Genomic DNA, 144,179 nt, shown 5'->3' with positions numbered 1-144,179 from the left:
CAACATTCCCTCAATATTCGCCGACAACTCATAGGTTTCATTAACTCATATATCCATTACATCCACAGATATATCACATAAGCCACCACCAGATACTACATCATCATCCTGCGCCCATCAACCCATAAAACTTCCTACTGCATCGCTCCGCAGTACAGTGTACTCCGACTCGTCGAGCTCGGATCTATCTCCGTCTACGTTACATTTCCTCTACCCTGAGATTTCTCTAATACTATCTATTCTGATCTACCACCCAACACACTACTTTCACGTTCATCCTTCTCCATCCGCTCATAATTCACGCTTTCTTCAAGAGCCACCGGATCACTTCTATTAATAGGAATAAATGCACAAATTCCTTCCTTTGACATATCTCACCATGGTTAAACCCCATTCACAAATATCTCTGTCGATACACCACAAAATTCAACTCCAGTACTTTCAGTTACAGTGCTATAGCCGTACGTACTGAGTAGCGCCTCCTTTGAATTCATCACACATTCCACCTCCACAAAATTCACATCTACCACAGCCTCTCTTTGTATCGTAGAATCTTTCAGCAAACCATACATTCATTCCATCTTTCAATTCATTTCACAAAATAAATTTTTCAGCCCCTTGCCATGCATATCAGCATTCTTTGCATATTATACAATATGTCTTGCGCCCTCTTTACAAATCTGCCGCTTAAAATTACTCTCTATTTTATGTTTACTTCTTGTTGCCTTCCTCTCTGACATTTGTGTCTTCTTTGCCTAATTTTCGACAACCACAAAACTTTTAAGAAAAACTTGTCTTTTTCACTGACTGTTTATTTCCCACCATCTGGATCTGAGACGTGGCGCTCTCAAATTTCCCCACCTCTTATTTAGGCATTGGATTCCGTGAGACTCCTCCCCTCAGATCTTCGTTTCCGGTTTTGATTTCTGTTGTAACAATTTTTACTTCCAGTTCCCTTTTGAAAATTATTGCTCCCTTTTGATAACTGTTTTGGTAAAAACTTTTAATATTTGTGGTAAGGTCTTATGGGACCAATCTGCTGAAGTCATCGGTCCGTAAGCCTACACACTACTTAATCTAACTTAAACTAACCTACGTTATGGGCAACATTCACACCCATGCCCGAGGAAGGACTCGAACCTCCGACGGCGGCACGGAACGCCGCACGGAACGTCACAAGGCGCCTGAGGGCCAGCGGCTGACTATTTTGGTGAGTTTTATGCTTATTATGGATGTTAGCATTGTTCCCGTTCAGAGTACTCACTTCGCTTCTACTGTTTCAATAATATGGTTTGAATTTCAACGCCTGCTCAAGTTTCTGAACAAAACCTATAAACTTGTCACAGGAATTCATCGGACTGTGGACAAGATCCCACTGTAAAAAATACGGTAATAGACTCTTAAACGTCTTGATTTCAGTCAACACTCCCAGCGGACGATTTATGTGCATCACCTTAGCCAGTACACGCACACAAGAATGCCGCATTGATTCACTTCCATGCTTGGAACTAGATACATTTAGAAATTCATTCTGTGTGTGCTTCACTTCACTCAATAATTTTTTCAGGAAACAAGTGTCAAACAGTTCATAGCTGGTGAATGGAACACACAAAAATTTGCCCACAATTGTGCATTGTCCTCTAAGCGTGTTTTATTTAACTTAATTATAGCCTCTGCCGACATCACTCACACAAAACCATCTCTACATACAGCAATGAATCAAGAGGATGGTATTTTCCATCACTTGCAGAGTAAATTGTTGTTCCTGAATTATGCCACAGAACGCCTATCACAGTTGTAGCCGGACATGCTGCTAAAGAACTTAATTGTGCCTTCACATCATTAAACTGCTGTATACGCTGCACAGCTTTCTTATTTAATCTTGATTCAAAACTTACTCTGTTTTTAAGCACATCCTATTTACATTCTACTATTCCACCACTGTAAATAAGTTTTTACTTCGCCGCCTAGCACATCTGACATCTTTTCCAGCCTACCACCGAATTTTTTTTTCTGTTATATCGACTCACGTGTTAACCAGGCCACTTTGCACAAAATTTTTTTTCCACTTCTACCATAAATTCTAATTGTGAATCAGTAAGCCATACTGTAGGAAATTCAATTTTTCCCACCTCAGCTTTTACAACGTCTGCCACACTAGTTTCTACGTTATTAGTCTTTGAACCTAACACTGTTTTCATTAAACCTACCTCAGTTTCTACTCATCCTTCCTCTTTACCCATTATGTTCGCTTTAGAGCACAAATTTGTCAGAATTTCCTTTAAACATGCCACTGAAATCTCCCTTCTCTGATTTTGGTCTATTTTCCCCACTAATGTTGTCATTATCAATACTACTACATCCAAATTTAAAACTAACTGGTCCACTTCCGGTATCTGAACCACACAAACTGGGTTACTGGTTAATCATTGCAGGCTCCATAAGTGAAAATGACCCTGCTCAATCGCAGTTAGTAACACTATCAGTGTAAGCACTTAACCTTTCGGCCATGATTGGGTGCTTTTGCGGTGCCGCTGCTGCTTAAAGAATTGCTGCTGCTAATTCCCACGGCGACGCTGAAGAACTCGAAGCTGTTGGACCGTGCTGCCATGACCGCCACTGATGCTCACACTCCCGTGGCTGCTGCAGAAAATAACTCCGCCTGGCTCTTCATAGCTTCTTCTTCTTTCTTGAAGTTCCAACTTCGCCACACCTAAATTCTGCCAAGGATTCTCATGAACGCAACTGCTGCAGATTCGTGTACTCAGAGTCCCCTCACAAACTACCCATCATGTAATAGACATGGGACCAGTAAGGCAGAATAGTGTGAAGTGCCAGAATTGCAATTGCAGTCCTGGACGAGAAAGCTCCAGCAGAAACGTATAACACTTGAGGAAAGTATGAAGGCAGATTCTCTAAACAGAATCCGGAGTGAGCAGATCAATTGCGACTTAACCTGCGGTTCACATTCTGTTTAAGTGGCTATGCGTGACTCTGATTAAGAAGAATAGCTCAATTTTGTCAAGAGTCGAGCCATACACGGCTGCTTTCTTGCCCAGAAGCCAATTCTATGCAAATAGTAATACCTTGTACCAGTTTTCCTGCAGTTAACCAATCTATGCATTGGCTAGAATTGCGAATTAGAAAAACTGTCATAGATTTTTAACACAAATTATAAGAATAAGTATTGAAAAAGCGGTTTATTATAACGTGTGTAATTGATGTAGACAATAAATAATTGTGCTGAATAATGTTAATTCAAGAAAGGAAATCTCAAATAAATGGTAAGTGGCACTACGATAACCAATTGTAGAACGTACATAAAGATATCCTGATAGAGTGCAGTAAAGCTGCGTTGTGAGAATGGTAGCAGAAACCTTCAATTAAATGGACCTTCAAAGACAGTGAAAACTAAGCTCGTTCTGAAAACACAATCATTAAATTTTCGTCATCTCAAAGTAATTCACAGTGTAACATTCCGCTTCACAAATAGATGCACAGAATACAAAGAGAGGCAGTTCATACTCTCTCTATTCTCAGTTCCGTAATGTTAGAAGAAAGTTGGAGTTCAGCATGGAAGCACATTAACACCACGTAAAATACAAAGCCCCTTTAAAAAATTAAGTGTTGCAGGGGCCTTTCTCCGTCCAGAATGACCGAATAGCGCACTACATCACCGCCAGGTACTCCTTTTTCTTCTTCAAGACCAAAACTGAAAGGGTCCCGAACCATTCCCTTAAGTGCACCACTCAAAATTATCCGCCCCTGGTAGTTGAGTGGTCAGGGCGACGGAATATCATACGTAAAGGCCCGGGTTCAATTGCCGGCTGGGTCTGAGATTGGCTCCGGTCAGGGACTGGGTGTGGTGTTGTCCTTATTATCATCGACACGTAAGGCGTCGAAGTGGCGTCAACTCGAAACACTTGCAGCAGGCGAACGGTCTACCCGACGGGAGGCCCTAGCCACACGTAATTTCCATACCGCTAAAACATTACATCTTCACTTGATTCCAGCATTGTTTCATCATTGCTTGCTTCTACATTCTACACTGTCACTTTCAGCCCATTCGCGATAAATATAAATAAAAGGTTAGTTCATAAAAAAATAAGCCAGCTCTTCAGCGCAAGAGAGCTTACATTAAATGACAACAAAATGGGCAAACACATGCAACTGACCACCTTTAAATGACGCTCGGTTTTACAGGTTGGCTTTAAGTAGATTTAAATAAAATAATTAGCAAAACTATTGACCTATTCGTTAAATAACTATATGAGTGTGACAAGACTGAGGTACTTATGCTGCACTCATTTACTGTTTATTGCGGGGAGTATGATGTTCTGACAAAAATTTGCTTATTAAAAAAGATATATAAGAAACAGTAAGTCTTTAAATAAAAATACAGGGTGATTCAAAAAGAATACCACAACTTTAAAAATGTGTATTTAATGAAAGAAACATAATATAACCTTCTGTTATACATCATTACAAAGAGTATTTAAAAAGGTTTTTTTTCACTCAAAAACAAGTTCAAAGATCTTCAATATGGCCCCCTGCAGACACTCGAGCAATATCAACCCGATACTCCAACTCGTTCCACACTCTCTGTAGCATATCAGGCGTAACAGTTTTGATAGCTGCTGTTATTTCTCGTTTCAAATCATCAATGGTGGCTGGGAGAGGTGGCCGAAACACCATATCCTTAACATACCCCCATAAGAAAAAATCGCAGGGGGTAAGATCAGGGCTTCTTGAAGGCCAGTGATGAAGTGCTCTGTCACGGGCTGCCTGGCGGCCGATCCATCGCCTCGGGTACTTGACGATAAGGTTTCATAACTAACCTTTTTCGAAGGACTCTCCATACAGTTGACTGTGGAACTTGTAGTTCTCTGCTAGCTCTGCGCGTCGATTTTCCTGGGCTGCCAACAAATGCTTGCTGGATGCGTACTACATTTTCGTCACTCGTTCTCGGCCGTCCAGAACTTTTCCCTTTGCACAAACACCCATTCTCTGTAAACTGTTTATACCAACGTTTAATACACCACCTATCAGGAGGTTTAACACCATACTTCGTTCGAAATGCACGCTGAACAACTGTCGTCGATTCACTTCTGCCGTACTCAATAACACAAAATGCTTTCTGTTGAGCGGTCGCCATCTTAGCATCAACTGACGCTGACGCCTAGTCAACAGCGCCTCAAGCGAACAAATGTACAACTAAATGAAACTTTATAGCTCCCTTAATTCGCCGACAGATAGTTCTTAGCTCTGCCTTTTATCGTTGCAGTGTTTTAAATTCCTAAAATTGTGGTATTCTTTTTGAATCACCCTGTATATAAATACTCACGTTTTTGGCGTGATATCTACAGAGCAATGAAATGAAGCATTTAGAAGGTATTAATATTAATGTTCATTGTGAAAGTATTTAATCAATTTAAAATGATAACTTCTGTAGTTTTTGAAGATATTTAAAATGTTGCAAAACTGGATGTGACACTTTTTCTGACTTTGCCGATATCTACAAGTTTTCTTATTAGTTGTAGTTTATTATAGATTTTCCAAGATCTGTGAAAAACCATATTTGAAACTGCTTTCAATTTGGCCAATGCGTTAAATATTCTGCACAATACCTAAGCAAGATATCACCGTCCACATGCTTCGGGATTAATCCGTTTCTGGTTAAGCTGCTGACCATTTTTGTACTCGGGGCGGGCCTCACTGGTTGCCTTGGTTGATCCAGCCCTGCTGTGTCCTGGATCCTCGGCCGTCTAACCTTCAGCCGCGCAAGGAAATCCACCTCCTACCAATTCTAGGCGGCCGAACAACTCAGCTGCATAACCGTAGCGTTAGTGTCCAACAGTTTCCCACACCCTGAGTCTAGGATCAGAAAGGTGTTCGTCGTGACAGTCACTGTTTCCTGCGATCTTCCGCAAGGTCGTCCACACACACATTGTATTCGATTTGACCTCCAGAAACACAAGCGACACTCAACGCTGAACTTCACAGAACGCCACTCAGCCTCCCAGCTGACTCTGACCCTTAACTATGCCAGTCTTTGCTATCGGTGGTATGGTGCCAGCGCTAAAAGGTGCATGAGCTCTCTGGATCTAAACCCCGTTTCCAGAAGTTTGTTTCCGACGATTTGACGTGACACTTTGCATCTAGCTCCTGCCTATATTTCAGCTGTTTCAATTGGTCTATATATCAGACCCAATCGAATAATTCTAAGATACCATCAGTGTGTGGTACTTTTGGATAGACCAGTGTCAGATCTTCTTGATGCAATACCGACATAGGTCCATCTAATCACCATTCGTTGTAAAGTCGTTACACCACAGCTGGCTGTGTGTGCAGTTTGATGCTCCATTTCCATCATGCTAACGAGAAATGGTGGGCGTAAGCTGCAGCTATACGTTGTCTGTTGCGATCTCCATCCGAAACGTTTCAGTAACGTCACACAAACCCAAAGGCTGCCATATGCACTCACCATTTTTCATCTGTAAAAATAGCTTATTTCTAAACTGTTAATAAGCTTACATGAGGGTAGAATTTTAACTTTATAATAGACTATCTTCATCACATATACTGTACAACTCAAATTACAAAATTTTGCTTGCTGGCGTCGTGAGAGTATTCGGATACAAATATCGTCCAGAATCCATTCTTAAGTGAGGCCACTAACTTTCTCTATGCTACAGGCCTCTTCTAAAATTACAAAGCTTCCTCCAGAATTATCCAAACGTGAGAACATGGTGTAAATGGTTCAAATGGCTCTGAGCACTATGTGACATAACATCTGAGGTCATCAGTCCCTTAGAACTTAGAACTACTTAAACCTAACTAACGTGAGGACATCACACACATCCATACCCGAGGCGGTATTCTAACCTGCTATTGTAAAGCACAATATGGTTATGTTACTAGGAACAAATATTCTCTTCATATTTAAAAGTGTAGCCGTCGATTAAATCTTGTCAGTAATGTGTTCCATCATCTATCTGCTATTACTTTAGCAGACACCAATAATAGATAAGTGAACTCTTATAAGCTGAAGTTGAACAAAAGTAGCTACATGTTAAGTACCATTTGTTATCTGTACTGGCATTTCGCCTATAACCGTCAGAGTTAGAGTCTGGGGTGCATCCGCACATTTGGCGTCGTTCATTATTTGTGTGTGTGTGTGTGTGTGTGTGTGTGTGTATGTGTGTGTGCGCGCGCGCGAGCCCACAAGCAACCAATGTCCATAATTCATTTGTGTCATAATTCGTAGTGGCAGCTGGATCACAATGGTGTCCTTTTTTTTTTTTTTTTGAGCGAGTCTGAAAGAACACACACCACGTATGTGTAATTAAAGCGACGACGGCCAGTTCCCTCGTCAGTGCAGATGCAGACCAGGCTTCAACTCTTACGGGAATTGTTGAAATGCAGCGAATAATACAGATAATGTCCAGGGACAATACCTTAGAAGTGTATGGTAGTTAGGTCTAATGGCGGCATGCTTGGGCGATAAGCTTTGTATCTGGATGGCATAACTGTAAGAGCGTCTACCAGAGGATGCTGGTTCGAATCTCGGTCTGGCACAGATTTTCAACTTTCCCCACTGATTACAATTAACGCACTCTTGCAGCCAATATCTGTAATTTCTCCGTGTCTTAATTCATAGTGTCTCTCCAAAAGAACAGACACCACGTACGTGAAGTTGAAGCTATTGGAAAGTAAGACAAATTTCAATTATTAAGAGAAGTAAAACTGTTTTCACATTACTTAAATTCAGTTCCTTTGCAACTTGTAGTACAAGATCATTTTCAGTTTCAAGGTACAAGATGGTGCACCACCGATAAACCCTGGCTCAAATATCACTGCATTATATTACTATGAGAAAAATGGAACTTTATTTACTATAAAAATCTTTAACTGAAGAATTAACAAACATATTTACTATTGTATAAAGCACTTAGTAGATATAACTTTAATTATTTACAGATGTTGCACAGAACAAAACCTCTTGTCTACTCCACTTCCTCAACATTCATTCTCCTTAATCTGCCATTCGTTTAGATCTCACTTTCATTTCTGATAATGTAGAGGTACGCCAATTAATATTTATTTAATTAATTTCTACTTCCTTCTCTTCCTGTTCAGTAGTCATATCATTCCACTTCTTGTTCATTTCTTCACAGACATTTTGATATTAATTGACCGTTTGTCGTTGACATTTCAAAGAGACAAACTGCATTTAAATTTTAAATTGAACCTCGGAATTTTGGTTATAATAATAAAACCCAGTTTTTTTCCAGTGGAGATGATTAGAATCGCAAATAGTACAACATATACTAAAAAGTGGACTTTATCTGGTAGAATCAGTCTAGACTTGAAACCTAACTAAAAACAAGTACACTTATAACACTCTTTATAATAAGGGTGAAATAGTCTCATCATGATATCCCGTAATCACCACATCCGAAATTCTGTCAGCCAGTTTAAACAATTCATATGACTAGCGATTAGCGTTACACACGTTTCTCTGCTCTTTCGTGTTAGAATAAAGTAGCAACCACCAGTTTTGACTCAAAATTCAATTTTAATTACTCTTTAACGGACGTTTGTGATCTAAGACAACACACTCCATCGTCAGATGTAGTCAACTGTCAAAAATTACACTGATGAGTACTTATCACCAGCTCCAGACTACATATAGGAAACTATGCTAAGAACATTAACCCCATAAAGAGGAGCACACCGAGTCACCTACTAACAGTGAGAAACCTCCAGTAGAAATATACCAGCGATATAGCTTGCAATCTGATGAATGTCAGGGCTGCACTCTTCAACGATGATACTACTTTATCTGAGCTTACAGAACGCTGACCATAATTTGGTGTACTGCATACGCCGTACTAGTGACTCTGTATATTGTACTTGCTAGTATACTGATGATGTGTAACAATATTTAACTTACAGACGCTACATTTCTACTTGTATTTTACGCCTTTACCATAACTGAAGTAGTAGGGCAACGTTCGTTATGGTTTACTTTTGATATCCAATCATGCAAATTAATTAATTGACGAATTAATTACCTCCTGATGACCAGCTGGCACTTGGAGTCCCTTTCTCCATCAACTCATTCCTCCCCTCTCCTTTAAATGGTAGGGAAACTGAAATTTTGGCTAAAAATAAAACAATGTTAGGAAATTTTAATTTCTTGGCGAGAATATCAATACCTTCAGGTTCGGAGACCAACTGACCTAGTTCACTACACGACCACCAGGGCATGCTATTGGCCTTTCGCCCTCTTCTCTCCCCCACTTCTCCCCCATCCAGAAATTGGTAGGAAATGGACTCAGTCTGTGCTAGGCTGACAGATAGTATGGATGTAAGACCTTATTTTGCACACATTGTGAAGTATCGTTAATTTAAATCGTTTGCTTTGGACATGGGTAGTTTCTATTGATTGAGCACTAGACAGTAGCTCCGTCTACTTTAGTCTATAAATACCAGATGCTGAGTGGATATTTGCGCTATTAGTCTAGTACCAGAGAGTTGCTCCAGCCACTCTAACCAATAGTCCTGTATGAGAAGGATATGATAGGACAGCAAGCTATCACTGAAATACAAGCTAGTAGTCTACTGCTAATAATGGCGTGTGGCTAGGACACATGCATGTGTCAATGTGTTTTTCTAGCCCACCTATATACATTTATATACTGATGAGACAAAACATTATGACCACTGCCCAACGCGAATGCCTCCTGCTGGTGTTGCGGGCACGTGAACTAGTACAGGAAGAATGTAAGCGAAAGGGAGACTAAGATATGGACAGAAAATGCGGAAAACCACTGACATAAGAGTGTAAGTAGGCTGTTTAGGTTTTTATATTGGTAACGCCACGTACCGCACTGTATGAAAATCACTGGCTGTGCTGTGTGCAGTATGTGGCTGGTTTGCATTGTTGTTGGCCATCGTAGTGTTAGGCGCTCGCTGTATTGCAGTAGTTCGAGTAACCAAGATTTTTGTGAGGTAAGTGATTTGTGAAACGTATAGCTTAATGTTAGTCAGGGCCATTCTTTTGTAGGAATTTTTGAAAGTCAGATTGCGTTGCGCTAAAAATATTGTGTGTCAGTTTAAGCACAGTCATGTATAATTTTTCTAAGGGGACCTTTCAAGAGGTTTGTACAAAGGATACACTGTTGTGGTGCTGCGGCAGGAAACGATAATTTCTGAAACGTGGACGCTAGCGGCCTTTTGGCGTATTGCCATCGTGAACACCTATGGAAAGTGCTTGAAGGATGGTGGAATAACGCGCAGGCCGAATAGTACTGGATGTCTGCGTCCCATCAGACAAGTGGAGATCGGAGGATCCCCCACTGTGTAATCCAGAACAGGTAGCGATCTGTGGCAGATCCGACGACAGAGCTACAGTGCTGCTGCAGTCACAAGTGTTTTGGAGCACACCGTTCATATTCTGCAGTTGAACATAGACCACCATACCACACGATCCCTTCATTTCATGTGTTCACCCAATGTCATTGTCAGTTACGATTGCAGTAGGTAAACCATCAATGAGTTTTCGATATGGGTCGATAGAAACTTGTCACCTTTCGAATGAGTCGCATTTCTTCTTACACTATGTTGATGGTTGAGTCCTTATACGCCGTCATCCAGGCGAATGGATACACGAAACATGAACCATACCACAGATGTAGAACGAATAGAGCGGAATTATGCTATAGTTACTCAAAGACACAATGACAGCAGTGAACTACGTGAAAATTAACAAGTTTGTTTGAGTGGCCAACCTCCACAGTAAGCACAGAACTACTAGTTTTGTAAATAATACCGCCTTTTTTGCTGCTACCTAATTTATTTTTACCAGACATGTTTCACCTTTCTCTTGCTCTAAGACGTCTTCAGTGGGCTAGTTTGGCGTAATCTGCGTTTCCTCTCATCTGGTCTCGAGGTTGCAGGTGTTCGAACACGTAGCTATATCTAGTGACAAAGAATAATAGCACACCACAATAAAGAAGGAGAAACATGGTGAACAGTGTGAAAAAGTTGGGAATATAAAATTGTGCTTATGTTACGAAAATAAAGTGGTAGTGCGACCTCCACACCAGATGAGGAGAAGCGCATATTACACCAAACTATCTCACTGAAGATGCTTAGAGCAAGGACTAGGCGAAACGCGTTTGGGAAAAATAAATTAGGTTTCAGCAAGAAAAGGCGGTTTTATTTACATAACAAAGTACAGTACCGTAATTTGCGGGAATACAGTGACCTGTGCGTAGACATATAGTGCCACATACATCTGGAAAACTATCAAGAACTTGTCGAATCTTTGCCAAGCACAATCGCTGTTGTATTTTGTTTTAAAGGTAGACCAACCTTGAGTATCTCTATCGGTTCTCGTATTGTTCGTGGAAATAAAGATTGTCGGTATGCCTCTGTGTGGGCTCTAATTTCTCTTATTTTATCCTCATGGTCTCTTCGCGAGATACACGTAGGAGGGAGCAATATACAGTTTCAGTCCTCGTTGAAGGTACGTCCCCAAAACTTCAAAAAAAGCCCGTCCCGAGCAACTGAGCTTCCCTCTTGCAGAGACTTCCACTGGAGTTTATCTCTCATCTACGTAACGCTTTCGCGATTACTAAATGATACTGTAACAAAGCGCGCTCCTTTCCGTTGGATCTACTCAATCTCTTCTATCAACCCTATTTGGTACGGATTCCATACCAGTGACCAGTATTCAACCATTGGGCGAACAAGTGTAGCAAGAAATGGATCTGGAAAATTATTAGTTCAATTACTTTAATAATTTAATTACAAGTATGCAAATTTCTTAAGTAGCCAGATAAATAGCACTCTATGTCGTGCATGAATCAACTTCATTAATTCAGGTTTGGAAATCGGACTAATTTTGTAAGATCAACAACACAGATTTATCTTTCACGTAGATTATTTTTATATCTAAGTATTTGGTTGCACATCCTCACTACACGTTACTGGTGCCGGACTAGAAATATTTAAGTAAGAATTACGTGAGAATGTAAGAGAGCAAAATTTAACTACAGCAGATGTACTCGCAGCAAATTACACTTGTCTACATTGAGATACAATTGCCATTCCCTGCACCATGCGTCAATTCGTTGCAGATCCTCCTGCATTTCAGTACAATTTTGCATTATTACAACCTCTCGATGTACTACAGCATCATCCGCAAAAAGCCTCAGTGATCTTCCGAACTTATCCACAAGTTCATTTATATATATTGTGAACAACTCCGGAAGACCACTCTCCATTGAAAATGACATGCTGCGTTCTTTTATATAGGAACTAATCAGTCCAATCACACAATTGGTCTGATAGTCCATATGTTCTCACTTTGTTCATTAAACGACTGTGGGGAACTGTCTAGAAAGGTTTCTGGAAGTCAAGAAACACGGCATCTTCTTGGGAACCCGTGTCTATGGCCCTCTGAGTCTCGTGGACGAAAAGTGCGAGCTGGATTTCACACGATCGTCTTTTTCGAAACCCATGCTGATCCCTACAGAGTAGATTTCTAGTCTCCAGAAAATTCATTATACTCGAACATAATACGTGTTCCAAAATTCTACAAATGATCGACGTTAGAGATATGGGTCTATAGTTATGCACATCCGTTCGACGTCCCTTCTTGAAAACGGGGATTACCTGTGCCCTTTTTCAATGTTTTTGGGCGCTACGGTCTTCTAGACACCTACGGTACATCGCGATATGAAGGGGGGAAAGTTCCTTCACGTACTATGTGTGAAATCGAAGTGGTCTCCCATCAGGTCCGGCGTTTTTAATTGTTTCTCTATCCCTCTGTCGTCTATTTCGATATCTACCATTTTGTCATCTGTGCGACAATCTAGAGAAGGAACTACAGTGCAGTCTCCCTCTGTGAAATAGCTTTGGAAAAAGACATTTAATATTTCCGCCTTCACTCTGTCATCGTCTGTTTCAGTACCATTTTGGTCACAGAGTGTCTGAACATTTTGTTTTGATCCACCTACCGCTTTCACATTAGACCAAAATTTCTTAGGATATTCTACCAAGTCAGTACACAGAACTTTACTTTCGAATTCGTTGAAAGCCTCCCGCATAGCCCTCCTCACACTACATTTCGCTTCGTGTAAGTTTTGTTTGTCTGCAAGGCCTTGGCTATGTTTTTGCTTGCTGTGAAGTTCCCTTTGCTTTCGTAGCAGTTCTCTAGCGCGATTGTTGTAGCACTGTGGCTCTTCTCCATCTCTTACGACACTGCTTGACACATACTCATCTAATGCATATTGTACCATGGTTGAACTTTGTCCACTGACCCTCAACACTATCTGTACTTAAGATAAGACTTTTGTGTTCAGCCGTCAAGTACTCTGAAATCTACTTTTTGTCACTTTTGCTAAACAAAGTTTCCCACCTTTCTTAATATTTACGTGTGAAATAACCGATGTTGCTACTCATAGCTTCACTGGAGTTGAAACTTCCAGCTGTCCCATCGAGCCAGAGCATAAATGGTAACACGTAGCCCGTGACACAGCAGAAATCGAAGTCTGAGGCATAACTCGACTACATTTTTAACTTCTTACATACAGTCAGTACAATATGTACTGTGCAAAAATCATTTACACCTTAGCAGGGCTGTTCCAGTACGCTGAAACTGAGTACCTAATTTCCGGCTGGAGCAAGCGGCAGTTGTGAAGTGTTCCTGAGCGTGGAGGAGGTGGGTGCATCTCATTAGCGGCGTGGCTGGGTGCGTGCTCAGCGGGGCCTGAGGAGCGCCGGAAAGCATCGAGTGGCGGGCACCAGCTAGCTGCCTCGTCTCCGCTCAAGTGGAAGAAGACCCAGAGAGCGGCGCGTGTGGGTGGCTGCCAGCGCAATATGGCAGCCTCGTGGCCTACCAGAGCAGCATTGCGGGAGCCTCATTCGCCTTCTCAGCTGGTACACCCCCTCTGGTTATGTTGTGTCTTACCTCTGACTTCCTTTCGGACTGGCATCCCTTTGTCGTGAGTCGCTGCAGCACTGCGGAAGGAAATCCTACGATGGGCGTTCAAGAAGTGATACAACATATTTTTTTCTCTGTCAGTTGCGGCTGAAAAATTGCGGATGTTGTTTTGGAACATCATGGAATATTCCCGCTTTTTAGCCCCTACAATTTCATGACGTTTCGATAGGTGGTGGTGCCAAATGTAGCCTTCAAAATGGCGTCATTAACGGAGGGGCGGTCCAAGCAGAGTTTCTTTTTTGCATTAAACTAGAGCATCGCAAATATTTATAGACATTTACGGAATCCCTACGGAGACTTGGAAGTGAACAAAAGCACGGTGAGTCGTTGGGCGAGGCCTGTGTCATCTTTACAACAAGGTTGCGGAAACCTGTCCGATCTACCGGGTGCCGGCCGTCCACACACATCCTCAGGAAATTGAAGAATCCACTTCGGCGTTTTCGTTGCCACAAAAATGCTCTTCATACATAACAGTGCAAGGTGTCACACAAGCCTGCCTGAGGGCTCACAAAACTTCATTTGAGACGGCACTAATTATTTCCCAAATTCGACCTTTCCGTGGTCCTTTTGACGGGCCTTATTACGCCATCGGCTTGGTCGAGCACTTACAAACTGTAAAACTGACATTTGTATAAGTTTTACCTAACAACTGCCAGAATTTTAGCAGCATGAAATAAACAATTATGTCATTGTATTCGTCTGGAGCGTTGATTACGAAACTACTATGCTTGTAAGCATTAAGGTTGGATCGAATGGTCAACATAATTGGGTTATAGTGCACGTTTAAAAAAGTGGTTTTACTTTCATTGCCATCACGGGCACGATTAAATTAATTATGTTAATTAAATAGCTAACTATGTTGGTGGTGTAAGAGCCTAATTAATAGAGACCAGAAACAGTCAAACATAGGTAACAGTCCGTGTAGTCGGAATACTTTGTGGAGTGGTAGAAGGAAGTGCCTATACAACATACTAGAAATCATAACTGATGAGGAATGAGTGTGGAGGTGTAGGAGCGTTCTAAGGCTATTTTGTACGTTTTTCCTGAATAATTTGAAAACTGTGGCCTTCAGCGGAAACGTATCCCAGCACAAAATTTAACTACATTCAGTTTCCTGCCAAAAGTTCGTTTTAATTTTTTTCTCTAGACCTAACAGGTCGCGCAGAGCGAGCGACAGAGTATGAAAATATCTCGTATGTTTTCTGAAGGTCAGATGATACATCCTGTGTTCCATGAAACGACATCGGGAAAGACAGCTGAACCGCCGTGCATACTTCGTCCCTTGCGAGGAGATCTTCATATTTTGTGGGAGGCATTTCTGAGATAGTAATGAAAGTAAGTTCTCCCACTGCATTGCGCTAGTAAGAGCAACGTCGTTGTGTCCCTGTATTGCTGGAGAACTGAGATTCAATAGTGCACTTATCAAACCAGTTATGATCAGGATCTTGTTCAATCAAAGCGACCTGACGAACCAAGGATCTCGCATGGCAGTCGCTGCCTACAGTTGCAATATGACCGTTCTGCTTGCAGAACTGGCGAAAAGGAAGGCCCTATCAACATCTTGTTGATCATCTACTTTAGACCCATTTGCGAAGACCTTAGTCGACCGGAGCCATCGTTCCCCTTTAATGTTGTTGACATTATTGTTGGACAATGTAGTAGAGGGTAAATTGGAGTCAGAAAGTGGTGCTTCAGCTAGTAAACTACGTATCAGGGAAACGTTTTTGTTATGTAGTGGTTATCATTCTTCAACGGTCTTTTCCTACTTCTTTTCTTTTTTTGGTTCTGTCTTTATCCCGTATGAACGCGGTATCGGCATAGTTGTTAGTGAATCGTCTAAATGCGGTGTGGCTTGGGTACCAGCACGGTATTCACATAGTCGGATGTGGAAAACAGCCCAAAAAGCAACATCCCGGCGGGGCGGCACACCATCCCTCGTCGTTAAACTGCCGGGTGGATTCGTTCTGCGCGCAGTACACCTTGCGGTGACCTGGATGTGGTGGGCTAACACGCGAACATCAGAGTTCCTTTGTTCCAATAGCGAAACGGTACTTAGTCAACAGAAGCTTCAGTAGGTTGGTTAATTTTTGAGTGGGCGGAAGAACGTGGAGAGGGGAGGTGGTTCCACTGTTCTAATGTTTCATACTCTTAATTTATCCTTCAGAAACTGGTGTTAAGTGTCAAGAAGATAGATTTCCACTGCTTACAAGTAATTTTTAGTATTTCATAAGTTGATGATAGGGAAGTTTCAATTTCAACAATGTATGTGACATGCAGTGATCTAAATGTCGCCCCCCTTCATCCTGCTGAATAAGTAACTTCGCTTAAACGACAATTTTAACTGTGTTTTAAATACACAGTTGTGATGTGTAACTCAAGGCAAGTGGCCGCTATGATCCAGTGTTAACAGACTCCTTTCATTGAATTGTGTAATCCTTGTATTTGGTACAGATGTGTGGAAGAGCCGGCCGGAGTGGCCGTGCGGTTCTAGGCGCTACAGTCTGGAGCCGAGCGACCGCTACGGTAGCAGGTTGGAATCCTGCCTCGGGCATGGAAGTGTGTGATGTCGTTAGGTTAGTTAGGTTTAATTAGTTCTAAGTTCTAGGTGACTGATGACCTCAGAAGTTAAGTCGCATGGTGCTCAGAGCCATTTGAACCATTTGTGTGTAAGATGTCATGCATTCGCCGGTTAGTATGCGGTCATTGCGTAATTTATGTTGCAGTCCTAGGAAAGTTGTAGGTGCATTTATCGATTGTAGGTTTCTACATAAGATGATATGAGATGAGATAATGTTTCAGAATTCTTATTTTAAGCCTCTGAGAGAATCTCGGATAATTTAAAAATGTATTTGTTTGAAAAGTCTTAAATTTTCGGTATTTGTGAAGACAGCACTGATACTGAGCGAGGCAAAACAGCAAATTCAACGCGTCGGTTTTTCAAGAATGATTTGACCTTAGTCTCTACGCGTTTGCATCTTAAGAATATTTCATTTGAGCCGTTGTATAAATTCTCTTAATGATGATCTTCTTATAGCAGTACCAAAAGAGATTTCGGATTCCACTATATCTTCAGCTCTTTATTGCCTTCTGACAGGGAGTGGAATGAGCGAGCAATACAAAGCTTTAATCTGTCAGAAAATTTCATTACAGGAAACGGAACATAGTAGAGAGAAGACTCGTTTTCAACTAGTAGTTATAGAACCTCATAAGTTAGTACGTACGATTATGTACCATGATCTTTGGAAGGAAGGAAGGAGAGAAAGAAAGAATAGACTTTTAAAATCTATAATAAAAGGCGAAATATTTCAGCCACATTGAAATGGTTGTAATTTTTGGGTAAAAATTGCACTTGTTTTATGAATTAGAGCCTTTTCTGTTAGTTCACTTTTCGAAGTTTTTATCAGTTAGGACACTTGGTGCAGCGACCGAGAGGCATATCGCTCAACATGAACTCAGGTACGTAACTGAATTTGACACGCAATGGATCGCATGATAACGTAAGATAGGATCCCGTAAGTAAGATCCGAGTGTCGGCTGTTACAAAATCATTAATGATTAACAACTGAGGTAGGTTATCTGATTATTGAATAGAAAATTTTGATCCAGATAATTTCCCTCCCCCCCCCCCCCCCCCACACACACACAAGGAAGCACACATTCATGAGATTAATAAAATATACATGCAAAAGAAAATACAAGTTGAGAATATTGGGACAAATTTACAGTTCTCGTCTACTTGATAAGTTCGTGAGAAATCGATAACACATGTATGGCTATTATTTCAACATGTTTCCCCCCGTATTATTGTTGGGTGCATAATCATGGCTGTGGTCGTACCAGGAAACAAGGTACTGGTCCCAAACAGAAATACCTAAACCCGCTCAGTCGTGGGTGAGCCCTCTTCTACAAAACGAATATATCAGGTCGCATTGTCTGATTTAGTTCAAAACAAACGAATCTAAAACACCTACACATTCTCCTTCTGCCGTAGCCAAAGACGAAAGTTATTCTGACCAGAATCGAGGGTTCATAACGACCATACATGTATCTGTTGCGGCTTGCTGGTAGCAACATTTGATCAATCAAACAGTAATGAGCAGATTGTCGAATGAAAGGCCGCATCGGTAGAAATTCTATATATAATCTGGGTACAAACTGACCTTTGAACATCTGGCTGCCTACATGCAGAAGCAAGGGTCAGTGATCTTCAGCTTTCACCTTGACCATCATCAAGTGACTGTCATGTGATCATGGAGGTCACGCATGTTGTCGTCGATGACTCTCAACTCATGATGTCATCAACCAATCAATAAAGGAAAATTTTAAAAATCCCAGATGGTGAAAATAACCCAACTTTGTTAGTAGAAAATTGAAATCTTCTCGATATCCTTCACTCCCTTCCCCCCTCCCTCTTTCTCTCTCTCTCTCTCTCGTCTCTCTCTCACACACACACACACTCACGCACAAGCAACATAATGTACCATTGCTCATTATTGTCCACTGACCATCGTTGATCACTGTGCATCATTGATCATTGTGACCATCACTGAACACTATTCATCACTGATCACTGTCCGTCACTGATCACTTAATATGTCATATACTGTAGTCCTTAGAAACATGTGACCTCTCTGTATTTTAAATCTCTAATACTCTAGTACTACACTCTGTAAACATTTTCCTCAGTATTTAATATGATAGATATAATGTGTAAAATTCTCATCTGTCTCTCCCACACGTAACGCGCACTCACACACACACACACACACACATACACACACACACACATATATATATATATATATATATATATATATATATATATATATATATATATATATATATATATATACGTGAGCTACACTAGACTGCTTAAGCACAGTAATCACTTTTTGTCAGTTCCTCAGAAATTGCAACAAATTTCCCTGAAGTTATAACAAATTCCTTGAAATTATCCTCTGTACAGTCTCGTCATTTAAACTAAAACATTTTATCATTAAATCTCACATATGTGTAAGTCCATATCATTTTTTTTAAGAAAAGGTTACGACTCGAGGTTTATGAATATATCGTTAGTATCATACAGACATGCATATGGTAAACGCGAATTTCTGTATTTAATAGGTTAAATATACTATATCCTTTAACAGAAATATGTTTAGCAATAAACTGTTTCCAAATTTCACAGTAATTTCCAAAAATTTCCCTGAAATTCTAGGAATAGCCATCTCCACAACTCTTTATTAAAATTAAACTAGTTCCCCATTATATCCTCTTACGTTCTCGTCATTTAAATTAAAATATTTCCACATCTGATCTCAAGACAGAGGTGTGTTCGTGCACGCATTTCTAGCTCTTCATTAAATGCCACCTCACAATATTTTTGCTTAAGAACGTAAATACTCGAACTCTCGTTTTTTTCTAGTATTGGACAGATATGCATAGAGTGTTGTCCATGTAACGAAGCGTCAGTGAACATTTAACTTTCTCCTGTGAGGCAGAGAGAGGGGTCCAGTGCCGGGGAGGGAGAGGTACCTCTACACTTATCTGCTGCCCTGTCAAGATGCATCTCAGCTGACAGACAGTCAGACACGCGCTTATGTTATGTGAAGGAAACAAGGAAATTAAAACACAAAGGTATGGTACATATAAAAATCTGTTATAAATACATGTTCAATACATTGTTTACAATATTCAGAGTTCTTTTTTACAGGTATTTAGTTTTTATACAGTAAAATCAAATGAAAATCGACCATTAAACTTTCCATTCAAAAAATTAGTATATATACATCTCAAATTTCAGTCTACAGTTTCCAGCTATATATGTGTTTTTACTTATTTACAAAAATCATTTTGTTATGTGGTAGTGGCTCCAAGCCACGGTATTGCCCTTACAAGGATGTATCAAATTTTTATCGTCTGATGCACATAAACCAAATTTATGTTGTCTAATAGTAGAAACAGCTTGTTGCTTGAGTTTAATTATGTACTACATAGTCGACTTTCATAACCATTGAGAAACATTCTCGGTATCATCAATGCAGTGACCAAGAAGAAAAAAAAGAGAAATAAAGAAGTATAATAAGTGCATCAATATTAGCAATAAGCTATTTAACTTCGAGACGTGCAATGCAAACCGCTCTCCTCAGTCCGTTAAGTAGTCATACACATTGAGAAACTGCTGATTTCACGCTCACTGATTGCGAAGTGTAGTAGAAAACTGACCTGGTCACTTACCATATGTAAGAAGACAGGCTAAAACGCCCTATATCGAGGACCTGAGACGTCAAGCAAAGCAGAGTTCTAGACAGAAAATGGTGCAAGACAGCAGCCTCAGCTGGACAACGGCTTACAGCAGATACTATTGAGTGAGCATTCTTCTCAATTACGCCTGTGCACTAAGCAAAGCCTGTTAAGATTGCCTGTATCTACCTCCGAATTAGGGTTATTGGTTTCCATCATACATCCCTCTACATATACCTGTGTCAGGATATCACATACATTGGAACAAATACTTGAACCAAAAGGTTTGATTAAATTAATTGGATATGGCATTTCCATGATTCTACATCTACATATACATGTACATGATTACTCTGCTATTCACAATAAAGTGCCTGACAGAGGATTCAATGAACCATCTTGAAGCTGTCTCTCAACCGTTCCACTCTCGAAAAGCGAGCGGGAAAACGAGCACTTAAATTTTTCCGTGCGAACCCTGATTTCTCTTATTTTATCATGATCATCACTTCTCGCTATGCAGGTTGGTGCCAACAGAATATTCCGCAATCGGAGGAGAAAACTGGTGACTGAAATTTCATGAGAAGGCCTTGTCGCAAAGAAAAAAAGTCTTTATTATAATGATTGCCATTCCAATTCAAGTATCATGTCTGTGGCACTATCTCCACTATTTCGTGATAGTACAAAACGATCCGCCCTTCTTTGTACTTTTTCCATGTCATCCGTCAGTCGCATCTGATGCGGATCCCACATCACACAGCAATACTCCAGAATAGGGCGGACAAGCGTGGTGTAAGCTGTCTCCTTAGTAGACTTGTTGGGCCTTCTAAGTGTTCTACCAATGAATCGCAGTCTTTCATTTGCTCTACCCACAACATTACCTACGTGATCGTTCCAATTCGAGATATTTATAATTGTAATCGCTAAGTATTTAGTTGAATTTACAGCTTTCAAGTTTGTGTGACTTACCGCGTAATTGAAATTTAGCGGATTTCTTTTAGTACTCTTGTGAATAACTTCACACTTTTCTTTATTTAGGGTCAGCTGACCCTTTTCGCACCATACAGATATCTTATCTAAATCATTTTGCAACTCGTTTTGGTCATCTCATGACTTTTTAAGACGGTAAATGACAGCATCATTTTCAAACAATAATAATCTTCGAACACATTGTCAAACAATAATAATCTTCGAATACAGTATATGTTCCAAAGTCCTGCCGCAAATCGACGTTATTTCTACGGGATTGTAATTCAAGACATTGCTCCTACTTCCCTTTTTGGGTATTGGTGTGACGATCTCTTTTCCAGTGTTTAGGTACGGATCTTTCGGTGAGTGAGCCGTTGTATATAATTGCTAAATATGGAGCTATTGGTATCAGCATATTATGAGAGGAACCAGCCTGTTATACAATCTGGACCAGATGCCTTGCCTTTATTAAGTGATTTAAGATTATTTGAGACACCGAGGTTATCTACTTGTATGTTTCTCATCTTGGCAGTAGTTCTTGATTGGAATTCAGAAATATTTATTCCATATTTTTCGGGGAAGGAGTTTCGGAAAACCGTATTTAATAACTCTACTTCACAGGCACTGTCATCAGTGACTTCACCGTTGTTATCGCACTGTGAAGTTACTGATTGCATCTTGCCGCTGGTGTGCTTTATGTATGACCTCAATTTCTTTGGGTTTTCAGGCTGATTTCGAGACAGAGTTTCGTTATGAAAATCATTAAAAGCATCTCTCATTGAAGTACGCGCTGTATTTCGAATTTCTATAAAACTCTGCCAGTCTTGGGGATTTTTGTATTGTTTTAAATTTTGCATGTTTTTTCCGCAGCTACTTGAACAGCGCTCTGACACGTTTTGGGAACCATGGTGGATAAGCACCCTCACTTACTAATTTATGTGGTATCTATCTCTCAGGTCCTGTCGATACTATCTCTCCATCATTCCACAACTTTTCTATGCTTACATGAACCTTTCGGAAGGAGCAATTTTAAATAGATAAAATTTGTGTTTCTTTTTGATGGTTGTTGTAAGTGTTACCGCATTCAGCCAAGTAGCAACTGCCTTGTGGTCGCTAGTCCCAACATTCGTCACGATACTCACTATTTGTCCAGGATTATCTGTTGCAAAGAGGTCAATTATGCTTTAGCAACCATTTACGCTTCGAGTGGGCACATGAACTAACTGTTCAAGATAATTTTCTGAGAATGCATTCACTACAATTTCGGAAGAAATTTTATGCTTGCCGCCGGCTTCAAACGTGTAATTTTTCCAGCGTATCGAGGGTAGATTGCAGTCAACACCGACTATAACTGTGTGAGTGGGGTACATATTTGAAATGAGGCATTAGTTTTCTTTGAACTGTTCAGCAACTATGTCTTCTGAACCGGGGATTCGATAAAACGATCCAATTAATAGCCTAGTTTAGTCCGATTGTCAGGTATAACCTCTACCCATACTATTTCGCAGGAACTATCCACTTCAATTTCACTACAAGGCAAACTACTTCTGACGGCAATAAACACTCTACCACGAACTGTATTTAATGTATTTTCTGAACACTGTTAGATCGTTTGAAAAAATTTCGGCTGAATCTTTTTCCAGCTTTAGCCAGCTTTCTGTATGTATAATTATTTGAGCTTCAGTGCTTTCTATTAGGGCTTGGAGCCGGTTTTGTCTCAACACAGCTACAACAGTTTATAACTACAATACCGATCGTGTCTACAACTAACTGTCCCCTTTTAGGCGGACGCCCTTTATGTGGTTCCTTGAGACCCTCTAACCTAAAAAGCCGCCCAGTCTTCCACACATCCCCTGCGACCATTGCAGCCGGTTCCTGTGTGTAGTGGACTCCTATTAAGCGGAACCCGGAAACCCAGCACCCGAGTGCAGGTCAAAGAATTTGCAGCCTACACGGTCACAGAACCGCCTGAGCCTCTGATTCACACCCTCCACTCGCTCTGCACCATAGGACCACAGTCGGTTCAGTCGACGATGCTGCAGATGGTGACCTCCTTCTTAATCTCGCAAGAACCTTTACCATTTCCACTACCCACCAGAAACCAGAGAGAACCTCCTCCGATCCAAATCGACATACGTCATTGGTAACGACATGAGCCACCACCTGGAGCTGACTGCACCCTGTACTCTTCATAGCATCCGGAAGCACCCTTTTCATATCCGGAATGACTACCCCCACCTGTATGCACTAGGAGTGCACACTGGCTTCCTTCCCCTCCTTGGCAGCCATGTTCGTAAGAGGTTCCCAGATACCAGCAAACCCACCCTCTTTTAATGCCCGAACCTTGCGGGCCGAGAAGCTTCCTCTGTAACAGGGTGGACAACTGCATCCGTCTCAGAGACATCGTCAACCACAGATAACGCCGAAACCTGTTTGTCAAATGGACCGGGGGGGGGGCCTACGATCGGCCCCTCGGAAAGTTTTCGGCTGCCTGCCAGACTTTGGAATGATCTCCCACTCGATCAAGGGTGAGGGGTCAACCTCAGAGCAGGCAGTAAACGGGGCAGCCATAGCAGTGGACCGATCAGGGGACACGTGGCAAGTGCTCGACGTCATCCCTGCTTTCGAACCCCCACAGTGGTGCCTCTTGGCAGCATCCTCAAGCTGTGTGACGGAAGCCAGCGCAACGTGGATCTGTGAGCAAAGAGTCGCCAACTCAGCTCACACCTGTACACAGCAATCACAGTTCCTATCCATTACTGCAGTCTCTCCTGTCTGAAGCTCATAAAAATATGTAACAAACGAACAGTGTGCCCACCTTATTAGCAGTAGGAACACGAGGTGCTCTGTCTCTGACGGTCTATCCAACACTAAGCTATACTAACCAAAACAAACAAAAGCCTGTACGATACGTGGTTTGAAGTACCACACGTTACTCTATATCTCCGTATCCTAATAATACACTCCTGGAAATTGAAATAAGAACACTGTGAATTCATTGTCCCCGGAAGGGGAAACTTTATTGACACATTCCTGGGGTCAGATACATCACATGATCACACTGACAGAACCACAGGCACATAGACACAGGCAACAGAGCATGCACAATGTCGGCACTAGTACAGTGTATATCCACCTTTCGCAGCAATGCAGGCTGCTATTCTCCCATGGAGACGATCGTAGAGATGCTGGATGTAGTCCTGTGGAACGGCTTGCCATGCCATTTCCACCTGGCGCCTCAGTTGGACCAGCGTTCGTGCTGGACGGGCAGACCGCGTGAGACGACACTTCATCTAGTCCCAAACACGCTCAAAGGGGGACAGATCCGAAGATCTTGCTGGCCAGGGTAGTTGACTTACACCTTCTAGAGCACGTTGGGTGGCACGGGATACATGCGGACGTGCATTGTCCTATTGGAACAGCAAGTTCCCTTGCCGGTCTAGGAATGGTAGAACGATGGGTTCGATGACGGTTTGGATGTACTGTGCACTATTCAGTGTCCCCTCGACGATCACCAGAGGTGTACGGCCAGTGTAGGAGATCGCTCTCCACACCATGATGCCGGGTGTTGGCCCTGTGTGCCTCGGTCGTATGCAGTCCTGACTGTGGCGCTCACCTGCACGGCTCCAAACACGCATACGACCATCATTGGCACCAAGGCAGAAGCGACTCTCATCGCTGAAGACGACACGTCTCCATTCGTCCCTCCATTCACGTCTGTCGCGACACCAGTGGAGGCGGACTGCACGATGTTGGGGCGTGAGCGGAAGACGGCCTAACGGTGTGCGGGACCGTAGCCCAGCTTCATGGAGACGGTTGCGAATGGTCCTCGCCGATACCCCAGGAGCAACAGTGTCCCTAATTTGCTGGGAAGTGGCGGTGCGGTCCCCTACGGCACTGCGTAGAATCCTACGGTCTTGGCGTGCATCCGTGTGTCGCTGCGGTCCGGTCCCAGGTCGACGGGCACGTGCACCTTCCGCCGACCACTGTCGACAACATCGATGTACTGTGGAGACCTCACGCCCCACGTGTTGAGCAATTCGTCGGTACGTCCACCCGGCCTCCCGCATGCCCACTATACGCCCTCGCTGAAATTCCGTCAAGTGCACATACGGTTCACGTCCACGCTGTCGCGGCATGCTACCAGTGTTAAAGACTGCGATGGAGCTCCGTATGCCACGGTAAACTGGCTGACACTGACGGCGGCGGTGCACAAATGCTGCGCAGCTAGCGCCATTCGGCGGCCAACACCGCGGTTCCTGGTGTGTCCGCTGTGCCGTGCGTGTGATCATTGCTTGTACAGCCCTCTCGCAGTGTCCGGAGCAAGTATGGTGGGTCTGACACACCGGTGTCAATGTGTTCTTTTTTCCATTTCCAGGAGTGTATTATAGGCTAGGATAGTCACTTGTTCCGGCAACTGCTCGGAGAATCTAGCAAGCCTCGTATATGTTTCCTACTTGCAGAAGTTCTAAAGTAATGTCTGTGCTCTTAAGCATGCTCGTTGCAGACACATGAAGAAACATTAAAAGTAGACCAATAACCTAAGCCAGATACTCAATTCCTTATTATCGCAACACCTATCTTCTTAGCCTGACAAGTCTTACTTTGCAGCCTCCAACCACAGTGACTTGCAAAATATAGGCTTGATCCCATCGCCTTCTCGCCACTGCATGAAACCGCTCGCGTTCCAAGAGATGAAAAGCTTCAAAGCCCCTGTCACTTATGACCTGAGCGTGAGCTTTTAAGTTAATATGTTGCTACCGAGTTCAGGTTACAACATATAACCTGTTGCCAAGTGTGAGGACGAGGCATCTGTACTTAAATGAGTACTTTTTCTTAGAGTACAAAAGGCACGATTTTTTCGTAGAAGAACTACAAACCTCGTTATAGGATGAATCGTCTTCAGATTTCGAGATAGATCAGATACAGTGCACTGGTAAAGCATTCCTTTTTAGTGTACAGTAGCAGCTAAACGAAAAGGAGGTAGAAAGAAGAAGAAGTTGACAGCTCATCCGCCGTGCCGTGTCGCAGAATTATAAGACCGCCTCGAGCAGTCCACAGAAGTTTATACCATAGGTCGCCTTACCAGTAGTTGCAATAGTCGAAGCTGCAGCTACCGACACCTTAATCAGCGGCATGTGTATGTTGACCGAACCGAATTTCAATGTTGCGTCTACAGTATGCAACAACGTGCTGTCACCGGCCTTGACTAACAGATATGATGAATGAATAAAACACTACATGAAGGCAAGTTCGCCAGGTTTGAGAAAGGACGGAAAGGCACCTTTAGACGAATCTTGAAATATATACACACACTGAAGCGACGATTCAAAATCTGTGTGGATTCTAACATGGGTCTCCTGCTAATTACGCAGAGGTGGCAACCATTACACCCCCCTGAGGGGAACCATATTTTCATTTGAATCTGAAAGGTACTTAGGCCCCTATTCAGCACATACTTTCTTTGATGCATTTAATTTTGCTTTCGAAGAGGATGAAGATGAACTTAGAGAAGTGATACACAATTATTGTGACCTTGAAAATGAATCTGCAAGCATACACGCAAACTAACACCAAGCCATAGTCATAGTTTGCTACTAAAATTTGCTATAACTAATATTGTAGATGAAACTCGAGGTAAACTTCTCATGTACAATCTTAACTTGGGCAGATTTGAAGGGTATTCTGTTGGAAAACTGTGACTCAAAACGGACCTTGCATTACCATACTTGCCTGTTTGACTCCAGTGAGCAGAACAGGGCTGAAAGTACGGCCAAATGATCGATTCGCGTTGTTACGTTGTAGCACCAACTCCTAGAAGCCATCTAGAGAGTGATGAGGGAATCAGATACTCCGGGAAGATAAGCTCTGATTAGGAAGCAGCTGTCAGCTATTATGGCACATGGAATTGAAGATGAGAGGATTGAAACAGTTGCGAGGGGAAGAGGAGAGGATTTGCCGTCAGCCCAAGCAGTGCATTTAGCAATAACGGAATAAGCAACCTTCGCCTCTTGTAAAGAAAACCTCCATGAATTGAGTAGCCCGAGAGGTTACGGTTTTAGATGTAAGAGAGGAGGCCATCATGGAAGGAACTGCTTTGCGGAGACACAAGCCAGGAAAACAGACGCCTCGCAGCCGAGTTGTAATGGAGCAGAGAAATGGACTCCCCATCCTCCGTCTCCGCCGAGATGGAGAGATAAAACATAATGGAGAAGTCATTAGAGAAACTGGATGCGTGCAATCGACTGTGTGTTGTCGATGCTATCTTAAAGGGCAATCAGTTCTGTATGTTAAGGTGGAATAAGTGGTACGTAATGTTTGTAGGGAATCAGGGCACTTAACGTGACAGTGTAGTTTCAGTGGCAGGCTAGCAAGTGCGAAGACTAGGTAATTAGAAAAAAGAAGTTTCAGCATGAGTATACAGTCGACACATGCAAAAAGTTGTACTAAGTAGACTGCAAGGGCAAGAATGATACCGTAAACATAAGATGCGGGAACCACGAGTTTCATAATGTCACGTATCAGCAGTGACAAGTACGAAGGGCAGTAACGTCATTCACAGAATAAAACTTAAAGGGGCCACTAAAGAAGTAACAGTGCCGCGGGTAGCCTTGATGTTGACGCTGTAACTGGAGGAGGGTGTGAGTGTGGAACACAAGTATAATACATTTGAGGACGAGTTAGATGTACCATATGACAGGATCTCAAGTGAAAAATTTTGGAGAGTTGAAAAGTAATCACAGATTACGTAACAAAAGCGCTATGCGTCAAGGGCAGACAAGCGCTGTTATAGAGGGGACAAGGCCGAACCATCGAATCCTGCAGACCGAGATAGATCTGCGAAAATAGGAGCAGTGGCCCACGAAATGCGGGTAAACGAAAGAGGTGGTGAGAGCAAATGCGACACCGAAGCTATCAATAGGACTCTAACTAGAATAGGAAAATAGAGAAGAGTGACTAATGTAGTGAGAAACCTGAAGAAGTAAGTAGATATAGGGCGCCTCAACTAAGGGAAGCAAGGAAGAAAGATGGGCAGCCTACGGAGTAGAAAGGGAGCCTGTATGACGTTGTACGAATAGGTCAATCAGAAGAACTGTGCTAATGGAGAATGAGCATCTACAAAAGGACATGTATTTTCCTGCAGCACTGGTGACTGTGCAGAGAGACCCTTGAGTCACAATTTTTATGAATACCAAAGGTTCCCAAATGAAGGTACTAGTACATGTCATAGGAGACTGTGAGGAACACCATTTACGTAATATAGCTTCTGTGGACCACGAGACAAGGTCGTGAATAAGCAGGTTAAAGGAAATGGTTCGATTGTGTCACTTACGCTAAGAAGAAAGGTCTTCGATTATTGAACTCTGAACTGCATGTCATGATGTAACGCACGAAATTAAATTGAAAGTAAAGGCGCAAGGCAAAGTCATAAATATATGACCATATTACCAGAGGCGCTAGTGGAAACACTCCAAAATAAATACGTCCAGTGTTAAGGGAAGCTATCATTGCTGCGAACTAAACTAAGTGGAATTATTCGTTATTCGTGATTTCAAAAGAGACACACAGTAATGGAATAGAAAGTGGAGAACAGCTGAGAACCACTGGAGGTTCAGTGACAGCTGTATTAGCACACTATTTCCACTACACGAAGATTTTAGATAGCTTATGAAAAGCACCACTTTCGATTGTGCATAGTGTTACCGTCAAATACTGTTAAATGAGGATGGCAGAAAGAAAACATCAGGACATATGAATACCAGAGATTACTGAAGGGAGTAATAAATAACAGAGCCACTTTTTAGAGAATTATGAACATAGCACTAACCAGAATTCAAGTACACATAAATACGGGGGAAATATTAAAACCCGACCTACAGAAAGTGAGCATAAGACCCAGTACCAATACGTAGTTAAAGAGCTTTCTATGAATCATGTAATTTTACTATCCATATATCAAACACTTCAATCGGACAGCGAAACTGTGTACCGAAGAAAATTCGTTGTATACACTGATCACAAGTCCTTGAAATCGTTGACAAATACAATTGATTCGTTATCAAGAAATACAGAATTCAGAATTAAACTGACAGAATATAACGGAGATAATATATGAAAAGGGGTCACAAATCACGTATCATACGGATTGTCACACATACCAGAAGACCCAACTGCAGTGAGTGTTGTTGTTGTGGTCTTCAGTCAGGAGACTGGTTTGATGCACCTCTCCATGCTACTCTATCCTGTGCAAGCTTCTTCATCTCCCAATACCTAATACAGCCTACATCCTTCTGAATCTGCTTAGTGTATTCATCTCTTGGTCTCCCTCTACGATTTTTACCCACCACGCTGCCCTACAGTGCCAAACTGGTGATCCCTTGATGCTTCAGAACATGTCCTACCAACCGATCCCTTCTTCTAGTCAAGTTGTGCCATAAACTCCTCTTCTCCCCACTTCTATTCAATACCTCCTCATTGGTTATGTGATCTACCCATCTAATCTTCAGCATTCTTCTGTAGCACCACATTTCGAAAGCTTCAATTCTCTTCTTGTCTAAACTATTTATCGTCCGTGTTTCACTTCTATACGTGGCTACACTCCATACAAATACTTTCAGAAACGATTTCCTGACACTTAAATCAATACTCGATGTTAACAAATTTCTCTTCTTCAGAAACGCTTTTCTTGCCATTGCCAGTCTACATTTTATTTCCTCTCTACTTCGACCATCATCAGTTATTTTGCTCCCCAGATAGCAAAACTCCTTTACTACTTTAAGTGTTTCATTTCCTAATCTAATTCCCTCAGCGTCACCCGATTTAATTCGACTACATTCCATCATCCTCGTTTTGCTTTTGTTGATGTTCATTTTATATCCTCCTTTCAAGACACTGTCCATTCCGTTCAACTGCTCTTCCAAGTCCTTTGCTGTCTCTGACAGAATTACAATGTCATCGGCAAAGCTCAAAGTTTTTTTTTCTTCTCCATGGATTTTAATACCTACACCGAACTTTTCTTTTTTTCCTTTACTGCTTGCTCAACACAAAGATTGAATAGCATAGGTGAGAGGCTACAACCCTGTCTCACTCCCTTCCCAACCACTGCTTCCCTTTGATTTCCCTCGACTCTTATAACTGCCATCTGGTTTCTGTCAAATTGTACCTTCAGAATTTGAAAGAGAGTATTCCAGTCAATATTGTCAAAAGCTTTCTCTAAGTCTACGAATGCTAGAAACGTAGGTTTGCCTTTCCTTAATCTTTCATCTAAGATAAGTCGTAGGGTCAGTATTGCCTCACGTGTTCCAACATTTCTACGGAATCCAAACTGATCTTCCCCGAGGTGGTCTTCTATCAGTTTTTCCATTCGTCTGTAAAGAGTTCGCGTTAGTATTTTGCAGCTGTGACTTATTAAACTGATAAATCGGTAATTTTCACATCTGTCAACCCCTGCTTTCTTTGGGATTGGAGTTATTCAATTTTTCTTTATGTCTGAGGGTATTTCGCCTGTCTCATACATCTTGCTCATCAGATGGTAGAGTTTTTTCAGGACTGGCTCTCCCAAGGCTGTCAGTAGTTCTAATGGAATGTTGTCTGCTCCGGGGGCCTTGTTTCGACTCAGGTCTTTCAGTGCTCTGTGAAACCCTTCACGCAGTATCTTGTCTCCCTTTTCATATTCATCTACATCCTCTTCCATTTCCATAATATTGTCTTCAAGTACATCGTCCTTGTATAGACTCTCTATATACTCCTTCCACATTTCTGCTTTCCCTTCTTTGTTTAGAACTGGGTTTCCATCAAAACTCTTGATATTCATGAAAATGGTTCTCCTTTCTCCAAAGGCCTCTTTAACTTTCCTGTAGGCAGTACCTATCTTTCCCCCAGTGAGATAAGCCTCTACATCCTTACATTTGTCCTCTAGCTATCCCTGCTTAGCCATTTTGCACTTCCTGTCGATCTCATTTTCTAGACGATTGTATTCCTTTTTGCTTGCTTCATTTAGTGCATTTTTATATTTTCTCCTTTCATCAATTAAATTCAATATTTCTTCTGTTACCCAAGGGTTTCTACTAGCCTTTGTCTTTTTACCTGTTTGATCCTCTGCTGCCTTCACTATTTCATCCCTCAAAGCCATCAATTCTTCTTCTACTGTATTTCTTTCCCACATTCCTGTCAATAGTTCCCTTATGCTCTCCCTGAAACCCTATACAACCTCTGGTTCTTTCAGTTTATCGAGGTCCCATCTCCTTAAATTCCCTCCTTTTTGCAGTTTCTTCAGTTTTAATCCACAGTTGATAACCAATGTTTGCGGTCAGAGTCCACATCTGCCCCTGGAAATGTCTTACAATTTAAAAACTGGCTCCTAAATCTCTGTCTTACCATTATATAATCTATCTGATAACTTCTAGTATCTCCATGGTTCTTCCATGTATACAACCTCCTTTCATGATTCTTGAACCAATTATTAGCTGTGCTTAAGCTATGCTCTGTGCATAATTCTACCAGTGATTAGGAATATAAAAGAGGATGATGATGTGTAACGTCCGACCAGCAACCATGATCAAAATTGTTCTGAGGCAGTTTCATGACTCGCCAGTGGGCGGACACCAATGAATAAGCCACACATCCGACAGAATTAAAAGACTAGATCATGGAGAGGTATTAAGAAAGACATAGAAAAGTTTTTCCGAAGTAGCGGGACTTGTCAGGAGAACAAGGTTTCGTAGAAAAAAGTAAAGACGCCCATAGTGTTGCCGCAATACGTAACCGGGTATTCGCTGTTTGTGAATGATGGTAGCCGGGCCATAACTGACAAAAGAGAATGGGAATATCTACATCCTAACTTTTCAGGATGCCCTCACGAAACGGGTTGCAGCGGAATATATAGCACAACAAGATGTTGACACATTCGCTCTAGTCTTAAGACAGAAAATAATTTGCAATTACGCCAATACTCTCAGTTACTGAGTAACCAAGGAAGAAACTTCATAAGTGACATTCTAAATCTGGTTTGTCGTTTACTGAAGATAGAGAAGATTCAGTCATGTGCATGCCATACCAAACGACTGAAACAGTAGAAGGAATGCAATGAACGCTGACAGCGTACCTGTGCCGTTACGTTAGAATGAAGCAGGAAAACTAGGTTCAATGGTTGCACATGGCCACTTTTCTATGCGACATCGCGCCTCTTTCATCAACTACGTTATCTTTCTGCATAATATGCAGTAATCGTGGAATCATATAGCACGGTCCCGCCAAAGTGCGTCTGTGTTGCTACATAGCGGAATTATAGGAAGCGACGCCCCAGATTCATCAGATGGCAAGGAGTTTTAACAAGGTAAGAAGGTGGATAAGGAATGCTATTATGGTTTAAAACGTGTAGGAATAAAGGGCTAGAGACAAGGTGTTGTTACATGAAGAAAATGTGAGGACTGTCAAAGAAGTTAACAAGGCCATGAGGAGGCCCTCTTTGTGTTACAAGCACTCATGAACCAAACGTAGTACTCTAATTAGCGAATAAGAAGTTACAACGGTGCATGCGGACATATGGAAGGAGTCCCTTAACTTTCAACATGTGTGTGTGTGTGTCAAAAATGTGAGTTGTTGTGTTCTGAAATATAAAGGAGTAAAAATAGGCTAAATTCTATCATAAAAATGATGAAAGAGATTCTTACCCGCAGAGATTTCGGAACGTATACGTGATATGAGACATTGCGTTCGGTCCTCGAAGACAGACCGACGCCGAGTCACTTTGTCTCATCCTAAGCCTTGAGGCAGTAGCAAGCAGAAGAGATAGGGCAGCGTCCTCATGAACAGTTAAGTGAGCTAGGATTATGCAAAAGAGTAAAGGTGACTGAGTGAACCAATTGGAGAACACGGTATTCCGTATATGCGTTTTTCAAGACCACCACTCTCATACTCACAGAAATCATACTTAGACATATCAGACGCATCATTCAGTGCAGGAAGTGCTAAGAAAAAAAATGCTACGACGATCTGCATTTCAACTGTGATCCAACTCATGGGAAAGTCTCACAAGAAGTGCAATCCCCAAGTGAAATTATTCCTAAACCCAGTGTTTTGTCACCGGATAGACAGCATCAGAGATGAAGGACGGGAGATAAGTGACAACTGTATGAACATATTTTTGCTACAGGTATGTATTAAAAGTATCAAAAGAAAAGATAAATCCATGAATTATGTAAGTACAGACTACCATAAACGAGGGACTGTTTAGCCGTCTAGGTAGACGCTTTTTGCCGAAACGTGGCTATTGCTTACCATGTGAACGATGCCTCGCTAGCCTAAAATCTTCTTTTCTCTGACAAAAGAGATTCTGAGTTGCTGATTGGCTGCTGTCAGGAGAGGCAAACCGAAAGTTTGCTCCCCCAGAGTGGGAATCTTGGTGCTGTTCTGGTGGGGTTACGAGGCCAGCAGAACAGTCATTCTATAAGTAGAGGATAGTTCGATTCGTATGTCCAACATGGAGGTGGTTTCCATTGCTAAATCGACTCCTGTACCGGAGGAGAGCAGTTGGGATTCTTTGCTTCTTCGTCTTTTGGTTCTCCCATGGTGCAGAACTTCAGGTCTTTCCCTAGTGGGTGAGACTTGTGGTCTGCAACTTTTAGTGAACTGAGAACCAATGGCAGTTTATAACTGTATCGACAGAGAAACTGCATATCATCTCGGACATATCATGTGTCACGATGGTGTACTTATTGGTCCTGAGCCGGCCGTCGGAATTTTGACAATAGCAGCAGGCCCCGCCGTGCCTGTGAATCAAATTGATTTGGCCAGATCAGCGAACGAGTGCACCTCACAAAGGAATCTGCCGGGATTTCAGGGCTCTGACAGGCAAGTTCCCCACGTGATAATAATCAGACCTCTAGTCCATATTTTGCAAGTTTTTGTGGACGCGTCAGAATATTATAGCTGCCGCAGAACACCACTCCTCGCCCTCAGCATGCCATTGTCTGCTGTCGCCTAAATCATGGTGAAAGGGTAAAGTATTGCTGCACCGGTGTCGGGTTGTTCAACGATATCCATAGCTCCCTATTCTCAGGTGAACCATAGTTCGTGGTGTTCTTTGACGTAGTTAATTCCATTTGAATAGATTTCGGCCTCAGGTAAACAAAGTCAAACTGCGTTGTAAAAGAGATTAATTCACTCGAGAATTTGTATAGTTTGCACCCCAATGAATTCTTTGCCATTCAAGCTCCATCCCTTTCCTGACTTGTTTGTCATTTCTTTTTCGTAAGATTTATCAGCTCGATTGTAGGGATAAAAGGATGAATAGAAACTTGTCATTACCTCTGTTAACTTAAATACGCCACTGTTCTCATTCATACTCCATCAACTATTGACTATTTTTATTTCAATGTGATGATACATGGCTACAGGAGCAATTCATGGTTCAGTCTTACTAAATTCATTTATTTCAATATTAATTAGAGCTCTGAAAGTGATCGAAGACCTGGGCTACAAAAGTTCCATTAGTAAATTCGCTAATTTCACATACACTGGAAAGCCAAAGAAACTGGTCCGACCAGGAAAAATGTATCCAGTCATCAACAGTCCAGTGTCGGCGTTAACGGGCCCAGTTGGAGCGTAAGGCTTTGTGTCGGGTACTCATCAAGGGTACAAGAGTGGACCTTCGTCTACTAAAGCCCATATTGATGAGCTTTCGTTGAATGATTCGCAAGCTGACACTTGTTGATGCCCCAGCACTGAAATCTGCAGCAATCTGCGGAAAGGTAGCATTTATGTCACGTTTGAACGATTCTCTTCACTCGTGGTTGGTTCCGTTCTTGCAGGATCTTTTTCGGCCGCAGCGATGATGGAGAATTGATGTTTTACCGGATTCCTGAGAACCACTGTACACTTGTGAAATGGTCGTACGGAAAGATCCCCACTACCTCGGAGATGCTGTTTCCCATCGTTTGGGCGCCGACGATAACACCACGTTCAAACTTAAGTAATTCTTGATAACTAGCTATTGTAAAAGCGGTAACAGATCTATCAACTGCCCCAGACTCTTGTTGTTTTATATTGGCGTTGCTGACCGCGGCGTTGTATTCTGCCTGTTTACATATCTCTGTATTTGAAAACGAATTCTATAGCAGTTTCATTGACGCTTCGGTGTATAAAAATTATGGATATAGCTCATGGTTTAAAGATTATAGAGAAGTTAATACTTTCCTTCATGTTATTTTCACTAACATTTTCGTTATCAGCAGACCTGAAAACATAAACATTAGCAGTAAGGAAGAGAAAGCATTCTGCATTTCAGGATAGTGTAAAATATTTTCACTCTTCGGAAAAAAGAAGATACGAAGTACAGGGGCAGATAGGTATCATACAATATGAAAAATATCTAATTAAAATAGAAGAACAAGAGATAAATGCTCCGATTAAACGCAGTGTGATGTAAGGAGTACAGTCTTTTTCGTCTAATGCTCAGCATGTGAATCAGTGAAAAAAGAAAGTAACAAGGAGTAGCGTTTTTTAGCGCAAAATCAGAATGGTGGACCAAGTAATAGACAAAATGATGGATTTCTACAGTGTTCGAATCTTAATGGTACCACACCCTGCCTATCTAACCCATGTTAGTTTAGGCAAATATTTGACCCATTTCTGAAAAAAACTATTTGATGCAGGACCTTAATATTTTTACTGTATGTTACATGATGCTGATAGTCAACTGCACCAAATTCTACTTTATCCATTTTATATTTTTTTAGACATACTTTTTTTAAATATACATAACACTATATGTACATAATTTTTATTCTCATTTGTTCATGAAATTCTTCCAACGCCTCCAACGAATCTGTGGTCCGTTGTCCAGTATGCTTTGCGACAGATTTCATTACCGATATACCTTGGTGCTCATTATTTGTATGAACTCTATGATCACAAGTGTATACTGACAGCCTATAAATTTCTTGAGAATCGGCCAAAAACTAACACTGACACAGATTTCTCGTAAACCTCTCAGTACAGTTGGAAACGGGGCAATCAGTGCATGATTGTTGTAGGCTTGGCTTTGTTACATGGCACACAACTCATTATTTGTATAAACTCTATGATCACAAGTGTGTACTGACAGCCTCTAAATTTCTTGAGAATCGCCCAAAAAATAACAATGACAGAGATTTCTCGTAAACCTCTCAGTACAGTTGGAAACAGGACAATCAGTGCATGATTGTTGTAGGCTTGGCTTTTTTACATGTCACACAACGGTTTAGCACCCATCTTACAGCTTATGCTGCTTAAAAGAACTGATTTCCATAATTTATGAAGCATTTATGAAGCATGAAATGCGTGTGACTCAAACGTGTCTATTATACTTATAATTTATAAATGAATTCTTCCAGCACAGACAGCAACTAATTACTCGAATTAGGATTGGTTTTCCTGCATATTCCTACTCGGGAAATATTGTGTAACATTTGTTGCGGCATTATCTGGCCATTTCACCTTAACTTCTCTCAGAATGATATCATTGTCCTTCTCCCTGCTAATATTAGCGAGTGTGGTTTCCATCAAATTCGCAAACGTTACTTTCTCACGTACAGTGCATAAAACTTGGTCTCTATTAAGTTATTATCATTCTTCAACGACTGTCCTGCGGTCCTCATGAGAACACATGTGCTACAATGTTTACTGTTTTTGGGACATTAACAACATTGAATTCTTGTAGACAAAGGGCCTAGCAGGCAAAGTGTCCACGTGTGAGTCTTTCATGAAGAACTGTAGAGCCTTTTGATTGCTATACAGTTTCGTTAATTTCCCGATCAGTAAAAACCAGAAATTAGTAAATCCCCACACAGCTGAAAACGCATTAAGTTCTGTCACTGAGTAATTCCTTCCAGCTTTGGTCGGTACTACAAAATGCTATGGTCTGCTTTACTAATTCCCCATCGTATTAGACCTCCTGGAACAGATGGATTCTGAAACCGGTTTGCAGCTCTTGCAGAGCTCACCGCATAATTGTGGATGGAACGGAAGTGGTGCTCTCAGTTCGCATCGTTCTGCTTCACTCCAGTTCGACATCACATTTTTAAGGAAAAAGTAAGGTGTGGTAACAATCTCTTATACGAAACACTTATAGAAGTTCAACAGTCACGGGAATGCATGAACATGCCGTTTTGGTCTTGGTACTGTATAGTTATCGATCGCTTTAGACTTATCCGGTTCCATCCAGATAACGTGAGCAGAAATTATGAGGCCCAGGAATCGCAGGTCCTTGTGTCCAAACTACAACTTCGTTAAATTGACTATGACATATAGCTCTTTGAAAGCATTAAGTAAATGACCTAAGGTGGCACTGTGGTCTTCCCAAGTCATTTCTGTGATGCGTAAATATCAATCTCCAGAACACGTTCATATTAAACTTAATGTTTATAAATTATAGTACAATTCTGTCCTGATCTCATTCACCCGTGGCAGCTTCCCGACCACACACGCGAGAAAATTCGGCATACCTTAGTAACAAATAACCTTGAATGTTATAACATCTGAACACAAGATCTCAACTAAATTCAATAAATCCAAGTACACAACAGTATAAAACCCTCCACAATACAGAGGAAACACAAATAAAATCCCTCAAAAATTCAGATTTCCCGTCTGAACGACTACTGACTTACACAAATAACTTCTTCTTGTTAGCAGTGGAGGCATGGGTAAGCTATGCGCCAGCACCTTAAAGATATTTTAGGTTGATTAGATGGTTATTTCCGTTGCGAAATTGATTCTTTCCCCACTGTTCTGAATTTTAAAGCAAAAGACAAAATTTTAACAGAAACTTCGTAAAGATCTGACTATTAAGTCAGGATCACACGAATTACGAGTAAATATGTCACACAACAGGTAACATAATGAATTGAATTTACTAAACAGAGGTGGCCTAGCATGTGGTAAACATGGGTGCTGTAGCCCACAAGTTCACAGATGTAGATGGTTTTTGAAATACTGAAAGAAACAAAGGTCAACATTAAATACTATTTACTACAAGTCCTTTTAGACTTCAAAGTGTGTATTTAATAAAGGAGCAAAATACAGCATTGAAACACACATATTACACAATACAATGTAAGGCTTTATAATAGAATCCGAACATTATAAATAAAGAAGAAAGACTGAGAACATCCAATTTTTATGCAAAGCTTTGACGAGAGAATTACTAGCTAAAGAAATAATACAAATAACCAAAATACACAAATTCACTATATTATTGAATAGCAGAAAACTTTAAGAAATTTCATCCATGGCGCTACAACAAAACTAAAACAGCACATTGCTGTATAAACAAAAACAGTGGACGGTGGCAGGGTGGCAGGGTGGTGAATGAGAAGATGTGCACAGATGAATGAAAAGATGTACACAGACAAAATTCTAGACTTCCTGAAGGATAGCAATGTCACGAGAAAGGCTCAACTTGCAAGACGCCATACAAACACTAACAGATACTAAGAAACACTGAAAATATATCCACAAAAGCAAAGAAGATAGAAATTACATAGAAAAATACAAAGGCTCATACTCGAAATTACTTACCAAAACCGAACAACCAAAATATTCCCATAAAACCACTCATTAACTTCATAAATGATCCATCCTACCAAATACCCAACATACACACACACGCACACACAAACACAAACAGGACTGAAGAAGACATACAATTTTTATAGTACAGAAAGTTAGAATATTTCAAGCAATTAATAAACAGGCATTCCAGTCTTTGAGGAATGGGTCCTATCTTTAGAATAATTTGTAAGTTGAATGTCAAGAAAGATACAACATCGGTGAGGGAATATAGTCGCGATAAACTAAATGACTGTAACGGAGTTAGATTAGGAAATGAGACAATACATACAGCAGATGATTTTTGCTACTTCAGCAACAAAATAACTGTCGATGTCGGAGATAGAGAATACGAAATGCAGGTTGGCAACACCAAGAAAACCTTCCTGGAAATAGGAATTTATTAACATCGAATGAAAATTTAAATATAATGAATTCCTCTCTGGAGGTATTTGTTTACAGTATAGTCTTGTACGGAAGCTGAACATGGACGATAACTTTTTATGCAAGAAGGCAATATTAGACTTGATTGGTTGGAGACGTAACTACTGAGGTGATACATAGACTAAATTGGAAGAAAAGATAGCTATGGCATAATTTGACTGAAAGAATGGTTTGGTTGGCAGAGCACTCAGACGTCGAGAAATTGTTAATTTGGTAATGATAAATGAAACGTGCGTGGCTCGTGTTCCCGCGATTATCTACACTCCTGGAAATGGAAAAAGGAACACATTGACACCGGTGTGTCAGACACACCATACTTGCTCCGGACACTGCGAGAGGGCTGTACAAGCAATGATCACACGCACGGCACAGCGGACACACCAGGAACCGCGGTGTTGGCCGTCGAATTGTGCTAGCTGCGCAGCATTTGTGCACCGCCGCCGTCAGTGTCAGCCAGTTTGCCGTGGCATACGGAGCTCCATCGCAGTCTTTAACACTGGTAGCATGCCGCGACAGCGTGGACGTGAACCGTATGTGCAGTTGGCGGACTTTGAGCGAGGGCGTATAGTGGGCATGCGGGAGGCCGGGTGGACGTACGGCCGAATTGCTCAACACGTGGGGCGTGAGGTCTCCACAGTACATCGATGTTGTCGCCAGTGGTCGGCGGAAGGTGCACGTGCCCGTCGACCTGGGACCGGACCGCAGCGACGCACGGATGCACGCCAAGACCGTAGGATCCTACGCAGTGCCGTAGGGGACCGCACAGCCACTTCCCAGCAAATTAGGGACACTGTTGCTCCTGGGGTATCGGCGAGGACCATTCGCAACCGTCTCCATGAAGCTGGGCTACGGTCCCGCACACCGTTAGGCCGTCTTCCGCTCACGCCCCAACATCGTGCAGCCCGCCTCCAGTGGTGTCGCGACAGGCGTGAATGGAGGGACGAATTGAGACGTGTCGTCTTCAGCGATGAGAGTCGCTTCTGCCTTGGTGCCAATGATGGTCGTATGCGTGTTTGGCGCCGTGCAGGTGAGTGCCACAGTCAGGACTGCATACGACCGAGGCACACAGAGCCAACACCCGGCATCATGGTGTGGGGAGCGATCTCCTACACTGGCCGTACACCTCTGGTGATCGTCGAGGGGACACTGAATAGTGCACGGTACATCCAAACCGTCATCGAACCCATCGTTCTACCATTCCTAGACCTTCAAGGAACCTTGCTGTTCCAACAGGACAATGCACGTCCGCATGTATTCCGTGCCACCCAACGTGCTCTAGAAGGTGTAAGTCAACTACCCTGGCCAGCAAGATCTCCGGATCTGTCCCCCATTGAGCATGTTTGGGACTGGATGAAGCGTCGTCTCACGCGGTCTGCACGTCCAGCACGAACGCTGGTCCAACTGAGGCGCCAGGTGGAAATGGCATGGCAAGCCGTTCCACAGGACTACATTCAGCATCTCTACAATCGTCTCCATGGGAGAATAGCAGCCTGCATTGCTGCGAAAGATGGATATACACTGTACTAGTGCCGACATTGTGCATGCTCTGTTGCCTGTGTCTATGTGCCTGTGGTTCTGTCAGTGTGATCATGTGATGTATCTGACCCCAGGAATGTGTCAATAAAGTTTCCCCTTCCTGGGACAATGAATTCACGGTGTCCTTATTTCAATTTCCAGGAGTGTATTTTTCACCCAGTTTTTAACGTACTTACGCCTCACTACGTTAATTTAAGTTACTACTGTCACTAAGTTGCTGCCTGACCATGAGCGGCGTTAGCAGGGCGTATCGGTATATCCCCTCTCGTACTATCTTTGCTTGACAACTACTACTTCGCCGTCGTTGTCTGTCGTAGGGGAGTTCGTGTCGGGCAGTTCTCGTTGCGTGTTAGGGTCGGCCAGTCAGTTGGAACGCGTCTGGAGCGCAGACCGGTCCTGCCAGACGGGGAGTTGCAAAGCGTCAGTAGAGCAGTCGGATGGAGCAGAAGTGAGGTCTGCGCCGATATGGCTCGCCCGACCATCGCCGCCACGCATCACTTGAGCAGGGCCACGGTCTTGGTGGATCGTCGGTGGGTCTCCCACCGGACGATGCTTTTGGCTCGCCGATCGTTAATGAGTCGGCTGGCTCTCTCTCTCTCTCTCTCTCTCTCTCTCTCTCTCTCTCTCTCTGTGTGTGTGTGTGTGTGTGTGTATCGTTCAGGTCTTCGTGCAAGTGTTTGTCAGGTTGTGTGTATAGTTTGTGTGATTTTAGGTGACCCTTTATTTTTAATGTTGTCGGCGTACTGGCTCTGAGAGGTCGGTTATCTCATCGGGCGACGTGTAACTGGTTCTTCAAAATGGTTCAAATGGCTCTGAGCACTATGGAACATAACATCTGAGGTCATCAGCCCCCTATAACTTAAAACTACTTAAATCTAACTACCTTAAGGACATCACACACATCCATGCCCGAGGCAGGATTCGAACCTGTGACCGTAGCGGACGCGCAGTTCCAGACTGAAGCGCTTAGAACCGCTCGGCCACACCGGCCGGCTGTAACTGGTTCTCCGAGCGCTTCTGGGCCCCTTCAATTACCATCTTGTGGAACTTGGGTCAGTCGTTTCCTGGTGCAGTTATGTCGTTTAGCCAGTGGGCGTGTTACCTGTGCATGGGTGGGTCCGAGCAAGTATTTCCGACGTCATGTCGAAGTGAGTGGGAGACGCGCCAGCAGTGCAGTCGCGACGGAGCAGCAGGCAGTCGGTCGTTTGCTGCGGACCAGGGAAGATATCTCCGCGCGGTGCAGTCGGCTGGGTCCGCTGCCAGTCCCTGCGCACTGTCGGAGCGTGTGAGGAACTGTCTGATCGCTACGAACTTCGTGGTTTACCGATCCAGGACGTCGGAGTTGAGTAGTGGTTTCACGTATCCAAGCAACGTCCATTCGTGTTGTGTGGTTCGTTTCGGTAGTTCGCTGTTGGCGAGATTGTCTGTTTGAATTCTCATGTACCAACTGGTGGCAAGCCAGTCGTTTGTCGGTCGGTCTGTGGCTGTAACCTAATTTTGTTCGGACGGATCAAGTGTAGTTGGGCTCACCACCTGTCTCACCTAAGTGAACGAGGGCAGACCGACCTCCCTGGAGGGCTTATGAGTGCCACCGATGTTTAATAAACTGTTGTCAGCTATTTTCAATTTTAGGCTCATGTTTATTCATTTTGTTTTCTTAAATTTTGCAAAATTAATTTCTATATTTATCTTTCAAACTTAAACACTGCGGCCTTCTGCCTTTAAAGATTATGGTAATATATTTTACAATTTTGAAGTTTAATTGTGGCCCTCAGCCATTGTTCTTGCAACTTGCATATGTAGTTTGAGTTTTTTTATTGCTATCTTAATTGGATTTTTATGGTGCTAAGATTTCTTGTTGGAGGCCTTCAGCCATGAAATAGTTGCTAAATTACAATAAATTATAATTAGAAACAGAAAATGACTTCAACCCTTGGCCCTTTCCACAATCCTATTACCTGTTCTGCTCAGCGGGTTCATCGGTTGAAACTGCAGAGGGAGACCAAGGATCGTCTACAGTAAGCATATTCTGATGCATTTAGGGTGCAGTTATCATACAGAGATGAAAAAGCTGGCGGTAACGTGGAAAGTCGCAGCACGTTAGTCTTCGTGCTAAAGGCAACAACAACAAAATTGACAAAAACGCAAATGTTAAGTAACGTTGTTGTCTTGTTCCAGTACAAAGAATTTTGAGACCGTTCGCAAGACATCGTTATTCTTCAATCGCTAGCTCTAATTTTATTATTATTCGGTGTCCTATTTCAGAAGTTTGTTGCTTGCTTGAATATAAGTGCGAACTGCTTACACTTTCTCTAGAAACGTTATTGCTGCCTATATTGGGTTCTGACCGTCACCGAAATTATAATTAGACAGCCATATCACAGTATTTCCTGCAGTTTATCTCAGCTCTGTCTACTGAAACATATGTTGCCATATGTGCACTTATCAGTTCCGTCTATCAGCACAGCGATACAGCGCATTTTTTGCTTTGTCACATCAGGCCGACACTTCGCCTGTTGTTACCAAGACAAGCGCTGTCGCCCAACGCCTGGTGGACGGGTATCTACTTTAGCAAGTTTATGTTAATGCCTGCCATTTGAGGCAGAGTGACACATATATATATCTTACTCGTCTTAGGTTCTATGATTGCGACCTCATAGCATTCAGCTCGCACCTCCATTTCTATATTGTGGCAAATATCTTTCCTCAGCCCAAAATAAAGGCTGTTACATTAAAGAAGAGCAGGAAACTGATCTTTGTGGCTGTCCGTTAAGCCTCAGTATATCAATTCTTGGCCAGTCTTCCAATGGGTTTCTGTAAAATTCATAAGAAAGTTCTCTGTATGTGCGCCTTCACTTAAGTGGCCACCCCACCTGTCGTTCTGTTAGATATTGTCAACAGTACTCCATTTTTTAAGCCTACTAACATTATCAAAATCAACACACTCTCGAAATTCCCTATTTCCGCCGGGGTATGCCGAAATTTCGGACGTTGAGCCCGCGTAATGCAGATATGCATTTCCTTTTTCTCCCTCCGTCTCTATATCTTACACAAATCATGTAGATATAGTAGATTTATAACTACTTAATTTCGTCTCTTATTCGTAGCAGCACATATTTTTCATTCTTCCTCTGCCCATATAGTTTATTTAACTCTTTAAGATGTTTTCCCCTGCATCTTGGAGTATTTATACAGATTACGGGATTAAATGCGAAAAGAACATCTCACAGTTTTCAGTTAACTGTTAATAAACTATGTTTCGTTCCTGATGGAATGACCTCCATATTCGCTACCACCCTGTTAGTCAAGTAATTACGATGCGAGGTAGTTCAGTGTTTAAGGTACTCGAGTGGAGTTTGGGAGAGGAATCTGCAGGGAGGTTTCAGATCGTTTGCACAAGTCACTTGCATTAGAATTCAAAACGTATACCTGAAGGCAGTCATGTTATACATACTTTCCCGATATTGAGTAAGTGTAGTCCTACTCAGTCTCTAGTGGTAGTGTAGTTCCTATAACTATCTCTTTGCTGTCCTGCTTTATTATCTACAGGCTCAATATTAAAATCACAGGAGATCGCGGGTGTCCTTTTGTATCTTCTTACTGTCATTCCGCACATTTCAGTTGCAGTCAGTACATAAAGTGCGGACAAAAGGCTGTATGGAAGTTCGTTATTGCGCCTCCCTTCCACGCATATCTAAATTTGAGTCAGAATCTAGTGTTTGAAATGAAGCTATATCTATAAATGGTATTCTGTTAATGATTCTATGTAAAGTTGTGTATATTCCGTCTTTCTCTAAGTTTTATATTTAAAAAAAAAAAACGTTCTTCAGACACTGACGACCCTAGAAGGCTTCTGTTGTCTTGGCATTTCTTCACATTCACTGCACGAACGCTGCATTTGATGTCTTTTGGCATTCACTGAGTCCAAATCAGACTGTGCTGTTTTCTACAAAAAGGGCAAGTAGTGTGTCTAGATCACTAATTGCTATGAAGACGAATCTACTTTTGCACGCATTAAGTAGATTTAATTTAGCGAACGTCCTCAATACTTCCAGAGCCTCTTTCTCTGGAGCTCTACGTTCTGGCGACTGTTTCACTATAAGGGAACATGGCGGCCGGCATTTTAATTGGCGCTATTTTTCGCCTCAATCGGCTCCAGCAGCCGTAATGGTAATAGCGGACCGCCAGAATGACTCTGTGGCTCTCCGTTGGGAAAAGAATATGGCAACACCATTGGTCTAAATTGTGTCCCCAGCCTGGATGTTTCGCTGGTTTTAATGTCACACAAACATTCTTACACTCACTATTCACATCTATTTGTCTTTCTCGCAGTTATATACCGAGGAACCACATTACGCGTCTACATCATATGTCAGGTGTACTGAGATCCGTAAGTACCTAAGGACTGGAAAGTTGCACAGGTCACACCATATTCAAGAAAGGTAGTAGGGGTAATCCACTAAATTATAGGCCCATATCATTAACGTCGATAAGTAGCAGTACTTTGGAATATATATTGTGGTCGAAAGTCATGAATTACCTTCAAAACAACTGTGCATTGACACACAGTCAACACAGATATAGAAAACGTCGTCCTTACGAAACACAACTAGCTCTTAAATCACACGAAGTGTTGAGCGCTATTGACAAGGGATTTCAAATTGATTCCGTATGTTTACATTTCCTTGTGACACTGTACCACACAAGCGGCTTTTAGTGCAATTGCATGCTTATGGAATATCGCCTGAGTTATGTGATTGGATTCGTGATTTTCTGTCAGATAGGTCGCAGTTCGTAGTAAGTGACGGAAAGTCTTGGAGTAAAACAGAAGTGATTTCTGGCGTTCCCCAAGTTAGAGTTTAAGGCCATTTGCTGTTCCTTATTTACATAAACGGTTTAGGAGACAATATGAGCAATCGTCTTAGGTTTTCTGCAGATGAGGCTGTCGTTTATCGACTACTAAAGTCATCAGAAGATCAAAACAAATTGCACAACGATTTAGAAAACATATCTGTATGGTGCAAAAATTGGCAGTTGACCTTTAATAACGAAAAGTGTGAGATGGTCCACATGAGGCTGAAAGAGACCTGTTAAACTTCGATTACACGATAAATAGGTCGAATCTTAAGGTTGCAAATTCAACTAGGTACGTAGTAATTACAATTACGAACAACTAAACTAGGAAGAAACACACAGAAAATGTTGCGGGGAAGGCTAACTAAACACTGCGTTTTATTTGCAGAAAACTTAGAAAATGCAACAGATCTACTAAAGAGACAACATACACTGCGCTTGTCCGTCCTCATTTAGAATACTGCTGCGCGTTGATGCGTCCTTACCAGATAGGATTGACGGAGTATATCGAGAAAGTTCAAAGAAGGGGAGCACGTTTTTTACTATCGCGAAATATGGGAGCGAGTGTCACTGAAATGATACAGGATTCGCCGCTGGAAATCATTAAAAGAAAGGCGTTTTTTGTTGCGTCGGAAACTTTAATCACCAACTTTCTCTTCCAGAAGTGAAAATATTTTGTTGATGTCGACCTACAGAGGGAGAAACGATCATCAAAATAAAATAAGGAAAATAAGAACTCGCACGGGAAGATATAGGCGCTCTTTTTTCCCGCGCGCTATAGGAGATTCGAATAATAGAAGATTATTGTGAAGGTGATTCGCAAAACCTTATGCCAGACACTTAAATGTGATGTAGATGTAGATGAACAATATGCGAGCAAACATCGTCAGTTATCAACATCTGTTCGTGCTAAGGAAGTTACTACGTAAATAAAAATGTTTTGTACTAAGATAACTTCTGTCGTGCTAATACACTAAGGGCAGAAGTAGCTCTCTTTCTTTCTGAAGCATAGGGAGTAGTTCTAGATAGATTTTTTTCTGTCCTTACAGTCGGGGTGAGTGGAGACTGGTGTTAGAGATTTGATGATGATGATGGGTTTGTGGGTCGCTCAACTGCGCTCTTATCAGCGCCCGCACAAATTCCCAACCTTTGCTCAATGATGATGAAATGATGAGGACAACACAAACACCCAGTCATCTCGAGGCAGGCGAAAATCCCTGACCCTGCCGGGAATCAAACCCGGGAAACCGTGCTCTTAGAGATTTGAGCACGGCAGCACAGAAACAACCTATTTTCTTCGATTTGGGTGCTACCGTCTAAACTGTTATCACGATGATGGGAGCTGGGTAAAATAATTTCACAATTGCATGCATCCAGTTTATGACAGTTCAGAACTGAGGGGCTGAAACGTTCTTTCGTAAATAAAACTACCTCTTCTCATTTAACATTGTTAAACAATGTGCTACTACAATTAGAACGTTGTTTATCAGCGTTCGACTCTAGATTGGTTGTTTAGCTTACAGAGAAATCTACATGTAATGATAACATTGGTGGACATAATTACAGAAAGGCTCGTAAAGTTATTTAAGGAAACAAAAAGTGTTCAGCCACATGTGAAACATCAACAACGACCTGCAACAAATGATGACGCCTAAGTAGGTGTTTTAGCTGCTGTCGCTGCTAACCCGCACATCAGTAGCAGAAAAACTGCGCGAGAATCGGGAATCTCAAAAACGTCGGTATTGAGAATGCTACACGAACATCGAATGCACCCGTACCATACTTCTGTGCACCAGGAATTGCATGGCAACGACTTTGAACGTCGTGTACAGTTGTGCCACTGGTCACAAGAGAAATTACGGGACGATCACAGATTTTTTGCACGCCTTCTATTTAGCGACGAAGTATCGTTCATCAACAGCGGTAACATAAACCTGCATAATATGCACTATTGGACAACGGGAAATCCACGATGGCTGCGACAAGTGGAACATCAGCGACCTTGGCGGGTTAATGTATGGTGCGGCATTGTGGGAGGAAGGAAAATTGGCACCCATTTTATCGATGACAATCTAAATGGTGCAATGTATGCTGATTTCCTACGTAATGTTCTACCGATGTTAGTCCTAGATGTTTCGCTGCATGACAGAATGGCGATGTACTTCCAACATGATGGATGTCCGGAACATAGCTCGCGTGCGGTTGAACGGTATTGAATAGCATATTTCATGACAGGTGGATTGGTCATCGAAGAACCATACCATGGCCCGCACATTCACCGGATCTGACGTCCCCGGATTTCTTTCTGTGGGGAAAGTTGAAGGATATTTGCTATCGTCATCCATCGACAACGCCTAACAACATGCGTCAGCGCATTGTCAATGCATATGCGAACATTACGGAAGGCGCACTACTTGCTGTTGGGAGGAATGTCGTTACACATATTGCCAAATGCATTGAGATTGACGGACATCATTATGAGCATTTATTGCATTAATGTGGTATTCACAGGTAATCACGCTGTAACAGCATACGTTCTCAGAAATGAGAAGTTCACGAACGTACATGTATCACATTGAAACAACCGAAATAAAATGTTCAAACGTAGCTACGTTCTGTATTTTAATTAAGAAACCTACCTGTTACCAACTGTCTAAAATTGTGAGCCATATGTTTGACTATTACAGCGCCATCTGTCACAAAGCGAAAAAAGTGGTCCAACAAAAACTTTCAAATTTGTTTACGTACTACACTAATTTGTAATAAAAAATGGGGGTTCCTATTTTAAAAAACGCAGTTGATATCCGTTTGACCTATGGTAGCGCCATCTAGCGGGCCAACCATAGCGCCATCTGGTTTCCCCCTTCAAGCTACACATGTTTCGTTCTTTGTAGTTTTTTCGTTTCACGCTTCTTTCGTTTGATATTTGGCCCGGTCACGATCAATGAACCACCCTCTACAATGGCTAAGTGAGGACCACACCCTTCGGGCGCCAATGTGACTATCAGATGCTGGCACATAGCCGTATTTTTCGAGAACGTTCTAGAAAGTTTTGGAAGACTGTCAGTTAAGGAAGACTCCAAGACCGAGGGAAGAAGGTTTCTATCGGAGAAACGTGCTCAAGAGTCGCTGAAAAATCGGCATTTACGCTGCTAGCATTGAGGACCAAAACCAGTCACCAGTTACCAGTGCGACTATCAGTGAGAAGTAATCGTTTCCATACTCGAGTTCTCGGGAGCATCACTGTAGAGGCACAGTTGGATGCAACTACAGGGCAAGAAAACTGTACACATTCGAAGAAAGACAACAAGGTTTCCGGTAACTGTCCACAAAGAGTTATTATGTCGAGTTTTCTGTTATAGAGGAGCAAAAACTACAGTGTTTGCGTGTAACAGCAACGAATAATATTTGATATTTTCTGTGTGTCTGAATATAGGAAAAACCAGTGCTCTTTCACACAGAGCTGCACTTGTGGTTGCAGTATTTGACTGTGTGTTGTCGGAAGAAGTTGCAAGAAAAGCGCTCGCCTACGAAAGCGAAAGGCAGAACTTGCTGTTTGCTGGAAAAGCTTAAAGGACACAGCAGTGGGGTGTTCTCATTGATTTGCAAACATATACAACTACTGTAGGTCACCTCACCAACTGAACTTAAATTCCTGGGAAATTAAATTTTTCTCAAATTGAATCGGCCAAAATGGCATTCCTGGCCAAAACAAGTCTGCTAGTATCAAATATAGGTCTGAATTAGAGAAAGAAAATTCTGACAATGTACTTTCGGGGCACAGCGTTGAATGGTAATGAAACGTGGACTGTGGGAAAACCGGAACAGAAGAGAATATAAGCGTTTGAGATGCAGTGCTGTTGTGGTTGGCAGGAGAGCCAACCGTGCTTTTCTAAGGGAGGCCGAAATGCACGCGCCTCAGCTCACGCAGGCTGGCGTGAGGTCTGGAACATGACAAGGGAATTAGAACTGAGAAAAACGGACGTAGCTGGTGGAATAATTAACTTTAATCCATTCATGGAGAACGTCGCTCTTTATGGTACATGATTCACAATATCAATAGTACGGATACTGGCGCCTTGCTAGGTCGTAGCAAATAACGTAGCTGAAGGCTATGCTAACTATCGTCTCGGCAAATGAGAGCGTAGAAGTCAGTGAACCATCGCTAGCAAAGTCGGCTGTACAACTGGAGCGAGTGCTAAGAAGTCTCTCTAGACCTGCCGTGTGGCGGCGCTCGGTCTGCAATCATTGATAGTGGCGACACGCGGATCCGACGTATACTACCGGACCGCGGCCGATTTAAAGGCTACGAGGTGGGGAACCTAACAACAGGCAAGGCTGTGCCACCCGCACCCTGCCATTCGGACCGCGGGGAGCTAGGAAACGCCTGAAAACCTGCTCCAGAGTGGACGCCAACATGCGGTGTATGCGCCCGTAGAGACAGGAGGGGCCGAAGGGTCGACCTCCATCGGGCCGGGGCACCCGACGGTCGAAGACGACATGTGGTCCGGAGCGGGCAAGGGCTCCATGTCGAAGGACAACTGGTCACGGGAAGCGATCGGCGACGCGTGACCCAGTTAGGCGCCCGACGGCTGCAGCGGTGCGGCCACTGTGGGCGTCGCCGTCGGGAGAACAGGCGTCGGCGGCGGCGGTGGCGGCGGCGCGGTGCCATGGGGCAAAATGGAAGGCAGCGTCGGTAACACCTCAGGCTGAGGCGAGCCAGTAGATGGGTCCCCGGGGCGCTGACTGGACGGCACCGTCGCTGAAAGCAGACGGCGAGCAGCAGATCCCGTGCGACGACAGAGGTGCAGCTGATTGAGATGCCGACGCATCTCACCAGAGGCCCCCAAAACCAGATACATAGCGCGTTCGAGGCAGCGAAGAATGCGCCCTGCGAGCCAACGCCGTAAACCTCGATAGTGGCGATAGTGGACAACGTCGCCAGGAGCAAAAGCAAGTGTCTGCCGCTGCACAGGAACCTGATGCGGCGGATGCAGCAAAGACATCAAGGTTCGATGAGGGCGACCTTGGAGCAACTCAGCCGGCGAGCGACCATCAAGGGGCTGAGAGCGATACGAGGACAAAAAGAGCAATAACGCGTCCTCCCGAGAATGCGACTTTTTCAACTTCAACATCTGTGACTTGAAAGTCCTGACCAATCTTTCAGCGGCACCGTTTGACTGTGGCGAAAACGGCGCGGACGTCAGATGTTGAACCATTGGCCTTGAAGAATGACTGAATTTCTGCGGACATGAATTGTGGGTCATTGCCGGAAACAATAGTCTGTGGAAGACCTTCAATGCAAAAGATAGCGGATAACGCTTGGATGGTGGCAGATGACGTCGTGGAAGACATCCGGACTACAAAAGGAAGATTACTGAATGAATCTACCACAACCAACCATCGAGAATTCCAGAATGGACCAGCAAAATCGATGTGTAAGCGTTGCCAAGGGGAAGTGGCTTTTGGCCATGCAAAGAATTTCTGCGGTGGTGCTGATTGTTGTTCGGCACACACCATGCAAGAAGAGCACATATTCGTAATCGCGGCATCGATTCCAAACCAAGGACAGTGCTGACGAGCAAGTTGTTTCGTTCTAACTATACCCCAATGTCCTTGGTGGAGAAGCTGTAAGACAGAGGACTGTAACGAACGTGGTACCACGACCCTGGACTGATCATTATCAGAACGCAACAGCGAAACACCACGTCGTACAAAAAGTCTCTCCTTGTGAGCAAAAAATCGGCGAACCAACGGGTCCCCGACCCGTAACTTTGACAAGGGCAATTGCGTAGTAACAAAACGCACAACGAGAGCAAGGACAGAGTCGGCAGCTGTGCATGTAGCTACACGACGAAAATTAATCGGAAACGATTCGACCACGTCATCGGTTTTCGCATCAATGAACATGCAAGCAAGTTCGGAGGAATCGAATGCCCTATCCTCAGCAACAGGCAAGCGGGACAACGCATCGGCGTTTCCATGCTTAGTAGTGGACCGATACAAGATATCGTAGCGGTACTGCGAGAGGAAAATAGACCAGCGAATGAATTTCTGCGCTGTACGTGGAGGTACAGGCTTGGTGCTAATAGTTAATCTGACAATATTAGCAAGTGAGGTTCACCGAGGGCAACGGCTGACTCCAACTTTCAGCTGCTTACCACTGTAATCGCTCGCACACAACGGTAATGAAATTTAAAGATTTAAATGATTAATGTGATTTGACGAGAAGTAATAAAATGAGCTCCAACATGGAAAGTAAGCGTCCCGGACACGTGTCCACATAACACATTTTCTTTCTTTGTGTGTGAGGAATGTTTCCTGAAAGTTCGGCCGTACCTTTTTGCAACACCCTGTATATCTGGATCGTTCTTTTTGCAATGAACCATATGTGAAAGGCGTGTGAACAATTTACTGAAATCTGTTTTCTACATTGACATCTACATCTACACTACTGCTCTGCAGTTCATACTTACGTGTGTACTCGAGGGTTAATCGAACCACCTTGAGACTATTTCTCTATCGTTGCACTCCAAACACAGTGCTAGTGAAACTTAAATCGTCCCATGCGAGCTCTGATTTCTCTTATTTTATTACGACTACCATTTCTCCCTATGTAGGTGGGCGTGTGGAGAAAAGATGTCGCCACAACGAAAAACGATTGCGACACCAACGCGCGTGTCATATCCATGAGACACTCTCCCATATTCGTGATAATACAGAAGGGGATTCCCTTCTCTGAAATTTCTCGGCGTCGGCCGTCAATCCTATCTAGTAAGGATCCTATGCCGCACAGCAGTACTCTATAAGAGGATGGACAAGCGTAGTATCGGCAGTGTCTTTGGTAGACCTGTTGTATCCCCTAAGTGTTCCGTCAATAAACTGCAGTCTTTGGTTAGCTTTTCTCACAACATTATCTAGGTGATTATGCCAGTTTAAGTTGTACTTCATTGTTATTCCTAGGTATTTATTGGAATTGACAGAATTTCTATTTGTGTAATTTATCGCGTTCCCGAAATTTAACGGATTCCTTTTAGAACTAATGTGGATGACCTCACATTTTTCACCATTTGAGCCAGTGCCATTTTGTACACCACATGGTTATCGTATCTGAATAGTTTTACAGCTGGTTTTGATATTCTGATGACTTGACTAGACAGTAAATGACGACATCGAATGCAAACAATTTATGAGGCGCTGTTCAGATATCCTCGTAGAATATTTACTGTAGTCTAGGAACAGCAGAGTGCCTATAACTCTTCCTTGCGTAACACCAGATATCACTTGCGTTGTACTCAACTTATTTACTATGAACTTCGCCCTTTCTGACACGAAATCACCATCCAGTCGCACAACACGGACGATAGTCCATAGACACGCTGTCTGCTCACACGCCTCTAATGAGGTACGGTTTCAAAAGTGTCCTAAAAATTTTTAAATAAGGAGTCAGACTGAGATCCTCGTTTACAGCACTCATTACTTCGTGTGAATAAAGAGCTAATAGCGTTCCAAACGAACGACGCTTTTTGAACCGGTGTTGACTGTGTGTCAAAAGCTCGTTTTATCCGAGGTAAATGATTATGTTCGGACGTAACATTGAGTTCATTTTCCAAAATGCCACTGAAAATCCAGTCAGTCATATGGCTCTGTAATTCAGCGAGTTCCTTCTGATGCATTTCTTCAAAATTGTTATGAACTGTGTTACTAACCAGTGGTTAGTTACGGAGTTCTTCTATATGACAGCTAAGTGTGGAGTTATTACAGCAGCATACTCTTAACGGAACCTAACTGTCATACAATCTGGAACGAAAGACTTGGTTTTAATAAGTAATTTCAGTTCCTCCACTACACCGAGGACATCTACTTCTAAGTTGCTTTTGTTGGCAGCAGTCCTTGTTTCGTATTCTGGAATATTTACTTCGTCTTCTTTGGTAAAATAATTTCAAAAAAATGATATTTAATAATACAGTTGTGGCGGTACCATCGATATAATCACCATTGGTGTCTCGCAGTGAAGATATTTATTGCGTTTTGTCCCTGTTTCCTATGTATACGACCACAATCTCTCTGGATTTTCAGTTACATTTCGAGACAGACTTCCGTTGTTGAAGCTGTTAAAAGAATCACCACCTAAAATTAATTTTAAAAACCTGCCTTCAATAAAACATCACTTATCTTGGTTCCTGGGTTCGATTCCCGGTGGTGTCAGTGATTTTCTCTGCCTCGTGATGGCTGGGTGTTGTGTGATGTCCTTAGGTTAGTTAGGTTTAAATAGTTCTAAGTTCTAGGGGACTAATGACGATAGATGTTAAGTCCCATAGTGCTCAGAGCCATTTGAACCATCACATATCTTGGAGATTTTGTTTTCTTTTTGGCACGCGTTTTTCGTTGCTGCGTCAACTGCTTTCTGACCTGATTTGTTCACCACAGGAGATCATTTTCGTATATTATTAAATTTTTTGGTGTAAATCTCTCACTTACAATCGATACAACTTCCTTGCATTCAAGCTTCTGGTTCACACTAAAATAGTTCGGAAGGAGTGGAGACTCTCTCTCTTAGGAGGGCATCAAGAGAATTTTTATGTTCTTTTCAAACAGATACATACTGTGTTCATTCTTGGTAAATTTGGATGTTACGGTATTGAATGTCGCTACAACTACCTTGTGGTTACTATTCCCTGTATCCGTTATGATATTTCCTAATTGGCCAGAACTATTTCTTGCTGAGAGGTCAGGTATGTTTCCGCACCCATTTCCACGTCGGACGGGTTCTGAACTAAGTGCTCAAAATTATTTTCGGAGAGTGCATAAAGCGCCATTTTGATCGCTGCTTTATGCCTACCACCAGCCTTAAATGTGAATTTTCGACAAAAATCGCGTGCAGACTGAAGGCACCCCTACGACAACTGTATGAGTTGGTTACCTGGTTAATATGTAACTCAATTTTCCTTTGAATCTTGCAGCAATTGTATCATCTGAGTCAGGGGGTCAGGAAAGCTATTAATATATTCCGTTTGTCAAGTATATCTTCTATCGGTAATAATTCACACGAAATATCTACTTCCTTTTCTCTACAAAGCAAATTACTTCTGTCAGAAACGAACACACTACCACCGGCTGCATTTAATCTGTTCTTTCTGAACATCGTTAGGTTCTCTGTAAAAAATTCAGCTGAATTTACCTTCAGGTTCAGACAGCTTTTAGTTCCTACAGCGATTTGATCTTCAATGCTTTCTGCTAGCTTTTGGAGGTCTGGTGCTTTGCCGACAGAGTTATGATAATTTATTACTAGAAACCCATGGCTCATACCTAGTTCAACATTCGACTAAGGAAAAGACGTCTGTGGTTACAACTTCATGGATCCCAGCTGTCAGACGTTCCGCGAAAGATGAACAGGAGAAGAGGCTGTGTTTATGGTCAGTTCGTTCAATTGTTTACAGTCAACTTGGTTTCACGGATCCCATCTCGCTTTCTTTATTTGCCCGTGAGAATCTGTCGCACTTTCCCCGAAAGGTGAACAGGAGAAGAGGTTGTGTTTTGTGGCCAGTTCGTCCAATTGTTTACTGTCAACTTGGTTTCCTGCTTCAGGATCGAGGAAAAATACGCTTATCTACATTGAACGGGTGAAAATTCTCATCGCCTGTTACAAGATAAGAACAAAACCGAGGTTGTTGTAATAGATACATCAGTAATTTCTGTGACGATACCGTATCTGAAGCAAAGCTGGATGACGTGACTTTGAACAACGTTTGTAACAAATTCATCTCATGCAAGCTGTCCTCATACACAAAACTATTGCAATAGTGGTGCTACTTGAAATTTCATCACCGTCAGTGAATCAACGGTATATTATGAGTTTTTTTTCCAGTTACTTATAACTTCTGATTTTGTCGTTTCATGGTCTGATTCCTGTATCTCGAACTAGTATACTTCCATTATCGTTACAGCTTTGTATTACGGTGACAGAAACATGTAGCAGCATACTAACATAAAAAAGAGTATCCAATTATTTTATTTCTAAACACAAACTTACAATACGGTGAAGTGTTAGGTCTTTAACTTTTCAGGCCCATCAGATCAGGACTATGAAACTCACTGGGCTCCGTTGGATACCAAGCAATGATTTCTATTTCTACTGCTTCATCGCCAGGAAAATATTCCTGCGAATGACGTTATTTTAGAGGCCTGGACATGGATGCTTGGAGCAACTTATATAATTGGTGTTCTAGGACTTCACGCTAATACATCCAGTCGAATCATCTCGTTCGCTGTATCGTCTGACCTATTATTTGAGTTCCAGGCATGTTTACGGTGCTCTGCATGTTCTCCAGTTGGTTCATTACTCCATCCTGTTTCGTGGTGGTGCTCAGAATATTGCATCCAGTGCTTATTTGTAAGCTGCCTACACTTTGACTTCACCGGAAATCTTCTGCTCTAGGTCTACAACATAATTCCGAAAGACACTCTTACAAAGCTGCACCCATTGATTTTCTAGTTGTGTCGTCACCAGTACTACTCTTTGTCCTCTCACTCGTTGCCCGTAAATGTGCGTGCATTTCTGTCAACATGAATGTCTTTATTTTGCCGTGAAACGTCTATCGAGAAATACACTCCTGGAAATTGACTTAAGAACACCGTGAATTCATTGTCCAGGAAGGGGAAACTTTATTGACACATTCCTGGGGTCAGATACATCACATGATCACACTGACAGAACCACAGGCACATAGACACAGGCAACAGAGCATGCACAATGTCTGCACTAGTACAATGTATATCCACCTTTCGCAGCAATGCAGGCTGCTATTCTCCCATGGAGACGATCGTAGAGATGCTGGATGTAGTCCTGTGGAACGGCTTGCCATGCCATTTCCACCTAGCGCCTCAGTTGGACCAGCGTTCGTGCTGGACGTGCAGACCGCGTGAGACGACGCTTCATCCAGTCCCAAACATGCTCAATGGGGGACAGATCCGGAGATCTTGCTGGCCAGGGTAGTTGACTTACACCTTCTAGAGCACGTTGGGTGGCACGGGATACATGCGGACGTGCATTGTCCTGTTGGAACAGCAAGTTCCCTTGCCTGTCTACGAATGGTAGAACGATGGGTTCGATGACGGTTTGGAATACCGTGCACTATTCAGTGTCCCCTCGACGATCACCAGAGGTGTACGGCCAGTGTAGGAGATCGCTCCCCACACCATGATGCCGGGTGTTGGCCCTGTGTGCCTCGGTCGTATGCAGTCCTGATTGTGGCGCTCACCTGCACGGCGCCAAACACGCATACGACCATCATTGGCACCAAGGCAGAAGCGACTCTCATCGCTGAAGACGACACGTCTCCAATCGTCCCTCCATTCACGCCTGTCACGACACCACTGGACGCAGTCTGCACGATGTTGGGGCGTGAGCGGAAGACGGCCTAACGGTGTGCGGGGCCGTAGCCCAGCTTCATGGAGACGGTTGCGAATGGTCCTCGCCGATACCCCAGGAACAAGAGTGTTCCTAATTTGCTGGCAAGTGGCGGTGCGGTCCCCTACGGCACTGCGTCGGATCCTACGGTCTTGGCGTGCATCCGTGCGTTGCTGCGGTCCGGTCCCAGGTCGACGGGCACGTGCACCTTCCGCCGACCACTGGCGACAACATCGATGTACTGTGGAGACCTCACGCCCCACGTGTTGAGCAATTCGGCGGTACGTGCACCCGGCCTCCCGCATGCCCACTATACGCCCTCGCTCAAAGTCCGTCAACTGCACATACGGTTCACGTCCACGCTGTCGCGGCATGCTACCAGTGTTCAAGACTGCGATGGAGCTCCGTATGCCACGGCAAACTGGCTGACACTGACGGCGGCGGTGCACAAATCCTGCGCAGCTAGCGCCATTCGACGGCCAACACCGCGGTTCCTGGTGTGTCCGCTGTGCCGTGCGTGTGATCATTGCTTGTACAGCCCTCTCGCAGTGTCCGGAGCAAGTATGGTGGGTCTGACACACCGGTGTCAATGTGTTCTTTTTTCCATTTCCAGGAGTGTATATGCGCGATGTTATTAGCGTAATTAGGTCTGGGACTGCCCTCGCTGTTTCCCTTGGGCTATTGCGATACCTTCATCCTGGTACAAAAACTACTTTCCCGTTCCCTTCCGTTAGTGCTGTTGTATTCGTTCCCTGTATCTCTAATCCTCACCTAATGTAAGCATAGCAAGTAAACAGTTGCTTTATTGTTGTCACATTACACACACTAACACGAGTTAACGGTTAACCAGTTAACGGTAATATTCGCAGAAAATAAACAGCCTGCAGTTCGTCACACGGAAGTTGCGATCACTAGCGAAAAATCGAAGTAATGTCGCATGTTTTATCTCACATTAATCGAGCAGTTTTGTGAACTGCACCGCTATATATATATATATATATATATATATATATATATATATATATATATATATATATATATATATGAACTGTAAGCCCTTCAAAATAGTACTTTCCTAAATCGCATACATTAAAATCGTCTCTCGTATTTAATTTAGCAGTGTATGCTCTGCAGATAATTGGCATGTAAAAGCGTTATAAATATTTTCGTTATTCCAAACGACTGCCCAAGTTTGGAGCTGATATAACAAATTGACTTTTCTGTGGCTTCCTTATCCGTCAATGCATCGCTTAATTTAAATACAAAATTAAATATAAAGCATCGACTACATCACAAACAAACACGGTAAAATATTTATTTGTGAACTGTTACGGTTTTTGTATACTTCATATCACGAGATGTAATATCCCCAACGTTATAAATGGAAAACAATATTTAATAGAGAAAAAATTGCGACACTAATCCGAAACAAAATGCCTGAACAAAATATAGACTTAATAACTGCCGTTACCAGTACTGTATTTGACTGGAAATATATTGCACAAGTAATCATGCATTAACAAATTCTCCCACTGCACAACAGCTGACACATTTCATGGAACTTCACATCAATCGCACGCAGTGGCACTTTATCAGATGACTGAATGATAACTGCGGAACTCCAGGGCGTAACTAGAGCGTTGCTATTAGCTCATTAAAAGTGTTTGATTATGAAAGTCATTATCATGTTGTTAGTCTCCGTACAAGTTTTCCAAAATTCTTTATAAACACCGTCGCTTCCTTTCACGGGCTATTAGGCTGTCATCGCTGCTCATAAGCTAGCTGCTAGTAGCAACAGTGTCAAGGGCCTTCAACAGAACGGATATCAGGTTTCATGGGTAAAAAGGGAACCCGACCTTTCCTTCGTTGCTGGAAATGTGACTTCATCCACACCCGTCCGCAGTCTACCTTTTTGTGGCGCTCAAAGACCACAAAGAACTCAGTTATGGCGGTATTGGTAGCCTTTCTGCGTTTCCCTGAACAATGTCAGCATTTACGTTGTGATAAATTACTTGCTATAACTACCCTTGATGACCTCTCGTACTTCACAGCAGCCCTTGCAAAACAACATAGAGGGATCTAATCACGATGTTTTCTCCTCTACATAACGATTAGTTTGGATTTTGCTCTAGTGTGCCAAATCATGTAAGGTCATCTGAACGTGAAAATTTCCAATGCCTCCTGCTCATGCTGATCACTGAACGGCCGTCGTTACTCTACCGATAGCTGAATAGCCTTCTAGGCAGCTAGAAAACGGCTATGGATTCATTAGTCTTGGGGTGGATTATGATTGTGATACCATCTACCCACTCTCAGACGCTGTATCGGTCTATGAACATAGCTACAAGGGCTATTCGTTTATTAGCGTTAAGGTGGTCGCGAAGTGGAAACCACCGTGAAAATCGGACGAAGCGTTGCACAGACATGTTAGGCGGTGTCTACAGTACACGAGTTGATCACGGCACGTTGCTCATTTCATTTTTGAGCCAACATTTAGCACAAAATCGTGTCTCCAGCCAAGTAAGGGTGCCCGCCTAGAGATTTCGCCGGATTTCTTGCAACCCGTACAGGGCAGAGAAAAACTGTGTCACGAAATTTTAACCCCGAATAGCTGATTCCAGTAAGAACCAAAATTACTAACGTTGTGGGGGTCGACAACGCACCATTTTTAAACTACGGAAATTTGGCGCGCCGGCCGCGGTGGCCGTGTGGTTCTAGGCGCTCCAGTCCGGAACCACGCGACTGCTACGGTCGCAGGTTCGAATCCTGCCTCGGGCATGGATGTGTGTCATATCCTTAGGCTGGTTAGGTTTAAGTAATTCTAAGTTCTAGGGGACTGACGACCTCAGGTGTTAAGTCCCATAGTGCTCAGAGCCATTTGAACCAAACTTGGCGCCACGCTATCCGATTGGCCGTGGGGTTGCCCTGTTACGTTCGTCGGTTGGCAGGCAGCGCTATGGTTGTTGGTTCTCACATACAAACGCCCCTCGCCCCGTCAATCCCCCAACGTGATACGCACACGTGTCGTATGGGGCTTGCTGTTTTCTCGTCCTCACGTCAGAGGCATTCACACTTAAACTTCGCATCGGAGCACACACATCATCTGCGGTGTAAGTCATACAGTAAGCGCGGTGGCACAGTAATCGTTTGAAGAACGAGTTATCTCTTTTGTTTATGGACTATCCGACGGTAATGCGCATGAACCTGGACGGTTGTATGAGGAACGGTACCCAGCAAGTCGCTGCCCACACCCGAAAGCGTTTACAGCAGTTCACTTGGCGGTACAGGCTCGTTAGCGGAATATCATGGTGATTCCGGAAGACCTCGATCACGACGGGATGCTGCATTTGAGGGGACTGTCCCCTAGCGATTCGATGAAGCACCTACGACAAGTACTGAAGCGGTTGCATACGACATATGGGTCACTCATCGATTAGTCTGGTAGGTTTTAAGGAATGACGGCCAGCATCCATTTAGTTTCCACCCTGTCCAAGATCTACATCTTGTGGCGGAGTATGAACACAGGATAGGGTTTTGCCGGTGGTTTCTGCGACATGTTACACGAGATCCCGACTTCCCCACCTCTGTGGTGTTCACCGACGAGTGCACCTTTCATCCGGATGGCTTTTACAACACTAGAAACGTTCATCACTGGGCAAGAGGAAATCTTCACATCACGTACGTCCACGGACACCAGGAACGATTTTCGCTTGGCAGTTGGGCAAGCATTGTGGGTGACCATCTGCTTGGGCCGGTCCGTGTACCTCCTCGAGTTACCGGGGAAAATTACCTTCACTTTTTGCAATAAACTCTACCTGGCCTCCTGGAAGATATTCCCCTGGACATACTGCTATGCATGTGGTTTCAGCATGATGGGGCACCCGCAAAAAACAGTCGTGCTGTGGGTGGATATTTAAATGAACTCTTCGACGGCCGGGCAATTGACAGAGGTGCTTGTAGGTCTTGACTCCTGCGATCACCAGACCTCACGCCTCCGGATTTTTTCCTGCGGGGATATTTCAACGCTCTAGTTCACCCGCCCCGACGCGAACCAACTAGAAACGAAGAGGAATTAATGGACCGCATTCATCACGCTGCCAATCACATTAAGGCAATGCTACGAATCTATGAAAGAGTTTGGCAAAACACCGTTCGACGTTACCAAACTTGTGTCGCGTCAGAGGGTCGCCAGTTCGACCACCTGCTTTAAATGAACAGTGTTCTACCTACAATAAAGGCCCTTTTCAGGACCGACACTGTAAGTGAAAGACTTTCTGTACGTGAACTAACAGCTCCTGACTGGTTTGTTCCCTGAATGTCTTATCATGAGACTACAATGGATGTGTCGGGGCACCGGCGGATCCGTTCCATTCCCCCAGAGTGGGAGGTTGGCGCGCTACCACCGAGCGTGCGGGTCGCCTAGGATACATCGCGATCTCCGGCAGGCAAAGCGTTGGCGTTGTACAGAGAATCCGGCAACAGGGCAATCCAACGGCCGATCGGAACGCGTGGTGCCAAGATTCCGAAGTTTAAAATTGTGCGTTGTCGACCTACACAACATTAGTAATTTTGGTTCCTACTACCATGAGCTATCCAGTGTTAAAATTTCGTTAGACAATTTTTCTGCACTCTGCATATCGTAATTTTCGGCTGCACACTGGAAGTGGCAATGAAGACTCTTCTGCAGCAGTTTTGATGGGAAATGTTTGATCACCCAACATACTGTCAGGAACTGGCTCCCTGTGAATTTCATCCCTACTCACACGAAGAGAACATTTTGGCACAGACAATGAGCGATGACCAGCGTAGAAGTTGCACGCAAACACCATGCGACGTCCTTCTATGTCGAGGGTATTGGAAAGCCAGTGCAACGATATAACAGTTATCTTAAGTCGAAGCGATGACTGTGAGAAGTAGCTGGAAGATGTAAAAAACTGTTGGGAATAAAACATTTTTGATTATCAGATAACATTTGGCGAGCGATCAGACCATAATAAACGAATAGCCGGCGTAGTTAGACCATTTAACTTCGCCAAGCGACCATTTGGTATTTGCCTACCGACCATTAAATTTTTACAAGGAGAATGTCTCTGAGCCGTTGTAAATATTGCTGTTTTGAAGAGCGCGCCGCAGCGCGTAGTGTGAAACAGTAGCCCTCCGTTTCTGGCGGTGGCGCCGCTGTGGCAATCGTAGCTTTGGTGTCTCCCTCTGGTGGGAAAGGGGAAAGGTTGCCTGTTCAGATGCATTTAAGGGGTGCTATGAGCTCACCAGTCGGTCAGTCTGGGAGTCGGTGCAGTGAGTCGACAGAGTCAGTCGGAAGGCAGACGCTCGCATGTTAGTCAGCCGGCTCTGATTTTGGGTTGTGGATTGAGTCGGGTTCGTCGTTGTTCCGCTGTTGGACGAGATGGAAGTCAGCAGCAGGCAGGTCCGCACGGTGCATGTACGAGCCGGGGCCGTGGTCGACGCAGACGGAAGGCCGTCTGTCGACCGGTCGGCTGGTCGTCAGATGGCGACATGTGGTCTGACACCAGTATCAGTCGGGAAGAGTTGGCAGCCAGCAACAGTCGAATCCGTATGGTGTTAGTATTCGCCGGGACCACAGTCAGTGAAAGCGGGCTGCCGTTGCTCTCTTTCTCGGCAGGTGGTTTTAGTCGACGACGTCTCAGGATGAACACCATTTTCTGAGTCGAGATGTGGTTGGACCTTGTTGGTTGGTTAGAACTGAGCAGCGACGTACTCTCCACAGCGTGTAGCCAGGCCGGACGTCTGGGCGGCGGGCACACGCTGTTGCATTTGGAGGCGCTAGCTGCGAGAGCTTTCCTCCGAAGCAGGACCCGCAAGTTGAGTAATTAGTGACTTCTCTTTAAACCACGACTGTTACGAATTCTTCGTTATTTGTGGATTGTTGTTTCCTCAGTCGTTCAGGCGTGTGATAACAAGTGGTGTGTGTTGCGGTCTAGGACCCGCAGCCCTCTTCCGTAGTGATTTGCCAGTTGTGACTGGTGTTTTCTGTATTCCGTTAAACTTGTCTTGAGTGGTGTTTGATGCCATGATCTTGGTGAGGCCGAGTTAGAAGGTGTAGGTATCTTGGTTTACTCGACATCGGCCGATGTTCTCTGTTGTTTGTGAAGTTGGATCTGACGGACGGGAATCGGTGAGATTGTCGGTCGGAGTGCTAGTATGTCCGTCGTTCGGAGCTGCCTCTGTCGGATTCGGTGTGTTAACGAATTTATTGCTTGGAGTATAACGGGCTAATCCCAGAAATATGGTCCGGCTGCGGTGGCCGTGCGGTTCTAGGCGCTTCAGTCCGGAACCGCGTCACTGCTACGGTCGCAGGTTCGAATCCTGCCTCGGTCATGGATGTGTGTGATGTCCTTAGGCTAGTTAGGTTTAAGTAGTTCTAAGTTCTAGGGGACTGATGACCTAAGATGTTAAGTCCCATAGTGCTCAGAGCCATATCAACCATTTTTTGAACCTGAAATATGTTTTTATCTTGCTTATCTTCTCCAGAGGCGGTATATGTGTACTGTAGACCACGTTAACTCGTTTGGCCAACCTTGTATAATTTAATATAAGACTGCATTTCATGAGATTTTATTTAAGTGGTCGTTTTAGTATATAAAGTTGCCACCCTTCTGTCGTAAGACTTTTCTTAGAAGTTAAAATTAAGTTTGCACCTTCGGCGGCAAGTTAATCTTTTAATTTTAGTGTTTTGTACCATTTCCATCCCCCCAACAGGGTGAATTGTTGGTGTGCTTGTGTGAATTGTTAAGACTTTTAGTTTAAAGTGATCTGGTGTGTTGCAGATTTGCACCAGTGTAGTCTTTCTGAGGTTGTTGTGAGCGGTTGTGACTACGGCCGTGTCAAAAGGGAGCGGCAAGGTTCTCAGCCCGAAAGCTCATACATTTGAAAATTTGTTTCTTTCTGCCTCTGAATAAATTGTAACTTGATATTTAGAGGGTGCTTTGTGCTTACAATTTTTAATCTATTTCTTAAAAAAAAATTTTTGAGGAATAAGCAATTAGATTATGATTTCATTAGTTACTCCCTGGCAGCTACTTCCACGCTCACATAGTGTGATTAAATGTGTTAATGTTCTTGATGAATCTCTAGTAAATAAAAAAAATTTTAAGAATACTCTTTGAAATTAAATCCACGGTGCAGTCCCCTTAGAGGATATTGGTAACCGTTTTCCAGAAGGTAGCGTCTGATTTTGAGGAATAGTAAAGTAACATGTCATTGAAAGAGAGTGCCTCAATAACAAAATGTTTATTCTGCAGTGCAAGTTAACTTACGCCGATAAGCAAGTTGTGGAGCGTGACACAGGAGAAAGGCAGACTTACAGCCACCTCAACTCTTCATATTACTACAGAGAATCATGCCAGAGCATTACTACAGAGCGTCATGACGGATACAGGGATTAGTGAATACAAGATCATTGTAGCGAGGCTCACAACCATATCAACCAACATCACTAAAAATAAATGCAAAATACATCTATTTAAAACAGCAGATAAAAATTCGCTTGATGCCTTCCTAAGAGAGAGTCTCCAGTCCTCCCAAGCTAATTATGTAAGTGTAGACCAGATATGGCTCAAATTCAAAGATACAGTATCGACAACAGTAGATAGATTCATACCACATATGTTAATAAGAGAAAGGACTGATCCACCATGGTACATAAAACACGTCAGAACTCTGCTGCAGAAGCAAAGAAAAAAGCAAGCCAATTTTAGAAGAACGCAAAATCCCCAAGACTGGCTAAGTTCCACGGAAGCTTGAAATTTAATGCGGACGTCAATGCGAGATACTTTTAATAGTTTCCACAATGAAATACTGTCTCAAAATATGGTAGAAAACTCAAAGAGATTCTGGTAGTACGTAAGTTTACCAGTTGCAAGAAACAGTCAATACCGTCACTGCACGATAGCGATGGAGAAGTTACCGATGATGGTGCCACTAAAGCGGAATTATTAAATACAGTTTTCCGTAATTCCTTCACGAAAGAAGACGAAGTAAATATTCCAGAACCAGAAACCAGAACAGCTTTTAGCCTGATTGACTTAAAAGTAACTATCTTAGATGTTGAGAAACAACTTAAGAAAAGCAAGTTTTCCGGTCTAGATGGTATACCAATTGGTTCCTTTCAGAGTACGCAAACACAATAGCGCCTTTCTGAGCAATTATATAAAACCGCTGACTTGGCAAAGGTCTGTTTCTAAAGACTGGAAAGTAGCACAGGTCACAACCATATTCAAGAAAGGAAATAGGAGTAACCCATTGAATTACAGACCCATATCACTGACCTCAATTTTCAGTAGGATTTTGGAGCATATACTGTACTCGAACATTATGAATCACCTTGAAGAAAAAAAATTATTGATACATAACTATCTCGGATTCAGAAAACGTCGTTCTTGTGCAACACAGCTAGCTCTTTATTCCCGTGAAGTAGTGAGTGCTGTCGACAAGGAATTTCAGATCGATTCCATACTCCTAGATTTCCAGAAGGCTTTCGATATGATTCCTCACAAGCGACTATGAATCAAATTGCGTGCATATGGAGTATCGTCTGAGTTCTGTGGCTGGATTCGTGATTTCCTCTCAAAGAGGTCACAATTCGTAGTGATAGACGGCTAATCATCGAGTAGAACAGAAGTAATATCTGGCGTTCTGCAAGGTGGTGTCATAGGACCTCTGCTGTTCCTGATTTATATAAATGACCTGGGTGATAATATTAGCAGCCCCCTTAGACTATTTGCAGCTGACACTGTAATTTTTCCTCCAGTGAATTCATCAGACTATCAGTCTCAATTACAAAAATATTTAGAGAGAATTTCTGTATGGTGTGAAAAGTGGCAATTAACACTAAACAAAGAAATGTGCGAGGTCATTCACATGGGTACTAATAGAAATCCGGTAATTTTGGGTATGCGATAAATCGCACAAATCTAAGGGCTGTCAATTCGACTAAATACCTAGGAACTACAATTACGAGCAACTTAAATGGCTCTGAGCGCTGTGCGACTTAACTTCTGAGGTCATCAGTCGCCTAGAACTTAGAACTAATTCAACCTAACTAACCTAAGGACATCACACACATCCATGCCCGAGGCAGCATTCGAACCCGCCCGTAGCGGTCGCTCGGCTCCAGACAGGAGCGCCTAGAACCGCATGGCCCCTCCGGCCGGCTGCGAGTAACTTAAATTGGAAAGACCACATAGATAATACTGTGGGGAAAGCGAAACCAAGACTGCGCTTTGTTGGCAGAACACTAAGAAGATGCGACAAACCCACTAAAGAGACAGCCTACATTACACTTGAACGTCCTCTGCTAAAATATTGCTGTGCAGAATGGGATCCTTACAAGACAGGATTGACGGACATCGAAAACGTGCAATGAAGGGCAGCTCGTTTTGTGTTATCGCGCAATTAAGGTGAGAGTGTCACTTATACGGTTGGGGTGGCAGTCACGGAAACAAAGGTTCAAATGGTTCAAATGGCTCTGAGCACTATGGGACTTAACTTCTGAGGTCATCAGTCCCCTAGAACTTAGAACTACTTAAACCTAACTAACCGAAAGACATCACACACATCCATGCCCGAGGCAGGATTCGAACCTGCGACAGTAGCGGTCACGCGGTACCAGACTGTAGCGTCTAGAACGTCTCGGCCACCCTGGCCGGCTGTAACTGGTTCTCTGAGCGCTTCTGGGCCCCTTCAAATACCATCTTGCATGGAAACAAAGGCCGTTTTATTTGTGGCGAAATATATTTATGAAATTTCAATCACCATCTTTCTCTTCAGAATGCGAAAATATTTTGTTGACACTCACCTATATCTAAACATTCATGGTGGTGTCTGATTGTGCTATATCGTGTCTCCCTACCACTTTCGCGTAACGACGCTCTGAGTGAGTTTTTTTAGGGAATTAACTATTTTGAACCTGGGACCTGTTGCTGGTAAGGAGACGCCAGACCACACATGATATGTAGAATTCAGAAGAGTTCAGTGAGACTAGCGATGATGTAACCAAATACTAAACGATCTCAGCGTCAGCTCCACTGCACTCCCTGTAAAAGAATCTTAATACTAACTAAATTTAGTGGAAAGGGTTCAAGGCTTTCCTATTTTTAGTTAGCTGGTAAAATAACGTCGAAAAAGCAGTTAAATTTACCATTGGAAGTTTTACTCTACTCACAAAACATCGTTTATAAATTGCACTATTGAGAAAAGGAAATGTTTTAATACAGGATGGTAAAAACCAACTGCGTTCAACAAAAATGTGAACGAATATTCCGTGAATGGGTTTCCAAGTTCTACAATCGATCGAAGGATGATCTATGCCATATCACATCTATAATCTAGGATTAATTTAAGTTTCACAAGAGAGAAAACTACAAAATGGTCTACAGTGACCCTCAATTATCTTTAATTACTTATCTAACTTGTCGTAAATTAGAGTGGCTGATATGGCTTCTCAATAACTATATAACGGAAAAATTATCGCGGTTCTGATCTTTTCTTCAAGTGTCAAATGTGAACACCATGAGTTTTAATTAACGATCGACACTAGTATTACGCAAAAAAAGGGGTGTGACAGATGAGACTTCTGCAGTTCTGAGTGAAGCCTTATGCGCTCAAAAATACGGCATCGCTTGCGTTCATTACCTTGTCGGTGTTTAAGCAGCGTCAAGGCGGCAGCGGCCGGCGCAGCAGCCATCCAGTTCGCCGTCTCGGAACCAACTCTCCTCTAACTTCTCCTTACTACAATTTACCGAAGTTAGCTGAAAAAAACTATCTGGCTATGATATCATCTGACCAATCAGGGTCTCAATGTTAACCTTAAGCTCCGCCTACAAAAATTCTGTCTATCCAATGAGAAACGTTATACTTTTCGTGGTGGAGCAATGTTTTTAAAGTTTGCAAAGTAACAGAGACGCTAAAAAGTCTCACGCTAAAACCTGCAGCTAGTGTGGTCCTTTTAGCGTTATCGTAAGATCTATACTGTTCTTCTGGAGGGCTCTATCTTTTAACATGGGCTGGAGGATTGTCCTAATGTAACAGACAGGCGAAAAAGTCTCACGCTAAAACTTGCGGGTGGTAGTGGCCCTTTTTGTGTTATCGTAAGATCTATACTGCTTTTCTGGAGGGCTCTAGCTTTTAACATGGCCTGGGGGTGGTCCTTGACGTACCTGAGACGCGAAAAACCCTCACGCTAAAACGTGCGGGTTGTGTAGTCGTACAGGTAGTCTGGCGGCGTGGGTGTCCAGCCCCTCCCTTATCGTAGGGCCTTCTAGCTTAACACGGTTCTGCTCTCAGCTTCTGTTCTCGTTTCTCTCTTCGGAACTGCGTCTGCCTCGCGGTGGGAAGGTACGATATGCATTTAGGCATTCTTGTGTTAGTCTGTGGTATTCCATTTGCTCACTCGTTACTCGTATTACTTTGGTTAATTTAATGTCACGATTTATTCGGAGCTATGTGACATACTAGTAGATTTGCTTATTATGTCAGGGTTTTCATGGAAGGTGTTGGATTTGCCTGACACCTTACGTACATAGGGAGAAATGATCTTCATAATAAAATAAGAGAAATCATAGTTCAAACGGAAAAATTTAGGTGTTCCCTTTTTTTTTCACGCGCCATTCGAGGGTGGAATGGTAGAGAAGTAGCATGAAAATGGTTCGATGAACTCTCTGCCAGCCACTTAAATGTAAATTTCAGAGTAGCCATGCAGATGTGAAGTCAGTAGCATTTATAAGAGTAAGTTTTCTTTCAACAAATAATTGAAAAAAATATATAATTTTTGTTGTATGATTGTCAGGTGGATTCTCACCCTGCGCGGCGGCCACCTTCAACAGGTACCATACATACTCAATTGCATGTCTGGAGGCTGTGCTGGTCATTCCATTCGGTTGCTGTTGCATCATTGAAGATACTGAGACACTTCCTGCATTGTCAGCGACTCATGTCTGCTGGGGCATTCAGTCTTGGAGGTATCGGATACCGGTCAAATTGCCGTATATGGGAAATAGGGAGGTCTGCCGACCCAACGTTACTGCCGTGCACACTGTTACACTCACAACTCCTAAGGAGCAAAATAATTTGATTGAAACGGTTCCAATGGTTCCATGCAAAATTTCTTATAGGTCTTCTGGAAGGAGCACTCTGATGTAATCTTTTACACACTCTTTGGCCTGAGATACGAATCCCTGTTACCCGGGAGAAGTCATTTCCAGTATTTCTGGCAACTGATTTTGGGCGCTTCCGAGCCGACAGATGGAGGAAACGATCTTGCATTGGTGTTGTCATACGAGAATGTCCTCTGCGAGACCTATCGTTCACATTTTCCATCTCTGTGTACTTTCTCCACACCTTAGACACACCAGTTTGTGTGACATGTAACCAATTGGTAACATCTTGCTGCATATGACCTGCTGCAAGTAAATGGCTCAAATGGTTCTGAGCACTTTGGGACTTAGCATCTGAGGTCATCAGTCCATTAGAACTTAGAACTGCTTAAAACTATCTAAAGACATCCCACACATCCATGTCCGAGGCAGGATTCGAACCTGCGACTGTAGCAGTCGCGGGATTCCGGAATGAGGGGCCTAGAACCGCTCTGCCATGGCGGTTGGCCGCTGCAAGTAAAGCCACTATACCAACTCTTTGCAAAGTTTTGTATACCTCTACGTGGCATGTTACTGCAATGCTGTACACAAACTGCATGAAGCCACTGTTGACAGTGGTCAGCTCGCGGTGTGCCGCTGCGGCAGCGATATGTTTACGTGACTGGGAAACAGCCACAAAGCAAGCCAGTACTAAACACCGTCCAGTGTATGAGCTCCAACTGGTTGTTTCATGAAGTGCCTAGGTCAATGAGACCTCTAGTATCATAAACTACATTTCACCATAGTACTCCAAATTTCCGTCGAGCACTGTAATTACTTAGAAAATACTTACTATTGATAATGGAAAACACTTATAATTTTTTTCAAAACCGCAGTGCGATATTTCGCCCTTAAAGAATAAAAATAATGGAATGCAGAAAGCAGTTTTACTCACTTTTCCTGCAGTATTAAGACACTGTTTGCATAAAGTGAAAAATACTGAATAACTTGCGGTTTTGGAAAGTTGATACCGTTTCATGTGTGCATATAAATAGACCAAGTATATAGACTGTCAGGAAGGGATCTTCCTTTGGGAAATTAGGCTGTTCTGTGACGCATTTAAAATAATTTATTTTTGTGTATAGAAGAGTATACAGTGTTTGCTACCCATCTTAGCTTTACACTTTTCAATTCACAACTTATCTGTTTTCTCAGCTGTGTGCAGCTTCCACATTGTAGTAATGTGACTTCTTACGTTAATAATGCTGCATTTACTCTATCTGCTTCACATTTCCCAGTTTTTAATTTTTGTTAAATACGACTAACCTTAAAGAATATGCAGCTCTGCTGATCAAGTTAATATTTATCCTCTTCAGATATATATTTCTGACTCCTCTACTGGCACTAGACATTACTGCAGTGATTAAGAAATCTATCAGCATCTGTTGAAAAGTCAAGTTCACCTTATATAGGCTTAAGTTTGTATATATTGTTTAGCTTATTTTATTTTTCTCTGACCTTTTTGTTTGATTTGATTGGAACTGCACTCAGATATTGTTTTTTCACAGCGTCTCCTGATTTTCACTACAAATTGTTGGAACTCTTCTACTTTTTACTTCCTTTCGTTTCGTTTGTTGCACCGAATATTCAGCCACTTCATCCACAAATAATGATTCGCATTCACTTCTTTCCTTGTAGAAGGTATTGGAACCTGTAATGCGCCAAAATTTGTGTTGTGTTAAATTGGCATTACTATAGGTGTCGCCCCATATTATCAAAATTTGAGTTCACGCGAAACGACGACGTCGTAATGAGTTGTATGAAAAGTGTTCTTACATGTATTTTTGTAAAATGTTGTGGAGATGTCGCCTGAAAATATATCAGAATCAGTATCCGATGAGGGTCAGAGAGTTTACTATTACTATGTATGGACGACTGTATAGTCGCGGATCGCAGCAAACAACGGTACAGATGGCCACTGCTAGATTGTAGCGACAGCAGCAAAGCAAAAACAAATATTGTTAAAAGGGAGAAATAGCATGCCATGCTTGTTTATCGTAAAAAGTTATTGATTTGTCCCATGAGAAATTCAGTTAGTGGTTCTTGGCTGGTAGCAGAGTAAGGTCAGTCCGAATCGGGGTGAGACCGGGTGTTCTTGAGTCAAACGATACAGCCGTTTCGGAGAATTCTGTGTGATTATTATCTGATTGTCTGAAATATTTTTGCACGGACCTGTGGTTCATGGTGTGGGTTCCTGTAGTCATGTCCTAGTTCATGAACCACGGGCAACGTATGAGTGTCCAAGTAAGTGGTCCCGACAGTCGGGATACCAGTTACTTTGGAATAAGGCTGGGCATCTCGGACATATTCTGAGTCGTGGTCACCTTTGTGCTCAGACGGCAAAGACTACCAAATCCACCGGTTAGTCCCTCAACCGTTAGGGGTAAAACTCAATGGGACTAGCAAGTAAGGCTAGCAACCTGCTTCCCTGGTACTTTAAATATGATGCTGGCAACAATCAGAGCAAAATTCCTCGGACCTTTGGAGGTGACGGAGTCCCACCTCTCAACTGATAAACCAGCGGCTCCTAAGATACCACTTGGCAAACAAATGGTCATGAGATGGGGAGCTCTTAATATCAATGGGGGCTACTCTGGGAAGATGGTAGAGCTGGCAGAGGCTGCAAGTAAGATGGGGCTGGACGTTTTAGCTGTTAGTGACATTCGGGTAAGGAGTGAGAAAGAAGAGGAACTGGGAGAATATAAGGTCTACCTGTCAGGAGTCAAAGCAGGAATAGCACAATGGGGTGTAGGGCTTTACATCAGGAAAGAAATCGAACCCAGCGTAGTTGCAATAAGGTATGTAAACGAAGGACTGATGTGGATAGATCTGACAGTGTCTAGCAAGAAAATTAGGATTGTGTCAGTATATTCGCATTGTGAAGCGACAGATCAAGATAAGATGGATAGTTTTTATGAGGCACTCAATGATGTAGTTGTTAGAGTAAAGGACAAGGACAGTGTTCTGCTCATGGGTGATTTTAATGCCAGGATTGGAAATCGAACAGAAGGGTATGAAAAGGTTATGGGTAAATTTGGAGAGGATATAGAGGCCAACAGGAACGGGAAACAACTCTTGGATTTCTGTGCCAGTATGGGCTTAGTAATCACAAACTCCTTTTTCAAACATAAGAACATACCGGTATAATTGGGAAGGCAGGGGAACCAGATCTGTCATTGACTATATAATAACAGATCAGGAATTCAGGAAAGCTGTGAGGGTCACACGTGTATTCAGGGGATTCTTTGATGACACTGACCCTTATTTAATCTGCAGTGAAATTGGGATTGTGAGGCCAAAAGTGCAGGAGGTCAGATCCATAAGTAGGAGGATAAGAGTGGAGAAACTTCAGGATAAGTAAATCAGGCACATGTACATAACAGCGATCTCATATAGGTACCAGTTAGTTGAATGTAGTCAATTACAGTCATTGGAAAAGGAATGGACAAGGTACAGGGACACAGTACTAGAAGTGGCTAAAGAATGTCTGGGAACAGTAGTGCGTAAAAGTAGGATGAAGCAAACAGCTTGGTGGAATGGCGCAGTCAAGGCAGCCTGTAAAAGGAAAAAGAATGCGTATCAAAAATGGCTACATACTAGAACTCAGGTAGACAGAGAAAGTTATGTTGAAGAAAGAAGCAAATCCAAACATATAATTGCAGAACCCGAGAAGAAATCTTGGGAAGACTTTGGAAACAGGTTGGAGACTATGGGTCAAGCTGCTGGAAAACCATTCTGGAGCGTAATTGGCAGTCTTCGAAAGGGAGGTAAGAAGGAAATGACAAGTATTTAGGACAGGTCAGGAAAACTGCTGATGAATCCTGTAGATACTTTGGCCAGATGGAGGGAATATTTTGAAGAGTTGCTCACTGTAGATGAAAATACGATCAGTAATGTTTCTGATTTCGAGGTAGAATGGGATAGAAATGATGATGGAAATAGGATCACATTTGAGGAAGTGGAGAAAATGGTCAATAGGTTGCAGTGCAATAAAGCAGCTGGGGTGGATGAAATTAAGTCGGAACTCATCAAATACAGTATAATGTCAAGTCTTAAATGGCTACACAGGGTAATTGAAATGGCCTGGGAGTCGGGACAGGTTCCATCAGACTGGACAAAAGCGGTAATTACACCAATCTTTAAACATGGAAACAGAAAAGATTGTAACAACTACAGAGGTAGCTCTTTAATCAGCGTTGTGGGTAAAATCTTCTCAGGTATTGTTGAAAGGAAAGTGCGAGTATTATTCGAGGACCAACTGGATGAAAATCAGTGTGGGTTTAGGCCTCTTAGAGGTTGTCAGGACCAGATCTTTAGCTTGCGGCAAATAATGGAGAAGTGTTATGAGTGGAACACTGAATTGTATGTATGATTTATAGATCTAGAAAAGGCATATGACCGGGTTCCTAGGAGGAAGTTATTGTCTGTTCTACGATATTATGGAATAGGAGGCAAACTTCTGCAAGCAATTAAAGGTCTTTACATGGATAGTCAGGCAGCAGTTAGAGTTGACGGTAAATTGAGTTCATGGTTCAGAGTAGTTTCAGGAGTGAGACAAGGCTGCAACCTGTCTCCACTGTTGTTCATATTATTTATGGATCATATGTTCAAAACAATAGACTGGCTGGGTGAGATTAAGATATGTGAACACAAAATAAGCAGTCTTTCATTTGCGGACGACTTAGTTGTGATGGCAGATACGATTGAAAGTTTGCAAAGTAATATTTCAGAGCTAGATCAGAAATGTAAGGACTATGGTATGAAGATTATCATCTCCAAAATGAAGTAATGTCAGTGGGAAAGAAATATACACGGATTGAGTGCCAAATAGGAGGAACAAAGTTAGAACAGGTGGACGGTTTCAAGTACTTAGGATGCATATTCTCACAGGATGGTAACATAGTGAAAGAACTGGAAACGATGTGTAGCAAAGCTAATGCAGTGAGCGCTCAGCTACGATGTACTCTCTTCTGCAAGAAGGAAGTGAGTACCAAGACTAAGTTATCTATTGCACCGTTCAATCTTTCGATCAACTTTGTTGTATGGGAGCGAAAGCTGGGTGGATTCAGGTTACCTTATCAACAAGGTTGAGGTTACGTATATGAAAGTAGCTAGGATGATTGCAGGTACTAGTAGATGGAAACAATGGCAGGAGGGTGTCCACAATGAGGAAATCAAAGAAAAACTGGGAATGAACTCTATAGATGTAGCAGTCAGGGCGAATAGGCTTAGATGGTGGAGTCATGCTACACGCATGGGAGAAGCAAGGTTACCCAAGAGACTCATTGGTTCAGCAGTAGAGGTTAGGAGGAGTCGGGGCAGACCAAGAGAAGGTACCTGGATTCGGTTAAGAATGATTTTGAAGTAATAGGTTTAACATCAGAAGAGGCACCAATGTTAGCACTGAATAGGGGATCATGGAGGAATTGTATAAGGGGGCTATGCTCCAGACTGAACGCTGAAAGGCATAATCAGTCTTAAATGATGATGATGATGATGAGGACCTGTGAATTCTGATTTCACTTTATGGGGTGAAAAGTGTCAAGTGACTGACTTTTGTGTGAACTTAAAATTTTGTCTGTGGCAGCAGTAGTGCTTATGGTATTTTGTAGTTAAGGACTGGTTTCTCGTGGTTGGTGACTTTATGCCAAAACTGTTACCGAACGAAGTGTAGCTTGAAAGCCACTCTTTTTTAGGCGATCCTTATCTCAGTTGGACTAGAGATTTTCCGTTTCGTTGTGGGAGGTAAGTGACGTTATCAAGTGAAGTCTTTGTCTGAATCTGAAATTGTAGAAAGCACCCACTGCGGAAATAGTGCCTCTGTATTGATGTGTCAGTGGATTTGAAGGAGAAATCAATCACTTATGGAACAGTGACTCTGAAATATTGTGTTAGGATCAAAATGGTTCATATGGCTCTGAGCACTATGAGAGTTAACTGCTAAGGTCATCAGTCCCCTAGAACTTAGAACTACTTACACTTAACTAGCCTAAGGACATCATACACATCCATGCCCGAGGCAGGGTTAGAACCTGCGACTGTAGCGGGCGCGTGTTAGGATCATTTTGCGACTTCAGCGTGTTCTTCGATGTACTTCAGTTAATGTTTATAAATCCCTGTTTAGATACATGGACTATGCTATCTTTGTAATTAGAAAAACGGACGTCCTAGAGTTGTTTGTGACAGAGTGAGAACCAGCCTCAGTTATTAGGAGATCTGTATACGTAGCCTCCAATTTCGTAGCTATTCTTATAAGACCCTAAAGGTCAAAGCGATAATCATTGTCATTGAGTACCCGCTAATAGTATGTCCTGTCTTACAAGTGCTGTGATTTAGATAATTCCAATAGTAGCAGGTGCGCAGAAAGTCAACGCCTGAAGTAGAATTAATTATAGGTCTAAGTTATAGTCCAAGTATTTTAAAAGTGGTGGTGACACCCAGGTTTCATGTTTGAATTTTTTTCTTTCCCACTGGGAGGTTTATTAGATTGGCTAGCACTCGTGAAATCAAATATGACTCGTTTCTGTACATGAAAGAAGACAGGCAACAAATACATAACAGCATCTCCTTTAAAAATAAAAATAGTGTACCCCGTCTGATTTGACCCGTATTTTAAATTCAAGGATATTTTAAAAGTGAAGTTCAGTTTTATAGCAAACGAATAATTTGCAACTACCGTAAACTGTTGAAATGATTCGAACATAAGGTACAGAAAAGTCTGTAACGTCATAAGAAGCGAAGGTGTTAGTCCCCAAAGAAATAGGAATAACTGTTCAGATTGTTAATTTCCAGAGAGAGAAATTGATTCACTTTTCTTAAGTGCAAAGGGGGGAAATTATATCGAAGATTTTATTTAATGGGAAAGATGATTAACTATAGAAAAAAATATAATTTACTTATTTGTTAGAGCGTGAAAAATTTTAAATGACTTAATACGCTGGTATTGAAGTTCTGCAACGATATTGTTGTAGCGTGGTTGCTACGTATAGAAGTTATCTCTGATGAATAACGTCTATTAAGCAAGAGAGTCGATTATATCTCTGAAATTGCGACGTAAAATAAATTTTATTTAAAAGTGCAGACAAGCACATTGGTATTAGCTGGTTCTACGTAATTTTGTTGTGGTTGTAAACTGAGAGGGTTTTTATACTGTATTATTGAGCACGAGAGCTATCATTTTATATATGAAAGAGGTGAATATTTCTGTTCCACCTTTGCTTAGTGAGGTGCGTTTTTGTGTAATAGAGTTACTCACTGAAACTTTTTATTTCTTTGCTGTGAAAGGTAAGGTCAAGCTTCTGATTTTGGGTCGAAAGTATACTATTGTGCATAGAATTTTCCATTAAAGCTGAGATAGTCTTTGGTGGTAGTTATTAGCACGAACTACGTTGATCTATTGATAGTCACATGCGTTATGAATAGCATTATAATCATATTCGGGTGGATACCACTATCCCGTCAAACCACAATTAGTATCTGTGGCGCTTCTATAGTGCACAACACGTTCGTAATGGGACGTAGTGTGGGCTATATAGAGTGAATTTCAACATCCAAGTTAAAGTGTCTGTGTCTGTGAAATCGAGCGACGTACTTCCAGGATAGGGCTTTCATTGCAGAATATTGTGTGGTGCTTCTTGAATACAACTGAACGAAACTACGGACTTGTTTTTCCGGTGAGACCTGTTTTCCTCTTACGTGTCACTATGCCTCTATAATTCCTCAGCGTTTTGTTTCTTCTGCGAGGGTGGTTGCGTATATAGGGTGGCGCAGTACAAGCCGTAGCCTTTGGTAGAACACTCTGATCCTTTTTTTCTTGCAGCATGTTGACTGATAATCTCGATATTTCTAAACCTTCAAGCCTACGTTTTAGCTTGTGGCCATTGGCAATGTCACATCCATTGAATATAATCAAATCTGTGAAATGGAGCCTGAACTTTTATTTTGCTCCTTTGTCTCACCCTTTATGCAGTATACAACGAATTATAGTTCTTTCTATTAGATTTGGTATTTGTGATCAGCAGATAATTAGTATACTTCGTATTTAACATTTATTACATTGTTATTTCAGGAACCAATTTCAAATGATCCGATGACGTAGTGTTGGTGCATTGCCTACCGCTACAGTAAATCTCCACATACAGTTTCTGAGCCGTGCACGGTTCGTGTTCATGCCATTTATTGTTTGTCATCTTCTATTACGATACTGCCGCCTCGTTTTCTAATTTAATTCACTGGCATCATTAATTTCCTGCCTTACTTGCCCGTGAGTGGCAGCAGCGACGCTTATTACGTGCACTGTCGTACCATCTCTGGAACGACCGATAGTGTTTCTGGATCGTTGTGTGTGGAAGTCAGTTGGAGATGGACCAGGAGTGCAGTCGGGCACGGTGCAGCGTCGGGGACGGAGCGCCAGTGAGGTGCTGACAGACAGTATTTGCCGACCGCCGGGGACACACATGCACTGCCCGACGGAAGGAGGCTGGAGCTGGAATTACCGTTGGTTGGTCATACGGTCGGTCGTCTCATCGGCCGAAGGGTATTTGCTCTTTTGACCGTTTCCGCTGTGTGTGGCAGTCGGTCGGTTGGGGCAGAGCAGCGACGAAGTCTCCGTATCGCGTACTCAGGCCGGAGCCGCTGGTAGCGTGTACTCGCGGTTGCAGTTGTGAGGCGCTTCTTGCGAGGGTTTCGAAGGTCGTCGCCCACCGATCCTGGACACTAAAGTTGAGCGCTCACTTTACCAACTATCAAGCTTTAACTGCTATCACATCTTTTCGTTTAATCCTTGTTGTCGCTTTGTGGGAGATTCCCACGAGCAACAATGTGTGTGCATTGAAATCGGCTACCATTGCAGCCGTCTCCCTGTGTGGTGTTTAACTTACGAGGATAATCCCAAAAGTAAAGTCTCCTACTTTTTTATAAGTACAGAACTCTGTTTGTGTGGCAGTTGGTCACACTGTTATGGAGAGTGCTTCACGCGCTGTGTGTAAACATGTACACGACGCGCTGAGTCGCTCAGTCATGGCTAGGCAGCCGTTGAGAATGTAACTCCCTTTTGATGTTACCGCCAAGTTCGAACTGCGCGCAGTTATTCGGTTTTTGAACGCAAAGGCCACTGCGCCGATTGAAATCCACCGCCAATTGACGGAAGTGTACGGTTAGTCGTGCATGGATGTCAAAAATGTTCGTAAGTAATGTAAAGAGTTTGTAGCTGGTCGGACCGAAATTTACGACGAACAAAGGACCTGGAGTCCGTCTGTTTCTGAGGAAACAAGTGTTGAAGGCGAGTAAAGCATGCGTGAAGATTGGCCGATCACCCTGCATGGTCTCTGCATGTTGGTTCCAGAGGTTTTTCCGAAGAACCGCTCACAGAATTTTAGCGGAAACATTGAACTATCAGAAGGTGTGCGCAAGATAGGTGCTACGCATGCTGACTGAGAACCCCATCCGGCAACGAGTTGATGCTTCCCGCGCATTTCTTACCGCCTTGCAGCCGAACAGGTCAACTTTCTGGGCTCAATTGCCACGGGTGACGAAACCTGAGCATACCACTTTACACCTGAGACCAATCAGTGGCGAAATTTTTTTCGCCAATGCCGCGGAAACTCAAACAAACACAGTCTGTCGGTAAAGTCATGACAACCGTTTTTTTGGGATCGGAAAGATCGACTTTATGCGCACTGCGACCTCAATTAACGCTGCCAGGTACTGTGACACTCTGAAAAAACTCAAACGGGCAATTTATAACAGAAGAAGAGGAATGTTGAGCAAGGGCGTACACATTTTCCATGACAAAGCTCGCCCACTCATCGCTTGGCAAACCGTTGCTTTTCTGCAACAGTTTCAGTGGAACATAGTCACCCACCCATCCTATACTCCTGACGTGGCGCCCGGTGACTATCACCTGTTTCCTAAGTTAAAAGAACATTTGGCCGGAAAGCGTTTCAGCTCCGATGACGACGTGAAAGAAGAGGTTCATAACTTTCTCAACAGCATGGCGGCGAGCTGGTATGACATGGGCATACAAAACTGCCACAGCGTCTACAAAAATGCATCGACAGAAATGATGATTATGTCGAAAAATAGCTAAATGTTCGAGCTGTAAACTGATGTAAACCATTGTAGAAATAAACAGGTCTACGTACTAATAACAAAACAGGAGACCTTTACTTCTGTGATTACCCTCGTTAATTTAATTCAATCCTTCATTAATGAAGTGTACCAGCAGTATCTTCTGCCTTGTGACCGCTGACGTTCCGGCTATCTGCTCTGGTCGTTGACCTAGTTTTCGGCAGTGTATTTTCCTCGTCGTTTTGATGCTGTCCAGTACGGCGTATAGTTCGACAGCTGAGGTGATGTTGATAGTTTTGGGCGTTTATTCTGACTTCGCTGGATTGGCACCAGTATCCAGAACGTTGTGCTATTGACATTTTGTTGTCATTTTGTTGGTAGGGCAGAGCAGAACTGCTCTTGTTGGTTGGTTTGTCAGCTGGATGTCGGTTGGTTTGACTTCCGAGTAAGAGGTTGTCGGTCTGGCTGCCTGTCTCACCTAAGCGTGTATTAGTGTTACCTTCCCAGGCCGACCCTTGAAACCTTCTGAGCGCCGCTCCTTGGGTTTTACATACTGATTTCCTTTTTAGTCTTAAGCACTCTGTGTGGCCTTCAACTGAGTTTTAGCTTATTAAAGTTGCAAGGCTTTTCTTCTTAGGCCTTAAGCGGTATTTGGCCTTCCGCCGAGTTTCAGCCTTTGAAAATTAAAATAGAAAATTCCTTGTGCCTAGGCCTTAAGCTGTAAATTTGTTTGAAGCTGGTATGTGGCCTGCAGCCGAGTTTTCCAACTTAAATTTATAATTGGAAATTTCTTTGTCTGGGCTTTAAGCCGTGAGATTGTTTGGGTTTCGTATGTGGCCTTCAGCCCAGTTTAATCTCTCTTAAATTAAAAACTCAAAATCCTTGTCTTGTCGGTGAGTAATAAGATTGTTATTCCTTAGTATGAGGCCTTCAGCTGAGTTTTACACGAAATATTTTAAGATAAGCGTTTTCAAATTAAATGCTCTTTTTCCTAGGCCTTAAGCCGTAAATTGTTTGTCGGTAGGTGGCCTTCAGCAGAGTTTTCAGCCTATTTAGATTAAACATCGAAAAACTTTGTCTCGGCCTTAAGCCGTAACTCTGTTCTTGATTAATGTGTGGGCTTCAGCCGAGTTCTATGGGAAAAATTTAAGCTAAGGCTTTGAGCCTATTTATATTGAAGATATTTTTTTTTCTACACAAGTGAAACCTCCAGAAGAACTCCTATACCTCAATTCCTTGCTTAGTCCTTGTGCCTTGGATTTTCGATGTGGCCTACAGCCGATCTAAATTAAATAAAATGAGGTTTTTCGTTAAAACCTTGAGAGTTTTGATTCTTGCTTGTGTGATTGTGTGTTTTGTCATATAATGTATATATGTTGAGTGCAACTGATAGTTACTTAGTTTGGCCCATTTCCACAAATATAACCTCATGCGCTCTGTCCTGTTAGCCTAGGGATCACCGTTTCATCGTCGTATTTATCAGTTTTCCCCCATTCTACAATTACAAATATTCATAGATATTATCAGTTTCTTCTTTTTTTCCTTCTTCGGGATCACGACAGTCCACTATGATTACATAGTTCCTAATTATAATGACACGCATTGCATGTGTCTGATTAATGTAATTAATCAGTTTCTGTGTGACAGTTTTAAGACTTTCTGCAGTATTAGTCACGTGTCGTGTCCACGAAGAAGTCGTCGTAATATATCACTCTGAGTTACTCATTTCTTAAGATTCTCTCGTGACAGTAATGCACAGTAGGTATTGCACGAATTTTTAGGATTATTAAATGTTGTTTTGATGTTCAAACTGATGACACATTTCACAGGACAGATGCCCACCAACTGCTTGATTTTAAAAATAGTTAGGGTTTCAAAACTGTTTTCATTATTAAGCGGTTTGAAAGAGTCATTGCGAACATATATAGGAGATTTCGTGTTACATGCAAACGTGAAGTCAAAAGCGAAACAAAAAATAAAAAGTGAGAAAACGTAGAACATGGTCTAACTAAATAAAATGTATAAAACAAACATGTTTGCACGCAAATAATATGTATTTTTTTAAATAACACAGTGGTTCTGATATATTACGATAACCTGTAAAAAATAAAAATGAGGGCTGACGAAATGACGGATCACACGTAAAAATTAATAACATTGCTTTACCAAACAGCAAGGACAGTGAGTAGTGGTAGCTAGAAATCCGTATTGTGCATGCGAACACAAAGCTGAACGAACTTTCATAATTAGACACGCAGAATATTCTAGAGCTCACTGCTAGGAAAATCCTGCCGAGGTATGGTACAGCTCCATGCGGTAATTCCTCTTTGTAAAACTTGATTGGTTTGGTAATACTATGTGTTAAGAAAACTTAGAAATGCAGCAGTAAATGCTTGGTCTTATTTAGAAAATATTTCATATGATGTCCGGTGCTGCATTCCACATTCATAATATCATTTGAGGGCGTGAGTTCCTTTTCGTGCGGAAATAAGACGAAACTATAGCTTCATCTCAATTAAGGTTCTACTATCAGAAGTCTACTATACCTAGTTACAAGGCTAAATACACTTTTATAGTTCTCACCGTAAAAATTAGAAAAATGTTCTCCTATTAGATAGTGTTAAGGCAAGAGGACATACTGCGAATAGCAGTGGAGCATTGAGTACAATAGGTAATCTCCGTTTGTCATTTGTATACGGAAAGTACCTGCGTTTCGTGATCAGTTGGCACTATGTAGGCATAACTTAGTCTGGGTATATTTTAAAATACAATTCGTTAAGTGAAGTAGAAATGGGAATGATCGTATGCCGTCAGTGCCCGCTAGTTCCAGGCGGGAAGTTCGGTCACCAAGCGCAGGTCTTATTGAGTTCGACGCCACAGTGGTCGACTTGCGTGTCGACAATGGGAATGAAACGATGATGAGGACAGCAGAACCTAGTCCCTGAGGAGAGAAAATCTCGCTCCCCAGCCTGGAATCGAACCCGAGCCCCCTTTGCGTGGCATTCCAACGAAGTGAAGTAGAAAGTTTAATGAGAATAAGCTATGGAAACTGGCATATTTGGTACCAAACATCGAAATGTCTATTTAAATGTGTATTTCTAGTATTATACTCACAGCAACATTACTTTGCGTAGTGAATTATTTATGATGTGGTTGCGGAAGTGTGGAAAAGTAACATATTATGAATAACAAAAGGTTGTTTGTTACAAGAAGCATTCACCAATGATTAACTGAGGGAGTTAAGTTTAATATTTATTTAAAACATAAATTCAAATTACTAAGCCGGCAGGGGTGGCCGAGCGGTTCTAGGCGCTACAGTCTGGAACCGCGCGACCGCTACGTTCGCAGGTTTGAATCCTGCCTCGGTCATGGGTGTGTGTGATGTTCTTAGGTTAGTAAGGTTTAAGTAGTTCGAAGTTCTATGGGGCTGATGACGTCAGAAGTTACGTCCCATAGTGCTCAGAGCCATTAGCACCAAATTACTCAAAATGTGATTCAGTGTGTATATATTCAACTGCACTTTCTGATATTGTGAGTTATTTTGTCATCTACGTTTTGAATGATTTGTTTCTACATGCCAGATTCGGTAGTAGTTACAAATGTGGAAGCGAGGAAACTGGGGCCACAATCTTTCCGAAATAAACGCAGGAGTGGTCGACTGCGTACTTTCCCTCCGTAGATACAAGACACTGATTCATATACAGTTGTACGGCAACGACTAGCAATTTACTATCGTAACGCAGTGGATTCGGTGAACGCCAAGAACATTTTTTACCTATGGCGCAAGTGATGAACTGAGCTCTCAGCTCTGCACACTCATCGAGTCGTATGAAGTAGTGAAACTTTGCAGTTGTGTTATGAAGCAAAAGATTACAGTAAAATTACCGAAAATTTTTTATTAGCCTATATACAAATCAGGTATTCCGCCTACTCTCAAGTCATTCGTCTACTCAGTTGAGGCAGTTCTTAAAAAAATCTCAAAATTAAAATTTCGCATTATCTTCGATAATTGGTGTTATAACGGGTGTGGCACAGTATATGCTAGAATTCACCGCGTGGGTGGCGAATTAACTTCATTATCTTTTTATGTTTACTACATCGTTGTGGAAGGATCTAGCTGAGGGTAAGCATTCAGCTTTCACTGTCGTTCAAGACTGCATCCAGATAGGTATCTCTAATTTTCGCAGCACGGATTCAAAGGGTATACAGGATGTTTAACTTAGCTGAAAACACTGAAATATCTAAAAAACAAAACACACATTTTATCCAAAAATTTTATAATTAAAATTGTGCGGCGCGGGGGGGAGGGGGTCATCGCTATTGGGGGGGGGGGGGGGGGGGAGCTTTGAAATCTCATGGGAACCTATGTTATTGCAGATTCGAATTCTATGGGAAAAGTACATATATTTTGTCTAAAGCTTCTTCTGTACCGGACAGAAGCACTGCAATCGGAAAAATCAAATAGGGTAAAAAATCGTATGTTTCCTAATACTGTCCAATGACACTTGAATTAACGGTTCACATCGACGCTGCGACGGTAGGACAGGTAGTTATTTCATAACATGTTACGGGACTGCACCACCTGTTACGATATGTCATAGTTTGTTACGCGGCCCCAGTAGTGGGTCGAGCAGTCCGCTTTTCGTTTTGTTGGAGGAATAAATTATAAAATAATTGCCTGTCTTGTCCTCGCAGCTTGGATGTGCTTATTACTTCAAGTGTCATGGACATTTTCAAACATATGATTTTCTGAGCATTTTGCTTTCTCCGATTACAGCGCCATGTGTCACGAAAAGTATGCAGAATATGTCAGCCAATACGTGTATTTTTTATCGTAGAATGCGAACCATTTATTGAAACAAAGTAGGGGTTTCAATAAAAGATATCAAATCCCCACGCCCAGCCGTCCCCCCCCCCCCCCCCCACCCCCCGCCACCACTTCCACACCCAAATATGTGTTGGGGCGGGCCGTCGTGTTTGGTAACATTTTGTGTCTTCCTCCGAGGTGAAGAAATTTTAACTATAAATTGCTTTGATCCGGTGTAATTTTCGAGAGATTTCAATAACTTCTGATAAATTGAACACTCTTTATGTTATGATTGTAGGATCGTTCAAGACAGTTGTATTCTTTCTCGGAGGCGGCGCGCTATGTCACTCTCTGTGAGCACTTTACTAAAACTAGAAGGTGGAGGAGCAAACCATCCGCATCCATCTTCATTGTAGAGTGGTACTTGAGGTAGGTAAATAAATTAGTAAAATCAGTGTGAGGTGAAGTAGAAATTAGAAAATAAATGAAAAATTTAGTGTAGAAGAATTACACACTGGCAAACAGCAGGCAGAGCAGCAGTGACAGAAGAGCCAATGACCATGAAGTCAGCATGTTCCGGCGAAGCCATCGCCCTCCCCACATAAGCAAGAGCTGTCGATTCAGCTGTCAGGGCACTGCCCGACCGACTCACGTGTTTCTCAATTGTCACTTGTGATCACAGGCCCTCGCCTACATTCCATGAGCCAATGACCGACGTTAAGAAGACTCTTCGAGAAGCTTTTCAACATGACAGAAGAGGCAATGACCGTGAAGTCGTTCACCTCCAGTCAACAGAAGTGAATAAATACACGAGACGCAGTGGGCCCGAGTGGAGGAGTAGTTTTCAGTTCAGTTTCAGTGCTGAAGACCGTCATGCAGGATGAGACTAGTTGGTACACATTAGCACCAAGTCCGCCGCTGTAATGGAATGGCAAGCAGCAGCCTCACCGCCAGAAGACAGAAGTTAGAAGGTATTTGAAGACTGATTTTTACGTACCCAGGTGACTCGTGAGGACGGGAAGGAGACGGCCTCACATCAGCAGTCGCCTGTGAGCTGGGATGAAGATCTGACAGCCGAAGACTTGCAAGCTGGAGTCCGTTGTTCGAGTCCGGACATTGGCCTTCCCCCGCCGCACCGCTCCGCTGGCCGACGCACAACACTGACATACGCGGCCGCTTAGAGAAGAGAAACACTGGGACGCCACATCCAAGGTATCGCCATCCGATTCACGACTTAGTTCTCCATAATTCCACGGGCCACCTCGCGCCGCGCTTCTCCAGTCAACTGGACGAGACGGCGACACGAGATACACACCGCCAGGCGTAATCAGACGCCGCCGCCGCCGCTGCCGCAGCAGAAGGCTTCGCAAACGACACAGCTGCCGCTCTCCCTGCCAGAATATCCAGTAAGGAAACAGTTGTACAAAACTTTCAATAAAAGTTATCTTACGTAAAATACTGTTTCATTGTACCTCATACCCGAGCCAAGGAAGAACCAACCCTGCCCACATGTTGTTAAGAGAGAAAAAGTAATTTATTTAGTCTTTCTAACCCTGACATAATGCTTCAGAATCAAATGCTCATCCAGACAATTGACTAGCATCAAAAGAGAAACCCAGTTGTAACGAGCAATATTGTCAGATATTCTGTCGTTCTTAGGAGCGGTGTCACTATCCCGCTCCCGTGAGTGCGACCAATAACAGCAACGTGCGCTGGAGGCAGGTTCGCTTGAGGCGCCATAGTTTAGTCCTCGTATGTCATGAGAAATTACTGTGTTTGCTGCTGTAGTAATCAGGCATATCGTATGGATTTCGTGCAGTCTGTACCTGACAGCCGCCAATGTGGTTCAAAGTTCCATTTCCGTGGGGTTGCAGACATCTGATTTGGATTGAGTGACAGGCAAATCCTTGTAAGATACACTGCTACGTATTTTCTTCACAAATTCTGTCGTTTCTCCGTCTTCCGTTATTATGTTAACAACGTGTAAAGCAGCGTATTGCTATCCAGATCACAGGGTACAATATTAGTCGTCCCCTTAACTGAGCAATGCTGTAGATGGCGCAAAACTAATACTAGGCCATCATGTGAGAATCCATCACATATGAAAGTCATGGCAGTTAAACGTGGATTAGTACTGGCACTTGGCCACTATGTGTGTGTCCATCATAGATGCAAGTCATGGCAATGACACGTGATGTAATACTGTTATTTGGCCCATATGTGAGCGTCCACCACATATGTGAGTCACGGTACTGAAAAGGCACACGGGCTTATATTGCAGTCGATCGTGTGGCACCAGCACAATAAGATACATTGACAGAATGCCATCAGGGAGCAAAGCTCAGCATCTGTTGTGTCAGAGCACCTGAAGGATAATTTGGAAAATATTTCGAGTAGATTTCCCCACCATGTTACAGTCCTGGGTGGAGATTTTAATTTGCCGGATATAGACTGGGAGAATCAAACGTTTATAATGGGTGGCAGGGACAAACAATCCAGTGAAATCTTTTTAAGTGCATTATCTGAAAACTACCCTGGGCAGTTAACAGAGACCCGACTCGTGGCGATAACATAGACCTTCTGGTGTCAAACAGACACGAACTATTTGAAACAGTTAAAGCAGAACAGGGAATCAGCGATCGTAAAGCGGTTACTGCACCAATGATTTCAGCCGTAAATAGAAATATTATAAAAGTTAGGAAGATTTTTCTGTTTAGCAAAAGTGACAAATGCAGATATCAGAGTACCTGCGGCTCAACACAAATGTTTAGCCTCAAGTACAGACAGTGTTGAGGATCAATGGACAAAAGTTCAAAATCATCCATGCTATAGGTACACTTTCCGCCATAAGTAAGAGGGAGTCTACAATGATTTATGCACAGCATACAAACCATAGTTATAGGTGTATGAAACTGTAGAATTTAGGGACAGAAAGTTGGCTGAAACCAGACGTAAACAGTAACGAAATTCTAAACTCAGATTGGAATGAATACCGCAGAGACAGGCTGGACAGTGAAGTGGGAGGCGTGTTTATAGAGATAAGAAGTGCAATAGTATCGAAGGAAATTGACGGAGATCCGAAATGTGAAATAATTTGGGTGAAGGTCACGGTTAAAGCAGGCTCAAACATGGTAATTGGATGTCTCTTTAGCCCCCCTGGCTCAGCAGCTGTTGTGGCTGAGCACCTGACGGATAATTTGGAAAATATTTCGAGTAGATTTCCCCACCATGTTATAGTCCTGGGAGGAGATTTTAATTTGCCGGATATAGACTGGGAGACTCAAACGTTCATAACGGGTGGCAGGGACAAAGAATCCAGTGAAATCTTTTTAAGTGCATTATCTGAAAACTACCTTGAGCAGTTAAACAGAGAACCGACTCGTGGCGATAACATATTAGACCTTCTGGTGACATACAGACCCGAACTAATTGAAACAGTTAACGCAGAACAGGGAATCAGCGATCATAAAGCAGTTACTGCACCGATGGTTTCAGCCGTAAATAAAGATATTCTAAAAGGTAGGAAGATTATTCAGTTTAGGAAAAGTGACTATTGCAGATTTCAGAGTAACTGACGGCTCAACACAAAAGTTTTGTCTCAAGTACAGATAGCGTTGAGGATCAGTGGACAAAGTTAAAACCATCGTGCAATATGCTTTAGATGCCTATGTGCCAAGCAAGATCGTAAGAGATGGAAAAGAGCCATCGTGGTACAACAACCGAGTTAGAAAACTGCTGCGAAAGCAAAGGAAACTTCACAGTAAACATAAACATCAACATAGCCAAAGCCCTGCAGGCAAACGAAAATTACGCGAAGCGAAATGTAGTGTGAGGAGGGCTATGCGAGAGACGTTCAATGAATTCGAATATAAAGTTCTATGTACGGACTCGGCAGAAAATCCTCAGAAATATTTGTCTTATGTCAACGCGGTAGGTGGATCAAAACAAAATGTCCAGACACTCTGTGACCAAAATGGTACTGAAACAGAGGATGACAGACTAAAGGCCGAAATAATAAATGACTTTTTCCAGAGCTGTTTCACAGAGGAAGACTGCACTGTAGTTCCCTCTCTAGATTGTCGCACAGATGGCAGAATGGTAGATATCGAAATAGACGTCAGAGGGATAGTGAAACAATTAAAATCGCTCAAAAGAGGAATGGCCGCTGGACCTGCTTTTACACAGAGTACTCGGAGTAAATTTTCCCCCTTCTTGCAGCGGTGTACCGTAGGTCTCTAGAAGAGCATAGTGTTCCAAAGGATTGGAAAAGGGAACAGGTCATCCCTTTTTTCAAGAAGGGACGTCGAACAGATGTGTAGAACTATAGACCTATATGTCTAACATCGATCAGTTGTAGAATTTTGGAACACGTATTTGTTCGAGTATAATGACTTTTCTGAAGACTAGAAATCTACTCTGTATGTATCAGCATGGGTTTCGAAAAAGACGATCGTGTGAAACCCAGCTCGCGCTATTCGTCCACGAGACTCAGAGGGCCATAGACACGGGTTCACAGGTAGATGCCGTGTTTCTTGACTTTCGCAAGGCGTTTGATACAATTCCCCACAGTCGTTTAATGAACAAAGTAAGAGCATATGGACTATCAGACCATTTGTGTGAAGGGGTTGAAGAGTTTCTAGATAACAGAACGCAGCATGTCATTCTCAATGGAGAGAAGTCTTATGAAGTAAGTGTGATTTCAGGCGTGCCGCAGGGGAGTGTCGTAGGATCGTTGCTATTTCCAATATACATACATGACCTTGTGGATAATATCGGAAGTTCACTGAGGCTTTTTCGGGATGATGGTGTGGTATATCGAGAGATTGTAACAATGGAAAATTGTATTGAAATGCAGGAGTACCTGCAACGAATTGACGCATGGTACAGGGAATGGCTATTGAATCTCAATGTAGACAAGTGTAATGTGTTGTGAGTACATAGAAAGACAGATCCTTTATCATTTAGCTCCAATATAGCTGGAAGTAGGCATTAGGAGTGATTTGAAATGGAATAATCTTATAAAGTTGATCGTCGGTAAAGCGGATGCCAGACTGAAATACATTGGAAGAAACCTAAAGAAATGCAATCCGAAAACAAAGGAAGTAGGTTACAGCACGCTTGTTGCTTGAATATTGCTCACCAGTGTCGGATCCGTAACAGATAGGGTTGATAGAAGAGAGAGAGAAGATCCAACGGAGAGCAGCGCGCTTCGTTATGGGATTATTTAGTAATCGCGAAAGCGTTACGGAGATGATAGATAAACTCCAGTGGAAGACTTTGCAGGGAGACGCTCAGTATCTCGGTACTGGCTTTTGTTGAAGTTTCGAGGACATACCTTCACAGAGGAGTCAAGCAGAATATTGCTCCCTCCTACGTATATCTTGCGAAGAGACCTTGACGATAAAATTAGATATATTAGAGCAAACACAGACGAACAATACGAGACTGGAATAGAAGGGAGAACCGATAGAGGTACTCAAAGTACCCTCCGCCACACACTGTAAGGTGGCTTGCGGAGTATGGATGTAGATGTAGATGTAGAAATCGACGTAACAGAGCCATCTGTCCAATGTATCTATATGGAATCGTGTATCGATCGCCAAGGTTTAAAATAAGTGATCCTAACGTACAGGCACCAGAGAATGGTGTCACACACTGTCAATGATAACCAATTTCACATCTGACGGAAGTTAGTACTGCCGGTCAATATATGTCCTCCTCAACCCGTTTCCAAGCGAACAATACGAAGAGGACTGTATGCAACGGATTTTACAGTGGGGCACCTTGCAAAAGGCCATTACTCATAATGAAACATACAGCTGCATGTCTTCAGTGCCCTGACGAAATAGAAACTGAGCAATAGCTGGGTGGACGTACATAGTACGATCTGAAAAGTCAACATTTGGACTTGGTGTCTTTTCAAATGATGCGCGATGTCGAACGTACCGACGGGACAGTGAGACTTTTAACCCGGCATGTATATGAAGCAGGGGGGGGGGGGGGGGGGGGTTCGGGGAGGCTGTAGTTTCGGCCTGTGATCATATATGATGTTTTAGGCGTTTGTTACAATATTGTCAGTGACAACGTGTTGCACTTTTTGCTATATACCCAAGACATGCTGTGGACACATTCCCATTTTCACTTGACTGCATGCAAACATTTCTAGTCTGACGAACATCAAGGTACTCTATCGAACCACGACTAATGCACTGATTTATTCGCTCTTAATCGTTACAACGCGATAGCACTGCAACAAATATTTCTGAAAGGTTTGTGCGCTGAATCGCGGTTTACCAGCTGTAAGCGGAGTTCTTCCTGACAGCATGCCCCTCAACAGTTGCGGTTGCCTGGAGTATAAAATACACTACTGGCCATTAAAACTGCTACACCACGAAGATGACGTGATACAGTCGCGAAAGTTAACCGACAGGAAGAAGATGCTGTGATATGCAAATGATTAGCTTTTCAGACCGTTCACACAAGGTTGGCACCGGTGGCGACACCTGCAACGTGCTGACACGAGGAGAGTTTGCAACCGATTTCTCATTCACAAACGGCAGTTGACTGACGATCCTTGGTGAAACGTCGTTGTGATGCCCCGTGTAAGGAAGAGAAATGCGTACCATCACGTTTCCGACTTTGATAAACGTCGGATTGTAGCCTATCGCGATTGAGGTTAATCGTATCGTGACATTGCTGCTCGCGTAGGTCGAAATCCAATGACTCTTAGCAGAATATGGAATCGGTGGGTTCAGGAGGGTAATACAGAACGCCGTGCTCGATCCCAACGGCCTCGTATCACTAGCAGTCAAGATGACAGACATCTTATACGCATGGATGTAACGGATCGTGCAGCCAAGTCTCGACCCCTGATTGAACAGATGGGGATGTTTGCAAGACAACAACCATTTGCACGAACAGTTCGACGACGTTTGCAGTAGCATATACTATCAGCTCGGAGACCATGGCTGCGGTAACCCTTGACGCTGCATCACAGACAGGAGCGCCTGCGACGGTGTACTCAACGACGAACCTGGGTGCACGAATGTCAAAACGTCATTTTGTCGGATGAATTCAGGTTCTGTTTACAGCATCATGATGGTCGCATCCGTGTTTGGCGACATCGCAATGAACGCACATTGGAAGCGTGTATTCGTCATCGCCATACTGGCGTATCACCCGGCGTGATGGTATGGGGTGCCACTGGTTACACGTCTCGGTCACCTCTTGGTCGCATTGACGGCACTTTGAACAGTGGACCTTACATTTCAGGTGTGTTACGACCCGTGGCTCTACCCTTCATTCGATCCCTGACAAACCCTACATTTCAGCAAGATAATGCACGACCGCAAGTTGCAGGTCCTGTACTGTTCGACTGGTGCCCTGGCCAGCACATTCTCCAGATCTCTCACTAATTGAAAACGTCTGGTCAACGGTGGCCGAGCAACTGGCTCATCACAATACGCTAGTCACTACTCTTGATGAACTGTGGTATCGTGTTGAAGCTGCATGGGCACCTGTACCTGTACACGCCATCTAAGCTATGTTTGACTCAATGCCCAAGCGTATCAAGGCCGTTATTACGGCCAGAGCTGGTTGTTCTGGGTACTGATTTCTCAGGATCTATGCGCCCAAATTGCGTGAAAGTATAATTACATGTCAGTTCTAGTATAATATATTTGTCCAATGAATACCCGTTTATCATCTGCATTTGTTCTTGGTATAGCAATTTTAATGGCCAGTAGTGTAGTTTGTGAAACGTTATTGGTTAACCTTTGTCAGCGATAATTTGTATAGGCATTCGAACTTGTCTTACTGTAACTATGTTACAGTATATTAAGCAGGGTTTGAACGACGAGCAGAAACTGGCGCCAAGCAAATTGTGCGAATCGATTAATTCCATTTGCAAAAAATGTATTTAGTATGTAAGTAATTCTCTGCCAATGGCACCATATACATGTGCACCTTTCTGATTTTACAGCAAAAACAGTGACCCTCTTTCGGATTCTACGAGCAAAAACAGTCGCTCTTCAGTAACTCCGGACTGATGCGGACTGATGGTTCAGATGTGGTCCACCGGTGTATGGGACTTTTATCTAAGATCTTTTGCTTACCAATGAAAATGGATGAGGTGAACAAGGGACCTGAAGATAGCAAATTGATATACGGAAACTTGTCTTTGAAGTAAAATAACTATCAAAATGTGAGGCTATTTGACGATTTTCCTTGGTAAATATTTGACCATCCACTGTGCCTGTCCACAATAGATTAATAGAGAAAGATCTAAGCTTGGCCTCCAACGTTGAAAAAATCTTACATCGTTTGGATTTTACGTGCAATAACCTAGTTTTTCTGGGAGGTTCTGAACTCGCCACTTCTGTACTTTAAACTTTTATGAAACGGTCCAAACTCAGCACGAAGGTATGTTAATGGGTTAAGACAAACGGGATTATTTTATCAAGTGATCTTTATCTGTTTTCGAGGTTGTTGTTGCGGTCTTCAGTCCTGAGACTGGTTTGATGGAGCTCTCCATGCTACTCTATCCTGAGCAAGCTTCTTCATCTCCCAGTACCTACTGCAACCTACATCCTTCTGAATGTGCTTAGTGTATTCGTCTCTTGGTCTCCCTCTACGATTTTTACCCTCCACGCTGCCCTCCAATACAAAATTGGTGATCCCTTGATGCCTCAGAACATGTCCTACCAACCGATCCCTTCTTCTGGTCAAGTTGTGCCACAACCTTATTTTCTCCCCAATCCTATTCAATACTTCCTCATTAGTTATGTGATCTACCCATCTAATCTTCAGCATTCTTCTGTAGCACCACATTTCGAAAGCTTCTATTCTCTTCTTGTCCAAACTATTTATCGTGCATGTTTCACTTCCATACATGGCTACACTCCATACAAATACTTTCAGAAATGACTTCCTGACACTTAAATCTATACTCGAGGTTAACAAATTTCTCTTCTTCAGAAATGCTTTCCTTACCATTGCCAGTCTACATTTTATATCCTCTCTACTTCGACCATCATCAGTTATTTTGCTCCCCAAATAGCAAAACTCCTTTACTACTTTAAGTGTCTCATTTCCTAATCTAATTTCCTCAGCATCACCCGGCTTAATTCAACTACATTCCATTATCCTCGTTTTGCTTTTGTGTATGTTCATCTTATATCATCCTTTCAAGACACTGTCCAGGACTGCTCTTCTTTCAAGGTACGATGTTTTAAATTCGAGCACAATGAAGTACGAGAACCTCTTTGTTACTTTATTTCATTACGCGAGAATAGTTTAAAGTAAATCGCATAAACGAATCGTGTGTTCTTGCTATGAAAGTGAAAACTCACGTTCATAAATCTAGCTTCATTCGGATTTTATGAGCACAAACCAAGTTTTTTTTAGTTTTATTACGTACGTTATTTCTATGTTCGAAGCTTGTGCGAATCTGTCCAAATTTTGGGAGACGTTAGACAGACACATGCACTTAATGATTGTCCCAGCTTTGTGCGCTGACATGGTAGTATAAGAAACGTGATTCTAAAGACAATAAAAGATTCTACAACGGATAAGGCGTCGCCTTAGTCAACAAAAAACTATATCGGTTGCCAAGCTCTGCCGTCTAATGTCAAAACAATTTAGGCAGAGTCAAAGCTGGGAACCGGAATGAAAAATTCTCCAATCGTAGCACAAAAAAGCTAATATGTCGAGGGCAGTGTTAGTGGTTAGTGATGTAAAAGAACGTAACTAGCTTTCTGGCTTATGTGGAAGCTTCAAAGACTTCAAAACTCCTTGTCATATTCGCTCTTTCTTTCGCCTAAACCCTACTTCCCCAGTGCAGTGAGCTGTCTTTAATGCATCCCCTGTTAGGTGTATGATGAGGGATATGAGAACAATTGGACAAGAATTTACGTGCTTCTAGATAGTAGGGCGCATCTACAATAGGAAGGATCCGAGAGTGGTATGCATCTATAATTAGAAACATTCCACACTGGGGATGCATGCATAGTAAATTTTAATGGGATCTTATGTAATATTGCACGACATGTTGAAAGATACGTTTGCACGACGTGTTGAAAGATATGTAGGATTACCTTATGCTATGTCCCATATTATACGACATGGCATCATATATCATTTTACTTTACTTGAGACAATTCACTACATGAGAGGGGTAATGATACTTACAAGTAAAAAAGTGCGAATATGTAAAGATATCTTGATTTAAATGTCTTCGAAGCTGTCAGATATGTCGGAAAGCTTTTTTCCTTCTTTTACATCCCTAACCCTGCCCAGAACATAATCGCCTTTTTCTGTGCTACGACAACAGCATTTTTAATTTATGGTACTATATAAATGCTATATATTGGTGACATTGATGGTCTGAAGACGTTCGGCAGTTTTAGGTAACTGACTGAAATTTCACAAACCGAGATTGCCAAAAATCGTTTTACTGGATGATCGGTTTCGATAGAGCTTTGCTGTCATCATCGGATGTTATGCTTTTTATTTTTACAACATAATATCGTATCACATGGCATATGTATTTTCCACTACCATGAAGATCACTATATTTGACATTCCGATGTGTAGTGATCTTCATGGTAGTGGGCAGCGCATAAGCAATAACAGGCGACTTATAACACTGATGAATAATATATTGAAAAAATTCGGAAGTTTAAGATTCGTTCATAAAAGTATAGGTCTGTCGAATCCAGTCATCCAATAAAATGCTTTTTAGCGATATTGGCCTCTGAAGTTTCCTTCAGCCACGATAGAAAAGGTGTAAAGCTGATTGAAGCATAGAACAGACCGTTGCAATAACCTTTCCAGTAACTTGCTAGGTCTAAGGGATGTAATCATCAATTGTTGCCTTCCTCTGAATATGGCATAGCTGATGCACTTCTGCAGTCTCTTTCCCGGAAACCTAAACCAATTAAAAAGGTTCTCTCTAGTGTGCTTATAAATTAATTATCGTTTCTTTTGCTCTCTCTCTCTCTCTCTCTCTCTCTCTCTCTCTCGCTCTCTTTCTCTTTCCTCTATATAGATTTATGACATAGATATAGATTTATGACGCTACTAGTTCCTCTAGGAGAAAAGTAATAAGAAACCTCGTTGCCTTATTTATGAGCTGAGGCATCAGCGGAGATTTACTGTGCTACGTTTTTTTCATATAAAATTGTACACTCGAATATTTTAGACCAAGAAAGTTATTTTGCAGTATTAATTTTTTACGTAAACTACTGCAGACATGCATTATATTTGGTTTTACCTGTTGACAACAAGAAACAGCCACGCTTACCTCTATAGTTGGCTAATCGATACACGCACATAGAGTGGAGATTACGCGTGCAGACCACCTGCGTCCAGTTATGTTTACTGTTGATACCGAGACGCCCACGTAAACAGACATTGTTTTCATTTGGGAAAGAATGGCCGTAACTCCGACAGAAAGGCATCTCCCAGTGAATAACAGACCGCGAAGGGAACGTTTAGACAAGGAAACAGCTCCGCATGTAGACAGTATCTTTGCTGTGTCGAACTGAATACCCGCAGTACCTTCCCTGTTGATTTTCATTCTAACACCTGTCAGTGCCATGAGAGCCACGAATGAATGCTCTCAGCTACCGACAAACATCTAGCCATGACACTGAATCCCACGCTCTGTAGCAGAGCATTCTTCTGGCGTAACTGGATAACAGCAATGCACAAAAGAAAAGAAAATTGGTTTCATTTTTATACTAACCATACAGTACTGCTCGCGCACTTACTGAGGGAGAAAATTATCCTTTCCGAATCTTTGTAAGTGGTCAAATCCATTATATCATTTTCTCGTGATTCCTAAGCTAGTTGTGTGATAAAAACTGTGGAACTGCAGGAAGATCTGCATTAAATACTGGTTCTTTAAATTTACCCACCATAGTACAGCGAGAACATATTTTTTGGACACCTGTTGTAATTACATATGGCCTCTGTAGAACTGTTACAATTCGCTAATAAATGTAATGTACTGCACGTCAGTGGAAAGAAATGCTGCTTATTTTATGATTACACAAGTGTCAGATAATCAGTGGTAGCAGTCAAGCCACTAAATGTTTAGAAGCACGAGCACAGAGGGATTTAAAGTGGAACTACCATGCAAGTCAAATAGTGGGCAAAGCAAAAAAGATATAAAACTGTTTGGAGCAGCAGACGAAGTAGAGCAATCAGCTTCCCAGAAACTTGCTAGCCGTACAGGGTACAGTCATCAATGGCGGTGTACCTGAATCTTTCTTGCCAAATTGGACGTGTTGTCACGGTCGGGAGCGGTGTTACAATATACTGGCGTACTGTCTTTCGTGTATCACAAGTTGTATGGCAGGCGTAATTGTAAATGATTGAGTTGTTAATTCTCCTTTTTGTTCCTTTCTCCCTCTTTCCTTGTGAAACTGAGATTTGTTGGCAAACACCTCAGGAACTGCACTCTATCCACAAAGTAGGTAGCTTACAAAACACTAGTTCGACATGTACTTGAGTAGTGCTCGTCACTGAGGATCCCTACAAGACAGGTTTGATGAACGAAACGAGAGATGGTCCAAAGAAGAATAGTGCCTGATGTCACAGGTTTGTTTAGTAAGTGCGTTTCATTACACACTGAAGAGCGAAACTAACCTCTGTACGCATGCGTATTCAGAAGTAACAGACAGAATAAGATACTGCGGTCGGTAACGCCTATATAAAACAACATGTGTCTGGCGCAGTTGTTAGATGGGTTACTGCTGCTACAATGGTAGGTTATCAAGATTTAGGTGAGTTTGACATGGTGTTATAGTCCGGGCACGAGCGATGGGACTCAGCATTTGCGAGGTAGCGATGAAGTGGGGATTTTCCCGTACCATCATTTCACGAGTGTGACGTGAATATCAGGAATCCGATAAAGCAACAAACATCGGACGTCGCTGCGGCTGGAGGAAATCCTGCAAGAACGACACCAATGACGGCTGAAGAGAACCGTTCAACGTGACAGAAGTGCAACAACTCCGCAGACTAATAAGATTTCAGTGCTGGGCCATCAACAAGTGTCAGCATGCGAACCATTCAACGAAGCATCATCGATATGGGCTTTCGGAGCCGAAGGCCCTCTCGTCTGCCCGTGATGACTGCACGACCCAAAGGTTTACGCCTCGGCTGTGCCCATCAACACCGACATTGGACTTTTGTTGACTGGAAACATATTGCCTGGTCGGACGAGTCTCGTTTTGTATTGAGCAGATGGCCGTGTAGGGGTTTGGAGACAAATTCATAAATCCATGGACCCTTCACGTCAGCATGGGACTGTTGAAGCTGGTGGAGGACCTGTAATTGTGTGAGGAGTGTACAGTTGGAGTAGTATGGGACTCCTGATACAGCTAGATACGTCTCTGACGGGTGATATGTACGTAAGCATCCTGTCTCATCACCTGCATCCATTCATGGCCACTGTGCAGTCCGACCAGCTTGGACAATTCCAGCATGGCAATGCGACACCCCAGGCGTCCAGGAATGCTACAGAATGGCTCCAGGAACACTCTACTGAGTTTAAACACTGCCTCTGGATACCAAACTCCCCACACATGAACATTATTGAGCATATCTTGCATACCTTACAACGTGCTGTTTAAAAGAGATCTCCACCCCTTAGTACTCTTATGGATGTACGGACAGCCCTGCAGGACCATGGCGTCAGTTGCCTTCAGCAGTACTTCAGATATCAGTCGAGTCCATGCCACGTCGTCCTGCGGCACTTCCGCGTGATAGCAGGCAGGTGTACCAATTACTCTGGCTCTTCAGTGTACATTCGACGTCTCTCCTGAGTGTGAATCGATCTATTGAACCACTCCAGGGGGAACTTTGGAAGGCTTGTCTGGGTACATAGCGTGTGTGTGAAAAAATGTTTTCCATGTTTTGAAAGGCTGTAGTATAGCCCGTAGCAATCATGAGCTCCAAACGTTAAGAGGTATGAGCGGTTGTTCTTCTGCGCTGGTATGAAAGACATCACTTCTGCCTCTTTACTATTACGAAGGACCTACAGAATATAGTAAAGAAATGAGGACTCATTTTCTGTTACAGTTCATCGTTGCGGCATGCAGGAAACACCATATTCACAGTTACGGACAAATGCAGCGCATACATTGGTTCAAATAGAAGTATTTCGTTTTTTGGCAAGTTCGTGAAATGTTTTTATATTGGAATTTTATCTTTGCAGGTAGCAGAAAAGTGAAAGCCTGTTTCTTCACATGGGAAACCGCAGACTTGATCTCCTGTTATGTAAACAGCCGTCGAGCCGCGTCCTATATGTTGAAGAACATCCAGAACCCAGCGTATCGTCTGCATAGTTATGCAGCCGCTTTTTCCAGCGAATTCAAGACTCTGGCTCCGTATCTGAAAGGCGACTGATCGTGGCAGACCTCGCACCATTAGTATTCATGCTGTGGAGGAGCGAGAATCGCAACGAGTAGGAGGAGATCATAGAGCAAGTGTATGTAGAATCTCGGCATCTATCGCGGTTAGTTATCCTCCAGTCTGGGCGATCCTGCTTCAACAGTTACTTTACCCACATTATATACAGCATGTCCAAGCCCTTCAATCACACGATCTGCTTACAAAAATGTAATTCTACTTATTACTATGGTAAAGCTTTATTGAAGTTCGGCTTTTCACTACAAAGATATGGTTCCCAACCAGTCTGGTTTCAGATGAGGTGGAGTTCTCGGTTTTGATAATCAACGTGTGTGAACGGATGCAAATCCACACACAGCTGAAGAAGTCACAGACGATTTTCGATAAACATATGGGCAGAAATTATTGGCGATAGGCTAATGCGATCTAACGTAGTACCAAAAGCGTCGACTGTAGCAAAGTATCTTCATAGTCTATGAAACAACCTACCTGACCTGCTGATGTACCATTCTCACTAAGCCTGGGGTTGAAATTCATGCATGATGGAGCAGAGCACCAGCGCATTTTCTTCTAATGTTCGAGAACATCTCACAGAGGCATTTACTCGGAAATAGATTGGTCTGGGAGATTCTGTACGTTGGCCAATACTTCCCTCGATCGTAATCCGTTGGTTTTACGGTAGTGTGGACACTTGAAATCTTTTATGCATCCATGCCCCATTAATGATGTATAAACTCCAAAAGGATGTGTCATAAGTGCCTGCTAGCGCATACGTGGCCAACTTGCAGTTTTTCAGAATATAAAGTTTTTTAGACAACATAGTTACGTGGAGATAGCAGCGATTGGTTTACTTATAATCAAGCAATCAAAATGACCGTCACAATCGCGTTATTTATTTTGTCACCAACCGGTTTCAACCCGCAATGGGGTCATCTTCAGGGCAATTTACACCACTTGGTCGCTCGCTGAAGTTGTCACGCTGCCTGTGCTAAATTGCCCTGAAGATGACCCCATCACGGGTTGAAACCGGTTGGCGACAAAATAAATAACGCGATTGTGACTGTCATTTTGATTGATTGATTTCAGAGTATGTGTGACTGCCTAAGTCATCGGAGCAAACAGCATGCCTTTTATCAATGGATAGCATAGTGAGTACGTCCTTTAACGATGGTTCGTAGGAATAGATCGTAGGTTATATGTAATAAAGAGCAGAATACATTAGTTGTTCTTCTGTTTCACAATGAAGAATAATGTATTCTCATTGGTTCATTCGTTTGCTTGCTGCGTTCTATAAGTTGTTCGTAATAGCAACGAGGCTGCATTAGAAGTGATGCTTTTCATAATAGCGAAGATGAACTAGTTTTCATAGCTGTTGAGGTATGCATATCTGGGCCCATGTTTACCGGAGATTTTGTTCTTGTTTTTAGTGCTGCTACCACTTATCAAGATATTGAGTACGATTTCTTAACATCCTGTTCAATCCAGTGAGGCAAAACGTTATGAGAATTGTCCACCACAGTACTGAATTCCACCTAATGGCGACGTGGGCAGGCGACGCGATGAGGTGCGTCTGTATGTAAGCGGAGCAGGTACAAATACAGATTCAGGTTGGAGTCTAAACAGCGCGCACACCTGAAATAGCAACTACAGCTTTCTTTCTATCTGTTTTCTTTTTTTTTGTTTTTTTACTTGTTCTGTTATGCTGCATGAAACTTATATAGCTGCACGCGAGTTTTCCGTGACACGCGCAAAAATATAGTGCTTTCACGTTGCATGCCTTGGTGTCACAGTGTGCTGCTGCGCATACACGCGAAATATCCATGTTATCAGGATTCAGGCCAAATAGCTATAGGGGAAAACAGTTCCAGGGCCCCTTAGCATCGCGGCCTGTAAGGTTAGAACTAGCACAGGCATAATTATAGTAAGCGCAAACAGAGTGAAAGGCCCCCCTCTCCGCTGCCATCGTGGATGACGACCACAACAGGGCAGGAAACACCGGACTACAAGTAGTATATGAAGAAATGCAACCAACCAACGACAAACCAGCTGATGACACCAAAACGAAGAGCAGAGCGACAAATGTGGAGAGAAAAGAAATGAAACTAAAAAGTACAGGAACTATGAAGAGTGGAACAGAACGTAGCAGTATACTGATCTTCTGAAGGCGACAGTGACGACCACTGCTGTGATTCCAAAGGAGTAACTTCCCAGAAAGATATGGAAGGAGACAATAAGTGATGAGGAGAAAGCTTTTAGCAAGTTTCCTAAAATAAAGACGCTGGTGGCAAAACCTCAAGACACAAAATCGAAAGCCTTGGTGGAGACGAAATGAAACAAACAATACAAAACCAAGAGAAGTAAAAACATTTAAGATTTAAGATTGCTCCAATAGTATCGCATAACTTCTCAAACCCAATGCGGTCTGCTAGGAAGCTGAAAAACGCGGTCAGCGTCGTCATTAGGTAGAGCTATCGAGCCGACTGCATTAAATATTATGTCGAATCTAGTTCTTTCAGAACACGAACGTGGCCTTCGTTACCTACCTGTACTCACCAGGGAATCTGCAGAAGTTGGTGGTCAAAGATCTACCACACAAGGAAACGGAAACACAGGGCAAAAAGGATTTGATAGAGATGTCAATGAGGTACTGGAGGTCAACCAACACAATGGAAAAGAAGTGGGAACTATAAATCTAAAGGTACTAACTGTTTCCACAATGACGTTACCAAACTTCTCTACCTCCAGTGCTATCTATAATGCACGTTACGTCCTTTATATTACGAAGTGCAGGTTGAAGACTATAGACCAAGAGCTGAATCAGTAACATGTGAAAGTTGCAAGCGATGGAGACACAGAAATAACCTCTGCTGGCATCCGTTGCGGTGAGTCAAATGTGCAAAGAAACTCTTTTATAGAGAGTATACATCCCCAAGAGGGTCCACGACAGAATCTGTCATCTGTCTACGAGATCATCCAGTTTCATGTAGAGACTGCAGGGGTTTTCAGAAAATAATCCAAATTACCAAGCCTACAAGGAACGTTATCAGGATAGAATCACTCCCAGCAACTGGAAAGACAGAGGAAACCACCCAAGAAGCCGCTACCGCAACAACTCATTCGACGTAATGGACCATCACCAGAGCAAGACACACACTCATCATCATCGACGTCACAACAGACAGCCAGATAGTGCGTCAGAGCTACAGTAAACCTACCAAAAATGAGTGCATGATGGCCTTAGAGACTTCGTTAAACCAAAGAAACGGAAAGGAAAACCTTATGTCTATTCCAATTGCTACGGGGAAATTGAAGGAAGCAGAAAACGCGTTGACAAAAATGGTAATCCTAGTGGAAACATTCGCGTCAGTTGCAGATTAAAGAACATAATGGCAAATAAATCCTATAACGACATTGTGGGTTTTCTAAGGAACACAAATGGACTGAGAAATAAAAAGAAGTAACTCCAACACTTCACCACCCAGCACTAGGCACAAAACTTACTTTTCACCGAAAGGCATCTCAGTACTGCACACAAGTGAATGTTGTAAAAAATGATTGTTTAATGACCAAATAGCGGCGGGGACACGGAATAGTCATCTCCCTCTATCAAAGTATTTCCCAAAAAGCCAAAAATCTACCTCAGTTGCAACAACTGTCAGCCACAGCAGTTACGATTTGAACTAGTATGGAGCAGATAACCATCACAACGGCGTACCATAGACCTAACGCCCAAATCGAAGGCCGAGATTTTATATACATATTCACTACCTATGATAAGGTTGCTATTGGAGGACACATAAACGCAAAACACTAATACTGGAACTCGTGGGGTGTCACTCCAAAATCACTACCATTGGCTTCAGTAAAAAGGAAGCTGAGCATAAAAATTGCAGGCCCTGAAGAACCAACACATGGGCCAACGGTGGCTAACTATCGCTCCGATGTCCTGGACATCGCAATTATAAAAAATGAAGGAAGAGACCTAGGAGTGAAAACGATAAATGAACTCCCATCTGAACGTCACTTGATCCTTGGAGTACTCTGTCGAGCCATCACGAACCCACGAAACTGAACGCAGAAGGAGGCCAGCTGGGATCAGTACAGTCGCTATCTGAATATCCTTCGCTTCCCGTCACAACTCTTGAATAGTTTGAAACGGCAGTTGAGCACATACAAATCAAGATACAAAAGGCAGAGAGGCTAGTGCCAATAGTAATTACCCAGAACACAACCAACCAGGAACACTTGTCATATTTAAGCGAAGAACTAAAGTACCAGAAAAATCGTTGTCGAAGGCTGTGGCAAGAAACAAAGACCCTACGGTTCCACGGGAAGAGTCAGCGTCGCTAGCGGGATTTAAAGAAACTTATTTGTCAAAGAAAAACTACAAGCAAATGACAAATGGCGACTGATGAGGAGGTTAAGAAACGAAAAGATATGAAAACAACCACTCCTCACACCAGGAGGTCTGTCAAAAGACCCATTTAGCAAAGCAGAGATCTCGACAACAGTTCGTGGAACGATCATCGCTCATCAAACGGAGGAGCGCATTCGCATCGAGGCAACGCCTACTCGCGCCGAGGCGACGCCTGCATCTCTACGTCTCACCCACCATAAGAAAGAGGTATTGTCAAAAATTTTAACAATGTCAGGGCGCCAGTCGCTGATACAACCTGAAACGCGTACCTTCAGTACCTGCCAACGAAGCAACTGGTACTAACACGAGGCGTAACTAGCATTTACAGGTCATACGTGCTAACGCAGTACTTCCAAGTCAAACAGAAAGAAACGAATTTGATATTAAGACCAAAGGGAGCCAGGGATCTCACGAATGCTGCAAACCACCTTCCAGTTAGCATTTTTAGTAGCGACAGCAAGAAATTCGAATGGCTAATCGAGGCTGAAGACCCTCTCGCATTAGACGAAGCTATATTGCCGCGACTAACTGAGCACATCGCAAAGAGCTTTAACTGCACGATGTCAACAGCCGCCGTCCTCCTGGATATTGAACGTGCCCTGTGATAAGGTTTCAAAGGAGAAACTTCTCAGGAAAATTCAGGGTACGACGAGTATACAGTACTTTTACACCCAACTGATTGCTATCAGGGCTCAGTCTTATCCCCTATTTTACTCACCATACACTTTTCGAAATTACAAGCGTTCCAAATGTGCAGATTGCCCAGTTGTCGGATGGTACGGCAGTTTTCGTGACTGGATGCATAGACAAATATCACTCTTATACAACGCCAATTAGATTCTACTAGCTGTTGGTTGCGAAAGAACGAAGTTAAACTGAACGCAGAGAAGACAATTTCTTTCCACTTCAGCAAGAAGGGGGCTGTATTACGTGATACTTTACTATTACAAAACCGGAACATGTCATGGAGCCCTGCTGTCCGGTACGTGTTTGTTAAACTAGACCGACACCTGTTTTTACACAAACATGTGAAAGAACTACAAACAAAAATACCCACAGTGGAAAAGAAGCTCATCGCACTATTTCTGAGTAGTGAGCTGAGCGTTTCTACTAAACTTACACTGTATATGAGCACGGTACAATCAAAGCACTGTCTGGGGCTTAAAGAGTAAAATCGGTCTCAACGAAGAGCAGATAGTCGAAAAAATGTATTGGGAGCTTGAGTTAATTTTCTCTGTTGAGTAGGTAGTAGATGTACTAGCGGAACGTACGAAAAGCGAGACAACACCTACAGTATGTAACAGCAGAAACATTAGGCTTTCAGTTCTGTGCGTGGCTTTCGAGTGGAGTAAAAAGAAGATACAAATTTTGTGACATATTCATGTAGGTTTTTTTGCTTACCAAATATCCATTTGTGGGAAGTGTGCTCATCTGCTTTCATTTCACATTGCGGGCATTTGCCTTTAAGTGCGTGATTCAAATTGAGTAACTTTGCTCGGTAGCGTTCAGGATGTACCGTTTGACCTGGTTGCATCAGCTCATGTTACATTGCACTCACGAGTACGTATTTTGTCTCTCGCCTCAAAATCGTTGTGTTTCAATCGTCGAAACCAATCTCTGCACGTTCACTTTGAGCAAATTATCGTAGACCTCTCTATTAAAGTAAACATGTGTTTTCTATCCTACGAACACCCAGATTTAATTCAAGTACCCAATATTAAAAGGATTAGGAGAGGGAACGGGTACTCGAGACCTGCTCCACGACTCCCACAAGAAGGTATTAGAGACAGCAGTTCTTAAGCTATAATGAATCTACATAGTAAGATCGACCAGGTCCGTGGAAGCGTCAGACACTTGGAAAACACAGAAGCAAAGAATCTACGTCCCTGACATCGATTCGTAGTTCCCAAGACGTTATTCCACATGGCATAAATTTTAGATCAAAGTTATCAGCGGTAGACTTGTTGACCCCAGGGTGTTTAAAATCCTCCTCCAATGGGAAATAAAGAGAACCATTAACCTTACCTCCTGCAAGCAATGACGTGAACTTTGCCCGGAGGAGATGAGACTCCAAACAACACTCTGACATAAAAAATGAAGAATCATTCTAGGGACGACAGGAGTGGTAAAAGGGGAAATGTTCTGATGTAAGTGGCCTACTACGTGTAGGTAATTATGTCACGGGACCTGGGAACGAACATCTTGGAAACGGTGAAACTGATCAGCTGCTCGCTTAGAACTGTCGTGAACAACGTTAAAAATAATTGAAGTACGGTGAAACCTCGAATAGGTGACAGTGTGTTGAGAGGCCACGCTTCCTCACAGAAAGTGATGGACGCAGCCTGTTCCGTTCTATAAAGTAGGTTAGGTGGCGATGTGCGGCAGTTCTGACGACAGAGTAAAATGCTGTTGCAGACTCAAGGGTTTTGGAGCACATCGTTCAGCACTCGTTCTTGAAAATAAGCCTCCGTAGCAGGCGGCCCATGTGTATTCCCATGCTGACACAATAATATCGTCAGTTACGGTTGCAGTGGGCGCGGGTTCAAGGAGAGTGGATCATGGATCAATGGACACACCAGATTGATGACCGTGTCCATATAGGCCATCATTCAAGTAAACAACTATTCGAAAGATGCATCACCCCATGGACGGGGGACACGCAGAAGTACCGTGCTAAACAGGTGCGTTCATCTGGGCTTCCACGGGAAATGTGATACTAGTCGAAGGGACAATGACAGCTGTGGGGTAAGTGAACATAACTGACGTCCAGCTGCATCCCTTTGTGCTTTATGTCTTCCTCAACTGCGCTACCAATTCCAACAAAATAACTTTCCTTATCACAAAGGCACAATCATGCTACATCGGTTTGAGGAGCATGATATTGAACTTAATTTGACACCTCGGCCACAGAATTGAAGCGATCTGAAACTAATTGAACACATCTGAGATGTTATCGGGTGCCAGCTTCACGGGCACGAACCACGGCCACATACTTTACGAAAATCATGTAGAGATCTGGAGGCACGTACCTCCGGAAACCGATTAGGTTCGGAAGAGAATTTCTGTGAAGTTTGGAAGGTAGGAGACGAGGTACTGGCGGAAGAAAAATTGTGTGTACGGGTCGTGAGTCGTGCTTGGGTAGCTCAGTGGTAGAGCACTTGCCTCCAAAAGGCAAAGGTCCCGAGTTCGAGTCTCCGTCCGGCACACAGTTTACATCTGCAAGGAAGTTTGAAAATCAGCGCACACTCCGCTGCAGAGTGAAAATTTCGTTCTCGATAAGAACTTGTCAAATCCTTTTTATGCAGAATCACTGGTGTCTTGAGTCCCATAGTCGAATCGACATACTATTAAGAAGGAACTTATGACATCTGGGCTCGTAAAAGTATGTCCAAATGGAAATACGCTGAGACACGAGCAGTTTACTGGTAAATTTACTCGATGGCTGACCATGAGCGGATGTACCCGGGGAGGTAATATAAGTCTAGAATAATTAGTTGAGTGGTCGCTGGATTTGATACTGGTGCTGAAATGAAAGTCTTCTGCACCTTGCAGAGGACACACTGTACGTATTCGAAGTGAAAAATTAAAATAGGACACAAACTCAAAAGTGAATAAATGATTTTCACACGCCTTATGCTGTCCAACAGCACCTGGTAAACCAACTCAAGGCTTCAGCTTGCAACAAACATTCCCACATTTCTCGTTATTGTAATGCGATGCTAATGGCGGTCGTCTGGTGTGTACCAAATTATGAGTCACCTCCAAGTGGCTGGTGATCCAGAGGGTAGAATGGGAACGGCGAAGCGCATCTGTGTTACTGGCGCAAACAAGGCAGTACGTGCGCGTGTCGTGGTGACGTTATCCGAGCAGATTACCCGACAAGCAATATCCGTCCCCTATCGCGCCCGTTCTGTCAGAGATCTCCGTGTGTCAACCACGTGCCCCGCCCTGTGCGAAACTCATTCAGCAATGGGGGAAGGAAAGTCACATGCTCAGACTTAAACTGGAGCACCATTTTCTGCTTCGCTGACTGCTGGTCCCACCGTGACTTTTTACAACCTATTCGTTATTTTGATAGTACAGTATACTGTTCAGTGCTAGTGAAGAAGCGCAAATAAACTGTCTTTCATGTTATTATATGAGCTATGAAAATTCCAGACTACTGTTCCCCCTGTTCCATGAAATGAGTTTGTATTTTTAAGGAAGAGGGGGAGGCAATTTAATTCTTAGTCGAAAACCCAGTCTGTATTTTTATTTCAGGTCTATATTTCAGCTGACGAATATTCAGAGTCACTGCGCACAACTGTTCCGGTGGAATCCCACTTGTTTAACTGTTTCGATGGAATCCACCTAATTGTGTGTTTCTCTTGACCACAGTTATTTTATTAGTTTCCTCGCGCATTTCTACCATTGACAGGCTCCAAAACAGCTATACCAAGAAGAAAAGATATCATAAAGCGATTTACATGAAATATTAGGTACAAACTTACACTTACGTTTTCTTAGCAGGAGTCAGATATTGAAGTTTTTGATATTGTTCATATGAATTTGATGCTAATAGTATATACGCCTGACAAAATTTGGAGCACCGCACTCAAATGACATGGCTGGAGATCAATATAACTTCGTACATGTACACGTCACCGGTGGGTATGGAAATGCATTTCTCTGTGACAGGTGACATGGACACCAGATTGCTTTCGTGTTGCTTGTTTTCAGCACTGTTATTAGGCATTGTAGGATGTGTAAGGGGTGTCACACATTCAGTGATCACTGAAGGACACGGAGATATTGTGTTCTTCTGTGAGGCAGTGTTATCAGCACCTGAGAGAGTATTTGGCCAGCTGGTCGAATCGTGCAATATACAGATTTGTAACGCCTTCGGACGTGACAGTGGCACCGTATGCAAATTTGTGGCAGACATACATGTCCACAAGGTTTCAGTGGACCAAGTCTTCGCTCCACGAAGTTAGACAGCCATACTGTGCACAAAGCATCTCGCAACCTCTTCCCACCTGCGCCGATCACTCGAAGAAAAGCAATGGACTCCTTGCAACTTTCTGTATTACCCCACGCCATTGGTCGGAGACTACCAGCAACCTGACAGGGAAGTTACGATCTCTTGCTTAGGTTGCCGTTACCACCGGAAAAGCAACGTCTCGTTTGGAGTAGTGCCGTGACTGAGAACGATGGGCTTTTGATGAATGGCGTCGAATTGTGTTTAGCGATGAGTCACGCTTCAGTAATACCCCAGTTCACAATAATTGGCGAGTACGGCGACCACCTGTGGAGAAGCCCCATTCACACAATGTTTAAAGAGACGCAGCAGTGTTCCTCCAGGCGTCGCGGCGTGGGCAGCCATCAGACGAGACGGTATGAATTGAGAGCACGGCTGGTAGTGACTGGATGAACGCTGGCAGTATCTGGGTACGTCACTGGCATACTACTCCATGTGTTACCTCTTATGCAGCAGTATCGCTGTGCCATTTTTCAACAAGACAAGGCTCATCCACATATGGCACGGTTTGCGAGATTCTAAGATCCGTCCTTGACCAGTAACATTTCTAGATTTGTCCCCTATGGAAAATGTCGGGAGGTGTGTGTTCTGTTTTACGAAACAACATATTATAATGAGCTGTTAGGTGTAGTACTAATCCATTAAGTTATGCTGGTTACAAGAATACTCACAACACAATGATCTATTTGCAAACGCTATGCCACGGGGCACACCCATTTAAATGTGCGCAACGGTAAATGAATTTGGGTAGCTGTGTTCTCATCATTAAAGAACATGTAATTACCCATCTAATTATATTCACCGAGCAAGGTGGCGCAGTGGTTAGCATACTTGACTCGCATTCTGGAGCACGACGGTTAAAATCCTCGTCTGACCATCCTGATTTATTTTTTCGGTCACTTCCCTAAATCGTTTCGGTCATATACCGTGATGGCTCCTCTGAAAGGGCACAGGCCGACTTCCTTCCTCATCCTTTCCTTAACCGATGGAACAGATGACCTCGCTGTTAGGTCCCCTCCTACGAATCAACCGACCAATGTATCCAATTACTTACACACTGTCTATGCTTTCAGAATATAGCTAAAAGCAATGTCTTACTGATGTTTATTTTTGTATCTGTAATTATGAAATGTAGAATCGAGAAGAATACACTACTGGCCATTAAAATTACTACACCAAGAAGAAATGCAGATGATAAACAGGTATTCATTCGACAAATTTATTATACTAGAACTGACATGTGATTACATTTTCAAGCAATTTGGGTGCATAGATCCTGAGAAATCAGTACCCTGAACAACCACCTCTGGCCGTAATAACGGCCTTCATACGCCTGGGCATTGAGTCAAACAGAGCTTGGATGGCGTGTGCAGGTACAGCAGCCGATGCAGCTTCAACACGATACCACAGTTCATCAAAAGTAGTGACTGGCGTATTGTGACGAGCCAGTTGCTCGGCCACCATTCATCAGCCTTTTCAGTTGGTGAGAGATCTGGATAATGTGCATTCCAGTGCAACAGGTCGAACGTTTTCTGTATGCAGAAACCCCCACACAGGTCCTGCAACATACGGTCGTGCATTATCCTGCTGAAATGTAGAGTTTCGCAGGGATCGAATGAAGGGTAGAGCCACGGGTCGTAACACATCTGAAATGTAACGTCCACTGTTCAAACTGCCGTCAATGCGAACAAGAGGTGACCGAGACGTGCAACCAATGGCACCCAATACCACCACGCCGGGTGATACGCCAGTATGGCGATGACGAATACACGCTTCCAATGTGCGTCCACTGCGATGTCGCCAAACATGGATGTGACCATCGTGATGCCGTAAACAGAACCTGAATTTATCCGAAAAAATGATGTTTTGCCATTCGTGCATCCAAGTTCATCGTTGAGTACACCATCGGAGGCGCTACTGTCTGTGATGCAGCGTCAAGAGTAACCGCAGCCACGGTCTCCGAGCAGATAGTCCATGCTGCTGCAAACGTCGTCGAACTGTTCGTGCAGATGGTTGTTGTCTTGCAAACGTCCCCATCCGTTGACACCGGGATCGAGACGTGGGTGCTCGATCCGTTACAGCCATGCGGATAAGATGCCTGTCATCTAGACTGCTAGTGATATGAGGCCGTTGGGATCCAGCACGGCGTTCCGTATTACCCTCCTGAACCCACCGATTACATATTATGCTAAGTCATTGGATCTAAACCAACGCACGCAGCAATGCCGCCATATGATACCGCAATAGCGATAGGCTACAATCTGACCTTTATCAAAGTCCGAAAGGTGATGGTACGCATTTCTCCTCCTTACACGAGGCATCACAACAACGTTTCACCAGGCAACGCCTGTCAACTGCTGTTTGTGTATGAGAAATCGGTTGGAAACTTTCTTCATATGTGCACATTGTCACCACCGGCGCCAACCTTGTCTGAATGCTCTGAAAAGCTAATCATTTGCATATCACAGCGTCTTCTTCCCGTCGGTAAAATTTCGCGTCTGTAGCACGTCATCTTCATGGTGTTGCAATTTTAATGGACAATAGTGTAATTTCTGAAATGTCCCATCAAACAGGTAAGATCATGACATAATTCAAAACCATATTATGCACATACTATTGAAATGGGGAATTTCTTGCTAACAAATATTCCACGAATTATATCACCTCTATAAAAAGAAGCACAATGCATGTTCTTTCACAGCTATCTGCAACCCGGAACAACAATGGATAAACAATCTTTCTGTATCTGGTAATCACTTGTGTACAGTATGGGACATGTAATATTAATGAGCTGAAATGTCAGAGTCAAACTGGATTGTTTAACTATTCCCAGTCTGACTGGTCATTGACAAAACAAAGGCTGTAGCGACAAGTGTTAAAAAGCTGACGGCATTCCACCATGTAGCTATTTTACGTTCAGTAATAAGAAATCAATGACCGGTGAAACGTCCCCTTTGAAAATTATTGAATTACTGTGCTGATAAACCTCTTACGTTATTTGATTTTCAAACAGCTGAGGAAAACTGAACGTACTCGGACATTTCGCTCTTTACCTATCCTGATCGACACTAAAGTAACACACAATATTTTTAGCGCAAAGCAATCTGACTTTTTAATAATCCCTACAGAAGAATGGCCCTGACTAACATTAACCTATATCTTTCACAAATCACTTACCTCAGAAAAATTTTCGATACTCGAACTACTGAAAAACAGCGAGCGCCACTACTGCCAGCTAAATAAAAGATTCAAACTACTGAAGGCACTAACTACTGATAGGCATAGTTAGCAAATGAAAGATTTTGATAGAGAACAAACAATGTATTTACCTTAATAGTGTTCAAAGTTATAATCTATATATATAGCAGTTCATGACATCCATTCTTACAAATGTACTATTTCTGATGGACACACGTCCAGATCATCCGCTCTAAAAAATCCGCCATCTCACTTCCTCACATCCACCGTTGCTGGCGGTTCACCGCCAACGGCGCAACGCTACGCGCTGTTCACATCCAGCTGCCCAACACTACAATGGCAGGCAAAAATGCAGACCAGCCACAGACTGCATACAGCACACCCATTGATTTTCATACAGAGTGCTACGTGGCGATAACTATAAGAAAATCTAAACAACCTACTTACATAGCCCCCATGCTACCCACAAAAAATTTTACAAATTATTTTGGACAGTGGCCAATACAGATTTCAAAACATTTTTCATAATTACAATAACAAAGAAATCGAATGCACACACTTATTGATACAATGTTGGTCAAAAGCTAAAATTTTCTCACAGTCCATAGTTTCAGGTTTTTTTTTCTCAAAGTCTGAGCAGTAAAAGAGAATGCACACGGAAGTAGTGGATTTCCATGCATTCTTGAAGAAGTAGTGTTGTCCTTCCAGCGGAAAGACAGTGCTGACTCTTGACATGCATACAGGTAATGGGCCATAACAAAGCAAACCCACAGCAGAGTCAGTTGAAGTTGAATGATATTGGTAGGTAGGTCATTACAGAGCAGACCAACTGTAGTCCTGGTATTGGTGAGCCACCAGAGGTGCAGACCCACTGCAGTCCTTGTAGAGATAATGGTATTGGTGGGCCATCAAAGGTGCAGACCCACTGCAGACATTGTAGAGACGGCCAGCAGCTATCTGTTGTGACTGTGTAGGTGCACAATCACCATCCAAGAGTTTTGCGGACAATATAGCAAGTCCATAAACCACCACTTGTGCACTCACAAAGTTTTTGGAATTGTCCTTAGAACCAGAAGAGCTGTCAATCAGTCCCTTGCTGAATTATTAACACATGTCCAAACACTACAAGTCCTCTTTTTTGCACATATTGTTCATTTACTATGACCAACATAAATGTTTTTGTTGTGGTCTTCAGTCCTGAGACTGGTTTGATGCAGCTCTCCATGCTACTCTATCCTGAGCAAGCTTCTTCATCTCCCAGTACCTACTGCAACCTACATCCTTCTGAATCTGCTTGGTGTATTCATCTCTTGGTCTCCCTCTACGATTTTTATCCACTACGCTGCCCTCCAATACTAATTTGGTGATCCATTGATGCGTCAAAACATGTCCCACCAACCGATCCTTTCATCTAGTCAAGTTGCCAAAAGCTTCTCTTCTCCCCGATCCTATGCAACACCTCCTCATTAGTTATGTGATCTGCCCATCTAATCTTCAGCATTCTTCTGTAGCACCACATTTCGAAAGCTTCTATTCTCTTTGTCTAAACTATTTATCGTCCATCTGTCACTTCCATACATGGCTACACTCCATACAAATACTTTCAGAAACGATTTCCTGACACTTAAATCAATACTAGATGCTAACAAATATTTCTTCGTCAGAAACGCTTTCCTTCCCATTGCCAGTCTACATTTTATATCCTCTATACTTCGACCATAATCAGTTATTTTGCTCCCTAAATAGCAAAACTCCTTTACTTCTTTAAGTGTCTCATTTCCTAATCTAATTCCCTCAGCATCACCCGACTTAATTCGACTATATTCCATTATCCTCGTTTTGCTTTTGTTGATGTTCATCTTATATACTCCTTTCAAGACACTATCCATTCCGTTCAACTGCTCTTCCAAGTCCTTTGCTGTCTCTGAATTACAATGTCATCGGCGAAACTCAATGTTTTTATTTCTTCTCCATGGAGTTTAATAACTACTCCGAATTTTTCTTTTGTTTTCTTCACTGCTTGCTCAATATACAGATTGAATAACATCAGAGAGATGACTCACTCCCTTCCCTACCACTGCTTCCCTTTCATGCCCCTCAACTCTTATAATTGCCATTTGGTTTCTGTACAAATTGTAAACAGCCTTTAGCTCCCTATATTTAACCCCTGCCACCTTCAGAATTTGAAAGAGAGTATTCCAATCAACATTGTCAAAAGCTTTCTCTAAGTCTACAAATGCTAGAAATGTAGTTTTGCCTTTCCATAATCTAGCTCCTAAGATACGCCGTGCAGTCAATATTGCGTCAAGTGTTCCTATATTTCTACAGAATCCAAACTGATCTTCCCCGAGGTCTGCTTCTACTAGTTTTTCCATTCGTCTGTAAAGAATTCGTGTTAGTATTTTGCAGCTGTGACTTATTAAACTGATAGTTGGGTAATTTTCACATCTGTCAGCACCTGCTTTCTTTGGGATTGGAATTATTATATTCTTCTTGAAGTCTGAGGGTATTTCGCCTGTCTCATACATCTTGCTCACCAGATGGTAGAGTTTTGTCAGCACTGGCTCTCCCAAGGCTGTCAGTAGTTCTAATGGAATGTTGTCTACTCCCAGGGCCTTGTTTCGACTTAGGTCTTTCAGTGCTCTGTAAAACTCTTCAAGCAGTATCATATCTCCTATTTCATCTTCATCTACATCCTCTTCCAATTCCATAATATGGGCAGTGAAATGAATGCTTCCAAGTTACTTAATTTGTTGAACTGGTGTGAATTACAATTTTATAACATGAGAATACAATAACAAAGGTACAAAATACATCATTAAAGAACATAAGAATACAGATCACATTTTTAGTAGTACAGGCTTTACAAAAGAATAGAAATAAACAGATACATCAGTGTTCCAGGGAATATGACATAAGGAAATACATAAAAGATCAGAATAACTTTAGAAACATCAACTTCACATGTGATCATTATAACCAAACGGTACAAATAATGTCTAAACATCTTTACAAACTAAATAACTTATTATTAGAAAAATTCTACAACATAACTCTCATTAGATAAACACATAAAGACAGGAAAAACACAAATACACAAGAGTACACAAACAAATAGTGGGATAACACAAGGAAAGGACAGGGTTTGTTTTACTGAAGTATTTTGCAAACAAAACTTTCTTTACTTTTTTGAGATCTCCCTTCGTTCTTCATTATTCCCAAACGTCACATCTATACCTGCTTTCTGTACTTTTTTGTATAACTTCTCAAATTCATTTCTTCCAATTCATCAGAACTCATTCTTTTATAGCCTACCCCCTCTTAAACTAACTTAAATCTACTGAGCTTAGATGCTAAACTAAGGGACGAAGTAGTGCAGCAGCACAAAACAATTAACACAAACAGCAATGACAAAAAATGGAAATTGGCAAAGCTAGCAGCAGTAAATCTAAATTAGCAGAGCAAATGCAACATTATAACTAATATGAGCCAACGTGCAGCAACAAGAAAAATAAATCAGTAGTAAAACTGGCTTAACAGAGTAATACAAAGTGAAATTCAGTAGCACTATGCCTGGCAAACAGCAGCAGCAAGTGCAATAACTTATACCTAAATATTACAAAGCTGAAGTAGAAAAAATAGTACACTAAAGACAACAATGCATATAAGGGAAATGTCTATTCACATCTTAATGTCTATGTAACTAAAGTGATGCACCACAAAAAATTATCCTATAAAAAATTACATAGTAGTTGAAAAGAAAATTATGTATGCTGTTACTGTTATTAATCCCTTCTTATTGTTCTTTCCATTCCAAGAGCTCCTTTTTCGAAGAATGTGGATCATAAAATTATTATTTTGTAATTATGTAATAGGCGTATTTAAACTGTTTTAGCATGTAATTATCTGAACTGTTTCTTATTTAAATTGTTTTGTTAATTAAATTGCATTGTGTATTATTGAGAAAGAGCGGGAAACCGCGCATAGATACATTTTGAGAAAGAGCGGGAAACAGCGCGCAGTAATACATCTGTAATGGTAGCAGGGATTGTCTGCACCAAAAACCATTGTTGGCGGCGAGACCGCACTTTTGTAGCATTGAGCGTTGGAAGCGAGCATTTGCGAGTAAGATGTGAGACGAGGCAGTCGTAGCTAGCGAGACATGAGAGGAGGTCGCTGTAAGCGAGGTATGAATTAACACTTTGAAAGAAGCGGTGTGCTCGCCAGCCACTCGCTATATGTAGCGCAATGCTAGTTTTTAAGAATTTTTGTAAAGAACTATGCCCCTTGTAATTGTTTGTCAAGATCGTTCTCAGAATATAGTTATGTAATTTTGATGGAAAATTAGGTATGTAGCGCAACGCTACTTTTTAAGAATTTTTGTAAAGAACTATACCCCTTGTAATTGTTTGTCAAGATCGTTCTCAGAATATAGTTAACTTCTACCAGATTAAATGCATTAAGAATTTTCTATCCCAAAATCATTCACGTAAATGCTTTACGGAATTTATTGTTATCTTAAAAGAAAAGTCTAAACAGAGCTTTAGCTTTTATCAAATCTAAATTAACTTCAACTTAAAGAATTCCAGTCACAGAGTATTATGAAACTCCACCAGCAGCTTATAATTATGTTAAAGAGAAGTAAGTATATTCATTCCACAGTTTGCTGTAGCAGTCAGATGGCGATCCAGTATAAATAATTAAAGGTAAGAATCAGTCTTAATAATTTCAGGTAACGACTGAGGGCCACGGCGACAACACATTTTATGTTTCGTCGTAATAATCAGCAGGTAGTCCTGACAGAGCAGCAGTTAAAAGATTTTAAGAGACGCAGCGTTCAGTCAGCAAGCAAACGTTCATCCAATATTAGACGGGAAGGTTTCACTTAGTGGCGCAACGCATATACTAAAGTGTATAACTTTTATTCACAGGTCATCGGCAATTCTGTTTGCTTTATTGATTCGGCGTTGAAAAGTGTTTGTTCAGTGTTGAATCCGCTTTGAACAGTGATATATTTTGTTGCGTGTGATGATTATAGACAATGTCCCGCAGAATAATTACTCGTTCTCAAACTGACAAAACTTTTTGTTGCGTGTGATGATTATAGACAATGTCCCGCAGAATAGTTACTCGTTCTCAAACTGATAAAACTGTACAAAATACTGACGAGAGATTCTTTTCTGGAATAGGCAGTAATAATACGTGTGAAAACCCTGATTCTGAAACGTTAGGTGAACAGACATTTAATAACTGTAACAATATGGAAGCGTTTAACGAACAAGTAACTTCAGAAATGCCCACAGACAATGAAAAGGTAGTGCAAAATAATTTGGCATTAAATGCAACAGACGGTACACAGTCACAAATTCCGCATAGTAGACATAACAGTTTCAGTAACGAAACCACTACAATGCAGTCAGACAGAGAGACTCCATTAAGCACTGATTTAGATTCAAACGGTACACAGCTACACAACCTGCGTAGCAGATCCAACAGTTCTCATGACCAAAATTCCGAAATTACGGAAAACGTGACGCAGTCACAATCATCTGAGGATGTTCAAATGAACACAGATCTACAGCCTTTAACAACGAATAAAAATACACACAGAAGTCAATCCGAAACGGATCCAATAATGGCATTTTTGCTACAAATGAGACAAGACATGAATCAAAACTTTAACAGAGGGTCACAAGAATTAGAAAAAAGGTCACAAGATCTAAAAAACGAAATTAAGGCAGAACACGCACACACAGATCAGAAATTAGACAACATGTACCAAAATCTAAAACACGAAATCAGAGTAGAAATTCAAACAGTCGCTGAAAAATGTTCACAATCAACACAAGAATTACGCGACAAAATTCAAGAAATATCCGATAACCAAGCAACATTTGCAGTTAGTATACGGGAAACAATGACAGAAAACTTTGCTAAACAAAACGCTCAGATTGATGAACGTTTTAACAATCACACAGAAAACATTTTGATACGTCACCGTAAACTGGTGCGATCGCAGGATAAAGAACGAAAAGAATTACTACAAACAATCACTAAACAGCGTCAGGACGACAAAAAGAAAGTGTTTGCCCAGGGCAAAACATATGTAGATAATCACATACAGTCGATCTCGGAAGAAATCGAAACGGTCAAAGAAACAAATAATCAAATACAAGACAGGCTTACAGAAATCCAAACACAGACAATCGATGTGAAAACTTCTACAGACACTGAAATCCAGAATGTTAAAGATAAATTAACAGAGGACGTTCAGACACTAACTGACAAAATAGAATACATAGAAATTAACCATGACACAGAAAATTTAAAGGCAGATTTTAAGAAAGTCACCAAAAGCAACCGTAAATTACGAAACGAACTGACAGAAAAGATCAATGAACTCACTACAAGAATAGATCTTTTAGATACTAACAATGACGAGAGATCAGACGACACTGCACCAGTCCCAGTGCAACAGAACTCTAATAGTAATAACACGCCATTGACAAATATACAACAAACTATCACAGATCTAAAATCGCGTAATGATTCATTGCATCAGCAAATAAATTCTCTACAGCAAGAGATAGCGGACGCACAAGAAACCGCCGCACATAATCATTTTCAACAGAACACACAACGTTACCAAATGCCTCAGATCCATAATACATATAATGTTGGTAGACTTCAGAGAGTAAGAGATTTTACCCAGGAAGAAAGACACCCGAATCCATATTCAAGACAATACGACAACACTTACACACACAGACATGACAGTTTTGATCACAAACATTTTCCTTCAGTTAGAAAGTTTAAAACATTTAAAAACGACATGGCGCAAATACATCCGTTGGATTTTATCCAACAGTTCAGGGGAGCACTTCCACCATCATGGCCAGTACAACATAAGTTAGAATTTATTGTCAGTTTTCTTGAAGGAGAACCAGCACGACGAATGCGACCAATTGCTAGACAATGTTTTTCCGTAGAAGCATTTGAGGAAGCATTTTTATCAGCATATTGGTCTGACACTACACAAAACAGCATCAAAGATCGGCTACTTAGTTTGCCAAACTTTGAAAATTCTACCTTTCCAACAATCACACAATTTTTCGAGTACATGGTGGAACAGAACCAGTACCTCAACGAGCCATACAGTCAATCGGCATTAATACAGCTTTGCATTTCAAAACTGCCCAGAGCTTTGAAAGTGTCATTACTGACAGGGCAACAAAAGGACAATGTATCCGCTTTTAGAGACATCTTACAACTATTAGAAGCACACCAGGCAGACTACGCATTTGTTAACAAAAATTTTTCACGACAGAACGGAAAACAAACAAACTCAGCTACTTTTGAACAAACACGATTTGGTAATAACAATCCGAGTAAACGCTTTCGCAGCGAAAATGACAACGAAAACAGGAGTAATGAAAAACATTATACTGACACGGTAAATTTATATTCAGGACAGCAACAGAATCCGAGACTTAACACGCAACCGAATAGGTCAAATTTCCATATGAATCATCGCTCAGATAATGCGACCGGGGAAGGCCATTACGCGGGTCGACCGCAAAATGAACAAAAACAAACGTTTCTACGGGGTGCAGGTGGGCTGCCGTACAGTCACAGTTATAACGACAGGAGAAAAGAAAACGAACACAGACCGCCGAGGACGTTCCACAATGACAATTTTAACGGAAACTACAACAGGGCCCAACAGCTGCGTTACCGTATGAATGTACCAGACACCAGATTTCATCCACCAGACACTGCTAATAATCAAAACGGCAGAACTGTACAGTTGATAGAACACATACCAAACTCCCAAGCTGAAAATCACATATCGGAAGAATTATGACTAGAGAAAACCTGCAATGAATCTCTTAATGTCGATACTATGAAATCACACAGAGAAAACATAACGACCGAAAATGCCATTACATTTGACGACGTGAGAGACACATTGTTACAGGAAAAACCAATCCTACAGAAAACAATATATCACCCAATAATAGAGATAAATTTACAGTCGCACAATATTTTAGCGATAATTGATTCAGGTTCACCTATGTGCGTAATTAACGAAGACACATTTAACAGATGCAATAGCAATAATGATTACCCAGTATTTCCTTTAAACAGAACGAAGGTCAAGGGAGCTTTTGCAGGAAAAGGCATTGAAGTTAAAAGACAGACACAATTAACATTTGTTTTTGCAGGGGAAACGTTCCACAGTGATTGTTGGATAGTTCCGAATTTAACAACAGACATGATATTAGGAATAAATTTTCTTGTTCAGTACGATGCGAAGATTGACTTCAAATCGTCATACCTCACACTACAAAAGGAAAACAGGGAAGTGATCGTAAGATTTCAAAACACAGTATCCTCCGAAGAACAAAATATGCACAGGATCGAGATTATTACTGATTCTCAAGATAACGATTGTTATATCGCACTATACACGAACACACTTAATAATGACTTGGTAGAGGAACAGGAGTACAATATGTTCGAGACAATTACACGCAAGGTAGACAATAGTGTAGCAAAATGCGACGCAGAACGCACAGAACTTGAAAATATTCTGGTACAACACAAAGCAGTTTTTGCCAATGTTCCAGGAACAATGACAGGATTTATGTACGAATTTCAGGTGAAACCACACGAGACTTTCAAAGCAAAGCATTATCCAATCCCACACATACACACAGAAGCAGTTAAGAAAGAATTACGAGCAATGATCGATCAAGGAATAATAGAACCAGCAGCCAGCCAATATATAAATCCACTACACATTGTTGAAAAGAAGGATGGATCACTACGTTTAGTTTTAGATTCACGTCAAGTTAATAAAATAATCATTACAGAAACCAACCGACCACAGACGTTAGAAGAGTTACTGCAAAAATTTCATGGCACCTCCATTTATACTACACTCGACCTCAAATCAGGGTTTTGGCAAATCCAACTACACCCAAATTGCCGAAAATATACGGCATTCCTTTGCTTTGGGGAATGCTATCAATTTTGTAAACTTCCGTTTGGACTAACGATTTCGTCTGCCGCCTTTATACGAGGCATGAATACTATTCTACCACAAGATCTGAAAAACAAAATTACTACATATGTCGATGACATTTTAATTGCAGCAGAAAACTGGGAACAACACAATCATACTCTTCAACAATTACTGAATGCATTCGAGCAGAATGGTATAACTATAAACTTGCGTAAATCTGAATTTGGTAAAGCGTCAATAAAATTTCTAGGGCACATTATCTCACAAACAGGTATCGCACCAGACCCTGACAAATTGCAAGCACTGAAAGACATCGACGTGCCAACAAACAAAAAGGAACTTCGGAGCTTTTTAGGTCTTATCAATTATTTTAGAAAATTTATCCACTACAAAGCATTAGACATGCCCTTGCTATACCAGCTTACAAGTAAAAACACACTTTGGTCATGGAATGAAGACGTTGAAGCTGAATTCGAGAACTTGAAAGAAGCATTATTAAAAGCACCTTTGTTATCACACCCTGACCCAACACAAAACTTTTCCGTTGCAACAGATAGTTCAACCACAGCACTAGGAGTACATATTTTCCAAGAAATAAAGGAAGAAGATAAGACAGTCGTGAAACACATTGCTTTTGCAAGCAGGATACTTTCTCCAGCAGAGCGCAATTATTCTGTAACAGAATTAGAGACACTATGTGTAAATTACGCTTTTAAGCGATTCCGTCATTTTCTATATGGCCGACATACAACAATATATACCGATCACCGAGCAATCCAGTTTTTATTGTCAGCAAAACTTACGCACGATAGATTAAGCCGCTGGAAATTATACTTACAAGAGTTTGATTTTACCATTATACACATTCCAGGCACGCAGAATACTGTTGCCGACGCATTGTCGAGGTCCATTCACAATAAACGCATGGAGAAAGAAAATACCTTTTGCTACAACAACCATAGTATTATGTATATTAAACAAGTAGCTTTCGAAAACTTTATATCAGCAGCATTACAGGATATAGAGAGAGAACAGCAGAAAGATGAAACACTGAAAGAGATTGTAACGCTTTGGAAAGACAGAAGTAACGCTAAAGTCAGACTTCATTACACTGTACATCAAAATATACTCTTTATTCGATCATACCGAGACGGTAATAATTGGCTTTTATGCATTCCGGAAGGGATCGTAAATAAACTGATATGGTATACACATCTAAGTTATGGACACTACGGAGCGAGGAAATGCTTTCTGATTCTGCGACAAAATTGCCACATTAATAACATGGAAAAACACATAAGAAAAGTAATAGCATCATGCAAGATATGTCAAAAAGGTAAATCATCAACAGTGTCACACATTCCACCATTGTATCCCATCATACCGGTTAAGTTAAGACACATGGCAGCAGTGGATCTTTTCGGTCCAATCCCCAGAACAAATAATGGTTATAGTTATATTTTTGTAGCTGTAGAACTAACATCCAAATTTGTAACATTTTCTCCACTAAGGAAAGCAACAGCAAGAACAGTATCAAGAGCGTTTGTAAGAGATTTTCTATCAGTAGTAGGACGTGTACAGAAGGTTATTTCGGATAACGGTCCGCAGTTTAGGTCAGACGTATGGAAGAAAATGTTAGAAAGTAAGAACATAACACCTATTTACATATCAAGATATCACAGTTCTTCCAACCCATCAGAAAGAATAATGAAAGAGATCGGGAAGTTATGCAGAATTTATTGTCATAAAAGACATACAACATGGGATAAATATATTTTACAGTTTCAAGAAGTGATAAATGCAATACCCAATGAATCTACGATGCTATCACCAACCGTAATACTGACAAATAAAGACCCACCGAACAAAATTACCGAACTAATTACTTTTCCTAAGACGCGTAGGCTTCGACATTGTGAAATAATAGACGCATTAGCAAACACTAAAAGAGCTGCAGATCGGCGGAAGAAACAACAGAAGCAGGTAAGTCGACTACAGAAGTACGAGATTGGCGACAAAGTACTGATTCGTACTCATTTCCTTTCCAACAAAGGTAAGCACAGATGCCGTAAATTCGAACTTCTGTATGCAGGCCCTTACAGAGTTCGTAATATTACACACGCTAATGTAGTGCATGTGGAAACGCTACGTAAGAAGAAATCATTAGGGAATCATCATGTATCCAACGTGAAACATTTCTTGACTTAAATTTTTGCATTTCAGCTGACGAAAGGACGGCGTGACGCGTAAGTATGCAACAATGGTAGTTTCAGCGCGCTTCAGTAACAAACAAAGCCGCGACACGCAGCGGGCCGCTAATATTTCACCGTACCTTAAAGAACACAGCAGTACTTAATGATGCTAAGCCAGCCAAGACAAATAAAAACACGAGAAACATTTCCTAACTTAAAGAGAACATGCAGACAACGACACGACGTATGAATTTGTGCACTGAGAGCCCATAAATGAAAGAATTTTTTTTTTAACGTGACATAATTACTTAAGAAAATGTCGATTTTTGCAATAGCTAAACTGATAATATAGATCGTTCATTAATCAATTATTTTAGTGGTAACATTAACATGTACTCTTTATTCCAGAATGCAGCATTGTTGTCACACGTCATCAAAATGAAACGTAGTTTTAGTTAGAATAAGGATGTGAATCTTTAGGTCACGCAGATAGCTGACGCTAATTGTCATTACAGAAATTTTATAGGTCATGCCGGGAGCTGACGTGATTTTGCAGCAGTTAATATTATGATAAAGTGCTTTATAGGTCATGCCAGGAGCGGACGAGAAGTACCAGATGATGTTTATTGAAGTCATGCCGTGCACTGACGATAATTAATACTGAATGTTTTATAATAAGTCATGCCGTGCGCTGACGTTAATTAATGCTGAATGTTTATAACAGGTTATGCAGAGAGTTGACACAGATGCAGAAGAAGAATGTGTATGTTATGTTAGTATATAAGAAATGTATAATGTTAAGAAATAATTTTGCTAGCATGTGACACATTGCAACACTATGGATGGGGACCACACATTACAATGTCTAACCAGAATAATGTTTACCTTAATTTTCAGCTGCAAAAGAATACTTTAAATAATTTTATGACAGTAATTTTATTGTATATTATGACCTGACATTTGACGACTCATAACTGACGACTACACCCCTGAATGGAAGATACGAGGGTCGGTCAAAAAGTAATGCCTCCAATTTTTTTTCTACTTAAAAAAATTAAGTTAAGTGAAAAATTTGAATTTGGCGCCATTCCTCAAATCTTCTTCTGCAATCCACTGCAGTAGTAACTTTCTGTGTCAACAGGTGGCACCACAGCAGAAGTTTGTAAGATGGCCGACATCGATGTTCGTTTGAGACAGCGTTGTGTGATTGAATTCTTGAATGCAGAAGGTGAAACGCCCATACGCATTCATGAAAGACTGAAGAAGGTGTATGGTGTTGTGACAGTGGATGTCAGCACTGTTAGACGATGGGTTCGTCGTTGTAAGGAAGCTGAAGGGCAAACACCGTTGACTGACGAAAAGCGGAGCGGCAGGCCAGTGAGTGCAGTGACTCCACACAACATTCAGCAAGTTGATGACATCATTCGTGGTGACCGTCGGGTGACTGCAGATGAAGTGTGTCGCATTATTTCTCTTAGTAAAGGCAGTGTGATCACGATTATTAAACAATTGGGGTACTCAAAAGTTTGTGCACGGTGGGTTCCAAGAATGTTAACCGATCGGAATAAAGAGGCAAGGAAAACAATAGTCTCCCAACACTTGCAGCGCTTCCGTTTGGAGGGAGATGAGTTTCTGAAAAAAATTGTGACCGGGGACGAAACATGGGTGCATTTTTTTGAACCCGAATCAAAGAGGCAGTCAATGGAGTGGCGTCACACAAGCTCGCCGAGGAAGAAAAAATTCAAAACTGTGCGATCGGCAGGGAAAGTTATGGCAACAGTTTTCTGGGATACAGAGGGTGTGATTCTGGTTGATTTTTTGGAGCAGGGATGCACAATAAATTCTGTTCAATACGTCACAACCCTCAAAAAACTTAAAGCACGTCTTCAGCGAGTTCGCCCAACAAAATCAATGACAGATGTTCTTCTTTTGCATGACAATGCAAGACCACACACCAGTCGTCACACCTCTGACGACATTGTCAAAATTGGATGGGAAGTTTTGCCTCATCCCCCATACAGCCCTGACCTGGCACCATCAGACTTCCATCTGTTCGGGCCACTAAAAGAAGCTCATCGTGGGATTTATTTTGAAGATGAGGAGGCCGTCAAAAAATCCGTGCGTCAATGGCTTAGGAAGCAGAGCTGTGATTTTTACCGTGCTGGGATACATGCCCTTGTTCAAAGATGGACCAAAACTGTAGACATGGGCGGAGATTACATAGAAAAATGACAAAATGATCCTCAATGTTGTGGTTTTCAACCTATGTAATTGCATTTAAATTCCCTGACAATTAAACGTAGAAAAAAAAATTGGAGGCATTACTTTTTGACTGACCCTCGTAAAATTTTAGGACAGTAAGTCAAGAAATGCATTGTCAACAAAATTTCTAATTAATGATGTAAGAAACTAAGATATGTAAATACAGAATAAGTAATAATGTACTTGTCTATAACAAATCTGTATACTATCAAATACTGAATAAGTAGGAACTTTTATGTCTTTTATATATGGGAATAATTTTCTGGAAGAATTCTTAAATTAAAACTACATATTGTTACAAATTACGACACAACATATTTTGTCATAGGGAAAATTATTTGGTAGTCAAATTATGGTACCAACAATGTCCGTGAACCCATTGCCAAAACAATTTTACCCGTACCTTAATTCCTGTGCATCCCCATGGTTATTGAGCACAGAATCAGTGAATTGTGAAACACGTGACTTCAACCAATGATGTTCTCGACGAGGTGTTTGCATACCTAGATGCACACCACAGCCCGATGTATGTCAATTGGTGCCTGCATACCTAGATACACACCACAGTATGATGTACGACAATAGGTGTTTGCATACCAAGATGCACACCACCAACCTTAATGGACCATTGGAGATGGAACTTAATCCTGATGTGGCTGCGGCAACTCAGGCTATTCGACGACGTACTTAGTGTTTGAGTACACTAAAACTATGGAGCAAGGCGATGATGGAACCACATGGCGAAACCTGGTGTTGTGCTATGTGAGGGAAAGGAACAGACTTTTGAGTGCATTCACAGACAGTTGCCAGTGCTTTGACCATGCTATCCAATTCCTTTTGTACCTTCCTTAATTGTGGTACTAAGAGATGCCAATTTGAATTAAATGTTTCATAATGTAAACTTTCAATTGCTTCATATGATCTGTATATTGATTTTCACATTTACTCTTATTCTTGTTGTTAAATTTAAGGGAACCAAATTTTACTTGATGTACAATTCCTACTAAAACCCTTTCTATTTACATATTCTCTTTATTAGAGATAGACAAATCATTTCGTATGACAGCATTTGTGTATACACTTTGTTCAAACTATTTTCTATAATCAAATTGTATACTTATGTTGAGTCCATATGACTCAACAACGTAGTAAAATTTTAAGAAAGCCGAGTAGCGGCATATGTAATTATGTAATAGGCGTATTTAAACTGTTTTAGCATGTAATTATCTGAACTGTTTCTTATTTAAATTGTTTTGTTAATTAAATTGCATTGTGTATTATTGAGAAAGAGCGGGAAACCGCGCATAGATACATTTTGAGAAAGAGCGGGAAACAGCGCGCAGTAATACATCTGTAATGGTAGCAGGGATTGTCTGCACCAAAAACCATTGTTGGCGGCGAGACCGCACTTTTGTAGCATTGAGCGTTGGAAGCGAGCATTTGCGAGTAAGATGTGAGACGAGGCAGTCGTAGCTAGCGAGACATGAGAGGAGGTCGCTGTAAGCGAGGTATGAATTAACACTTTGAAAGAAGCGGTGTGCTCGCCAGCCACTCGCTATATGTAGCGCAATGCTAGTTTTTAAGAATTTTTGTAAAGAACTATGCCCCTTGTAATTGTTTGTCAAGATCGTTCTCAGAATATAGTTATGTAATTTTGATGGAAAATTAGGTATGTAGCGCAACGCTACTTTTTAAGAATTTTTGTAAAGAACTATACCCCTTGTAATTGTTTGTCAAGATCGTTCTCAGAATATAGTTAACTTCTACCAGATTAAATGCATTAAGAATTTTCTATCCCAAAATCATTCACGTAAATGCTTTACGGAATTTATTGTTATCTTAAAAGAAAAGTCTAAACTGAGCTTCAGCTTTTATCAAATCTAAATTAACTTCAACTTAAAGAATTCCAGTCACAGAGTATTATGAAACTCCACCAGCAGCTTATAATTATGTTAAAGAGAAGTAAGTATATTCATTTCACAGTTTGCTGTAGCAGTCAGATGGCGATCCAGTATAAATAATTAAAGGTAAGAATCAGTCTTAATAATTTCAGGTAACGACTGAGGGCCACGGCGACAACACATTTTATGTTTCGTCGTAATAATCAGCAGGTAGTCCTGACAGAGCAGCAGTTAAAAGATTTTAAGAGACGCAGCGTTCAGTCAGCAAGCAAACGTTCATCCAATATTAGACGGGAAGGTTTCAATTTAATAGATCTGTTGGCAGAAAGAGTTCACATTAGCAAATGCATTTAATTTTATTTTATAAACCCAATGCTGCAACATAGCTGGAAACCAGATATTAAACAATATGAGCAATCTCTCGACTAGAAAGACAATAGATGTAAAATGTTTCTCATCAATTATAAGCATATCAGCAAGTAACACAAAACACATGCTCCACAGTGTAATCATATGTTTCCAAGTAATAGCGTGTCATATTCGCGATGCTTTCTACAAAGGAATGTCAACAGCGAGGTTAATGGTCTCTTTTTTTTCACCTTATGGCTTTTTCTACAGGCGACTGGCAAAGCTGGTCGCCCATAACGCATTACGTCAAGGTCACTTATCTTTCTTACCGAAATATTTCCGACACCATTTTGCACTACAGTGACAGTCTCATATAAAAAATTTCAGAGGTCGAGAATTTGCGTTGCAAATGTGTAGAAACAAAATCCTATGAATATAGCAGTGTCCAAAAAAATTTCGCCGGCATTGTGATACATTCACCCATTTACACACCTTTCATAACTGTTAAAGTACGAATCTTGGTTTGTAACATCCTTTTCATAAATCAGAGTCCCTAACCATTATTCCTTATTCCTCACCTTATTGCACATACACATATTCATCAACACGTCTTCAATATTGCTTCATAATAAATACATAGCATAATCAAATTCCTCATATAGCATCAGCTTATTGATTACAAACATACCTCAACAGCATAATACACATTGTCGTCGTAATAATAACAACATAAAAACTCAGCCAAATCTCAAAAACGTCGTAGCTTTCTGCAATAATTTCAAAACCTAAAAAAAATTCTCTGCTCATGTCAATAGTGTCATCTACCTCAATCGTACTTTAAAAATCGTGATCCCATACCAAATACATCATTCAAAGCTCTCATAGTACCACAATAGTTCCGAAAAGAATATGAACAGTTCACAAAGTAGAGACAAAATCCAATTTAATAATTGTGCAGTTGTCCAACTGTGTAATTGCGTAAACATCTGTCACTGGTGTAGTGAAAAAAATGTTTGTCACTCTCAATTAAATGATGAGATAGCTGTGTATTTTATGTTTTAGAGAAATATGGTACCGATTTGTGAAGTTGTATAAGAAAATTCCATATTAGATAGGGCTCCTTGAGCTTTCCAAACACATGGTACACAAAGTAAGCTTGTACAGATTACAGCTATGGAATGAAATGTATCACTGAAAACCTTTGTAGCATTGTAACTCAATAATCTTTAAAAATAAATGTTTTAAGTACAAAATTATTCACTCAAACGCGTGTCCGGTAGCGCTAAATGAGCGTCTTGCTGTAAAATAATTCTGTGGAACTGTCGTAGTTATCGTTCTCTGTAAGCAAAGTTCTGCTGAAGTCAATGTACTCACCTCCTCATAAGCAAAAGTGAAATGCTTTGCATATAGATATCTTAGTTATTACGCTTCTTGCCGTGATGAAGAAAGTACTGTGCTGTAACGTATTGTTGTGCTACGGAAAAGGCGGTCTCATTGTAGCTATACAACAAAAGTTACTACTAAAACATGTTTTACTTTCCAGAAGAATTCAGAGAAACTGTGCAGAGATAAAACAGATACACCGTAAAAGCAATAATATAAATTGTGTCACTCATTAGTAGCGTCGTGATGTACCCGTGTAGCTGTCGAATAGACTAACCACTTTGTCATCTGGTATCTCTCAGAAAGTGCTTTAAATCCACCATGTATTTTCAAGTAAACCAAAATGTTGCAGTAAAATCTCATTATCAGTACTGTTATATGTTGTAAGGATGTAAGCCCGATAGTCGTTACGTAATCGTGCAACTAACAAGCAAGAATGTACATACACAATAACACTGTGTCGTCTGTTCACTATAACAATCCATTTGTAATGCTTGTCTAAGTAAATTGCCCAGTTTCTTGACTGGATAGTTAACTATTAATCATTTTTGCATGTTAACAGTTTCTATGTGTGACAAAGCATACTACTAACGTGAAGTGAACATTTTTATAGCAAAGACTAAGTTAAAAAGCAGATTATCTCTCAATAAGACGTTTTACATGTGAAATGTGGTGTAATCCTTTACCTTTCCTCAGTATGCAGCAAATCAACTTGAACGCAATTATCATGCGGTATACGTCGGTAAAGAATACTGGAATTTTTCTCAGAGTTAGCGTCTATGTTATTTTTCGCTAAGCCAGCCGGAGCACGTGGCTGCCTGCAGTGCAGTCTGTCTCTTTGTTGGCGCGCATTGTTAGGATTAGAAGACCTAACTTCTACAAGTTCACCTTGTCGAGAGGGTCCTGCCCTGTTTGAATCCCGCCAGTTCTGACGCAATTCAGGTCTGTCGTTACGATCATATCGTCTGTCGTCAAGTCGGTAGATTCCATAGTTTCTTTCTTGTCAGTCACGTGATGGAGAATTTCTCCCTGAATCGTAACTGCGCGCTGTACCGTTGCGCCTAAAGTTACTCTGCCTCCCTTGATAATAATTATTTTGGTTCCCAGATTGTCTGTTTCTCTGATTGTCTCTGTGATAGTCACTACCGCGGAGAGGTGATCTTTCCCTGTAATTATTACTACTCTGCCAACGGTTGTCATACAGGTGGTGTCTGTTTCGGTCACGATTTACGTTGTAAGAGTAGCCTTGTGGTGTCCATTTATTAGTTCTGTCATCGCGGAATTGTGACGGATGTGACCTGTAATTGTTGTGTTCCTGTTTTCGCGTTCCGCGATTGTCAGTGTCAATTTCAAATTCTTGTAAGAGTCCCTGAAAAGCTTCAATGTCGTCTTTGCAACGTCCTGCCAAAATAATATGTCGTAAATGTTCAGGCAATTTCATTAAGCAAATGTGGATGAGTTCTGTGGGGCTGTATGGGTTTGAAAGATAATGATTCTTATGTAACATGTCTTCAAAATATTTCACAAGACTGGGAAATTCAGATTGTTCGAAATGTTTCATCATTATGATGCTATGTTTTACTCGGTCTTGTGTGGCTTGAGACCAATATGCTGAGAGGAAGGCATGGAAAAATTATCTTTCACTGTGGCAATCGTGAATGACCGATCGCATTCTTACAGATGGTTCATTCTCTAAGTGGCCACACATAAATTCTAATCTGTGCTCTAATGACCAGTTGGGAGGAAAACAATGAGAGAATTGATGAAGCCACGCTTGTGGATGAATGTCGTTGTCGGAATTCTTAAATGTTTTGAATTTACGTGTAGTAATAAACAGCTTATAGTCCAAAGCAACATGTCGGCGAGTCGCATGTCCGTCATTGTTACGTCGTTTCGGCTGTTCCATCTCAAAATTCGGTGTACCTTGCCAATTTCTTTCATAATTTCCTAAGTGCCCTGTGTTATTATTTTGTGGCTGTTCCGCATTTCTATGTCCCTCTTCCCGTATTGGTGCGCGAGTGTTCTCTGAAATATGTAATTCTTGTATTACCTGCGTCAACTGATCTTGTACTTCCCGGATTTCTCTTTCGTGCTGCATATTAATTTGATTCTGATTTTGTTAGAATTTTCTAATTTGTTCGTACTTTTCTGTGTCAGTGAAGGCTACAGGTCTTGTATCATTCAGATCATCATCTACTTTTGTAGATAAGTTAGTGAACTGATCCGAAAGTTCGGCTACTTTCTCTGATAGTGAACTTATTTCCTCAGTGTGATTTTCTGAACCAAGTTTCAGAGTGTCCATTTCTGTTGAAATCGTATCTACTGCGTCCTTTAAGTTTTCCTGAGTTTTTGCAAATTGCGTAACTGAATCGGTAGATGCAACATAGTCAATCTTAGCTTGCAAGGTCTCATCATTGTCATGAACAATAGTTTGCAGTACTTATATGGCTGCTTCGTGATTCTGTAATGTATTTTTATGCCGCGAAAAAAAGGTTGGAAATGCTCACAAATTAGTGTTTTTACATCATTACAGACATTTTGACATTTCGATTCGATTTTATGTAACTCAGTAGTTAAATCTTCACGTGTTTGTTCAAGCGTGGTGTCTAACCTTTGAAGATTTTGTTCCATTGTGTCTAACCTTTGAAGATTTTTTTCCATTGTGTCCAACTTTTGAAGCTTTTTCTGTGTTTGCCCTATTTGTTGTATTAATTGAGATAACAATGCACTGGTGTGTGAAACATGTTCCTCAGTGTTTTCGGCAGTGATTAGCACCGGCAACATTCACATTTTGACAAGCAGAAAATGTGTCTTGACTTATTTGAGAAAACGGTGAGGACCCAAAACCTGAATCTACAGTATTTGCGTGATTGTGTCCTGTCATTTAGGATTCCTGAAGCCAGCTGTTGCCGACCGATCGACCGATAATGCTTCCCTGTTCACTAGTTGTTTCACTGTCTACGCCATAATTTGGCGCCCGCTCCATTTCCCTATGCTTAATTACCAAATTAGCACCTTGAATGTCTGTTAATTCATTACACAGTGGTGCTGATGACCTATACTCGTCTTCACTATTATTTATCAGTTTACTTTGGAACCTAGTGTTACGTTTTTCACACGCCATTATTGTCACAATATTTCACACGATAACACAGATAAGCACAATTTGAAGAGTAAAATAAGAAAACACATTAACATAGCACTGAAAATAATATCTAGTTAATTGCAAGCGCAGCTGCGAAATACTTGGTGCAAATCTACGTGCATGCCACAATTGTGTTACTGTACAACAATAAAGATTGAAACTACAAAGGAGATTCTCTTTATAATTACGTGCTAGCAATAAACAATAGCTACACTAGTTACACAAACTACAAGAAAAAAATCAGAAGATTCCAGTGAGGTATCCTCGGCAAAGGGTCGACATATGAAACGTCCGCTTAGAAAAATTATTGAATTACTGTGCTGATAAACCTCTTACATTATTTGATTTTCAAACAGCTGAGCAAAACTGAACGTACTCAGACATTTCGCTATTTACCTATTCTGATCAACAGTAAACTGTCACACAACATAAAGTTGACTTTATGTTTGACCTCTGCTTAAGACAGTATTACTACTCAGGGCACATATTGGTTGCAAGCACCGATGATGGCTGTTAATCAGTTGAATCTATTTGCAAAAGGGAATAAATAAAAAATGATTTTGCGACTGGTTGCTGCATATTTGGTAATTTTATGGGTTACGGTCGGTGCACGACTTGGGAACCACATGGAGCCCACCATTCATGTTCCAGTGTGCTGCGAGAGACAGACCACATAAAAATTGCTATAAATAAAAGAAAGAATCGATTAAAATTTCATATTTTTTTGAATGTTTTGTAATGAAATAGTAACTGTGCGATTAAATGTTTTAGTAAAAAAGTTCCATAAGTTTATTATAAGTCTAGACAGAACATCGGCTTTTCTAATGTGTTGTTTAGCTTTTTCAAGCATTAACCTGTCCTTCTCTCACCTACAGTGATTATACCTTTTACCAAATAAAGACCGTTGTGAAGATGCAACACACTAAATACAATCGCCGTTTGTCTTAGTTTCGTAATAGCTTTCACGACACCACCATATTCATCCTCATTCATCAAAGTTATTTTGGTAACCTTCTACAATGCTTGCACCTGATGAACATGGTGAGCTATTTCCAGTGTTTTTCTCCCTGAGCTCCTTCAGACTGTTTATCTTTTCACTACGATTTCTCGTTTGTGACCCTTTTGCACTTTTATTCTTTTTTTTTAATTTTTTGTTATCCTTCTTCTTTTCTGCAGTTTCAATTTCAATATTGTCAGCAGAGTTTAGCCCTTTGGATACAGTTGCTGCCTTCCTCTTAAAATTCATGGTTTTATCAGCAGAAGAACAGGTGATATTTATTCCAAAAGTTGTGTCTGTATTGGCTTAGGAATATCCAGTTTTCAAATGACACTCTTAAAAGTTGTAGGTTTAATACGAGCGGTGTTCGAAGTTGTGTCAGTGAAGGAATTTGAATTGTGCAGACAACTCGTCTCTTCTGATGCGCTTGGGATCAGTACGTCCCTTGATGAGCTTTGAACTAGTTCGTTGGCCTGTTTGTCAGATTCTGCTCTTCCACTTGTTGGCATGCTCACATCTTCCGAGGAATAGGTATGGTCTAAGACTGTAGCCATTTCCAGTGGGATTATTGCACATGCCTTATAACTAAATTTCATTGAGCTTCATCTCTCTTACATTAAAGTAAATGCTCCATCTCTCTCAAATAACACTGGTCCGTTTCTCCCGATTGTCAGGGAGTGATGGACCACTCCGACTTCTGTCTGTAGGCAGCGAAGTCCATTTTAGGTTAGTTTTATGCCTACACATTTGTCAAGCGCGCAATATTGTACGAACTAAGCCTTAGTACTAAAAGTATGTAACTACACGATAAAACGTTTCAGCTTACCACAACAGGGAATGTGATTTTCATGCAGAAGTAACACGAAATCGACAGCAATCCTTCTGCACCACGTCTGTCTACAAAAGAGCATCCTTGCAAGCAGCGGGAGCTTCTCTCCAGCAGAGCATATGTGAAATACACCACTGGTCCGGCTTAATCAGCTTCCTGTTTGCGAAAGACATGCATCCTGTGAGACTATGTGTCGCTTTGCGCATTGTACTACTTTACGTCGTAATGTATTGCAAATTCTGTATATGGAATAATCGCAAAATAACTGTGCGAACATTTAGATCACAGTACTAAAATGAAACACACATCCGCTGTTAACCACTACACTAAAGTAACTGGAAAAATCTCACCCAAAATCTCCAACATTGCAGATCTCCGAACCGCTGCACGCTCACTCTAGATCACAAGGTAGAATACAGATGCTGTAACTATTCGAATTGCTGCCGCATGACCCGTTCGCTTCGAGCGCATCCCTGTTTGCGTAACACGAGAGGAAGCTCGCCAGTGCTGCAAACACTCTTCAGTGCTCCCACAGAGAGATAACTCAAAGAATAAGGATCGACTGATTGAAGCTGATCATAGGCTGTCTTTGATGAATATTTCAAAAGCAAATTCGATATTTTAGAAAGTAAGATTGTGGGCAAAATAAATGTGTAATTTAGCACTCAACTTTCAATGTGTGGTACGAGATCAGATATTAACATATTTCTGATGCCAATAACAACAATATTGAGATCCCAGTAGAAGATGTTACTGCTTTATGATACCCTTCCTAACTTTATCAGCATATGCATCCAGGGCATAGCGGGTGCGACACCGTACTACAAAGTCATTGTAAATTTGATTTGATACAGCAATCACTGAAATAATATCACGTACCTTTTCAAGACGTGGGGTTCTGTTTCGTTACTTCTTCTCCTTCCTAATGGATCAAATGGCTCTGAGCACTATGGGACGTAGCTTCTGAGGTCATAAGTCCCCTAGAACTCAGAACTACTTAAACCTAACTAACCTAAGGACATCACACACATCCATGCCCGAGGCAGGATTCAAACCTGCGACCGTAGCGGTCTCGCGGCTCCAGACTGAAGCGCCTAGAACCATTCGGCCACTCCGGCCGGCTCCTTCCTATGTTTCACTGATTTTCCACTAGTATCTGTACGACATGAACAAAATCGAGAAATGTATTTTGTCGTATTTGTCATCAAAACGTAAGCGCAATCTGAAAAATATGAGCTACGTGATCATATCTATATTTGCATCTACATCTACATAGATACTCGGCAAGCCACGGTACGGTGCGTGGCGCAGGGTACGCTGTACCACTCCCTCGAACAGAACGAGGGAAAATGACTGACTAGATGACTCCGTATGAGATCTTTGTCTCATCTGAAGCTGTCTGCTGAACTATTCTATTGCCGCCAACATACATTAAGCGTAAGTCTTTCAGTTGTTTCTCTACCACATAAATCAAGTTCACACGATTGTGTAAACGAGACCAAAAGTGTAAGAATGACACGAAGACACACACGACCGGGAAAGTGTAAACAATTATAGAATTAAAAAGTTGTTAATCATAAGAACCTACAAGGAAAACAAATCAATAAAAAAAGAGCAGATTCATCGCAAAAAAAAATCTTGTTCATAAAAACAGAGAAACTGCGAAAAGTTAACTCACAAACAGCTCTTTCTTTTTTTCAAATTCAACCACCTCTAAAAACGTAAGAGAAAATAATGGATTTCAGAATAGGCTAAAAAGATATATAAATTGAATATTTTGTAAATACGTAAACGATCTCTGATCAGAAATATTTGTTTATGCAGCTACTGTGTTCAGTCATTATGAAAATCTTCAGATTGACCGGAAAAGAGGAAAAGTAAACATTTATGAAAAAAATGTATGTGACAGTAGGATATCAGCTAATAAAGGCAGAATCGTAATAGACAGTCTTGCAGGTAAGCGAACATACCTGTCTTCAAGATGATAATTCAATATTTATGTGAAATATATAGCCATAAATGGCATCGTCACTAGACTAAATTCATCATAAAATGGTAAACATTCATTACCATAAAGTCGGGTCGTCATGGCGTGCCGTGCTTACGACTACGGTGCAAACAACTGAGTGTGTGCTCCCGCTGGATGTCGCCAGCCAAGGGCAGTTTGCAAAGGCGTGATACAGAGTCAGAAATAAGATCAGAAACATTATGCATCAACTAAATAGGATATATTAAAACACACATTAAGAAACAGTTAGAAATTTAACATGGATCCAAAGAGAGTTATTAGTTTAAATTATGAAAAATGTACCTGAAAATAAGTGTCTGGAAAATGTGGTACAATAAATTTAATTGACAGCAGCATGCCTAAAGATAAAAAAGTCACCGCCAATGCGGAGATACCAAGAAAGGATCTAAGAAACCGAGGGTGGCCTGGGGTTGTTGTGTGCCAGAACACGCTTATTGAGTTGGGAAGAGGAGTGACTTTGGTCATCTTTGGTGACAACCGAGGTTTGCCTTGAAAATAGCGGGGTGTTCTCCCGCCGAAATATCGGCGGTCGATGAAAGTGAGTTCCCGGAATTTATTTGAAAGTTGTATACAACAGGAAAAACTTAGGTCTCACATATGCTCTATAATGTTCACGTCTGGGGAGTTTGGTGACCAGCGGAAGTTTTTGAAATCAGAAGAGTGTTTCTGGAGTCCTTCTGTGGCAATTCTGGACGTCTGGAGCGTCGCATTGCCCTGCTGCTATTGCCAAAGTACGTCGGAATTCTCAATGAACATGAAAGGATGTAGGTGATCAGACAGGATGCATACGTACGTGTTACCTGTCACAGTCGTACCTAGACGAATCAGGGGTCCCATATCAATCCAACTGCAAACACCCCACACCATTACACAAAGTCCACCAGCTTGAACAATCCCCTGCTGACATGCAGGGTCCATGGATTCATGAGGTTGTCTCCATACCCGTACACGTGCATCTGCACAATACAATTTGAAACGAGACTCGCCCTACCAGCCAACGTGTTTCCAGTCATCAGCCGTCCAATGTCGGTGTTGACGGGCCCCGGAGAGGTGTAAAGCTTAGTATCGTGCAGTCATGAGTGTGCTCCAAAAGCCCATATCGATGAAGTTCCGTTAAATGGTTCGCACGCTGACACTTGTTTGATGTACCAGCAGTGAACTCTGTAACACCACATTCAAACTTACTTAAATCTTGATAACCTGCCACTATAGTAGCAGTACACGATGTAACAAATGCATCAGACGCTTGTCTTATACAGGCGTTACCGACTGCAGCACTGTATTCTGCCTGTTTACGTAAATCTCTATTTGAATACGCATGCCTATATCAGTTCCTTTGGCGCTTCAGTGCATAACCTACAAGGTCTGGTGATAACGCTCAATATGAACAACACTAATGCAACTGTGTTGTTCTTTTGTGGATTTCAAATTAACAGCACGCTGTATCATTAATGTTCTGACAAGCTCCAGAGCTAATTCATCTACAGTGGTAGGTATTTTGAACAAACAGAGCTTGAAGTATCTATTTTCTTTTTAACTTCTTCTAGTCTTAAAAATACTACTACTAATCTTTTAATTTTGTAGGTAATATCATAAAGGGTGTAACGGGTGTAAGTGCAGATATTTCCTTTATGTGGTACCTTAATATGTACTGTTCTGTATCTTGCTTGTTTTTGCTATATGTCAAATAGTCTTCTCAGAAACACATTGCATCATGTACTATCTTCTGCTTTGTGCATGGATGTAACTGCCCAGCAAGGTGAATTATGCTTGTCAGTATAGGCTAACCATTTTGCATTTATGTGGCTACATTTCAACACCTGGTCTGCTGCACAGGGGAAAATAAGAATTAATGTCTTGCTCTTTCCACTGTATTTGGAGGTGTAACAACCTAAAAACAAGCTATTCCTAGTAGGCATAATTATTATTAATCTGCAGATGAAGTTAATACTGATGGAATGATACTCAATAAACTGTTCTCACTCATCAACAAAAATATCTGCATATGTACCTGTTACACCCTGTATAGGAGCAATTTTCCTCCTTTGTTGTAGCAATTCTGTAAGTAAGAAACATACTACGCTGCTGTGTACTGACAAGGTGAGGTGATAGCTCTGCGACAAGCAGCTATAAGTGAAAATACCAACGCTTATAATAAAATGGTTTTGAAAAGGAGGGGGGAGAGCGAGGTCACGACCTCTATGACTCCCATTTGGATCCAATGCAGCAAATCTGACTTAAATATTATCACTGCTGTAAAATTTGTTAACGAAAATGAGACGAATGGACTACAAAACCAGGCAGTTGTTTTTTTTATTAATAAGAAGCACATATTTTAAGAATTGGGCAGCATATCCATGAAGATCATCAACACCGAATCATAGGATATTTGGTATTTTCGCAAGCTCTTGCTTTTTTTTCAGGAAATTAAAGTCTTTTCTTAATTATGAGTTACTATGGATGTAATATAATACATAAATATTAGCTCATCTCTATGTATGTGTGCTACTTGTTAGATATGTGTTTTAATGATGAAAGTTCATAATAATAGATAAACTCTCCCTCATAGGATATTGATTATTGGTAAATACGCTGAAATGATCACACATGTAGGATCAATAAGTAGAGGTGTCCTACAAATGGGAATCAGTACTGGAAAAAAATAGGATACGTGATTACAAGTATGTAAGATGAAAATTGAAACTCATTACCTTAATAGGAAATGATACCAAATGAAGAAGAAAAGTAAATCTACAAATAATTTACTGATGTTAACTATTAAGGCTATACAACAGAACAAATATGAAAACTACAGAAATAGTAATATTTGCAAAATGATAAGTAAATAGTTAATAAAGACAGAAAAAGGGCCATGAAAAAAAGGTGTAAACATTTTCATCAAATGAACCATTCGTTGAGAGTCATACTAAACATCAAAAAGTATAGTTTAATGGAACATAATAATGTAGACTTCTGCACACAGAGCTTTCTGTGTGGTACTGCCTTTGTTGTTGTTGTCTTCAGTCCTGAGACTGGTTAGCTTTCTGTGTGGTACCGCCTTTGTTGTTGTTGTCTTCAGTCCTGAGACTGGTTTGATGCAGCTCTCCATGCTACTCTTTCCTGTGCAAGCTTCTTCATGTCCCAGTACCTACCGCAACCTACATCCCTCTGAATCTGCTTAGTGTATTCATCTCTTGACCTCCCTCCACGATTTTATTCCCCCACGCTGCCCTCCAGAACCAAATTGGTGATCCCTTGATGCCTCAGGATATGTCCTACCAACCGATCCCTTCTTCTAGTCAAGTTGTACCTCAAATTCCTCTTTTCCCCAATTCTATTCAGTACCTCCTCATTAGTTATGTGATCTACCCATCTAATCTTCAGCATTCTTCTGTAGCACCACATTTCTAAAGCTTCTATTCTCTTCTTGTCTAAACTATTTATTGTCCATGTTTCACTTCCATACATGGCAACACTCCATACAAATACTTTCAGAAACGACTTCCGGAGATTTAAATCTGTACTCGATGTTAAAAAATTTCTCTTCTTCAGAAACACTTTTCTTGCCATTGCCAGTCTACATTTTATATCCTCTCTACTTGGATCATCATCAGTTATTTTGCTCCCCAAATAGCAAAACTCCTTTACTACTTTAAGTGCCTCATTTCCTAATCTAATTCCCTCACCATCACCCGTCTTAATTCGATCACATTCTATTTTCCTCGTTTTGCTTTTGATGATGTTCATATCATATCCTCCTTTCAAGACACTGTTCATTCCGTTCAGCTGCTCTTCCAAGTCCTTTGCTGTCTCTGACAGAATTACAAGTCATCGGCGAACCTCAAAGTTTTTATTTTTTCTCCATGGCAGTACCACAACAGCAAGTCCGTTTTGGTTAGTGTTGCAGGGCCAGATCCGTCAATCACCCAAACTGTTGCCCCTGCAACTACTGAAAAGGCTGCTGAGCCCTTCAGGAACCACCCGTTTGTCTGGCCTCTCAACAGATACCCCTCCGTTGTGGTTGCACTTACAGTACGCCTATCTCTATCGTTGAGGCATGCAAGCCTCCGCACAAACGGCAAGGTTCATGGTTCATGGGGACGAGGGGTACTGCCTTATAAATAAAAAAAAAAAGAGTATATGATGCGGGGCTCTACCCAGAATAGTTTAGTGTCAGTTGGTTAGACATTCGTAAGGTCTTGCGAACACTTACAGACGCATGAGCTGCAATATTGTGGGCAGAGCTTAACATCTGTATCCGAAGAAGTAAGTTTCAAAATAACAAAATGGATAATAAGCTCTTCACAAGAAGACATTACTAGACAAACTATATCTGAAAATTCTAATCAGCTAACGTTGTAGTGACAGTAGATAGGCAGGTGGGTTTTAAGGAGAGCAAAAAGAAGGCAGAACATTATACAAAGTTTAGTCTCTATTGTTGCCGATTCTTGAGATAACATTTTTCCAAAATTGTGGAACAAATAGGTTTTAATGGCAGCCACAGGAAGTCTTATCATTGATAGTATACCTAAGGGGCAGGGCTCAGTAGCTGTCATCACTGATGTATTTTGCAACTGCTGTAAGCTGAAAGACCTGGCTCTAAACTGTTCTGCCCCTGTGCCTTTTGCCCATGTCAAAGTGTGCAGATTTTGGAGAAAGATACACTGAAGTGCGTTCTCACAGCAGAACGCTTTCGGAGGGGAATGTTTTATAAATACGTATATAGGGGAAACATCAATGTCACATAGGATCGCAGCTGTTTTCATCCAGTAATTCTTTGAGGAACTTTGCCACTCGTACTTACGACATAACCGCGAATACGATTTGCTATGGCTGTCTACAGCTGTGCAGGAAAACACAAGATACCTATGTTGTGTTTTTGTGGTGAATAGTGAAATAATTTTGTTATATACTAATTAGCGGAGAAACTCAGGTTTTCCCAAGTATTTATTAAGAGGGGAAGGGCGCCAAAAAAAATTGAGTTTAAAAAATTTGACTATTTTAAAGCGCACATCTTCCTGAATAGTTTGATGTATGAAACACGTATATTTGAAAGATTATAAGAGACGTTATTGAGTCTTAAGTGCACCAAGATGCAGAACCATACCACTTTGCACACCATTCTTCTGTCATAAGTAATGTATTTCGCTCTGTAGAATTCGAATGTTTGTATTTGTGGCAGAAACTGTCATACGTGAAATAAAGGGCTATTGATAGCGATACTTTCTCTGTTGCTATCGACGTCTATTTTTTTAATAGCACATTTTGTTTGTTCTTTGTTTTGAAAGGCTTCCTGGGTTGTGTTGTGAATCTCGAAATAATTTTCATTCGGCTATATTGTTTTGTGTTCGTTTGTGGCATATTATCGCACAAGACAGAATTCGTTGCTTCAGCTGTAAACAACGTCACCAGGGCAAATACACTGTAAAATGTGCTATAGCAAAAGTTACACCAGTGGCTCAAGACTGGAACCTTCCACAGCCGGTGCTTCAAGTAGGAAATTTGTTTTTGGTGATAATGAAAATGGAAGCTGTGAATCTGAAAGCTCGTGTAATATTATTGTTCATGTTAACATACCATCACAATTAATATCGGACAATGTTATGTGCAAATATTGCTTTAGTGTACGGTGTGTTTCTATGGTGGAAGATGAAAGTGCCAGGAAAGGCCTTGCTACGAACTTACCTGTGATATGCAGCAAATGCAACGTTGCTTTGTCTGGCATGATATCAAAAATCGTAAACAACAGTTTTGACGTGAATTTGAGGACAGCATATGGCATGCGCTGTATTGGTAGGCGCAGAAGGCAGCAAGAACACTTTGTTCAGTGATGAATCTTCCACCTCCTCCAGCAAAATTTGAGAGATATTATGGCTTATTGCTAGAGGCTGTAAAAGAATTTGCAAAATCATCAATCAAAACCGCAGTGGAAGAATCTATTATCGAAAATGATAATGACAGGGACACAGTAACCGCTCTTGATGGTACGTGGCTAATGTCTGTTGACATTGGCATAGTACCAGATGTTGAAGTGTTAAGCAAATTTTGTCATAGTTGTGTGAAAGAGATTCCAGATCATGAACGTAATATGAACTATAACGGCTCAAGTGCTGGTATGGAAGTGTAGGGAGTTGTCAACTTGTTTACCAGATCTGTTGCCTCCCAGGGCCTGCGATATGTGAAATACCTTGGTGATGGTGATAGTAAAGCTTTCCTTGAGGTTCAAAAATGTGTTCCATATGAAGCTGACTACTGTGCAGAAGTTAAAATTGGTGGGACATGCACAGAAAAGTGTTGCTACTAGACTTAGAAGGCCGAGACAAGTTTTGTCAGAAAAAAATTATCTGGTAGGAAGGGAATGAAAGGAGAGGGCGAAAGACGGATGCAGATATTGACAAGCTATAGACATATTATGGCTTGGTAAAAAGATGGAACACAGAGGACTTGAAAAATATGAAGCAAGCAGTTTGGGCCTTGTTCTTCCACACAATGTCCACAGACAATAATCATAACCCCAAGTTGTGCCCAAAAGGAAGTGAATCATGGTGTAACTACCAAACGTTAATTGCTGGTGGTGAAGAATACCTATATTCAGCAAATGAAAACTTATTGAAGGAATGTCTTCATGGTTGTACCCGAAATCCAAATGAAAGTTTTAACCAATGTATATGGGAAAGATTGCCAAAAACCATTTTTGTGGGAAGAAATGCACTTGATATTGGTGGATATGATGCAGATTCATGTTTTAATGGCGGTGTGCAGAGCAGGAAATCTGTTTTAGTGAAAATGGTAATTTAGCTTGGAGTGAATTGCATCAAGGCTTTGTATGAGATATACAAAGAGCGTGCAATGGAAGGAGATAAATCATTTTTGGAGGTGATAAAATTAAGAAGAGTGCATCACAGGAATGTGAAAAGAAAGAAAACTGATTTAGAAAATGAAAAAGAACCTGCTAATGGTGCTGGACAATTCTAAAAGAATGCCAAAAAAAAAGACGAAACGTTAACAGCCATTTACCGCAAACCGCAAATCTCTATACTTAGATACACGTAACATCAAAAATAAATATCCTGTTACTTTGAAACAAGATTGAGATAATTAACTATAAAATTTGAGTTTTTCTGAACATGAAGTTTTAAAATGTAACAGATTATTCATTTTTTCATAAATTAAATAAATTCTACTTCTGCACCTACATCCATACTCCACAAGCCACCTGACGGTGTGTGGCGGAGGGTACCTTGAGTACCTCTATCGGTTCTCCCTTCTATTCCAGTCTCGTATTGTTAGTGGAAAGAAGGATTGTCGGTATGCTCTGAGTGAGCTCTAATCTCTCTTATTTTATCCTCATGGTCTCTTCGCGAGACATTCGTAGGAGGGAGCAATATACTGCTTGACTCCTCGGTGAAGGTATGTTCTCGAAACTTCAACAAAAGCCCTTACCGTGCTAATGAGCGTCTCTCCTGCAGAGTCTTCCACTGGAGTTTATCTATCACCTCCGTAACGCTTTCGGGATTACTAAATGATCCTGTAAAGAAGCGCGCTGCTCTCCGTTGGATCTTCTGTGTCTCTTCTATCAACCGTATGTGGTACGGATCCGACACTGCTGAGCAGTATTCAAGCAGTAGGCGAATAAGCGTACTGTACCCTACTTCCTTTGTTTTCAGATTGCATTTCCTTAGGATTCTTCCAATGAATCTCAGTGTGGCATCTGCTTTACCGGAGATCAACATTATATGATCAATCCATTTTAAATCACTCCTAATGCGTACTCCCAGATAATTAATGGAATTAATTGCTTCCAGTACCTGACCTGCTATTTTGTAGCTAAATGATAAGGGATCTTTCTTTCTATGTATTCGCAGCACATTACACTTGTCTACATTGAGATTCAATTGCCATTTCCTGCACCATGCGTCAATCCGTTGCAGATCCTACTGCATTTCAGTACAATTTTCCATTGTAACAACCTCTCGATATACCACAGCATCATCCGCAAAAAGCCTCAGTGAACTTCCGATGTCATCCACAAGGTCATTTATGTATAATGTGAATAGCAAGGGTCCTACGACACTCCCCTGCGGCACACCTGAAATCACTCTTACTTCGGAAGAATTCTCTCCATTGAGAATGACATTCTGCGTTCTGTTATCTAGGATATCTTCAACCCAATCACACAACTGTTCTGATAGTTCATATGCCCTTACTTTGTTCATTAAACGACTGAGGGGAACTGTATCGAACGCCTTGAAACACGGCATCTGCCTGGGAATCCTCTGAGTCTCATGGACGAATAGCGCGAGCTGGGTTTCACACGATCGTCTTTTTCGAGACCAATGCTGATTCCTACAGAGTATATTTCTAGTCTCTAGAAACGTCATTATACTCGAACATAATACGTGTACCAAAATTCTGTAACTGATCGACGTTAGAGATATTGGTCTATAGTTCTGTACATCTGTTTGACGTCCCTTCTTGAAAACGGGGATGACCTGTGCCCTTTTCCAATCCTTTGGAACGCTTCGCTCTTCTAGAGATCTACGGTACACCGCTGCAATAAGGGAGAAAAGTTCCTCCGCCTACTCTGTGTAAAATCTAACTTATATCCCATCAGGTCCAGCGGCCATTCCTCTTTTGTGCAATTTTGTTTCTCTATCCCTCTGGCGTCTATTTAGATATCTACTATTTGGTCATCTGTGCGACAATCTAGAGAAGGAACTACAGTGCAATCTTCCTCTGTGAAACAGCTTTGGAAAAGACATTTAGTATTTCGGCCTTTAGTCTGTCGACCACTGTTTCAGTACCATTTTGGTCACAGAGTGTCTGGACATTTTGTTTCGATCCACCTACCGCTTTCACATAAGACCAAAATTTCTTAGGATTTTCTGCCAAGTCAGTACATAGAACTTTG

This window comes from Schistocerca gregaria, chromosome 2 (genome assembly GCF_023897955.1).
Source record: "Schistocerca gregaria isolate iqSchGreg1 chromosome 2, iqSchGreg1.2, whole genome shotgun sequence".
NCBI lineage: Eukaryota > Metazoa > Arthropoda > Insecta > Orthoptera > Acrididae > Schistocerca > Schistocerca gregaria.
This window is presented reverse-complemented; position numbering follows the sequence as displayed.